The 144,179-nt window shown below is 39.2% G+C and overlaps 1 protein-coding gene across 2 annotated transcripts; it reads left to right on the forward strand.

Annotated features, from left to right (window-relative positions):
- Positions 1 to 5,054: 5,054 nt before the first annotated feature.
- LOC134536592 (gastrula zinc finger protein XlCGF57.1-like) lies at positions 5,055 to 95,510 on the forward strand. Of its 2 annotated transcripts, XM_063376356.1 has the most exons (7): positions 5,055 to 5,200; positions 6,732 to 6,927; positions 7,661 to 7,759; positions 40,663 to 40,746; positions 58,920 to 59,003; positions 69,607 to 69,676; positions 91,349 to 95,510. In XM_063376356.1, the coding sequence occupies exons 1-7, from the start codon at positions 5,130 to 5,132 to the stop codon at positions 92,308 to 92,310; spliced, it is 1,566 nt and encodes a 521-aa protein (XP_063232426.1). In that variant the 5' UTR covers positions 5,055 to 5,129; the 3' UTR covers positions 92,311 to 95,510. The 2 variants fall into 2 exon arrangements, with proteins under 2 accessions (XP_063232426.1, XP_063232427.1); XM_063376357.1 differs by lacking the exon at positions 7,661 to 7,759.
- The last annotated feature ends 48,669 nt before the right edge of the window (positions 95,511 to 144,179 follow it).

Here is a 144,179-nt window from a genome sequence, read left to right on the forward strand (position 1 = left end):
CACAGGTAACCATCGGTGTTCGTGACTTATTCAGTCGGACTAGCGCCCTGGTGATGCGTGGACTGCGGGAGGAGTTGATCCTGGGCCTGCCTTGGCTGGTCCAGGAGGACGCCGCCATTGACATCAAGGACAGTAAGTTGCACGTGGGCCGTCAGGGGCGCCGAACGCTGTACGGCGTGGGCCGGGCGGGCCCTGTTCCTCCCTCACCACAGATCCAGCTGGCAGACCTCACTCATGACGTGCCACCAAATTACACAGGGTTGTTCGAGGGCGTGTTGTCGCAGCAACCGTTAGTGTTCGCGGCCACAGACATGCTGCGGCGGACAACGGTGACGGAACATGCCATCCCTACAAAGCCACACAGTCCCATATACGTAAAGCCGCGGGAGTTTGGACTCAAAGACCGTCAGGTAGTGCAGGAACAGATAACCGAAATGCTCCAGAACGGAGTAATAGAAGCTAGTGAATCTCCGTACAATAGCCAAATCGTCATGGCTAAGAAGAAGGACGGGACCTTGAGGTTCTGTGTGAACTTCAAACCCGTGAACTCTGTCACCATACCCGCCCCACCACCACTGATAAACATTGCAGACGCGTTGGCAGGCTTGGGGGACGCCCGTATATTTACGTCACTTGATCTAAGGTCCGGGTATTGGCAAGTCCCCGTCAGGCAGGAAGACCGTCCTAAGACCGCGTTTACGGCCCCGGACGGACGCAGGTTTCAGTTCCGAGCCATGCCGTTCGGGCTGATGGACGCCCCCTCGACATTCCAGGCCATGATGGTCCGCGTCCTGGATGGGTTCGTGGGCGACTTCGTCACGGCCTATCTGGACGACGTGATCGTCTGGTCACGGACGTGGGAGGACCATGCGCATCACCTGGCATTGGTCCTCGAACGGCTGGCCAGACACGGGCTGACCTGCGCCCCGCACAAGTGCCATATCGGGGCAACGGAGATCAGATTCCTGGGGCATGTCGTCAGTGAGAAGGGGTGCCGCCCTCTCCCGGAGCACCTGGACCTGATCGCGTCCAAGGCGGCTCCACAGACGAGAAAACAGCTGCAAAGACTCATGGGGCTCCTGAACTGGCTGCGGTCCTTCATACCGGACTTCGCAGCGGTGACGGCCCCCATGACGGACTTGCTATCCCCCAAAACAAAATACAGGTGGACCGCGGAGGCCGACCGCGCCCTGGCTACTGTCAAGCGCTTGTTCAAGGACAGTCACACCCTCGCACGGCTGGTGCCGGGCGAACCCCTGTACCTACAAACGGACGCGAGTCAAGTAGGTATGGGGGCCGTGTTGTACCAGGTCGGACCCAATGGCGAGCGACGCGTGATGGAGTATTCCAGTGCCAAATTCGGGCCGGCCGCCCGGAACTACGATGTGAATGAACAGGAGTGCTTGGCAGTGGTGTGGGCTGTCAAGCGGTACCAACACCATCTGGAAGGGCGGGAGTTTACTCTTAGGACGGACAATCAGTGTTTAAAATGGTTGAACTCGATGCAAGGGAGGAAGAGTAAATTTACCCGGTGGGCTGTGACCCTCCAAAACTTTGCATTCACAGTGGAACACGTGCCAGGGAGGACTAACCAACTTGCCGATGAATTGTCACGACATCCTAACCCAGAGGACATCTTTGAGGACGAGGGCACGTGGGACGATCTGCTTCCTCCGTCAGGGCGCGCACCCGTCACGGGAGACCAGATGGGGCCCGCGGCATTGTACGCGGTAACACAGGAGGAACCAGTCACTGAACCCGAGGCAGTGGACACTCTCTCCCAGCTGATTAGCGCCGTGCAGCGGGTTCAGCGGGGGGACGACGTCTCGAAGGCCGCCGTGGAGGCGTGCGGGAACCAGGTGGTACCGGATCAGCGCTGCGTGGACGGGGTCCTGCAGACGCGGGTGCCGGGAGGTGGGGATGCTTGGCGAACTCACGCCCCGAAGGGGGCCCGCGCGGCCATACTGGGTTATTTCCATGACCACCAGCTAGCAGGCCACCCCGGGGCCGAACAAACCGCGGAGGCAATCAGGGTCTCCTTCCACTGGCCCGGCATGGGACACGATGTCCGGGAATACGTCCGACGCTGCCACACTTGCCAGCAGCGCAAGGCCCGGAGGACAGACGGCGAGGAGCAACAGCGACCTCGCCGCCCGCAACACCCATTCCACACACTAGCTCTAGATATCATGGGGCCCTATCCCCGCAGCAGCAAAGGCAAGCGCTTCCTTGTAGTACTAACAGACCTGTTTACCAGATGGGTCGAGGCCTATCCGGTCTCCAACGTCCGGTCGGGAACGTTGATAGCGCTGATCGACGGAGAGGTAGCCCCTCGCTTCGGGTACCCAGCGGTGCTCCTATCGGACAACGGATGTCAGTTCACGGGAGCCCGCTGGAAACAGGCCTGCAGAAGGTGGGGGGTGAGCCACCACACGACGTCGACGTATCACCCGAGGGCCAACCCAACCGAGAGACGGAACCAAGAGATAAAGGCTCAGCTCCGTCTCCGGTTGGGAGAGGACCATTCAAAATGGGATACCCATTTGCCGAACCTCTTATACTGTCTGAGGCGTCGTACGAGTGCCGCCACGGGCTACTCGCCGGCAGAGCTGGTCATGGGGCGGAACCTGGCGCTGCCAGGAGAATGCCGGGTAGAGGCGGCAGCCACAGAAGCCGGATGGGGCGAATGTCTCAATACCGAGCTGACCAGAATGCAGGAGAGGGCTAGGCGGAGACAGGAGGCCTATCTACAGCAGACGACACCACAGTCCACTAGACCCCCCCCTACTCTGAACCCCGGGGACCAAGTGTACGTCCGACAGCATCCTCTGTCGTCAAGGGCAAAGAACTTTTGTGCAGGTCTAGCCCCGAAATGGGCGGGCCCCAGGACCGTTCTGCGACAGGCGGGGGCCACATCGTACTTAATACGTACACCAAGCGGGAGGCCCGCAAAAATTCACAGAGACCAACTGCGCCTAGCCGCGGGGGAGAGACAAGCTCCAAGGGACACGGACAGGGGAGAGGGGTCTGCCTCTACACCAGTCACCGACGCAAACCAAGCCAGCCGTGACATGGACGGAAGGTGGGACGAGGACATGGCGGGACAGAAAGAACAAGGAGACGTGACAGAGACGCGACCGGCAGCCGACACAGGGGCAGCCATGAAGGGAACGGAGACAGGAGGGGCAGAAGAGAGCGTAATGGAACCAGCCAGGACATTTGGGGAACCAGACGAAACGACCGCCGACACAAACGTGATCCAGTTCATCACGGAACCGGACACGGACGGGGAGGACGAGGAGGGGAAAGACCCAGACACCCCTCTCTGGCCCCTCAATACGAGTCTGGCGGACTCGTCGTTCATTATGACCGTCACCGAACCAGACTCAGATACAGAACGGGGGGACACAGAGGGGATGGAGGAAGAACTGATGGGGGTCCTGACAGGTGAACCAGGATCTTCGGGGTGGTCTGCCATCCCAACCACGAGGATGGGGGGAAAGGGCAGGACATTAGACCCCAACTGTTCGCTCAGCCCCTCAATTTCCAGAAGCGAATCTGGGGAAAACTCCCGACCTAGGAGGATACGGCGGGTACCCACCTACTTACGGGAATTTCAGTGCAATAACCTACCAAAGGCAAGCCACCACACTAACACAGGATCCCGACTCAGTGTCATGAGTTTACTGCCACCCTTCGCGAGACACCCGCACACGATACACACCAGAGGCCAAGACACTTCCTACCCTCTCGTTTCTACGATCAACGAGTGCAACGGCAGATGCGATTAAGAGACGTTGACGCGCATAATGGCCTTGTGGGAGGGGGGGGCATTTGACGTCGACCCAGAGGCCACCCTAGCTCCTACAGGCCGTTATGGCGCGTCACCGCCTTCTTCTGTGCGCGGGCGTGTGCGGGAGCCAGTGGTGCCACCTTCAATAAATCAGTGTCCCTCCGACGTAGTTTTTTATGTATATTTTCTTTTCTTTCAGCAGGACATAATTTTTATTGTAAAAACTATAATATCATCCATCATGTATAATTTAAATTAGAAGGGTAAATAACATGTATTTTAATATGCACGGGGTGAACAAGTCGCGGGTTCCCGTCCACGAGGACGTGAGATGCTGCACGAGACGCGCGCGGGGAGGGGGTCGGCGCGAGCAGAGGAGGGAGTCGCGTCTGGAGAACCGCGGAGGAGTGACGTGTCGGCCGCGAGCTCTCGCCAAGACGAGTGAAACGGGTGAGCATAGAGGCCTCCGGGCTTAACGACAGTGACGCGGGGAATAGATCAGCAACAGTCTTCGAGTCGTGTCAGGCAGTTCGAAACTATGGAGATTAGTATGTCAACTATTGCCAAGGGGTCGCCTTATTGTAAATAGTTTAGTTTTCTTTTTATTAGTGTTTCATAATTTTTTCCTTTCCTCTCGTATGTATGTATATATATATATATCTTTATTCGCTTGTATAGTCATGCATTGCCTAGGATAAAATAGTACCATTGTGTCATGGACGAGACCTCGCCATTTTAATGGGACATTTCAGAAACTGTGTCCGCAGGTAGTGCTTGCCTGAATTCGCTATAGGACAGGAAATCAAAGCCCTGCCGGTTTGGGACAAACGCCATCGGTTAGCGCCGCGACGCCGGCGCCTACTACTTCCCATAGGCGGCCGTGTAAGGGGAAATTCTCGTGTAGTCAGGCCTCACCTAAGAACGGTCGTAGGCGGGAACTGCGATAGCCCCGTGCCAGTGCAAATAGTGGCCAATAAAAAGAGTGAGTGCCACGAAACCCTATGTAGTTTCATTATTAGCAGGCTAGATCCTCTTAACTGCCACGCGGCCCGAAACCCACCCCCAACTGAGCTAGCCCAAGAACCTACACAACCAATAAGGGGATCAGCCCGCTCGACGACAAATAAAATAAATATTTAAACTTTTGCTTTTACAATACCATTGTGTACGAGATTTTTTGTGTGTCGTACGAGAATGTTCGCTCCTTGGTACGAGACATTTACATTTACAATCTGGCAACACTGCAAGGATAGAGCTTGTGGTTACAAAAACGCGAATGCTTACATTGTTGATTGTTTTGATTGGCACCGTTTAAATTTTTTGCTGAATACACGTGATGGTGAAATCTTGTGCAGCTTTTGGCTGCACTAATAGATTCGGCAGTTGTGATGGATTAACTTTCCACAAGTAAGAAACTGTTATTTTCGTTTTGTAAATGTATAATGTGCGTTCATACAGCGAGGGTAAATATTTACAATCGCGGTAGATGCCAAAAAAAATGCTAAAAATCTGAAAATACTTTTATTCTGTGCCCTTTCACTTCCTCTTTTCAAAACAACCGGCGGAGGTAAGAAATTCCAAATACTTTAGGAGATATCAAATTTTTTAATTTCATCATATGTAGAGTCGCGGTAGATGCCAAAAAAAAAATGCTAAAAATCTGAAAATACTTTTATTCTGTGCTCTTTCACTTCCTCTTTTCAAATCAACCGGCGGAGGTAAGAAATTCCAAATACTTTAGGAGATATCAAATTTTTAAATTTTCATCACAATACCTGTGAATTCAGGCGGCCACCATTGTTTCTTGTTTACGAGACGAGTATGAATTTTTTTTCCGCGACGTAGGTGAACGACTACATTGTTGCTTGTTTAGGAGTATCTATTAAAATCTGAAAATACTTTTATTATAGTTATGTTATGTTAGGTTAGCTACATTAAAACACTTTAAAACACTATGGACGGTTAGTTAGGTTAGTATACCTACATTAAAATAAACAGAGAAATATAAATATTAATAAATAAAACCGAGGTTGGCCGAAGGTAAATGGTTCGGGTGTAATCGGGAATGGCAGAACTTTATGTGCGTCTTGATTTACCGTTCGTGAATGCCTAATTAATTAAAATGGTCGATTAGGTCAGGTCAGTTACATTATTAATACTTTCAAACTAAGCAGACATTAAAAATAATATAAATTAATTTTAATGGTTGTTTAGTTTTAAAGTATTTATAATGTAGCTGACCTGACCTAACAAACCGGGACAAAGGATGAACGGTAGGAACTCACGTAATTTTTTTACTTATTACTTGCGCAACAAATAAAACATTAAAATTTGAAACGTTAAAAACTCAGATACGTTAGAGGCGGGTACATTCCTTTGCCATTAGTAGAAAATGATGTAGTCGTTCTACCTACGTCGCGAAAATAAAAAATCATAAACGTAAACAAGCAACAATGGTCGGTTCACCGTTCACCTACGTGGAAAAAATCATACTCGTCTCGTAAACAAGAAACAATGGTGGCCGCCTGAATTCATAGGTATTGTGATGAAAATCTAAAAATTCTATATCTCCTAAAGTATTTGGAATTTCTTATCTCCGCCGGTTGATTTGAAAAGAGGAAGTGAAAGAGCATAGAATAAAAGTATTTTCGGATTTTTAGCATTTTTTTTGGCATCTACCGCGATTGTAAATATTTACCAAATTAATAATATTTTTACCAACAATATTTAAAGTTAAGTACCGTAAACTGCTAAAATAGCACTATTTTACACCTTAAAATCCAAATTTTTTAGGGGAGGGGAACCATGCTTCTTAACCCCCCCCCCCCCCTCCTTCCATACACAAATCCTGGCTACGCCACTGTGCTGTACCTAAAAGGTCTATTGATTATTGTGATGCTACAAACCCATCTAAAACATTTTGTGACTTTAATTGTAGGTTTCCAAAAAATCCAGAGCGGCGGAAATTGTGGGAAGATGCTGTCAGAGGGAAGTGCTGGAAGGCTAAAGACACAAACTATTTATGTTCACGTCATTTTGACGATATCATGTTTGATCGTACTGGGCGGAGGACAAGAATTCGAGAAAATGCTGTGCCTTCTGTGTTTCCAGAATTTCCTTCAAACTATCAAAAGGTGGGTGTTTAATTAGAATGAAATCTTTCTTCCAATTGGGCTACTGCCCGGTGGCAAGGAAACTCGTTCTCTACCCTCCTCAATACCTCGATCCTTAGGTACTGTCCACAAACCCCTTTGCTGCTGTCCTTCTAAAACTAATTTCACTCCTTTGCCTTCTTGTCAACTCTGTATTTTCCACTCATGATCTCACTTTCACCTAAAGCACCTTCTGTACCTTGTTTCCCAGTTGTTCTCTCCCACCCACACCGCTTACCCCCTTGAACATCCTTACTTTCCTCCTCTCCTGCAGTGTGCCCCATTACTTATGGTCTGTATCTGCCGTGCACCTTAGTGGATAGTGGGGATTACTGTGAAGCTCAGGAAAATTATAAAGCAAAAAGTGACATAGATAACATAAATAATCCAGGGATGTGGTGAGAACAAAAAAAAAATCATACAAATTGCAATCAGTAACAAGGGAATACATATTTTACCTACAGTAGATCTATTAGGGCCTACTATCTAGGCCCCTAGTTGACATTTTCTTTTTCTTATCTTCAGTAGGTAAAAATAAATTTTTTAAAGGTTGTGCTTAGTCTTTCTTGAAGTTGAACAATTACTTAATTTGTATGTTCTGTATTCCTCTTTTCATGTAAATTATATTTTAAATAATGAAAATTTAAGAATAAGTAACTGTGTGACAACACTGAATTAATACTCTCTTATTTGTTACACGTGGATTTTTTTACAGAGAGGGAAACCACGTAGACGCATCACAAGGATTTGTAATGCCTCAGTTAGCACTTCTCACAGTTCCAGTGATCTGCCTGATGCAGCTTGTGCTTCACTGGTATGTGAACATGATTGAGACTATATTACCATCAGGTACAGAAAATAGTAGTAATGTTATGAATTTTAAACTGGTACTCATACTAATGTACAGCTGTTACGGAAACATTAATTTTAAGCAAAATTAAGGTAAACACACCGGTGATGGACACCCCACCCAGTAATGGACACTTTTGACTTTGAATAAAAAAAATAAGAGGTTGGGTCTATATATCGCGTACCTAAAAAATTGATAATTACAAGTCGACTTTTGTGACACAACCGATATGATTGTTTTCGGAAAGCACCCCATGTTTACTTTTTAACCGCGCCAAATCTGAGTGGCGGTAGAGGAAGTGCAGAAATCTTGCCATTTGTTGTCAAAAGTGATAAGGAGGTAAGTGCTGTTAGACATGTTTTTACTAAGTATTAGATTATGTAGGTAAGATGTCTTGTGTTTATAGTAATATAGATATTCTGTGGCACATAATATATGTTCGTATGATAAAATATTTTTAAAAATGGCCCTGTTATGAGGGGTGTCAACTACTGGCATGCGTAACCTCTCATTTCCATATAGTGGACACACATGTCCACTACTGGTGAATTTAATTTTAAATTTAAAACATGTGCAACTTCACTTAAAAGTTATGTTTATATAACATTGACAAATTGCTATGACTTCCAGTTTAAAATTCGTAACATTACCAATAGATGACACAGATGTCCACCACTGGTTTTTTTGTATGTCCACCTTTGGTTAATACTTATATAATTGTATTTTGACAACATAAAAATTTACGTATCTATTTTTCTAAAGGTCTCCCATAATTAGGGCAGAGTATACATACATCTAACACATACTGCTTGGCGTGTAGATCTATTTTATACAACAATGTCAAATTTGTATTGAATAATAAAATGCAGATATTAAAAATTCTACTTGTTTCTTTGCTTTAGGCCACAATGTCAAAACGGTCCATCCTGCGATATGAACATGCAGCAATGGAAGCTGCTATAAAAGATGTGCAGAATGGTCTGAGCATCAAGAGAGCAGCTACGAACCATGGAGTACCACGAATTACTCTACATAGCAAAATCTCGGGGAAAAGCCCAGTTGCAAGGAGAATGGGTCCAGATTCCTGGCTTACACCAGAGGAAGAGGACATTCTTGTTGAGTGGATTGTTTCTGCTGCTAAAGCAGGCTTTCCTGTAACGAAGGATGATCTGTTAAACTTCAGCAGAAAAAGGAATTGCAGAAAGGAATAGGAAGAAATTGGAAAAGAAGCCACTAATGCCTACTGGCAAAACTATCAGCAATGAAGACTATACATCATCTTCCGAAGATGATCGGGATCTCGTTCTGCTAGATTCGTCGGACGCTATGAGTGAAGTGTCTGAAGAAGAACTCATATTGCAAGAGCCAAATGAGAGAAATGTACAACCAGGAGCCTTTGTGCTTGTAACTTTTATGGGAGGAAAACGGTTGGCTACAAAGTACAGATATGTATGCATAATACAAACATTAGAAGGTGCCAATATCCAAGTAATGGGGATGAGAGCAGTTGGTCCATCCAAGAAAATTTTTGCACCTAAGGACAATGACATTTCGTATGTTCACGTTACTCAAATTGTGGGCATTTTGCCAAACCCAAACTTTGAACTTCATGGAGGCAGGATGAAATACGCCTTCAGTGGACCTGTAGATGTGTTTGAAATGTAATTTAAAAGCTGCAGTGTTTGTGGTTTTTTTTATTGTCTTGCTGTTCGTCTTGTAAATCTCATACCCCAGGTAACATTACCTAAACTTTGAAGACAGTTTGCATTTTTATCTTTTGATTTTTGTGTAGAATGTTGCTTAAGTTCAAGTTTTGTCTTATACAATTAAGTTAAGTTAATTTTATGCTCAAAAATTTAATAATTAAATTTAATCCCAATAAGTTAAATTACTGTATTAGTCTCTATTTCTTTATTTATGTAAATATAAAATTAGTTTTGCAAATGTTTCTGCACATTTCAATGTGTGTCCACCACTGGTTAAATGTTGTGTCCACTACTAGGAAAACGTATAATTTTGCCATGTCCACTACTGGTATGAGAACACTATTATTTTTAAAAATTATTATATTAATAACTATGCTATGTTCATTGTTAATCCACGTTTCTAGATGACAAAGAAGGATTGGAGAATTGGCCAATGCATACATTAATAACATTTAACCACTTTTGTGCTTTCAGGAATTTTTTTAGCAGATTTTTTAAAAAATAATTTCTTAAGGGTGTCCACTACCGGTGCTTTTACCTTATAGGAGTTATAATCTTTAAATGCGATTCGCAAGTATTCGACACATGTGTTGACTATATGAAAATGACAGTTTATGCATACCATAAGCAACACCCCTCCTAATGTGGGCATTTTTAAAACTATTAGCTATATCATACAAACATACGTTACACGTCACAGAATGTCTACATTTCTATAAACACAAAGACATCTTGCCTACATAATCTAACAGTATGGTAATCTCTGTTCTATTTTAATAGTTCGTAAGTCCTATTTATGAAACTTATCACATGTTACACAATTGTACATGCACTTTTGTGTATCTCTGCATAATTACACTAATCAACATTCACCATATTACTGCTAACAGGTTCATATGCATATTTTCTATCGTCAAACCTTGTCCCTGTTAGCTAATAGACCAGGGTAGATAATTTTTGAAACAAAAAAAATAATAGTTGGATGAAACCCATTAGAAAAGGAAGAGAATATAACAAAAATGAAAGGAAAAATAATTTACGGGCAATCTGAGATCGGGAGGTGGAAGGGGGTGAGTTTTTAAGGGTAAAAAACGGTTTATCTCGATTTCCGGCAAAACTACAAGTCCTATGGAAAAAGGTTAAATAGCAAAGTTTTAGGTAATAAAAACATCTACATTTTTTGTATTTACACGTTTTTCACATAACCTCAAAATTTGTGAAAAATTCAAATGATCATATTTTTGGTTTTTAATTTTTATCTTTTACAAAAAAACAATTTATTTTCACTGAATTTGGTGAAAACCTGCCTTTTTATGTCCCAAACACACTATAATTTTTTTGATTTAAAATATTTATTTTTTCACCTTATTTTGACCTAATATCGAATAAGCACCCTAATTTTCAATCGAAAATTCCCACGACAAAATATCAGCTTTTTTTAAAAAGTCAGTGGGTTTTTTGTTCGTTGAAATCTATACTTTATGATGGTGAAATATATATATAGACACACATACACACACACACATTACCATGGTAAATGTTCTCAGAAAATGCAAAAAAAAAAAAAAAATGAAAATACTTGAATCCGAATTAATTTTTTTAAAATCATTATGTACAAATTTGAGCTATTGATTAAAATTTACACTTTAATTACTCGAAAAACGTAAGATTCCATTTTAAATTGATAAAAAATATTACAAACCCATAAAACATAAAGATGGCAAAAAAAACATGCGAAAATAGTTCTATATATTAAAGATAGGATTTAAAGGGGATTTCATCTATAAAAAAATGTGACTGCTGCAAATTTTTTTCAGTAAAAAAGTTGATTTATTAAATTCTTATTGCAGAAATGCATTGTGCATGTCTTCGACGGTGGATTTTTACTGCACAAAGTAATTTGACAGAAAAAAGAAACGGGGAAGAGATCATGAATAAATATTAGCGCTACATAGAAAACATTACGCAGCAGGAAGCTTTATTGTTTTTTATGGGTACCCCAAAATTAAAAAATCAGTTACTGTGACAACAGTACGAGCAGCTAATTCAACTAAAAGAGGAGAACGTAGTTGTAGAAAAACCTCAGACAATATTTCAGAGTTCAATTATCAAAACCATACAAAAATACCATTTATGCAAGAAAATTTTTTATTTAACGAGAAAAACAAGGAAAAAATAATAAAAACTTTAATGAAAATATTACAGTCACAAGGATTTTCCTGTAAACTAGCAGAAGAAAATGCTGATGCTGACATAATTAAGACTTCGATAGAAATTGCCAGAGATACTAATAAAACTGTCATTGTTGTGGATATTGATCTTTTGGTCCTTTTGAATCAATTGAATTCAAATATTCATGACATTTATTTTCTCAAGCCAGGTTCTGGAAATGTAAAAGAACTAGTTATCACGTCTAATAGTTTCAAATATGAATCCTTCAAAAATATAGTTGCATTTCTGCAATAAGAATTTAATAAATCAACTTTTTTACTTAAAAAATTGCAGCAGTCACATTTTTTTTAGATGAAATCCCCTTTAAATACTATCTTTAATATATAGAACTATTATAGCATTTTTTTGCAATCTTTATGTTTTATGGATTGGTAATATTTTTCATCAATTTAAAATGGAATCTTACGTTTTTCGAGTAATTTAAGTGTAAATATTAATTAATAATAGTATTTTCGTTTATTGCATTTTCTGAGAACATTTACTATAGTACTGTGTATATATATTTTTACACCATCAGAAAGTAGAGATTTCAACAAACAAAAAGCCCACTGACTTTTTTAAAAAAGCTGATATTTTGACGTGGGAATTTTCGATTGAAAATTAGGGTGCTTTTTCAATATTAGGTCAAAATAAGGTGAAAAAATAAATATTTTAAATCAAAAAAATTACAGTGTTTTTGGGACATAAAAAGGTAGGTTTTCACCAAATTTAGTGAAAATAAATTATTTTTTTTGTAAAAGATAAAAATAAAAACCCAAAAACTTGGTTATTTGAATTTTTCACATAAATTTTGAGGTTATGTGAAAAACGTGTAAATACAAAAGTTGTAGATGTTTTTATTACCTAAAACTTTGCTATTTAACTTTTTTCCATAGGACTTGTAGTATTGCCAGAAATCAAGATAAACAGGTATTTACCCTTAAAAACTCACCCTTTTCACTTCCCGACCTCAGATCGCCCGTAAATTATTTTTCCTTTCATTTTTGTAATATTCTCTTCCTTTTTCAATGGGTTTCATCCTACTATTATTTATTTCACTTTTTACAATTTTCAAAGGCTTCAGCCCTGGTTTATAATGGAATGGCTATATAACAATTGGAAAAAAAATTCTGAATAATCATTTCTATATCAAATCAAAAAACAATTAAAATGACATATATGAAATGCCTTGAAGTAAGTGGCTTTAATTTTGAATTTTGCAGTATCATATTTTAAAAATTTTCACAGGGATCTCATTTTTAAAATTTTTCATATCAATAGAATAACAACTTACAAAGATTATTTAAAGTTGTGAACCATCTAGATAACATTTTCAGTTTTGTTTTTGGTAAATATGTAGTTGGGCTGTATTTGCGAAAAAAAAGTTAAAAATCCGAAAATACTTTTATTCTATGCTCTTTAACTTGGCCTCTTTTCATTAAACGTGGCGGAGATAAGAAATTCCAAATACTTTAGGAGATATCTCCGTTCTTATTTTGCAATACAAGACCTGTGCAATCATTCGACCGTTGCCATTTTTTTTATTTTGCAGTGTGTTCGTGAATGCCTAATTAATTAAACTGGTCGATTAGGTCAGGTCAGTTACATTATAAATACTTTCAAACTAAGCGTACATTAAAAATAATATGAATTAATTTTAATGGTTGTTTAGTTTTAAAGTATTTATAATGTAACTGACCTGACCTATCAAACCGGGGCAAAGGATGAACAGTAGGAACTCACGTTATTTTTTTTTTACTTATTACTTGCGCAACAAAATTCAAATAACAAATAAAACATTAAAATTTGAATCGTTAAAAACTCACCTTAAGTTAGATGCGGGTACTATTTCTTTGCCATTAGTAGAAAATGATGTAGTCGTTCACCTACGTCGCGAGAAAAAAAATTCATACTCGTAAACAAGAAACAATGGTCAATGCCGCATGAATGCACAGGTATTGTGATGAAAATTAAAAATTTCGATATCTCCTAAAGTGTTTGGAATTTCTTATCTCCGCTGGGTTTAATGAAAAGAGGAAGTTAAAGAGCATAGAATAAAAGTATTTTCGGAATTTAAATTTATTTTTTATCAAATATCGCCCAACTATGAATATTAAAAAATTCGATATCTCCTAAAGTATTTAGAATTTCTTATCTTCGCCAGGTTTAATGAAAAGAGGAAGATAAAGAGCATATAATAAAAGTATTTTCGGATTTTTAACATTTTTTTTCGCAAATACCGCCCAACTACATATTTACCGTGTTTTTTAATTTCTATTAATTTACTGATAGATCAGTAAATTATTCTGAAAAGAAATAAATTATTCTGAAAAATAAATAAACAAACTCAGAATATTAAATGAACAATTAGCTACTTAACAGTAAAATTAAATCAGAGAAATAAACCGTTTAGGTTATGTAAAACTTAACTTGATTAAAGCCCTATTGCATGTCTGCAATGAAGCAAAACGTGGTGGATTTTGCTTAGGAGGTACATAGGGGCCTAATAGAGATGTGAATTGGTTCAGCATGCATGCATGCATGTACCGGTACTTAAAAAGTTCATTGGCCAGCAGTGTTTATGGAAAAATAAATGTGAAAAATATGGGGAGAAGTGAACTTGCCGATACCAGGCTATTATTTATTGATGTCACCAATATGGCATCGCCTCCATCATTACCTCCCCTACTTTCTTTTGGGATAAGCACGGGATATGGGGGTTTTGGGCGGGGAACTTTTTCTCTGCTTCTACAATTGCCTTTCAAAAGTTTTTGGGTATCACGTAGGTAGTTCACTTGAATCCTACCCATTCAAGTGTATGTCTCGATACTGAATGAATAATTTCCGTGGTATTGCATAGTTCCCTCGTGTCCTACCTATTCCAGCCTTCAATTAAATACTTACCATTCAACTATTTCTCACATCACTTCTTCTCCATCTATTACTTGCCTTTTTTTTATTTCAAAAAACTACTTCCCCATCTGCATACATTTTCTCTTATCGTTTTTCCTCTATCATTCCTACTACAACACTTTTGTTTCTACTTATTTTTATACTTATCTTTTTTTAGATCTATAAACACATTTTTTCATGAATCTCATAACTTTCTCTACCCTTTTTCCATCATCTTCACACATAACTCTCTACTCGTTTTTTTACTAACAACACTTACAGCCGGCTTATTCCCACCTACCTGTCATTTTTCCTTCAAATGTCTCCTCCATAACTAACACACTGTGACAAACTAAACTACCACACGTCTCCATTAACGGCTGCAGTGCTACCAACCCTTTAACATTTTGCATCTATTATCACTTGTTTACACTTTCAATATGATGTCATACATTTCCCCTCCATATTTTTTAACCAATAGGAATCCTGGTATCGCCAGGATCACTTGACTCAAAATATGTGTATAAGGCACTCCAAATAGAAAAGATAGTATATTATTAAGCACACAATTATTTTGGATGTTTGTTGTTACCATCATTCTTGAACATTTCTCTGATTTGAATTGTAGGTACAGGTTGTTGGTGTTAAAATCATTTCAAAACGTGAGACAATTGTGACCACTCCAGAGAAGTCCACCAACACAGATGCAGAAGTTGTTACTAACACAAGCAATGATAATACTGAACTGTATGTCCCTCAATTAGGAAATCAGAAGACTGTTTCCTGTTCATGCAAGGAGGTTCAAGTTGAACCAGAGCTATCGGAAAACACACCTATAAAACAAGCCGTAAAAAGGAAGCTAGAAGATGCTATGAGAAGCTTACAGGAAAAAAAGAAAAAAATCAAGAGTCTTCATCAGAAGAAAAGACGTCTCCAGAAGAAATGTTTGTCACTAAACAATGCATTAGTGAACTTAAGGAGAAGAAATTGATTTCTGAGCTAGCACTTGATGTTCTACAGTCTACAATACCACCAGATATATATGAATTAGTAAGAAGAATGGTCAGATAAGAAAGAAAAACTTACACTCCGCTACTGAGGTCCTTTGCTATGACATTGCATGTTTACTCTCCAGCTGCATACAGATTTGTTAGAAATAAATTCCATCTTGCTTTACCATCTCCTAGAACTCTGTCTGGGTGGTACAGTTCCGTCAATGCAGAGCCTGGTTTTACTGGTGAATCATTTGAAGCATTATGTTCAATTGTTGCTGCAGAGAGCACGAAAGGGGAAAGAGTTTCAGGTTGTTTGGTTATTGATGACATGTCAAAAAAAAAACACTTGTGTTATGATGGGCACAAAACCACTGGTTTTGTGGACATTGGGACTGGGGCTCATAGTGATGACTTACCTCTTGCTAAAGAAGCATGTGTTTTGATGCTGGTGTTGATGAAAAAGCATTTGAAAATACCCTTGGGATATTTTTTAATATCTTCATTATTATCATCAGAGAAAGCTTCGTTGGTGAGAGAGTGTTTGCGCAAATTGTATGATGTTGGCGTTGATGTGCATGCATTAACTTTTGATGGGACATCTTCCAATATCAGCATGGGGGAGCAGTTAGGTGCTCAACTATTGGTAGATGATCCTGTTACACACTTTGACCACCCGAGAGATCTTTCGAAAAAAGTTTACATCATCTTAGATGCTAGTCATATGATCAAGCTCATTAGAAACTGTCTTGGCGAGAAAATTTTACGAAATGGAAATGGGTCTGTTATAGACTGGAATTTCATTCAAATTTGGTAAAAATTCAGGAAAATGAAGGTTTATTTATTGCTAACAAGCTAACGAAAAGCCACATAGCATGGAGAAACCACAAAATGAAAGTGAAATTGGCAACTCAGGTGCTAAGTAAGAGTGTAGCTGATGCACTGATATTTTGTGAGAACACTTGCATTTGCCAGAATTTCAGGGTGCTGAAGCTACAGCTGAATTCATCACAATATTTGATACTCTCTTTGACGTGATGAATTCACACAGTAAGTATAGCAAAAATTTCAAGGCACCAATAAAAAAAGAAAATGAATGTCAGTGGAGACCATTTTTTACAAAGGCAGAAAAGTACAGCAAAGCGCTTAAAATAATGGAAAATCTGGGCAATGGTCGTGTTTCTGAGCGATATGTATGCAAATCTCAGAGAAAAACTGGTTTCCTGGTTTCTTTTTGATAAATATGAAGAGCATTGTTGGTTTGTATGAGTCTCTCGTTCACACCAAATTATTTGAGTATATTCTTACTTATATAAATAAAGTCAGGACCATCTTGAAACATTTTTTGGGGCCATAAGACAGAAGTGTGGTTGGAATAATAATCCTTCAGCTCGTGCATTTAAATCTGCGTATCGTAGCTTGCTATTGCACATTGAAATTGCACCTTCAAGTTCTAGCAACTGCATCTTTCCATATCAGCCTAAATGTCTCTATGCAAGCAGCAGATCGGTGAAAAAAGTAGCTGCAGAGGAATATAATTAGGAAAGACTGCAAAACCTCTTCAGTACATATTCTGATCACAATTACTCCTGTGCACATTCCTCATATCAAGAACTTTCAAAATATGTTGACCATGTTGTTCACTACATTGCTGGATATATTTCCAAGAAAATTATGTATATAGTTACTTGTGCTCAATGCAAGGAAGCACTGTACAGCAACAATTCAAAAGATTTTCCTCTTGTTCCTTTGAAGTCGAGGGGATGGTTGACTGCACCATCTGCTGATGTTGTGAAAATATGTAAATTGACTGAGCAGTTGTAACGGTTCGTTACTTACAAAATAAACAGTTCAACGCCGATTGCAAATTTTGATGTTTTTTTATTTTTTTCCAAACAGAATGCCCCGACGAATCCAAACACTTACAATTGTTCATTCATTCTTTTCACACATATATCTGCCTGTCGAAAAACTGCTGGTAGCTCGTATGACGAGAAATTACCGAAAATTTATATCGTAGATGAAGTCCTTCAGTAATTTTTTACTGCAAGTACAAAAAGAATGGTGCGACCTGGAACAGGGCCGCACCCAGCGAAAACCAGCGAGCCGCCGAAACGCGGCCTCGCCTGGCAGCGATCGACAGACGACTGGTGAAATCTGGCCACTCTCTTCTCCACGCAGGGAGGAGAAGTCACCTGACCTCACCGACCAATCACACGCACGCTTCATTCACTCTTACAGATATCAGCCAATTACAGAGCAAGTTACAACACATGAAAAAATCTTTTACACACAAAACTCTGGGCTTCCCCTGATCAGTCTCTTTTCAATTTCACCTCGAAATCGGGGACTCCCATTCTCGTTCTCTCTCCCACACCGTGAGAGAGCAGTTATCACTCAGTTCCCATGCAGGGGGGGAATTACCGTCTTTATCTCGGTTGGCGGGGAAGCACTGTTTCTTTCTTACTCACACTTACAGGCCTCTCATGCCTCTCTTTCTAACCATCATACCAGCCCAGACACAGTACCGTGATTTATAATTATATTACAACACGTTAATAAAATTTAAGAACAATAATTATAATACGAATTACTTTACAAAATTTAAACTTATTGAGAAAAAACCTGAAAAAGTAGGCCTAAACAGGTAAAAATCTAGTACAACGGCTCATTTGTGAATAATTTCATAAAAAATAGTAATGATTAAAAACGTCTGTTAAAATACAAAATACCTTCTTAAAACACATAGCAAATGGAAATAACATATACTAGTATCCATAATTTCTGAATATACTGTTTCCTAACTTATACATCACTCAAAAAACATTGACTTATTACTGCTTACACCTACAAAAGAAGTTTAAATGAAAATTATTTATATTGGAGGGCAGGGTTCTGCAATGCTACATAACCCCCCCAACTTTTCAATTAAATTAACACTACATTTAATTGAAAAGTTACAAAAGTGAAAAACTAATCTGTACAAAAATAAACACAAGACATCCTTCAACTTAAATGCATCCTGTCATTACACTCTTGTTAATAAAAGAAATTCAAAAACAATTATTATTATTTTTTTTTTTATAAATTACAAAGATTAATACCAATTTTCTGTTAAATTTAAAAATGATATTTCAGTTTTGGTACAGTCAACAATCCTTATCCCTAATGTTCTCTTAGTTTTATTAATACAAAATACAAGTAGTTTCAAAATTAATTTCTGCACAAATTTCAAGTAGTGTTCCCTGGTCTCCGAAGAATCTTCCTACCACATCTCAACTCTGGTTGGAACAGCTGTGGACACCTCTACACAAACTGCAACAACTCCGACAAACTGAAATCTCGAAGATATCTCCACGACGAAAAACAAACTCGACGACAACCTACTTCAGCTGTGGAGCACCTCGACACTAGCTGCAATAAACTCCAAAAAATTACAAAAATTTCAGGAATTACGTCTCCATGACTACCTTAACGATGATAAAAACTTCTCAACGATGACAAATAACATTTCAGCAGTGGAGCACCTCGACACTAGCTGGCACATATAACCCCAATTGACGATGAACAACAACAATCGCCTTCTCAAGACGACAATTGCACGACAATGGATAACTCCTCTCTTACCAGGAAACCACTACTTTCATCCACGAATCAATAAAATCCTCCACTCCTCATACTGCACCAACAAAACATTGACAACACTATCGCTTCAAAACTGTTGACACCAAATTTTCCTAAATTCCCTCCAAAAAAACAAATTCTAAAAATCTTCACAATAGCTCCATCATAACTCCAACCACTGGACAACACTTATTTCAAAATTAGAACTAATCGGCTCAATATTGATAACCCATTCACTACAACTTCTAAATAGATGCATCACTTCCTAAGAGACAGTAATTCACATAGTAAACCTTCCACAACAAATACAACTATAAAAAACATTAAATTAGTTATGTGAAATTTCAAAAACTTTTTCATAACACACTACATCATCACTTATCATATTCAAAATTTCTTATTAAAGTTACACCACCTCATATTTACGAAAATACACAAAAATTTAATTCTGTTATCAACACTGCATTTTCATTTGTTGACATTCACTTACATTTCTTAGTATCATTAACCATAATATTAAAAAAAATACACAGTTCCTTTTCCTTTAACTTCCTTCCCCATCATTCCTAACTCCTTCATTCCTAGCTCCCGAGCTAGCCGAAAGGTAAGGGGCGCCCAACTACAACCCTTTTAGCTGCTAGTCAGCTCGGCTAACCTATTACCAAATTTAAAACAAAAAATTATACAAAGTTATACACAAATATACACTGCACTTGTCAAAATTTTAAGCTTTACATACCTTACTTAAATTTCCATAAAACAATAAGTTGACATTTCTACAGTCATGGCATGACAAACACTTCATTAAGATAGACGTATGTTTCTCTTCTTCAAAAACAAATTACATGAACTAATGTCCTTCCTCAGGTTTCAAATCATACATCCCCTTTCAGCAGCAGCAGCACATATAATTAACATTGATGAGGGGTGGGAGCGACCAAGGATAAGGGACGCACCCTTGCAAAAAAGAAAAAACATCGGACTCCATGCCGGAAACATATTTAAAATTATTATCCTGGCCCCCCAGCTGCCTCACAAAACACATTACACCAAGAAAAATACCTTTGCTGCATTATTTAGGGCAATACAAAAATTTACCTAAACTGACCATCATGAATACACAACTGCTTCTGTAGCTTCAAAACTCGACGACTGTTTAGCATTAATTTCATACCTTTAATATAGGATGTTGTCACCCTGTCATTCAATCTAAAACAAACATTTATCATTACCAATATGTGGCATTTTCATTTAAAATATTTAACCATTTCAAAATTATATCCTTTTCCCAAAAACAACTCAATAACTTTCAGTTAACACCTTCCCATGACACAACATTAAACAAACAAAACATTAATTACCCAAGTGGAATGCAATACAATGTAAAGCATTTCTTTACATAATATTTAGTAACTGTCTACTCAAAATAATTCATACTATTAATATTATTGTTGTTTCAAAACAACAGAAAATATTCACATTAACTTTGATGCATTTATCTTCCTTCTCTTAAAAAATCTTGTAAAAATTTCTGTCATAAATCTTATTTGTGCATTCCTATATTATACTATAACTATTCTTCAAAAAATACAAAAACACTTAAAATACAAAACATTAATTAAAAGGACACAATTCAAAAGATACAAAAAAAATTCTGAAAAAACATGAAAAAACTGGCAAAAATTTAAAAAATTTAAAAAACATCAAACACAACGACACTAGTCTTGACTACAACCCTACATTTTGGCAGTGGACAATACAAGTCCAAACACACTGTTTTCAGATTTTGCATCACTCCTTTACATTTACCATGTCTTTCTTCTGCCTTTGAACAGAACAAAAAACTGTTTACTATCTCGGCAATAGTTCTGTATACATGTTTCCACACAAACACCCTCTGAAAATTTTTCACAGTTTTTCTCACATGGATCAGTGCGGAAGTTTTAGTTTGTACACTATTCGGCATACACAACCCACATTTTTGTACATTACTGCTTACATTTTGACAAAATTTCCCTTTTATCATTACTCCGCAATCTGCAAAACTCACTTCTCTGATCACTTCCTCAGTAAATTCATCTTTAAGTGTATTTGAGAATGCTTTCATCTCATTCTCCACTCTTTCCATCTGTTTACACAAAATCCTGTTCACATGTCCATTAACTCTACATTTACTAATTTTTTCAACTACATTGTCCAAACATTTCCTGTTTCCCTCATCATGAAATTTTTCAAATGTGTTTTCAATGTTTATTTTTTCATTTACATTTAGGCCTAAATCATGCCCAACAAATTCAATATTTTCTTTTGACACTATCACTTTCATTTCACAAGTCCCTAAACTAGTTAGTTCCCTTTGTACTTGCATTTCTGCCACATTATTTGCACACTCATCTACTTTGTTTGTACATGTAGCTATCTGTTCAATAATTTCATTCTTCATCTGTGACAATTCCCGTTTTATTTCCTGCGTGTTTTGTGCCAGACCCTGTTCTAATTTTAGAATAAGATTTTGTTGTCCCTGATTCATTTCCTGATAGTATTGCTTCATTTCCTGTTGCATTACCAATAGTAACTGCATGATTTGGTCTGACCCCCCCATAACCTCAACTGGGCTACTAATCGTCATAATGAATTTTGCAAATTACAAAAATTTTACCACAAATCTTTTTCGAATGCTCACAACAAAAGAAAAACAATGTAAACAATTAATTAAGTTCCATTTTCCGACTTGCTATTTTCGGCGATTCATCCCGCGATGTCCCGCGAAGTGACGATCTCGATGTCTGGCAATGAGGTCCTGAAGTCCCGCGATGAGATAGGCCTGAAGTCCCATGGTGCCTTGGGTCGCTCTGTCCCGCGATGTACCGTTTTCCGTCGTTTCTCCGGAACACTTCACTCGCTGAAGCCGCTCGTAGACTCTCGTCGCGGACAAAAACCGCCTTCGCCGCTCAGCTGCGCCGATAGTTCTGGAAACACTTTGCAGTTTTCTTCTAAACTGTTCATTATTTATCGTAGATTGTAGTTATTTGAGGTTATCATAGTCGCAAACTTATTCACGAATGTTTATATTTTCTTCTCTGCTGCCGAAATGTTCGTCTTAATCTCAGGGTCGTGTCCAAATTCAAGCCGCGCGGCCGGGCGCCAATTGTAACGGTTCGTTACTTACAAAATAAACAGTTCAACGCCGATTGCAAATTTTGATGTTTTTTTATTTTTTCCCAAACAGAATGCCCCGACGAATCCAAACACTTACAATTGTTCATTCACTCTTTTCACACATATATCTGCCTGTCGAAAAACTGCTGGTAGCTCGTATGACGAGAAATTACCGAAAATTTATATCGTAGATGAAGTCCTTCAGTAATTTTTTACTGCAAGTACAAAAAGAATGGTGCGACCTGGAACAGGGCCGCACCCAGCGAAAACCAGCGAGCCGCCGAAACGCGGCCTCGCCTGGCAGCGATCGACAGACGACTGGTGAAATCTGGCCACTCTCTTCTCCACGCAGGGAGGAGAAGTCACCTGACCTCACCGACCAATCACACGCACGCTTCATTCACTCTTACAGATATCAGCCAATTACAGAGCAAGTTACAACACATGAAAAAATCTTTTACACACAAAACTCTGGGCTTCCCCTGATCAGTCTCTTTTCAATTTCACCTCGAAATCGGGGACTCCCATTCTCGTTCTCTCTCCCACACCGTGAGAGAGCAGTTATCACTCAGTTCCCATGCAGGGGGGGAATTACCGTCTTTATCTCGGTTGGCGGGGAAGCACTGTTTCTTTCTTACTCACACTTACAGGCCTCTCATGCCTCTCTTTCTAACCATCATACCAGCCCAGACACAGTACCGTGATTTATAATTATATTACAACACGTTAATAAAATTTAAGAACAATAATTATAATACGAATTACTTTACAAAATTTAAACTTATTGAGAAAAAACCTGAAAAAGTAGGCCTAAACAGGTAAAAATCTAGTACAACGGCTCATTTGTGAATAATTTCATAAAAAATAGTAATGATTAAAAACGTCTGTTAAAATACAAAATACCTTCTTAAAACACATAGCAAATGGAAATAACATATACTAGTATCCATAATTTCTGAATATACTGTTTCCTAACTTATACATCACTCAAAAAACATTGACTTATTACTGCTTACACCTACAAAAGAAGAATAAATGAAAATTATTTATATTGGAGGGCAGGGTTCTGCAATGCTACACAGTGTCTTCGCATAGCCAAAATGAGTTCAGGCAATTGTGAAAATTTGTCAAAACAAAAGAAGGTAATAATTTTGAAAGTACTGAATTATTCTGTCATGTTAAAGTGTTTTGAAACTAGAGATCATGTCTTGGAACTGGGACCTTTCGACAGCCACATTCAGGATTTAATCAAAATAATAGCGGAGAGCTATTTAAACATAAGAATCTATCACGAAACAAAAAAAATAAACATGAACATTCCAGAACATGGCATACGTAATAAGTTGACAAGAACAGTAATTTTTAAGAACTTGTAGGCCTATTCTTTTTTAGACTCTCTTTAGTGTTATTGTATTTTGTAATATTAAAAAAAACATAAAAGGAAATATTGATCCTATATGCAACATAATTTACTTTTATACGTCAAGTGACGTGCTATCGCACGTAACATGTCGGTGCTTCGTGCTATCGGACGTGACACGTTGGTCTTCGTACCTCCATAGTACTAAAAAAAAACTGTCAATGGGTTCACGCTTGGGCTTGGATGCACAGTAGGGACTCAAGTAATTTTTTTTTAATTTTTTTTTACGTTACATTGCACTACAATATTCAGATCAAAAATATACACGTTCTTCTGTATGTAAAACCACAGGTTCAGCATTGCATTTAAAGCACAACATGGCGGCGGCCGATTCACTGTCTAGGCTATCTAATGTTACCTACAAACTGCAATATTTCGGAAACCAGTAGAAATTTAGAAACGCCCTTTTCAGGGTAAGTAGAGGAACACCATTAGTGTTTAAAACTTGTATTATCAGAATTGTATTATTTTATTTACGGAAAAGCCGCGACCCAAATTTTTAGCCTTTGTTTATTGTCACTTGTCAAGTGTTTATATATGATCAAATAGGTAACTTATATTGTGAAATATAACTTTGCTGACGAGTCCTATACTACTTGTACCATATTTGTGTAAAAGTGTAGTCTCCTGGAAAACAAAGAATTGAATTCAGTGGCTTCATATATTAAACATTTGGACTAGGTAAGTTGATTAGCAAAAAATGTGTGCATGAACAATGTTAAGTATGCATAAAATCATGTTGGCCTACCCTAGGCACTTTGAACTGTTGATTTAAATGAAATTTTAAGGAATATTAAAACAGCATGTTTTTTATTCACAATGCACGAATCTTGAGAAGTATCTACATGTAAACAGCAACACACACACTGACTTACTCTACACTTTTGCAACCTTTGTACAATTTTCTCATTAACTGTTGTTAAAAAAATGTTTTATTTGACTACAGTTTGCAGCATAGCATTTCGTGGAAACCAAAAACTCGTTTGAATTGAACATTCGTTAATTGTAATCTAAAGTATAGTGTCGATTTCATAACATTTCGCATCAGTCGTCGCAGTACATCAATAATAATATTCACAGTAAAAAACAATATCAAGACAATGTTAAAAACCAAGTATTATAGTTGCTCATTGTATTAAACAAACATGCAGAATCGTAAATACTTGAATGTGGTATTGGCAGTTCGTACACTCATAGTCTGTAATTAAATTGTTCCTAATTAAGCACTTATAATACCGTTTAAATGTGAAAGCTATGCTAGCCCTCCTGCGTGGTTCTTTATTACTAATAATATAAAAAGAATAGTTTCATATTTCAATTTTTTGCATGCTTATTTCCTAAAGCGTTCATACAAATTACATTGCTGTCTGCTATTCTTTTTCCACCCGCAATATGGCGGTACATGTACAGGGTGACGATTGGTCGGGAAATTCGGGAAAACCTGGAATTACCCAGGAATATTTTGCCTCTGGAAAAATACTGGAAATACCCAGGAATTTATTTACCCCTCGGGAGATTTGCTATTCTTCCATACTGTAATTATCGTCTAACGTTAAAGTCATTGATTATGTACATCTGCAGTTAATATCGATATTGAATATATATTAAATAGCAATGGATTGTGTAATAAATATTTAATTTTAGAATAAGAGACGACATGGGAGAGTCAGCATCCACAGACGAAAGCGTTATCGGCAATCCTGACGCCATTCATGATTACGTGTGTGACTGTGACGCTCAGAGAAACGTTTTTAGAACCTGACGCCAGAGCGCAGCAGAATTAAGATTGTTTACTGTGCGTAATTCCAATTTTCTTAAGAAAAAAATATAGTTTAATATTTTTATCGTTGGATAATTTACGGATTCAGTTTATTAAATTTTCATTCGGTATATCTTTTAACTAATTGTTGTTGGTTTTATAACAGCTAATACTTGTTTAGGTGTAAACTTTTATCTTGTCAATAGTTGGCAACACTTCATCTAATGTACCAATATCATTGTATCTGCAATGTGCATTTGCGCGGAAAGTAATGTAATTCTGCATTTTGTTAGGATATGTTTATGTAGGCAGGCTTGGAAGTAAACTTAAATTTAATTAATTAACGTCGCTGTAACTAAAATTGTTTACGTCCTACTTTATAAGTGTATAACTGTTGAAGTAACAAATGGAAAGATCAAGCTTGAAAAAAAATAACATGTATGTAACTTAACCTCAATTTTTTTGTTTTGCAATTGTTATTCTGTTTCATGTTGTGATGTTTTAAGTTAACACATTCGGGTCCATGCTCGAGCATAGTATTTTAATACAATGAACGGCGCTCGAGCCTCACTCGAGCGCACGTTTTCATGGACTAACATGTGCTTGCTCGAGCGATAAACGGGCTTGGATTGCCGGGCGTTCTTTCCACAGTCGTCGTAGTACTATCGGTTGCCGCTAGATGGCATCTGCTCTACTGTTTTACGTTTGAAGCTGCTTCGGGCGTGTTTCATCGTGCCAGGGGAATTACCGCGGTTTTGTTGCAGTAGAAATGGCAAAGAGATCGCGCGAGAGTGACGAATTTTTCGAACATGAAGAATTTTATGCTTCTTCTGGTTCAGAAGCTGATAACTGCAGTTCTGATTCTTTGTATGAACCATCGTCTGAATATTCTGACACATCAGGTTTGTATGCAATTATTCAAAACCTGCCGAATGAGATTGAAACTTGTTTTACCTATGTATAAAAATTATTATTTTTGTACATATCTTACCCAGGATGTTTTTTATTACAGATGAAGATTTTGCAAAAATAAGGAAACAGAAGAGCAGTTTTACACAGAAAACGGGACTTTCACAAGCTCGTCCATCACAGACACCTGATACAGGTACTGATAGTGGTTCGTATTTTTTTCCCTTGTGTATTGTAGATATTTTACATTAGCTCTTGGACCCTTACATGTAAATGTGAATGTCACATTATTATTTTTTAGATGAAGACGATGTTCCGCTAGTCCACATTGCGCAGCTGAGCAATGCGAATAGACAAGACCACTCGGATAAACCTAGCACAAGTAACGTTTCTGGTAAGTTACCCAGCTTTCATAAATATTACATTTTTGTGCCTTTGAATTTCTTTATAAGCTGGTAATCGTTTTTTTTTTTTCACATTTACGTAAAAGTAAAAAAAATTACCCAACAATGTAAAAAATATATGATTTTCGTTTCAGATTCCAATACAAGAACACGATTACTAGCAAATGAAAAACCTGGAGTCAATCGCTGGGTATCAATGGACAACCAACCACAGCTGCCTGTTTTTGAGGAAGCATCTGGCATTCTTATCGACATTGATGAAACTTCCGATGAACTTACCTGTTTCTCTAAATTTTTTGGCACAGACGTCATGAAAAATATAAAGACTGAAACAAATCGATATGCAGGTACCATGATTGACAAAATGAAACGGGCAAAAAAATTGAAACCAAATTCAATGTGGCAGCGTTAGACTACGGTCAAGCTTCAAGAAATATATTACTTCTTTGCAGTGATCATTCACATGTGCTTGGTCAGGAAACCCAAGATAACAGATTATTGGTCAAATGACAACATAATGCACACTCCATTTCCTGGGCGTCTCCTTAGCAGAGACAGATTCCGGTCAATATTATTCATGTTACACATAAATGACAATGCTACTTACGTACCAAGAGGACAAGAAAATCACGACCCTCTACATAAAGTCAGGCCGTTTTTCAATCATTTTGTCCGTCAATGTAAGGCCTGTCTTTATCCATCAGAAAACCTGACAATTGATGAAGGAATGTGTCCTTTGCGAGGACGTTTACACTTCCGCGTTTATATAAAAAATAAACCTCATAAGTATGGTATAAAGTTATATATTCTTTGTGACACCAATACAGGATATGTCCTAAACTGTGAGGTTTATACTGGTGGTGCTGGAAGTGTGGAAAACTCTATTGAGAGTCTTGTCCGGAGATTGTGTCATGATTATTTTCATAAGGCGCACACAATTTACATGGACAGATTTTATTCAAGTCCTACATTATTCTATAAGTTATGGGATGAAAAAACCCTGGCTGTGGGTACGGTACAAAAAAACCGCAAAGGCTTGCCACTTGAACTGAAATGCAAAGAACTTGCAAGAGGTGAAGCAATTTTTCGCAGGTGCGGTCCTTTGTTGGCTGTAAAGTGGAAGGACACACGTGATGTGTACTGCCTCTCCACAAAGCACAAAGCCTCATGCAGTGAAGTCACTGTAAGAGGTAGAGGTGGCTTAGTTGCTAAAACCAAACCCGATGTTGTACTTGACTACAATATAAACAAAACTGGTGTTGATCATGTTGATCAATTACTCAGTTACTACCCCTTTCAAAGAAAATCAATGAAATGGTGGAAAAAAATTTTTTCCACCTTTTTTTGATGTCAATCATAAATTCATTCATTTTGTTCAAAAAATCCAGGGCTGATGGCAACAAAACAAGTTTGGAAAACTTCATGAGAGCTCTCGGGAACCAGCTGGCTTCATATGGTGCTACCGATATAGACGTTCAATCATCAACATCCTCATCCACAGATCGATTGTCTGCTCGACATTTTCCGAAGAAAATTCCACCAACCGAAAAAAAAACTCAACCCTACCAGATACTGTAAAGTATGTTCCGATGTAGGCAAAGCCAACAGTGGAAAACGGCTGAGGAAGGAAACTCGTTGGTGGTGCGAAGACTGTGGCTTTGCTCTGTGCGTGCCAGGGTGCTTCCAAAAGTTCCATACTAAATCAAAATTTTCATAAACATAACCAAATAAAAATTATTTACGTATTCATATATTGGTATTAATTTGGAAATGTGAAATAAATGTTAACTTAACTGGATTTAAATAAAAATCATAGCAATGAATAGTATGAAGTGTGTATGAGAAATTTTTTTATTTATGTAAAACATAGTTTATTATAAAAAATAAATTATCAGTAACTAAAAGAGATAAAATCATGTTTTAAATTGTATTAAAAATTGTAAAATCTAAAGTTTTTTATCATGTAAAAAGTATTTTAAGTACCATATATGTTATTTAAATAAAAAAAATGGAAAACCATAAAAACCCCTAGTATTCAGTGATTTAAACCAGTCATAAGCAACAGACTCGAATGTGTTAAGATAGATTCTGTTCGTTAAATAATCTTAGTTACTGATATGTTAGTATCCGTTTATATTCAGTGGTGGTGAATTTTTTCAATAATGGCCAAACCAGGCCACACAGGAAAGTCTTCCTTTCAGGAACAGTGGCTTAATGAACCTTATTTTAAGGTTTGATTGGTTACATAAAGTCCAGGGTGACAAATATTCAGCCTTTTGCTCTCTTTGTTGCAAAGTGTTTTCATTGTCATCAATGGGGCGGACTGCAGTTGTGAGTCAAATGAAAGGAGCAAAACACACAGGATTTTCGGTCAATGCAGATTGTCTTACAGACAATATGGAAGAATAGACCCTCGTAGCGCACAGATGTGTGTATGATGCTGTCAGCTATCTGGGTGGGATTCAGTCAGTGCCACTTACCAAGCCTATCCTCCACACAGCACGCATGCTCGCTTCACAGAAGCCCAGCAGGAACGCAGAGCAGCAGCATCAGCCCAGTTAGAGGAATCTCGTCGTCGCAAACTAAGCGATTTGGCTGTGAAGGAACTGGAAGCCAAGAAGTGTGTAAAATTCTTCAGAGGCTCGTGCTGAAGCCAGAAAAATTGATAATGAACTTGCTGGTTTAAAAAAAAACTGTGAAGCTATGAAATTACGTGCTGTGCTTACTGACAACATTTATTGGTGTTCTTATATTTATTTTTATCCAAATTGATTGTATGTTATATTATTTTACATAATTTGAACTAATAATTTAGAGTTTCTAAGTTTTTCTTTGATATGACAAGTTATTCCAGCGTACCTTTTTCCGAGAAACATTTCCACATTTGTGCAGGTATAGTAATATTATATTTTAATGTGTAATTTAGTATTACAAAGAACTCATAGACTTAGTATAGAAAATGAGTTAAATATTCTGGAAAAATGAAAATAAATTTCTGGAAAACCTGGAAATACCCAGGAATTTTATTCTAGGGTTGGAGTAGTCACCCTGATGTAAACAATCATTGTGCGCATGCGCAGTCCGAAGATTTTATTTTGGGTACAGCTTCATTGATTACCCTTGAAAAGTACACCTTCCTTTACTCCATAGACTATTACCTCCATGGTATAGTCCAGCTCTCTTCCTGTATGTTCTATGCGCTCTTGCCCAGACCAAACTATGACCCATAAGTAATTGTTTATTTATATGTTATTACTGAGTTTACATAAGAGCGTGTTTTTTTCGAAAAAAGTTAAATATATGTTGGACAGATGTTTTTGTATATATAAAAAAAATTATTGTGAAATCTTTCTGTACAGAAGGAAGATGCATTAATTCTTTTTTAGTACTACCTCCTCGATTGTATCTTTCTAGCAGTCTCGTGTGCCAGGTATAAGGCAGGACTTAAAAAAAAATTTCATCCCTCTATTTGCCCATCAGTTAAAGCCTTGTCAAGGTTTTACTTTCGACGGACGGATGGATGAAGTTATAACCTCAAAAATATGTTAAACACATGGTCTTTATTGTAAAAGGTTATTTGTATCATTTATTTGTCAACTGCTTTCGTTTTATGTTTTTAACTTGCAAATAAACATGTTTAAAATGTGATATTAGAAAAAAAAATTGAGATAAGTAATTAGTAAAGCTGTAGTTAATACTCTGACAGTGCTGCTCTTTGAAATTGAAAGAAAAATCGGAAGACATGGTTTCCACACACTACACACGTCGCTGAATTAACTCCAAAGGGATGGTTTCATAATTCATACTAGTTTGAGAAAAAATTAAATTTTTATAGCCTACATTTCAATACCTGTGCTTTTATGCCGCCACCATCATTTATTGTTTACCCGCAAAAAATATGAATATATGTTGTGTATATACTTGATATGTTCCTGAATAAACCCCTAAAGTAAGATTTCTTAATTCGTACTGGTTTGTTAAAAAATAATGGTTTACAGCTTACATTACAATACCAGTGTATTCACGCTATTGCCGAAATTCATTATTTACCTGTATTGGTTTTTTATAAAAAAAAATTTAGTACTTTAGTTAATGTAGATGTAATAATGAAATTTGTTTAATTAACGATGTATTGCAATTTTAAGGAATTTTTAATGCTTATATTTCATGATTTTTTTATTACACTAAGTAATTGTATTACCAAATGTTAGTTCTGTTACATTACATTTAAAGTACCGACGTAATACTCAGTCATGTAACGGATGAGTCTAATAGGAAGCAAAAATTTGAAATAGAACTGTTAACGTCATTCATTTTCAGTGAGGAATATGTACTGTGCACTGAAGTAGCTGACACATTCAATTTTGCAGTATTTTCAAGTAATTCTTTTATTATAGCCATTCTATATTCAGGGTGTCTACTGACCCTGGAAAACCTGGAAAAATCAGGGAAATTTGTAATCAGGGAATTTTTTTAAAAATCAGGGAATGTTTGTTTGGTAGGTTGTAGTTGGCAATACGTTTTTTGTTTATTGATCTGCTTGCATTGACGTAGCATCAAGTGTATCATGTCCCATTTTTTTATTTTTGGATGGAAAATAATGAACAGTTCCCATGTCCATTTTCTTTTATTTACCATCGGATTCGGAAGTGGCGTTAAATCACGTGATACAAGCTGGTCTGTTATCCTGCTGACGTGACGTGCTGCAGCATGTGCTTCCCACGTTCGGATTATACCAATAGGTGCATTTAATTTTAAGTATCTATGGATGCCCTCAACGTAAACTGGGCATTTTTGTTAGCTTTGAAAATACATATCACAGACACTTTTGGTGAAGATTCGCCATCATTGCTCGAAATTGGTAGCTGTGGGCTTCATACAGTCCATGGTGCTTTCAAAACTGGAATTTCTGCTATACAATTGGACGTTGTTATTTTTTTCAGGCACAGTTACTATTTGTTTATGCATGTACCTGCAAGGAGGGCAGATTACATTATACCTGGATCAGAGCTTTTTTTTAAGAAATTTTGTGCAATCAGATGGAATACTGCAGTTGCTGAGCATGCCATGAAATTGTTACCCCACCTAAAGAAATTTGTTAGTGAAGTTTCTATTTCATCTGTGTCTTTCAGTGTAGTGAAAAGTGCTCTTGAAGATAATCTTCTAGAAGTAAAATTGACATTCTTCTACTCTTTGGCATCATAGCTGGAATTGTTTCTCACAATGTTCTAAAGTGAAGCACCCATGGCACCTTTTCTCTATGATTCACTGGTAGACATTTTATTAGCTTTGGCAGGAAAGTTTTTGAAACCAGAGGTACTGAAGAGCTTTATGGAGAAACGCAATGTATCTCAATTGGATGTAGATAACCAGGAAAATCTATTGACTGCTAACAATATCAAGTTGGGTTATGCAGTATGCCATGCCATCAAGAAAGAGAAAGTACCAGTAAAGTCTGTCCTGTTACAGAAAAATGATAGGACTTGTCTAAAGGTTATGGTAAAAAAACTTCAATACAAAAGTCCCCTGAAGTACAAACTTACCAAGGGAATTTCCTTCTTATGTCCGTCTGTGGCTTTAAATTCGGGTGTGAGGAAACAGAGTGTGAATTACAGTTTAGAATGTTGTCTTCAAAACAAGTGGCTATAAGGACAAGAAGCTGATAACATTGAGTGATCATATCAGTTGGTATGTTCCTCGCAAGATTCTGAAGCACTGTTCTCGTCTTTTTCTCGAGAAGACTGGCTGGTGCCTTGATCACTTGTGGATGCTCATCCTTAAGGCACATACAGTAGCTGCCAAAACAGGCCTTCTAAAGTTTGTGAGGATGATGTTGGTACTTTCCCATGGAAATGCATCATTGGAAAGAGGATTTTCAGTCAATTCTAATCTGCTGACTAAAAACTTGCAGGAAGAAATACTGATCGCACAAAGACAGATGTATGGATTTGTTCAATGTTCTGGAGGTCTAGAGCATGTTGATATCACCAAGTCCATGTTACAGTATGTAATAAATGCTAGTTGTAGGCGTAAGGAAGCCCTGCAAACAAAACAAAAAGAAAAGGAAGCTACAGACAAGAAGAAGGCAGAAAAAGAAGAGTTGAAGAGGAGATCAAGGCATTGCAGTTGAAGAAGGCTCGAGTATTGGATTTGGCTCGTTCTGAAGCAAGTGCAATAGACGCAAAAGTTGAGTCACTGCGAAATTTATGGGAACTTCCTTTTACTTATGTTTTTGCAAAAGTAAGTGTGTGAAATATTTGTAGCAGCATGTTTTATTTGCCATCAATTGAGTTACTTTGCCCACGCCTGGAAGAAGGTTTTTTTTTTTTTTACTAATTTAAGTGAGTTGAAATACTTTGAAACCTGTCAATATACTGTTATGCAGTTTTTTCAGTTTTGTGGAATGTTGTAATTGTGTTACAGAAAACCTGGAAAAGTTCAGTTTTAGACCTGGAAAACCTGGAAAAATCAGGGAATTTCATTTACTAGATCTGGTAGACACCCTGTATATTCTGTTTTTCATGTATCCCAGTTTATCCCTGGATCCTGAAGGCTTGATCGTGTGGTACATGATGCTTGCTGTTGTAGTTCAGTATATCGGAAGTTCCTGCACATGAAAGAAATTGTGAAATAAGAAAGAATTACGATTGGACGTTGAAAAATAAAATCATTTTATTTGACTTACAATCATAATTAATTATTATATGACAATATTTATTTTAAGGATAGGATCTTTTGACTTACTGGATTAAAACAGCAAGCATCATGTACCACAGGATCAAGCCAACAATCTCATGTTATCAGGATCTTTTGATGTATTGAATTAAAACAGAAAGCATCATGTACCACATGATCAAGTCGACAGGATCATGCCATCAGGATCAAGCCTTCAGGATCCAGGGATAAACTTTAATATATGGAATGAAAGAATTAACGTTTTTATAATTAATTCTCTAATTCTCTAATTCTCTATAGTTGGCTACAACTGTGCTAAACAAAGAGATACTTGATCGTGGGTAAACAATGACTTGCAGCAGCAGTGTGAAAACACAGGTATTGTAATTTAAGCCTTAAACTGTTATTTTTATTTTTTACGAACCAGTAGGAATTAAGAAACCATGTTTTCAGGGTAAATTTAGAGATACCACGAGAAACTGCTGGAGGACAAACCTGCTATCTCTGTATTTAAGATGTTTGTGGACATACGCCATTGCTGTTTGCTCCGACACTGTAAATCATAAGTAACCTGAATAATGCACAAAAAAGATAAACATGCAAACACACAGAAAACCAGCCAAAATCAGCGGTTGTCCTAAATTAAAATAATAGCCAGACAGACAAATCCATGGAAGGAATTAGTCAAAACTTGTATACAGCAAACAGTCTGGTAGAGATTATGTATGTACAGTCTTCTGATCGGCCAGGCACCTGAGAGCTGTTGTCTTGCTGCGAGGGTAGTTGGTTTGCTATTATTTTGTGATAACTTAGTTTCAGTTTTAATAAAGATATCCATATCATTTTATTTTAATACTGTGTTGACTGATTACATTGTTATTGCTGGCAATAAATGCTGATTTTGTTGTTATCCTTTTTATTGGGTGTTCTACCTGTATGAGAGGAGTAGTTTTACTCTGGTAATCATGCTGTTGATTGTGGTATTTGACTGGAAAAACAATTAATTGTTAGTCCATGATTTTTTCCGAACAGTCTTATTTTTCAGAAAGGCCACTTGCATACGGATTATCAATGAACTGCTTGCTAGTTTTTGGGCAGATTTTTGTCGAGTGATATGGGATTGTGGGTTCTGTGTTGTTTTAAGAGATTTTGTTCATCAGTAACTGATTTCTTGTCTGAGCACATTACTTCAGCTTTGTTAATTAGAGTGAGAATTTAATTCCTGTTCTGGTACTTGTTGGATAGTTTATCTTGAAGTGCAGGTACTTAATTAAACTGTAAGTGTTGGTTTCCTGTATACTTAAGTGGTGATTGTGCAGTTCTGTTTTGAGACAAGAACCTATGAAAGGAAGGTTCCTGCGTGTTTCCATTTCTTACATGGACTGTATGGATGGATTAGTGAAGTAGGAAATGGGTAAACTCCTCTTTACTATTCAGGTCTATGTTGCCAGACAAGAAAAGTGTTGTTACATAGCAAAGCCAGATTTTAGGTGTTTGATGATTCCTGCTCAAAACTTTCCATTAAAAATATTTGTTATGAAAGTAGAGAGTGAAGATCCCATTGCCATTTGCTGGTAGGATTTGTCTTTAGATTGATATAAGTTGTATGTATTAACACAGAAATAATAAAAGTATTTTGATCCTTGCATTCAAAGTGCTGTCATTAGTTTTTAATTGTTAATATTGATTGATTTTTGCTTATTTTCTGTGTGTTTGCATTTTTTTTGTTATTATTGTTTTTTCCTATGACTTACAGCATAAAAATCAATACTGTATGTCAAAAAAAATTTTCAGTAAATCTTTTCCATTGCAAGAAACATTCTATAGCTGTCACAACTGCATTGGAATACATGTTGATGAAATACATTATATTATAATATAAATGTCCATTAATAATAAAATAATCATGAGAAAGGACAGAAATGAAAACAATATTAATTTTATCAACAAAAAAAAAGTTTTTTTTCTAATGATGCTCAGCAATAAAAAATATTTTGTCAATTAAAATAGTAGTAAACTCACACGTGCAGCTTCAATGAATATTCATAAATTATATTTTCACATAAAACTATACGTGCTCTGGACACGTACACTTACATTTTTAATACTGGCTTATTCATTAATAAAATCCTTGGTATAAATTTACTGTTTTCATAGAATTTTTCATAATCTTTACAAATTGTTAATTTTTCTTGTTAATTTACAAAATACATTATAAATAACTTTTATTAAGTCTTATTAATGTCTGCTGAATTCATATAACTCATGGAGAACTAATCAGGAAGATAATTATAGTGTCTTTTATAAAACCTATTTGTTGAATTCAATTTTGTTAGAACATCGGATAAATAAAAGTCGGCAGACCTTACAAAACACGTTTACTGTCCCACACAAAACAAAACATAAGCAGGTCGCCAGTCTAGCCAATAACATAACAATAAAACCGCCATGTTGTCTCATAGGTCAAACAGACAATAATTCATTCTCCAACACTTCCCCTTGAATTATCGTTTTCTCCTCACAACAAACATAACCCTTGCATTTCTATTTCAGTAAACATAACACTGACATCTTTCTTACATTACTGACATTACATGACAAACCTTGTAATAACAATGATGAATAAGTTTGCAAAAAAAATAGATCGAGGTCAATTATTACTCTACAAGACCCAGCATTTTCACAAAAATATTATGTTTTTCTTTTGACTGTGGTTTAGTCAGTCCATCTGAAATCATTTTGTCTGTTGGCAAATATTCGATTAAAATGTCTTTGTTTTTGATCTGCTCTCTGATGAAGTGGTGTCTGATGTCAATATGCTTGGATCGTTGACTGGTTATGTCATTTTTTGCCAAAGGTATAGTTAGTTCCCTTGTTGTCGCAGTAAATGACAGATGGTTTGAGATGGTGTTGGGCTGCAGTTCGCTGAATAAAGTTCTCAGCCACAAAGTTTCTTGAGCTGTGAAACTTAATGCCATATATTCATCTTCAACAGTGCTCAGGGCCACTGTCCTTTTGGTTTTTACTGAACCAGGATATTAATCCACCCATAAGCTTGACACTACTCCCCATGACTGAATGTCTGTCATTTATCTCATTTCCCCAGTCGCCATCACTGTAACTAAGGAATTCAGTGTTTCCTTCCTTGTTAAATCCTAGTTTAAATTCTAGGGTTCCCTTTAGATATCTGAAGATTCTTTTGACAGCAGCCCATTGTACTCTTTTGGGGCAATTATTGTACTGACAGAGACAATTCACAGCAAAAGAGATGTCAGGCCTGGAAATCTGTGAAACATATAATTGACTACCTAATTGCCTGCCTGTAAGGTACCGATTCACCACACTCGAGGGTATCACTTTCATCTTGTAGATTTAACCTAGCTTCCATAGGGGTTGATACAGGATTACAGTCAGACATCCCAAACTTCGATAACATTCTCTCTATGAAGTTCTTTTGATCCACAAAAAGATTTCCCCTTTTGTTGTCTCGTAATTTTCATGCCTAGGCAAGATTTCACTTCACCCAAATCCTTCATACGGAACTGTGACTCCATTTTCCTTTGGACAAGTCTTTTGAGAAGTGAATCATTACTCAGGATAAGGAAGTCATCTACATAGATTGCCACAATGATCATGCCTCGCCTTGTATGCTTGAAGTAGATGCATGGATCTGCACTAGAATGCTCAAGACCCATTCCAGTAAGTGTTTGGTGGACACAATGATTCCAGCATCTCCCACCTTGTTTTAAGCCATACATAGCTTTCCTCAGGAGCCAGACTTTACCTGGTGGTGTGACGCCTAATGCTTTAGGTGGCTGCACATAAATTTCTTCTTCCAGACTACCATGAAGGTAAGCTGTTTTTACGTCCATGTGTGATAATTTAAAATTCTCCTTAATGCTTAGTGAAAACAGAAATCACAGTGATGAATGTTTAACAACTGGAGAGAAAGTCTCTTCATAGTCAATGCCTGGTTTTTGTGCACATCCTTTAACAACAAGTCAGGCCTTGAAGCTTGGGGGGGACCTTTTTCCGTATCTTTCACTTTATACACCCACTTAGTCCTCAGCACGCCTTTGCCCTTTGGTACCTCTGCCCATTCGTATACTTTATTGTCCATAAACGACGATATTTCTTCATTCATGGCATCTTTCCATTTGGAGGCATTCGGGCCACTGAGTGCTTCCCCTGGGGTAAGTGGTTCATTGTTTTCTTCAATAAAATATGATATAAACTCTGGATCTTCCTTAGGTTTTATTTTACGTTCAGACTTTCTTCTCTGTATTTGTTCTGATTGCTCTCTCTCTTCACTTCTTCCTTTCCTGTCCACACAATTTTCATCACTTTCAGAAAAACCATGAAAATCTTCCTCCTCTATATTGTCTTGCGAGACATTCTCGTTTCCATAGTTGATGTCATTGTCGGAAGAAGTTAAATGTTCATCGTGAACATTAACTGTGGAAATTCTTCTCTCTCCATGACTAGCAATATCATCCGCCAATGCAGAAACTGGTAGATGGTCTTTCACCTTTGCTTCGGAAGACTGATTGCTGGGGAATTTGTGTTCCAGAAAAACTACATCCCTACTGACAGTAATTTTCTTTGTACATGTATTTATCAGACGATAACCTTTAATGTCTTCACAGTAGTCTATGAACAATAGTTTCTCTGATCGAGCATCCCACTTTCTTCGCTTCTCTTTCGGAATTTGAACCATAGCTTCACATCCGAAAATCCTTAGGTGTTTTAATTTGGGTTCCCTTGAATACCAAATTTCGTATGGGGTCTTGCCTTCTTTTGCTTTCGTCGGACTCCTATTGTTTAGGTACACAGCTGTTGAGACTGCCTCCGCCCAATAAGATTTTGACAAGCTTGCATCTTGAAGCATGCATCTTGCCTTTTCGACAATTTTTCTGTTAGCACGTTCGCTGACTCCATTTTGTGATGGTGAAAAACTAACCATTCGCCGATGTCTTATGCCCTTCGAACTCAAGAAACAGGTTAACTGTTTGTTTACATATTCTGTACCATTTTCAGAGCGTAAAGCTTTAATTCTCTTTCCTGTTTGATTTTCAACAAGCATACAAAATTCTTTGAATGTGCCATACACTTGATCTTTGGTTTGCAGAAAATACGCAAACACATAACGTGAGAAATCATCAATGAAAATAAGGAAATATTTGCTGCCTCCAATAGAAGTAGTTTCCATAGGTCCACATAGGTCGGTGTGCACTAGTTCCAAGTGCGATTTTGTTCTGTAATCGCTTGATTTAAACTGCATGCGAGTCAGTTTTCCCCTAAGGCATACTTCACAAGGATTACTACTTACTTGTAAAGACTCTGCACCTGTTGACACGTTCTTCAGCAAGTTCATGTCTCTTCGATTTAGATGGCCTAGTCTACGGTGCCACAGGTCATCAACAACAGTCACGCTATATGCAGGTTGCACATCAGTTTTCACAGTGTCCAGTTTGTAAATACCATTGTGTTGGGTTGCTGAAGCCACGAGTTCACCACCAGCATTGAAAATTCTTCCACCTTTTTCGTATTTATTTGGAATTTTGCTTACTGACAAAAGATTCACTGCTAAATCTGGTGTATAATGTACATCAAATGACGTCACACTATGTGCAGTATCACCCACTGAAAGCTCAATATTCACATCTCATTTGTTAGGTGAACAGTTGCACAAGTGTCTAGGTACCAGTCAGACTCGTATTCAAGATTTTTATCTGAGGACACACATGCCAAGAAAGCGTCGGTATTTTGACTATCGTAACTTTTGGTGCGGGGTTCCTTCTTATCACATCTGTCGCCTGTTGACACCTCAGCTGGACATTTTGAGGCAAAATGTCCAGGTTGGTTACAATTAAAACACCTGAGGAATTTCTTTGCTGTGCTTGGTTTACCTCTGACATTACTGTAGCCACCACCGTACATCGCTGTGTTCGCGTTTGACGATTCAGGAATTTGTCTAAATGGTTTCTGTAGCTTCCACTATACAGTGCTGTGTCCTTGTCCGACATCTTGTGATCTGGTTTTGTTTGTACATCCTGCAACAATTTTATCTTGATCGCATCTGCAGTGATTTTTAATTCCTGAAGCTTCCAATCCCATAATCATTGGCCTATATTCGTCTGGGAGCCCCGCCAAAAGTAATGTGCCAATCCATTCTTCAGTCACTTCAAAATTGATTTCACGTAAACGCTGTGAAGTGGAAAGGATTTTATCCACATATTCTTCTACGTTTTTACAATCGTCCAAACAGGTCAGGATCAACTGTCTTAATAATACAACATTTCTTGTCAGTTCGGAGTCTTCAAATAGTGTTTGAATAGTATCCCACACCGATTTCGCAGTCACACATTTTTCAACATGGTGGATAAGGTTAGCTTCGACTAACAACGAAATCTTGGGTAATGCATTTCTATCCTTATCCGGAGCATCTTCTATCTTAGTTTTGCTGTAACAACGTCCCATTCATCACTTAATTTCAATAAAGCACGCACTTGAAACATCCATGTAGCATAGTTTTCACGACCCTTTAACTTTTCGATCCATGAAAGAAACGATGCAGCCATTGTGTTGGCCAATTCCCGTGCCTTAACACTTGTACATTTTTCTAATTGGTTGCGCTCACGACCACCCGACACACTAGAACAAGTCTACAGCTATACTGACTATTTTTCATTTCAATTCGTATCTGGGCCCATAACCACTGTTAGAATATCGGATAAATAAAAGTCAGCAGAGCTTACCAAACACGTTTACTGTCCCACACAAAACAAAACATAAGCAGGTCGCCAGTCGAGCCAATAACATAACAATAAAACCACCATGTTTTCTCATAGGTCAAACAGACGATATTCATTCTCCAACAAATTTACATGTTTAAATGTGTTGATAGGGGTAAAGTTGTTTGTTTTATTATTTTATTGTAACTTTAGGGTTCTGTATCGTGTGCATTACTTGCAGTTAGTTTATATTTAATTCAGTCACTATCCGCCATATAATCTCAACTATGTATATCCAAGGTATAGAAGTGTCTAGCTGCAGGTTAACATAGTCTACCAGTCAGCGTACTGACATGCCAGGTGGTGTGTGGTGTTGTTACAGGCAGCACGTGAAGTTGACTGCTCAGAGCAGAAGCCATTCGAAGTGGTTTTTCTCCCAATCAAGGAGGAGTTGACATATGAACTGGTGAGCACAGTGCTTTGTGTGGATATTTTTCATAGCCAATAATCGTTATAGTTAAGTAGTTTACAAATAAGAGTTTCCAGAGACTTCTGAGCTCAAATAAATTCAACAAACCTGCAATTTAAGTTTGGTACATCTGTGTTGACAAACAGAACCTATTGCTCGGAATTTTAACAACCAAGGTTACTCACCCTTCCCAATTTATGAATAAGTTTCTTAAATAATTAACAATGTTTTTTATAATCAGAAATAACACTTCTTTGGTTTTCTATTATTATGTAAATTACAGTTGTTTGTTCTTTTAAGAGGCATTAAGTCACACCCAGACGATGCGATTTTTCGTGCAACTTGCGCTGTGCGCTATTGCCTCTAGCGCATGCAATATTGCACGATGAAAATGCAAGACGCACATGCGCGAAGATGCAATGCTCGCTCCCGTCTACACTCTGCGCTGGACGCAAGGTTTGCAGTTTAAATAATGTCCATCGATAGTACGGTGGTTGCTGCAGTTTGTGCTCCATATGTAGTAGTGTCTCGTTCGAGAAGAAGAAAAAGACTATGGCAAAAAAAGTTCTTTAAAAGCAGACAAATTAACATGTTGTGAGATCTTCAGTTGGACGGAGAAGTGCTGTTTAGAAACTTTACGTGAATGTCGCGACAGGACTTTGATGTACTGTTAGAAAAAGTGAGACTATTGATCTGTAAGCAAGACACCGTAATGCGAGAAGCGATTCGTGCAGAAATACGGCTTCTTCTGGCACTGAGATTTCTCGCCACAGGAGATTCTTACCACAGCTTTAAATATTTGTTTAAAAGTTTCATTGCAGAGCATCAGTGTCATTGTACCAGAAACTGTTAAGTGCATCATGCATGTTTTGAGGAAGTACATAAAGGTAAGTCACTAAAAAAAACAAAGAAATCATTTAGTTATTGATATATTTATTCGCTGAATGAAACCTAGACAACAATGTAACGATGTTAAGTACAATATACTATATGAAAAGAAAGTAGGGATGCAAAATATAAGAATACCAGGGTGCATTCAGTACATTTATGAACATATTACTGAGGCACAACCACATTGCTACCACTGCTGTTGTTGAAACCATAAACTGCTTCATCATGATTAGGCACACGCAGCTCTATATATTGCTCTGACGATGAAGAACCCGTGGAACTTGTGCTTGGCAGGTAATTTAGTGATTGGAATGGGGAGATGAATGATTGAACAACATCCTGTGACTCGATTTCAAAGAGAATGTTAGTGATACGGTTGTGAGCAATGTTTTGTAATCGAGTAGATGGTAGGTGGTTCCGTATCTTGTGAGCAACAAAGTCTGCAAAGGAAGCATGTGGATTGTTTATTTTCATATTTGCACACACACTTTTCATGATCTTGAAAGCTTCTTCCTCTCTGGTCACCGTACTCTTTTGTTTGTTGATTCTGGAACTCGTAGTGTTAACAATTTCACACGTTCCTTCTATCGGAGATTCGAGATGAGAAATATGAAGCACTTCGTCCTCTGCATGCGTGTCTTCGTTTACTTCAGGAACCTAGAATAAACAATACACATTCATGCGGAAATTTGCTACTGTGTATAGTAACTAGTATTACTAACAGCAAGTTAAGAAGAGTGGAATGAAATTACGAATACCTTTGAAACTAAATGGAACCATCCTAACTGCTGTGGTGCTGTTGATGGAAAGCACGTTGTGATACAGTGTCCAGAAGGTAGTGCAACCGACTACTACAACTACAAAGGATGTTATAGTATAGTACTGTTAGGAGTTGTGGATGCAGACTACAACTTTATATATTGCAATGTAGGATGCCAAGGGAAAATTCCAGACGGTGGCGTGTTTAACAATTCGGAATTCGCAAAGAAACTATTCGGTAGAAGAATGAGTTTGCCAAATCCGAGACCTTTACCTGGCAGATATTTAAACGTCCCTTTCGTACTGGTCGCAGATGATGCATTCCCTTTACATGAACACATAATGAAACCATTCCCGGTGGAACTGGGTAAGGGATCTCCGAACAGAGTGTTTAATTACCGACTGCCTAGTTAGGGTAGTCGTACTGTTGAGAATGCTTTTGGTTTGCTGGCATCAGTTTTCAGAATTTTTAGGAAACCAATAGAAATGAAAATTATTTCAAACTTTGCAGATGTTATTTGTTGTGTGTATCTGCATAATTTTCTGCGAAAGCAGAAGACTTCCCGGATGTTGTATGCGCCATTCGGATCCCTGGATAGTGAGGATGCTAGTACCGGCAATGTTGTTGATGGTTTGTGGGGGCAAACACTGCAGGCTCGAGCACGTAGGCCTTCTGTGAGGGCTCACGACATCAGGAACGTATTTCGCGAATACTTTATGTCAAGAGTGGGGTCTGTTCCTTGGCAACACCAGTATTTGTAATCGTTGCAAAACAATTGTGTCGTTTCCAGTCATGATGTGTAAAGTTTCAGCAGATTGTCTTGGATTCATGTTTTAATCCATAGTAATATACGTATAAACATTCTTTCAACAAAGAACAGAAATGAGACTAGAAAACAATGATATATCTTAATTGAATATTAAGGGCTCTGATGTGCTTTGTGTGTTTAAATTAGTAATCATACTTACGTAGATAAATTCTGGATGTACACTCACTGAAGCAAATTATGGTAACTGTATATTTGTGCAGATACATATTTGTCAGCAATCACAAATATAATATAATGTATCATAACACAAATATATTACATTATACTTACATTCATCTCATTGTTGTCATCATTGTTGGTGCTGTCATCAATGCTGTCCACAGTCTGAAATGGTACGGCCGTGTCTTTCAAAAACAACAGTGCTTTGTATGCAAACCATGACGGCACTTCCTTCACATTCGCTGACATGCCACTTTTTGCACTATGGACTTTATCATGCTCCTTGCAAAAATAACACCGTAAGCTTTTGATCTTATTTTTTGCAGCTTTTTCATTTAGTCTATTTTTTTGTCCCAGTTCAATGATGGCATCCCTTTGAAGTTGTTTGTTTTTTTATTCTTTTAAGCTAATGTTCCACAGGAGTTCATGTTTATGGTATTCTTCTATGAACTGCAATGTGCTTTCCTGGCTATCTGACATTAGTTATTCACTATGCACAATCACCGTATCAATTAACTGAACTCTGACAACTCTTGTCAACTACAAAAACATGCACACTTGTGTAGACAAACACGACGTAGCGCACGGAAATGGTCGATGATACCCACTGACAACGAGAACTTGTGCGCTACCAGACGCGCTACTGATGTCCAGGTAAACTTGCATGCGCTCGATGCACAGGCTGCTTGCGCTTGCCATGCGCTATTGCATGCGTGCAGCGCACAGCGCAAGTTGCACGAAAAATTGCATCGTCTGGACGTGGCTTTAGTGCATTCTGACCTCGTCACCTCCTTCGAGTCTGCACTCGCTGCAAGTCAGCGTGATTCCTCCCAACAGCTGCAACTGCTGATGACGCAACACGCCTCTCCAGGCGGCCGGCCAGGAAGCAACGAACTCTGAGCTTGCGATGCTAATACACACACATGCCCCAGACTACCTCGAGATTAGTCCGATGTTAATTTTCCTTACACAAATGATTATTAATGGTATTGAATAATGTGTGTGAGCTGTACCGTTGTCAACTTCTTCAACCAAACAATAACTGGGTATTATTGATACCGGACGCAGTATCCAGGTACATACACCAGTAGAATGACTTGTTGGACAGGTTTAGTATTTATATCCTTTTAACTTTCTATGACCGAATAGCCTAAGATCCGAACTAGACACGACCTTCACCCATCTGTTTAATGGATGAAAATGATTTTTTATCAAATTTAATATATTAGAGAAGATGTCTCTAGTGGATTGTCTAAAAAATTTCTGGCCAGACCATGATTAATTAAAAATTGAAAAATTACTTTTTTTTATTAAATATGGCACTGATGTGTTTAACGAATAAATTTAATACCAACCAAAAGTATGAAGCCTATAGAATATACAAACGTTTGGTTGTCTATTTTTTTCTTGGGGTAACTACTGGGTTGGCAGGTATAAACAGGTAAATCGATAATAGGATTTTTCACCAATCTGTTTAATAAATAAATCTTATATCAAAATGAGCGCTATTTAATTGCGAATACAATGATATAGGGTTGTCTGTAAAAAGTCTGGCCTGAATGACTGTTGTCGAGGTTTGAAAGGTGACAATTTTATGCGTGTGGAAACTTGTGACAAAGAGTTCCGAGCCAAATATCCCGTGAAATAGAAGAGGACACTACATTACAGCTGTGTGCGACGAGACCGCTGAATGAAAGAGAACGCGTATGCTATTTATTAGTGCAACAGAGAAGGATAACAATACATTAGTAAATACTGAGCATTATTTTGAAGTAGTTAATAACCTAAAAGATAACCTAAAATATTGTGAACACGTGTTACTACGTATCGTTTATTGACAATATATTGTGTTAAAAAATGTCTAAAAAGTGTTTTTTGTGTGGCTCGGACGATTCGTGGATGGAGTTTAGTGATGAAACTTTTAAAAATGGTTTATTGAAGTTAGTTTTTTGCAAAAAAAAAAAAATTTAAATACAACAATGTTGAGCTAACTGAAGCATCACTCAATTTTGTTGGTTACCATACCACGTGTTATAAGAAGGTGACTGTTTTGGGAAATAAATATAATGAAGAATTTAGAATTTTTAGCACAGAGAATATTTGAAACCAACAGGTTTTATCGGGAACCAAACGCCAATGAAAATACAAGACATTGTCGAAATTACGGAAAATGAAGACGATTGTACCGAGTTCGAGGATCAACATTTCACTTCTGATGAATCAGATACGGAATAATAATTATTGATTGTAACTTTTTTCAATAATAAAATTTTTATATTAATTTCATAACTGAAAACAGGTATTCATATCTTTTTTATTTTAATACTTTGTTAACTGATAACATTGTTATTGCTGCCAATAAATGCTGATTATGATATTATCCTTTTTATTGGGAGGAGTAGCTTTACTCTGGTAATCATGCTGTTGATTGTGGTGTTTGACTGGAAAAACAATTGTTAATCCATGATTGTTTCCCAACAGTCTTATTTTTCAGAAAAGCCACGTACATACGGATTATCAATGAACTGCTTGCTAGTTTTTGGGCAGATTTTTGTCGAGTGATAGTGGATTGTGGGTTCTGTGTTGTTTTAAGAGATTTTGTTCATCAGTAACTGATTTCTTGTCTGAGCACATTACTTCAGCTTGGTTAATTAGAGTGAGAATTTAATTCCTGTTCTGGTACTTGTTGGATAGTTTGTCTTGAAGTGCAGGTACTTAATTAAACTGTAAGTGTTGGTTTCCTGTATACTTAAGTGGTGATTGTGCAGTTTGGTTTTGAGATAAGAACTTGTGAAAAGAAGGTTCATATTGTCACGATCCACCTTCAGAGGGGGGGGGCGAGAATCGTAGCTCTTTACATAGAAACAACTCGCTTGGCATCAACTAGTCTTAACTTCATAAAATACTTTACTGTACCTAGGATCATAGGTTCGTCATCCCGTACAGGATGTCTGGTGAGAGCTGAACTAAGGAGATTTTGCAAAATAACATAATACTTAATTAAAATTATTTTATTCTTAAAGTCAAATACTCAACATCATTTTAAAGAACATTTAAATAGCGGGATTACAATTTAAAACAATAATCTCTTTACTTCCTTAACGATTGAACGACCTTACAAGAGAGAGAATGAGAGAACTTCACTAAACACTTCCCTAGTCCTTCCGAATACCTCAAATCATAATTAATACTTAAAATTAAAACAAAGATAAGTCCATACTCACATTTTCCGAAAAGCCTTTCTTGATCGATTACTTAAAACTAACGTAGGGGCCTCTCCTGCCCTTAAAATCCGAACGAACATTACATTTTAAAAATTATAACTAAACGACTAGTGACGAAGGCCATTGCCTCCGCCCGAAAGCTTGAAGATGACTACATTATGACCTAACTTAAATTAAACGACTCGTGGCCTCTGGCGTCGGCCATAGCTTCTGCCCGAAAGCTTGAATTCCTACATCACGAACGAACTAACAACTCGTGACCACAGGTGAGACGCATAGCCTCCGCCTGAGTGAGCCCCGAGTCACCACTCACTTGTGCTTAAATTCGCGCGCCCTGCCGCGCCTACCATAACAAAAGCTCGTTATTGAAGTCAAATTTACTAAACAACTAACTAGAACATCTGGGAAGACTACCCCCCCTCTACCCCAATGTGCAGGCCACACCGCGCGGCTTGTTACGACAGCGCGCCCCAGTAACTGCGGCCCGTGGCTGCGCCAGCGCGCGGCCAAACAAACAAACAAAATTCTGCAAGCCCGCAGCGCGCCGCGCCGGCCCCGTGCCCCAATTACATGGTCACGCCACTTGCGCTGACGAGTGAACAGAGCAGCCAGCCCAGAGTCCCGTCAGTAAAGTCCCTAAATTTGATTTCAACAACCCTGCAAAATTTCAACCCGCGACATAACCCTCCCCTCACAGAGCTCGAGCCCCATCGAGCTACCTCAAAATTACAAATTGTCTTTTTCCATTAAACCTTAACTATAAATTCCTCATTTCACAAAAATAATAATTTTCTTAGTTCCTTGCTGTCTGAACATACATCTAGATTCTGCATAAGATTTATTTTAAAACAACAAGTATTCATAAAATTAAATGTAAAACTTTTATCTGGTTTGTTCTCACAGGAACCTTCAGAGGCTCGAGTTCTCAATTCTAAAAAAATTGTTCTGTTAGTGAAGCTCTCTTTACAAATTAAATTACTGTTCTTAGTTTCTCAGTATTCGTTAAACAATGTGCAAATTCTTGATAATTATTATTTTTTTTTTTTTTTCGGTTTCCGTTTATTACCATACTTCTTTCGTTCTTCAAAAAAAAATTAAGTGTCCTTACAGTGTTTCAATTAATTAAACTCTTATCTCGTGAAGGTTGGTGCAACTCCTCGAAGTCAGTGTTGTCGAGAAGAGTAGCTCCCTGGGCTGGCCATCAGCAAACACCACTCAACTCCAACAGCTACTGGACTGGCTTCCAGGGCAGCTCACAACTTCTCCCCACATCTGCTTCGGAGTTGTGCCATCCTCATCACGAACAGATTACAATTCTGAAACATCATCAACAGGCATTACCATCACGCCTGACAAATACAAAACTAACTACTAAACTGCAATCGATGGGCAAGGATGCAAACACACAAAAAAATAAAATTAATTAATTCAACTGCTAACATAAAGTATCCCACCCTTAGCATAATCTAATCAGGCAAATAATTTGATAGGAAAAACTTAAGGAAGGGAAACATGACCTCCAATGATTTTCCCTAACTCTTGAGTCTTGATCTTCTCTATACAGCAAATAGTCCCCACGAAGTAACTGGGTTGAAGGTCAGTTCACATGACCCACCCATAACCTCTTCTACTCTTCTTTTCTTCTGGGGGCAACCACAATGCCCACCAATCTCTCTCCATGGTGCCGAACCAGCTATCCCATGAGAGTAAACAACGTAGTCAATAGAAGCGCAGAGGGGAAACACCAATCTCTGGCTTGTCGAGTCATAAAACTGCTTTATCTTCTTCTTCTTCTGAGTAAAAATATCTGACTAACCTTGCTTCTATTCTTCCAAACAGTAAAAGTTCATCAGGTATCTTCATGAAAGAAACATTCTAACTAATAATTCTTCATTTTTCTTCTTCTTTATTTCTGTTAGTTGTAATAGAAGGCCATGTTAGGGAGGTTATAGGGAAAAAGAGTGGCCAATTCCCACCCCATCACCCACCTAGATCATGACTAATTAACTTTTAAATTTTCTATTTCAAACAAATAAAAAAAACATTTTTTTATTCAAACTTTTAAATTATAATTACTTTTACTTCATAACCTCAAAAGCTAATCAATAATTCTAAATGAAATTGTGATTTACTGCATCCTTGTTCCATCCGATCTGTTTGTTTATAACCTTTCTTGTAAAGTATAAAATTTTCAAACATTACTAATTAAAAAAAAATTAAATTCTGGTGTCCTTTGAGTTACAATTAACTTTACTATTTCTTAGCTTGAAATAATTTAAGTTTTCAGAACTATTTCATTGTCTAATTCACAACACTTAAAAATCAACTCAAAACAACAAATCATCAAAATCAATAAGATCATCTGACCTACCTATCAGTACTGTGAACTTGAACTGTTCGTACACATTTATAATAAGCTATTGTATTTAAATTCCAACCTAAATAAGGTTTAAAAAAAACTACTAATCCCTCTGTAAATTAAGAAAATTAACTTTAAAAATTAAACTTAAGGTATTAGTTCTTTTTGACAGCTACCACAACTCACTAGTTCCATCACATTACTATAACCTAAAAAGTTCTGTAAATAATGTTTATAACAAAAAAAAACTCCAGTTACTGTCTTCCATAAAAAAAAATAAAACTTTACATGACCTTATTAATCTCCACTTGTAAGTCCATGGCTGCCAGCTTTCTCTTCTCTTGAATCTTCAGTCTTGGCTCTTGTTTCAGTGATCTTGTATCTTGTCTCTCGAACTCTTGTCATCTTGTAAACTGGACTGCTGCTCAGCTCATCTTAAGGAATCTGTAACAGTTTCAAAAATACATGTTAATTTAAATTACATAATTCCTGTTCTTTGGTCCTAAAAAAAAAATTGTATTATTAGTACACATTACCCTGAAACAACATTATTATTCATTGTTTATTACTTAAAAAAAATGCTTTACCATAAAATCCTTTTTTGTTCTTTTCATTAGGCCTATTTATTTTCCTTCTTCTTAATTAAATTCTGCTTCAAATGTTAATCCTAACTTAAGACCTACCATCTATTTATTATTCATTACCTACATTATTTATGTTACCCTAAAATTCCCATAAGTTTCTAATACTTCCTATCAAAGACATTCTCTCTAAAAAAAAATTTACTTGTGACTCTTAACTTAACAAACTTAAAAAAAACTTTTACACTAGACTTAACTTATTATTCATTCTTAGTTACTAAATTTCTATATGTAAACTTTAGTACTTACAAACAAAAACTGCCTATTTCTCTCTACCTCTTAATCTCTTTCAATTATTACAATAATAATGTTACCTTGCATCTTTAAACTTTCTTTTTTTCAATTAAATTAGACATCTCATAACAATAAAAATTCTGCCTATACTCTTCTTATGGGTGTACAAACCAACAACAAAATTTCAAATTCTCAAGTTTCCTTATATTTAAATTATGCAATACAAATAACCTCTGTGGTGCCTGTACCCTTTTAGGCCTACCACCTTCTCCTCTCACATCATGACAACTCTTATTCCTCGGGGTCTGTATTCACTGTTACAAATCAAATATCTCAAAAAAATTAAAAACAAATTTATTATTTTAAGAAAACAAAAATTTACATTGAATTTACTATGGAGCCTGGAAATCTTAATGTCTCACAGCAGCTAACATGACTAAATCCCATGGAACCCCAGGTTTACCTAACCTGTGCCCAAAAATTTAAGCATACCAGGCTTTCCCTGCACTGGTTTTACAGCATCACACACTATTTAGGGCCCCTGATCTGCCATCAGTCCCAAGGAGTTTTCCCACAACCCCTCTCTACACAAGTGCCTACCGCATTCCTCTCAATTGGCTATCGGTTTTACGGCATTCTTTTGGGATCCGACCATCAAGTTAGGGCTAATCGAACACTAAACCTCCATACTTCCAAACTAATGTAAATCAATTAAATTTTCTCTGTAAATTCTAAAAATCAAAAAAAATTATTCCAACATGCCAAAGAAACTTCCAAAAAAAATTCATAATCTTATCTTCAAACCATTAAAATAAAAATAAATAGATTACTCTGTTTTCTCCTTAATAACTGTAAACTGTCAACAAATATCATGTCGTAAATTTTAACTATGCTTACTGACTCTTAATCATAAAATCTCATTTGTCCTAATTAATAAACAACCGATTTCCTTAAAATCTCACTGTATCTCTCACACTCAAACTTCACTGGCTGAATATCTCAATAAATTCAAAAACAATTATCTAAACTCTTAAAGAAACTCCTCCCCAATTATTCAAATAAATTACTTCACCTTATTTTATTTCATTACTTAAAACACCTTACTCAAAAAAAATTAATTAATTATCTAGCTATCTTCCATTATTATTTATTTACCGAACAAAACTTTCTCCTAAATTAATTTAGTAAAATTCAATTTCACATTAGGCAAGTACACTAACTCTCTACAGCAATGTTTCTCATTTCCCTCCTTCCTAACTGAATCCAATCTTACTTAACCTCCAGGGAATTTACCTCACAAAATAACCAAAAATTTCACTGTAGTGCCTATCTGCTATAGGCCCACTACACAGGGGGCTCTAACCCCACCAACAAACTTCATTGAAATGGTACCCTATCCCATACAGGATAGCCACTTCGGTACTACCATGGGGAACTCCTGCCCCAAACTACTCACAACTCTCAGGATTCTCCTGACCCTTAATTCCGTAGTCAGCCCATCTCCTATGGTCTGCGCTACAATTCCCTTTCTTCCCAGGGACACAACGCCTCACCTTAGGGTCCCTCGCCCTAATGAAAACATTAATTTTGTCTCTCTGTTCTTTTGGAGTAAATTCCCTCTACACACAAAATCTAGCCTTCCCAGTTTTCTCAATGCTTATCGATTTTATAGTGTACCTCCTTAATAATGTTTACAAATCCCAAAAAAATATTTTTAAAACCGAGGTAGTATTTAACTAACAAAAACATAAACAACTTACAACGAAACACTTCTAGCCTATACATCATACACTTCTTAAATTAAATTACTTACATACTGAAAGTTCCTCTTCTTCTAAAACACACTTAAATTTAAATTTATTTAACCAATAGTCTATTTTCTTATCGCTAAGTTACCGTACAGCTGATCAAAACAAGGTCACGGCCTGTCCACGTCTCCGTATGAGCCCGTGACGTCACCGAATTCCATCAGGTGCGCCAACCCTCGCTTGCGGTTCCTCCGTTCTCCGCTAGGTCTCAGCACCTCCCCGTCACGTGTTCACTCTGCCACGTCCACTGACGTGTCGTTCTGAAACAACTCTCAACATTTTTCTAATTAAAACAAAACATCACTATAAATTCTATAACTCTCTTTTACATAAACTCTCGTTTTCTCTTTAATTCCTTTCTAACGTTTATCCTTCCCTCGACTGATTTAATTCGTACGTCTCGTCTCCTACGCGCACGACAACAAAACAAACTTCACTTGAAAATAATTCCTATTTACGACAAAAATTTTTTATTTTAAATTATAATTCTCTTAACCTACAATCTTAAATTAACTTTAATAAAACTAAACCACTTGCATTATCTTTATTAAGTATTTAAATTATAACGTATTCTCCTCACGTAAAAATCCCCGATAAACTCAACGACTTAAAACAACTTATCACTATAAACTTTATCCTTACAAGTATACTCAAATAATCATCTGTTACGTCAAAAAAAAAATCTCAAAGACTTCCTCCACTATAGACTAAAATTCCGTAATCCTCTCCTCAAGTAAACTCTTAATAACCTGCTATCAGAAGCTGAAACTAACTTAATAATAAACATAAAAATCTACCTCTCTCTCTCTCCAGAAATAGAACCTATCCGGCGAACTCTACCATTTCTGTCACGTGCACCTAGCCGGTGCCACCGCCATTTCTGTCACGATCCACCTTCAGAGGGGGGGGGCGAGAATCGTAGCTCTTTACATAGAAACAACTCGCTTGGCATCAACTAGTCTTAACTTCATAAAATACTTTACTGTACCTAGGATCATAGGTTCGTCATCCCGTACAGGATGTCTGGTGAGAGCTGAACTAAGGAGATTTTGCAAAATAACATAATACTTAATTAAAATTATTTTATTCTTAAAGTCAAATACTCAACATCATTTTAAAGAACATTTAAATAGCGGGATTACAATTTAAAACAATAATCTCTTTACTTCCTTAACGATTGAACGACCTTACAAGAGAGAGAATGAGAGAACTTCACTAAACACTTCCCTAGTCCTTCCGAATACCTCAAATCATAATTAATACTTAAAATTAAAACAAAGATAAGTCCATACTCACATTTTCCGAAAAGCCTTTCTTGATCGATTACTTAAAACTAACGTAGGGGCCTCTCCTGCCCTTAAAATCCGAACGAACATTACATTTTAAAAATTATAACTAAACGACTAGTGACGAAGGCCATTGCCTCCGCCCGAAAGCTTGAAGATGACTACATTATGACCTAACTTAAATTAAACGACTCGTGGCCTCTGGCGTCGGCCATAGCTTCTGCCCGAAAGCTTGAATTCCTACATCACGAACGAACTAACAACTCGTGACCACAGGTGAGACGCATAGCCTCCGCCTGAGTGAGCCCCGAGTCACCACTCACTTGTGCTTAAATTCGCGCGCCCTGCCGCGCCTACCATAACAAAAGCTCGTTATTGAAGTCAAATTTACTAAACAACTAACTAGAACATCTGGGAAGACTACCCCCCCTCTACCCCAATGTGCAGGCCACACCGCGCGGCTTGTTACGACAGCGCGCCCCAGTAACTGCGGCCCGTGGCTGCGCCAGCGCGCGGCCAAACAAACAAACAAAATTCTGCAAGCCCGCAGCGCGCCGCGCCGGCCCCGTGCCCCAATTACATGGTCACGCCACTTGCGCTGACGAGTGAACAGAGCAGCCAGCCCAGAGTCCCGTCAGTAAAGTCCCTAAATTTGATTTCAACAACCCTGCAAAATTTCAACCCGCGACAATATTGTGTCTTTCCTGACATGCTGTTAGTGCTTCGCCCGCTGTTTGACATCTTGTCCTTGAGTCCTTCCACTCCCGAACCTGATATCAACACACTCAACCGAACGACCTCACAAGCACCATTTTGCCGACCCCCGCAGGGCAACCAACTTCTCCACTGTGCTGCTTGTGTAGTAAAAAAACTTTATTAATAGTTATGAAAATTCTGGAAGCTGCATCAAGTGGGTGAAACAGTAACTACTGTATACTCAGAGGACACAAGGGAGCAACAAAAAATATTAGTTAGTTCTCACAATGGGAACTAGGAAGGAGGATCGTATTTGAAGTGAAAAACAAATATTTTTGCTTAAAGTTTACCCTTTTTATTGTTAATAAAAATTTGCATTATCTTATTTTGATGTTTTTTGAAATTACAAATTTACAATTATTGGAATTAATAATTATTTTAAAGGGGACCCGGGCCATTTGAAGTCATTAGTTACAATTTTATGATACATTTCATAAATGAGACTATGAAAATAACCATAATAGTTTTAACATTAATAAATTTAATAGTTATAAAAAACATTAATTGCTCTAATTGCTCTAATTTTATTGGTGCTGGAGTACATATTCAAAATGTAGCATAGCGGACTGTTCACTGGCGGAGCATAATTAGGAGGTTCTGGGCTTCAATCTCCAAAGGATCGGCGTAAATTTGGTAGACTAAGTCTTGAAACATTTCTTGAACCAAGTCTTGAACCCCACTGGAACCAAAAGGGAATCCAGTGATCAAGAATAGTAAACTAATTAAGTTAGGGCAAAAGGATAACAGGGGGGCAACAATAGTCAAACAGGACGTTGACTTTTCCCATTTACGGATCTGGGGTTGAAGTGAAGTGAAGTGAAGTCAATACCCAAAGGGAGGTGGCGCGGATAGTTGCGGTGAACCGTCGCGAAACATTATGCGAATTTACTACTTGGCTAAACTAATGGCAAATAGCCAACCAGAAGAATAAAAAAAAATGTTAGGGAACACTCCCGAACTTGAGAGATCACATCTCTTAACTAGGTTGCGGCGGCTGAATACGTAAACGGCGCGGGCGATGCGAGTCCGGCGCGAGATGCTATCGTGGTGACCGCCGAAGAAAGAATCTCTCACTCTTCCAGGTGACTTGAAGTTAAGTTCGAGCAAGAGGCCCGAAGTCTTAGGGAGTGGGAGAAATGGCCTCTGATTGGCTATAATAAGCCCGGCGGAGTACTTGCTCCACCCTCCAAAAAAGATATGAAGAGGACTAAGTGCCTAACTTAAAGGGGCCTCAGAGGTGCAAAGCAGAGCGCTCTGTTGGGGACAACAGGAACGGACTCTGTGGTGGTAAGCAAGAGTCCCGTGGGGCGGGGGGGGGGGGGGGGGACTAGCGAAATCTTGTACCCTATGGAGCCCACTGGTGCGAGCTCTGTTGGGGAGGAAAGGAACTTAGATTAAGTTGGGTCGCGGCCGCCAGAGCGCTCGCTCCGACGCCTGAGAGAAGGTAATTTAGTTCGCCGTGCTGCCGGGAGATGGCGCAAACTGTCTGTTCGCCGGCCTGGGGTCTTTTATAGGGACCAGGAGGGAGGGAGGGAGTTTATCCAGATGGAAGGATCTGGAATGGATAGAGGGGAAAAGAGAAGGGGGGGTAGTGCTGCGTAGTGGGAAAGGCCGCCTACAGGACTCCCGAGGTGTGTCGGGACCGACCGTAACATGTGCCGGCGAACCTGACCAAAGTTGCTTCGGTCAACTGTAGCTTGAGCTACGGGTGTGCCTAAAAGGGCTGACGGAAGCACAGATAGCGTGTGGCAGGACGTGCGCAGAGCACTGAAAGGATGCGAAATTTCACTCGCGTACGTGCAGAGGAGCGGGGAGACATGAGACGATGCTTTATCAGGACCTGAGTGATGTGGGAGCCCGTGGATGAAACGGCCGGAGACAAAATTAAGTAGGAGAGTAAAATACTGGGATAAAATTTTGATAGGCTGTAAGAGGCTACAGAAAATACTTAAAATATTTATTTAAATTATGTAAGTCTAAAGGTGAGCCAGGAGAAATTGAAAATTTATGGCTCACCACTACACACATCCTACACGACAGTTCCTGTGTGTTTCCATTTCTTACGTGAACTGTATGGAAGGATTAGTGAAGTAGGAAATCGGAAAACTCCTCTTTACTTTTCAGGTCTATGTTGCCAGACAAGAAAAGTGTCGTTACATAGCAAAGCCAGATTTTAGGTGTTTGATGATTCCTGCTCAAAACGTTCCATTAAAAATATTTGTTATGAAAGTAGAGAGTGAAGATCCCATTGCCATTTGCTGGCAGGATTTGTCTTTAGATTGACATAAGTTGTGTTAACACAGAAAGTGATAAAAGTATTTTGATTCTATCTTTCAAAAGTGCTGTCATTTGTTGTCATTTGTTTCTAATTGTTTGCTATTGAGTGAGTTATGCTTGTTTCTGTATGTTTACATATTTATTCTGTTCATTATTGAGTTTTCTTATGACTAGCAGTCTAACCAGCAATATTGTAAGTAAAAATAAATATCTTTATTAAATACCTTCCCATTGCAAGAACCATTCAAAGAATGCTAGCTATATAGCTGCCACAACTCCATTCTAATGTACATTTTGAACAATACATTAAAGTTTAATAGTAATGTCCATAATTAATAAAATATTCATCAGAAAGGATATAAAAGAAGATAATTTTAAATTAAATCAACATTAAAATAAATAGGCATGATTTTGTAATGATGCTGAACAAGAAAAAATATTTTATAAAATAAAATAGTATTAAACTTAAACGTGCAGTAATAACGAATATTCACAAATTATATTGTCTAATAAAACTATAAGTGTCCTGGATATTTGCACTTACATTTTTTAATACAGGCGTATTCATAAATAAATCCTTTATACATATTTACTGATTTCATAAAAAAATTTCATAATCTTTACAAATTGGTAGTTTTTCTTGTGAACTTACAAAATACATTATTATAATCTGTAACGCCCCTCGTGCCTCAAAGTTGAATTATTTTAAATTAATTAAAAAAGAGCCTTGGAAACTGCTGGGTAAGAAAAATGAGACAATTAAGTTATTGACCAGAGGTGGCACGAGGTGGAGAACAAGATAATTTGGATCTCCCTGACACAAGCAACTGGGGAGCTGGTGGATCTTTTAAAAGAACAAGGTATATCATAAATAAATTAACACTACACAAGTAGCTTGGTCTATAGGTTACCTGTTTTATTATTAAGGAATTTTGTGTTCGTATTATTCAAACCTGACAATAAAAATCTTAGTAAATAACAAAGTTAAAGGGGGCGCCCCAGGATTAATTAAAACAATACATATTACACCTTAACAAAAAATTATTACATAATCAAAAATTTAAAAATTGCACCAAATTTGAATGTCCCAACAATTACATCGATGATTAGTTTTATTGATTCTACATATTCTTGCGGAAAGCACTGTTCGCTGGTAGGCTATTCATTCGATTAATGTAGTTCGTAGCTAGAAAGTGGGGGGGGGATGTTGATTTCACATTACCACCCGGGTCTTCAAAAAAATAACGTCGGGTCGCGGAAACCTCTCTTCTAACGTGACCCGCAGTGGAGGTGCAGGACCACGAGCTGGGAGCAATTTGTCTCTCCAGCACTTTGACCCTGTCTGAAACCCAAATCAAATTCAAAACGAATTAGACTTGCTTCCAGACAGTCCTACACCGTCGGCGCAAAAGGCCAACAAACGGGAATTTGGGGAGAAGAAAAAAAGATTACTCACCAACCAGGGTGTAGAGTTCGGAGCTCACTAGGTGTCCCGCGCCGACATCAGGATGCCGCGGACCGAGAAGTCAGGATGCGTGGACGAAACCGGAATTTTTTGAATTACATAAGAAGAAATAAAAATTTAACTACGCATGACTTTTCTAAAAACTACCTCTGCCTGGCTACTGTACAAACGGGATCACATCCCTTAAGCAAACTGACTACATTCTCGTGCACGCGAAAATCACCGTTCCCGCAAAAAGCCTCTTAGCGCAGAGGACGTAGAGGAGACGAGGTCAGTAGCCGAGGTCAGAGGGCTGAGTGCCCCGCAATCGGCCAAAGCACCTAATTAAATCGGGCGGTAAGGCCCCGGGTCAAAGAAGGGGGTAGGTTCGGTTCTAAGCCGAAAATTTCCGAAGGAGTCCGAGGCGGTCGTGACAACAACACGACTAGCGCGCTCTCTACCGGACCGAAACGAAAGCAAAGAACAATCGACTTCTCCGGGCCGCGAGAGGAAAGCATAGTGCCTTATGGCACCGCGACGCTGCCTTCTAGCGGCGTAAGGGGGAACTACTTGAGGTGGTGAGCAGACTTGCCACCAGGTGTCATGAGGGTAAGCTCTGCACGCTGGCGACCAGGCCCGCGGTTACTTTTTTTCTCCGCTAGATGTCGGGGATGAGTCTGTCGTACCCGGGAGAAGGTTTTTGCATCAGGTCATCGTCCCATCCGGTCACTGCTCCTAGCCTAATTTCTCAGAACTGAAGTGAGGAGGAGAGAGAGGAAGGTGGGCAGAAATAGCCACTAAGGTGGGAACGCAGCTCCACTGAAGACTGCTTCGTGACGAGACATGCTTTTCTCAGCAGGCCTCTACAAGGTAGCAGCTTGCAGCCCCGGAGCTGCTCAAAGCAGTTTTGGTCATGCAGGGAATTAAAATTACAAACTCGGGGCGTGACTGCAGGCGAGAGAAATTTCAACCGGGCTGACCATGACCACATTAGACAGCAAAATATCAGATTGGCCCCCTGGGAAGGGGCTTCGGTCCACTGGCACAAAGTTTAAATCCGTGGCGTACACCGGCCTAACAAAAGTAAATCACCCCCATTAACAACCAGATAAATTTAAAAAAAATAGAAACCCCAAAAAATTTCCGGCACAAATCATTATTATGAAGTTTTATTAATAATGACTGCTAAATGAATATAACTCATGCAGTACCAGTCAGGAAAATAATTATAGTGTGTGTTTTTTATATATATTTTTTTTAAATACCATATACTGTACCTGTTGAAATGTGTTAATCGTGGTAAGGTTTTTTTTTATTTTTTTTTTTAACTTTAGTGATCAATATTGTTGCATTACTTGCATTTAGTTCATATATAATTCAGTCACTATCCGCCATATAATCTCAACTATGTATATCCAAGGTATAGAAGTGTCTAGCTGCAGGATAACACAGACTACCAGTCAGCGTACTGACATGCCAGGTGGTGTGTGGTGTTGTTACAGGCAGCACGTGAAGTTGACTGCTCAGAGCAGAAGCCTTGCGACATAGTATTCCCACCAATCAAGGAGGAGTTGGCGTACGAACTGGTGAGCACAGTACTTTGTATGAATATGTTTCAGAACCAATAGTCTTTATAGTTAATTAGTTGACGAATAAGAGTTTCCAGAGGCTTCTGTACTCAAATAAATTCAACAAACCTGCAATTTAAGTTTTGTACATCTGTGTTGATAAACAAAATCTATTGCTCTGACTTTTAACAACCAAGGTTACTCTACTCACCCTTCCCAATTTATAAATAAGTTTCTTAAATAATTAATAATATTTTTATAATCTGAAATATCTCTTGGTTGGTTGTCTTTCATTATGTAAATATGTTCTTTAAATGAATCATGCAATGGAGAATTATGATTTAATGTAGTTTTTTTGGACACACGGCATTGCAGTTTTGCACTGTTCATCATGGAAAAATCAGAAATTCATAAATAAATAAAGATACGAAGATAAAAATTTTACAGAAAACATGACTCAATAGGTGATGTCGGGCAAACAGAACGAACGATGAAAATAAACAAGTGTTATGGACAACACAACGACGACAGCACTGTAAAAAAATGTTGAACATATAAATATCGTACAGCACAAGAATTCCATTAAAGGAACTTAGTCATGGGAAAACAATAATGTAACAACACAGACGAACACAGTGGGCTAACAACGACGAGAGTGATTAAATGCAGGCAGACAACACACAAGGACAATGCAGCAATCATATAATCACAGCGATGAAGATAAACAAGTACTATTGACAACACAACGACGATAGTACTGACGAATACAGATGATTTCCAATGAGAACAGTTGCGAAGTTTTGGGAACTGACATATGTTCCCGTCATCAGGCACAATCAGTGCCGGATGAAGGTGATCAATATTTTTGATTTTCGGAATTTTCCATGATAAACAGTTCAAAACTGCAATTGTGTATGTACAAAAAAAATGCATTAAATTATGTAAATAACTGCTGGTAGTTCTTCTTTAAGAGGCATTAGTGCATTTTTAACATGTTTTATGAAATTTCCGTTAATAAAATTTTTTTAATATTTTTGTGTTACTTAATTTGTTTGAAGCAATTAAAGTAATTTTAAATGCATTTTGCTTTCTCAGTTAAGTTTTCATGTGCTTTCACTTTTTTTTTTCTATGGTTGTTAGAAGGCAGGCTAATGCAGTAGTTTTGTCTCTTACATAAGCATGAGAGAGAGATATACGGGTAATTATAAAGTCTGTGAAACATTTCATAAAATCGGTACAGCGAAATGGAAAATAATAATGTAACAAATTATATACTGCATGAAAGAACAACTCTCAAAGTTTTTTGAATGTAGCGCCAGAAAGCTATTTTAAAAAACAACTGACAGGGGCGCTAGTGCATGTAGTTGCTGAAAATGGCTGTGAACCAGGCAGAGAAAGCCTTTTGTGTGCTTGAATACGCCCGTAGCGAATCGGTAGTGAGTGTCCAAAGAGCTTTCCGTGGCAAGTTTAACAAAACACCACCAGTTTACAATAGCATAATGAAGCGGTACAAGAAATTCGAGGAAGACGCAAAACGGGCGGGTCGGCCAGACGTGTCACAACAGACAGTGGATTGTGTACTGTACGTGATGGTGCGGAGTCCCAAGAAGTCAACTTATCGGGCTAGTGCAGAATTGAACATCCCTCAGCCAACAGTGTGGAAAATTCTTCGTAAGTGATTAAGAGTGAAGCCGTACAAATTGCAGCTTCTGCAAGCCATCAGCCACGATGACAAATTGCTCCGACTGCAGTTCTGCATTGCCATGCAGAACCGTCTTGAAGACGATGACTTTGCAAGCAAATTAATCTTCAGTGACAAAGCCATTTTTCATCTCTCAGGAAGAGTCAACCGACACAAGACACGCATATGGGGGACAGAGAATCCACATGCAACTCTCGAACACGTCCGAGATTCGCCAAAAGTTAACATGTTCTGTGCCACGTCAAACAAGACAGTTTATGGCCCCTTCTTCTTCGCTGAGAGAACTGTCACTGGTATCACCTACCTCGACATGCTGCAATTGTGGCTTATGCCACAACTTGAAGCTGATAGCAGGGACTTCATCTTCCAACAAGATGGTGCTCCATATCATTACCACAATGTGGTACGAGATTATCTGAATGAGACGTTGCCACATCGCTGGATGGGCCGTGGGGCGGCCGCTGACCAAGTGCTATTCCCGTGGCCACCACGATCACCGGACTTGACACCTTGCGATTTTTTCTTGTGGGGATACAAGGATAGTGTTTATGTTCCACCTGTACCACAGAACCTTGACGAATTGAGACACCGCATCGTAGCAGCTGCTCTTAGCATCACTCCTGATATTCTGGGTCGGGTATGGGCAGAATTGGACTATCGATTAGATGTGTGTCATGTGACGCAAGGTGGACACATAGAACATATATAACTAGTGGAAAAAAACCTTTGAGAGTTTTTCTTTCACGTGGTATTAAATTTGTTACATAATTCTTAGCCATTTCACTGTACCGATTTTTTTAAATGTATCACGGACTTTATAATTACCCTGTATTTTTGCATGGGAAAATAAATAAGCAATGCAGTTATGGTCCGTTTTCACGACCAAAAAGTGTAAAGTTCTCTGTGATTGGCCTACGACTCCAGCCACGACATCAGCTGTAGTTGTTGGTCGCCATGTTAGTCATTACTGGGGCACCTGCGAGTGTAGACGTGTTGGGTGACGGCTGCCTAATTTAATATATTAGTGAACTGTCGAGAAGTTTCACGCCTGCGGTCGGGGCTGCGCTGTTAATGGCAACTGTACGACCACAGGCGCAGCAAAGTCCTAGAGTGAAGCCTGTCTGTCAATTGGTGGCCGTGCCGAGCAGACAGTCGGTGCCGTGCGTCGGGAGCAACCAAGGGACAATCAACCAACATTCTTTTATTATCGTGCCTAAGCCATGAACAAAGGGGTTTGTGCAAGTATTGAGTTGGTTTCATTCATGTTTGGTTATGTTGCTTACCGTGTAGACGAATATCGGCATCTCGCCGATTCATGCAACGCGCGCGCTCTGTTGAGTGCCGACTCAACTACATTTGTTTGCCCACACACCGTCTTGTGTACCATGACGATAGTTATGCGTTAGTTCAGGCTCGCATTCAGGTCACAGATTTTGTTTTTCTATTTAAAGTTGAAGAAAGGTTATTAATTTAAATTTTTTGGCATGCACTTTTTAATTAAGCATACTTTCCAATGAATTGGTGTGGTTTTTATGAATAACTTTACCCAACAAAAAAATTTTTTATTCCGCATAAACGTCGCACCTTTACTTTTCAAATTTGGTTTTAGTATAATATGTGTGACAATTATGCGATAAAACATGGTATTCGAACTTCTGGTTGAAAAATAGTAATCATGATGGCTGGAGAGTTTTCGTGAAATATTGATAAAAACAGTTAATATAAGTTAGTGTCCAAGAAATGTTATTCCAGCAACCAATCATCGCCAGTAACTTTTATTTTGGAACATTAATAATTTTCAGCGCCCAACTTATTTTTAGAAGTGTTAATAATGTACACACAAGCGTGTTGGTAAAGTCTAGAGCCTTGATAACTTAAGTGGTAAGCAGGAAAATATGTTTAAAAAATGTGAATCTCATATTCAGATACCTATGTGAAATAGACATAAAATCTTTGGTTTCAATTTTAGGTTTTTTTGTATGTTTCTGTAACTTCTTACTTCGCTGTCTGTATTGTTAACAAAATGTTTAACCAGCAGGAAAGGTAAACAAACACATTCTTTCTTTTGTCACCAACGCATGAAATATGTAGGTCATGGAGTATAGTTTATCTATCACAAGTGTTTGGGAAGAGATGGAACAGAAAATTGCTATCTTAATTACAACAATAAATTTTTAGACTATTAATTGGTTTAGTTAATTTTTTTGCCTGTGCGAATATTAGTTTTTTTTTTTTAGTTTGAAATGATTACAAATACCAAGTTATTCTCAAAAATGAATATCAAATTTGAATAGTAAGAATGAGAATTAAAATCCCACTAAAAAAAATTTTTATATATTCCATGTTCATAGAGAAAGAAAAGTAATGTGTACAGTCAAACCTCATTATTACAAACTGAAGGGACCATAATTTTAGCACTTTGTAATAACGAGGGTTTGTATTAACCAAACTATTGGGATATCATGACAAAAAAAATTGATTGAACTTTAAATGCCTATATTTACAATCATAAAGAAGAAAATTATATACACTGTTGGTAGTATAAGCTGGCTTCACTACATGCATAACAATTTGTAAACACTGAAGAAAACAAACACAATGCAACACTTACAGAATAAATCATAATACAAACTTCAATAAACTTGCATTCTGCATTCATGACACATTTTCTATTCAAACATTTGGTTTTAAAAAAGCATCAATTCTGGGTTGCACTATTTTTTTCCTTTAGGCATTGTTTACCACATTACAAAGCTTATCAAAGGGCAGAAGTGTTTCAGTGCATGTTGTATTTCATTAATGAATAATAATGCATCATGTGTTCGTACACAACCTTTATTCACTGTGACAACTTAGTACAAACTCAGTCACTCACATACGACTTATTAGGCCGCCATATTGTCTGCCTCTTGCTAACTTCCCAGCATGCAACATCTCCCCCTTTTTTTCCTATGATAACTCAAACGGTTTCTTGGCAATGACTTTTCTACCACTTCTAGTAACATACCCATCTACTTCCTTCTTGTCAGAGATAGTTGATTCCTTCTTGCCTGACTGGTTGTGGGGCCTACTCTCAAATCCCTTAAACCCCTCCTCTATGGGGGACTCCCTGGGGTTGCTTCCCTTTTTTTCTAATTGTGTGCCCAATACTTCATCATCTTTTAGTGTGACCTGCTCAGCGTCCTCGGCTGGACTTCCGGTATGTGTGCGTTGACTGTGGGTGGAGTGAGTTACGTTTTCAGATGTTACTACCTCCTGCTCTGCCCGTTTAGTTTTTGAAGTCCTCATGTGACTAGTGTTCCGCCTAACCTGCCCTCCATCCGTATCTTTCAGCACCCAATATGACCTGGGCTCTTTACATTTCCTCAGCACTACACCTGTCTCCCACTGATTCTCTTTATCTGTCTTGATTACTACCCTGTCTCCTTGTACATACGCTGTCTCTGTCCGTCTAGCTGTTTTATCGTGCCATTTTTTTACCTTTTCTTGTTTAATGCAGAGTAATTTGTGAGTGTCGGCCTGAACTACTGGTCTAAGTGCATCCATGCTTGTCGGCATCCTTGTTCGTACGGTCCTACTAAACAATATCTGGGCAGGGGATGCCTGTAGCCCTGTCACGGGGGTGTTATTGTGTTCTCTCAAGAGATCTCTGTAATCTGACCCTTCTACTGTACTTTTACGTAATATATTTTTGCTAATACCAACAGCTTTCTCCGCCATCCCATTAGCTCTATGGTAATGGGGGCTGCTAGTAGCCAGTGTGATCCCTTTACCTTTAAAGTACACCTGGCATTCATGTGACAAGAATGGCACATTGTCAGCGACAAGATCTTGTGGGAAACCGTGGACATTGAATACGTCCTGCATTGCATCAATGATTGATTTGGAACTCTTACTCGCTATTGGGCGTATATCCAGCCAGTGAGAAAAGTAGTCGGTAAGGATTAGAAATGCCCTACCTGAATATTCAAGAATGTCAGCCCCCACCTTGAGGTATGGAAGTTTTGGTACCTCATGGGGATGTAAAGGTTCTTTGTAGTTTGCTGACCTAAACTTTTCACATGTGCTACACTCTGAGACCCACTTCTCAATGTCTACTGACATGCCTGGCCAGTAAAACAGCTGCCGTGCTCGTGCTCTTGTTTTCTCCGTACCTAGGTGCCCTTCATGGACCCACCTCAGTACAACTGATCTGAGTGTTTTCGGAACTATGATCTTGTGAGATAAGAATAATATGCCCCCTGCCATGTGTATGTCATGCTGCAAGTTGTAGTAGTTTTTACAGTCCTCTCTCAACTTGCTGGCAGGTGGCCAGCCCTGGACTTGCATTTCTGCAACTAATTTCAGAGTGGGATCTTGGGCAGTTTCCTTACTAAAGAGCTCCCTATTGCCCTCACTTATTGGTAAATGTACACTAACCATGTGGACTATATCTAGCATGTCAGGGTCATCAGTAGTTTCATTCAAGTGGGACCGCGACATAATGTCAGCAAAATGTAGGTCTTTTCCAGGAACATAGTACACCGTGAGGGAGTATTTTAACAGCTTGAGACGTAGACGTTGAAGACGAGATGACCCTATGTTAGCTACATTTTTGTGCATTATGGAAACTAGTGGTTTGTGGTCAGTTTGCACTTTTACATTGTACCCATAAACATACTCATGGAATTTGGATGCAGCAAAATGAATGGCTAACATCTCTTTCTCCGACTGGGAGTAGTTTTTTTCACTGTCATTAAGACCCCGTGACGTTGTAGCAACTAAATGCATCCTACCTGGCTCTGTGTGGGACTCCTGAAATAAACAACAACCCAGCCCATGCTGAGAAGCATCACACTGGAGGGTAGTTTCTTTTGTGGGGTCAAATGAGGTTAATATGGGTGCTGTGCATATTCTATCTTTAAGTTTGTCAAAGGCTATTTGGTGTGCCGGTAGCCACTGCCACTCTACCCCAGCCTTGAGTAGTTCACACAGGGGAGCCATTGTGGTTGCCATGTGAGGTACGAAGCATCGTACATAGTTGAACATTCCAATGACTCGTTGTAACTGCTTCTTAGAGGAGGGGGGTTTAAGCTCTACGAGAGCCCTTATCCTGTCTGGGTCTACTCTCATTCCCCCAGCAGAGAACAAATGCCCCACGTACTTTACCTCTGTTTGTTTATATTGAAGCTTTTCTTTGTTGAATTTAATGTTCCTTTCCCTGGCCCTCTCGACAACCCTACATACTGTCTCATCATGTTCTGCCTCGGTTTCCCCCATGCACATCAAATCATCAAAGTAAATGATGACATTGGGAATGTCAGAGAAATTCCGTTCTACTAGATTTTGGAACAGTTCTGGGGCATTGGAAGTTCCGTAGGGTAACCTTAGGTACTTATATGTGCCGTAAGGACTGGAGAAGCAACATTTAAGGGAGGATTCCTCATCGAGTTGGATTTGATGAAACCCTTCTCGTAAATCAAAGACAGAGAATAGTTTTTTGCCTGCTAGTTGCTCACCTATCTCCCTAACCTTAGGTACAGTATGGCACTGTCTGAGTATTCCCTTGTTTAAATCTGAAGGGTCAAGGCACAATCGAATCTTCCCATTTGGCTTTTCTGTGATTACAAGGTTGCTTATCCACGCCCTTTCGTCAACATCATCCACCCGCTCTATCACCTTCTTTGCTACCAACCTAGCAAGTTCGTCCTTAAGCAATTTGCGTAAAGCTACCGGTACCCTCCTAGGTGGTCTGCTAACTGGCTCTGCTCCTGGTTTGATTAGTATTTTGCCAGTCTGTGGAAAGCACCCGAGCCCTTGAAATACATCCCTATTCTCCTCTGTGAACTGCTCCTTGCTGTCTTCTGTGACAGAGCTGATTCGCTGCACTAAATTTAAGGCTACGCAACCTGACAGACCCAATAGTGGCATGATAGCTAAATCTACCAGCATGAAATCAATATAGGCCTCACAATTTCGAACATTGCACCTCAAGCGAACTGTTCCTGTAGGCCTAATTACTCCATCCAGAGTTTTTAACTTAACACGTGTTGGTTCTACTTTAAATTGTTGATTGATTTGACGGAACATGTTTAAAGGCAGTACACTAACCTGGGCTCCAGTATCAAGTTTTACCTTCATTTGTGTGTTTTCGACCTTGATGGTTTCATGCCACTCATTTGGGTACATCAGGTTACTCCTGTTGTGCCCCCTTTTAGATTCCACGACATTCACACACATTTTTACACTATAACAATACAATGAGTCGTCTGAGCTTTCAGAGTCACCAGTCTCTATTACTTGCACTGATTTTACCCTGCAAGAGTTGGCAAAGTGATTGAGTTTACCACACTTCGCACACTTCCTACCATAGGCAGGGCATTCCCTGGGTCCATGTTTGGATTGGCATCGCCCACACTGAAAGTCACTGTCTTGACTCTTGTGCCCTTTTGCACGAGACTTTTCCCTGTACCTACATTCTTTTATTGAGTTCACCAGCACACTTGCATTTTCTTCACTTGTTTTGTGGATGTGTTTGGCTTGCAGTCTGCTTTGTTCACACACACGACAATGTGCTGCAGCTTTTTCTAAGGTTAAGTTGTCCATACGGAGCATGGCTTCCTGTGTGCCCTTGTCCCGTATTCCGTGCACGACTCTGTCTCGTAGCATCTTGTCTTCGGCGCTTTCCCGTTCGTTGGTATTCTGTTCTGCATTTCTTCCTTCAGCTGTCGCACTGTTGTAGTTGCAGTTCGTCACCAACTGACGCAATGAGGTTAGGAAATGTTCAAAGCTCTCCCCTTCTTCCTGCACCCTCTGGTTAAACACATAGCGCTCAAACACTTCATTCACCCTGTGGTTAACATACCGCTCAATTGCCTCTTTTACCTTTTTGTACACCCGTCTGTCCTCTTCCGGGATATTGAGTGACGCAAGAATGCGGGCCGACGCACTTCCCACCATGTTCCTAAGGAGGGATATTTTAACTTTATCACTCGCCTCGTCTTGCCCTGTGCTGACGAGATAGTCTTCAAATTCGGCTTCCCAGTATTTCCAGTCATTGTAGGCCGTTTTCCCTTGCAGATCTAAATCTGGTGGGAGTTTAACACCCCCGCCGGTCGCCATTGTCTCACTTGTGGTTGTGGGCATAAGCTTTTCTTCTTTTTTCCCCTCACGATCCTGACGACTGCGCCATGTTGTATTTCATTAATGAATAATAATGCATCATGTGTTCGTACACAACCTTTATTCACTGTGACAACTTAGTACAAACTCAGTCACTCACATACGACTTATTAGGCCGCCATATTGTCTGCCTTTTGCTAACTTCCCAGCATGCAACAGTGCAAACATCATCAACATTTGAGAGAACATTTTCCAATGTGGCTAAAGCACTGTTGGCATCCTTTCTACTTGGTACTTCATCATCTTCATTGTCCTCGCCTTCAATTTCTCCAACACTTGCCTGCACAGCAGTAGACTGAGCCTTGTCAAGACACATCAGCTCATCATCCACTGGTGCTGCACTTGTTGCCACATTCTCATCAACTTGCACAAACTCACTAAATGGCTCCTGAAATTGAAGATGATTCTCAAGTAGGTCCCATTCTTCCACACTGAAATCCTCTCTCTCTTCTTCCTGAGCCTGAACTTCACTGGCACCAATACCAGCTTTCCTGAAGCAATTTGAAATGGTGACAGGTGTAACTGCATCCCATGCCATTACAACATTTTTCATACCATCCAAAACATTCCACTTCAAGTTTGCCTCATTTTTTAACTCAATCTGACAAATCAAGTACAAAGTGAGACGAGTCCTGTAGTTTTTCTTAACGTTTTGGATAATTTCCTGATCCTAAGGTTGCAGGAAACTTGTGTGGGCTGGGAGGTAGATCAATGTCACATGGGACAGCTCAAGTCCTGCAGAAGAGTGAGCAGCACACCTGTCTAACAGCAGTAAAATTTTCCTGTTTTTACAAGCCAAACGTCTTTTGAGTTTGATTAACCATTTCTGGAAAATTGAGATGGTTACCCAAGCAGCTGAGTTGGCTTCATAATCATATGGGAGATTGCTGATATTCTTGAAACATCTTGGTTTTTGGAATTTTCCAACAACAAGGGGAGAAAGTTTAGTTTTGCCACTTTGGTTACAGCACAGCAAAACAGTTATACGTTCTTTGCTGTGTTTCCCTCCATGGCACTTTTCACCCTTTACAGCCAAAGTCTTGTTTGGTAACAAGTTATAGAAAACACCTGTCTCATCCATGTTGAAAATATCATCTTTATCAAACTGATCAAGTATTGGTTGAGCCGTCTGTATCCAATCTTTAACTTTGGTCGTATCTACTGCTGCCGACTCCCCACACATAGTTTTGCCAACAAGATTTTTGCGATCCTTAAACCGTTGTAGGCAACCATTGCTGAACTTGAAGTCTTAAATTCCTAACCTCAATGCTAGGTAGTCTGCCTTCTTCTGATCATAGGTCCAGAAATTGGAGAGTTTGCTGCACGTATTTCTTCAAACCACAGCAACAAGGTAGCTTCCATATCTTGATATTTTGGGCATCGCATCCTTTTTCTTGTTGATAATCTGCTCGAACTCACAAAAAGTTAATGTATTGTTTCTAATTAGAGAAAACTAGAATGAAGATTACCACTTGTTGGTGCTTGGATTGGCCGTTAGAGAGGGTGGGAATATCTAGTGTTTGTCACTCTGCCGGACTTACGACAGGAATAATATTTTTTAATTGAATGGCCTTAATTTTTTTACTATGATTCCATTTGTTATAGCTCTTTTGGAAAGATCATTAGCATCCGGAACTGAGTGATATATTAAAAATCCCAACATTCATCACTGCATGTAACAAGAACTTGACCCTATGTTTGTAGTGCACACCTCATGTAGGTTAGTGAGCCGAGGTGACAGGGTTGTGTGTGTTGCAGTGTTCCTGTACCGGTCTGTGCCAGCAAGTGAAGGAGGAGATAACTATAGAAGAGCACCCTGCTGCCCCAGGTACTGGCCTGCCATACTCTATACCAGTAGCATTCTGCAGCAACTAGCTGTGGTGTATGCATGATGCAGCTATGCATGGTGGTGATGTCTAGTGAATTTTGATTATGACAGAATGTTTGGATATTCACATACACATTATATCTTGCAAATAAGTCCCGCAGTTGCTTTGCTTCAACAGTACAAACCAAGGACAGACACATCTTTGGGATGGCAGCCTAAGTTTACTGTGCCCGGCAGTTATCTTGGCGTCTGAGCTCCCTAGTCCTGTCTGGGGGGGAGGGCGAAGAGAAAGCGATACCCTATTGTCAAGGTCAGCGGCCAGGTTTGTACTAGCAGCACAGAAAACATTCGGCGCGTGACTTCCTACACTATGTAAGTGGTGGGAGTGGGTTTGACCTATCTGGGAGTGGCGCTGAAGGACAGGTAACCGGGCCTAAAAACAGGCTGTAAACTGCACGGCGAGGTTTCCCCTTTAGCCTTGTAGTCGGTGGAGGCACTGAGGAAACCCCCAGGTGCCTCCAGCCTGGGCGCTGTAGTTGCCATTTTCCAGCTGGGGTTGACGGCGGTCGTCGCCCGACGAATGCAGTTGCATCCGGGCCTTAACCGGCTGTAAACCCGTCGGGCCGAGGTACGGCGGGTCGGAGGGTTTTCCGAGGCGACGAGGACACCTCGTGGCTGCACTCTGACGCGTGACGGTCTGGTCAAACTACCGGCGAACAGTCTGCCGACGAGACCAAAAGTTGGTCGTAGTACGGGAAGAATCCATCATGTTTGAATGGTTCCCCGCTGAGGTTTTCTTATGGCCCAGGATTCTTGGTGAGGTAGGACTCGTACTTGGGAGTGGTGCCCCGAGTGCTTTAGGGGCAGGTATCAGGGTTCCCTAGCCCATTGAAGTACCGACGTAGTGAGCGACGAGGACAGCTACGGTTACCAGCCTGGTCAGCTGGGAGAGGTTGGGTAGGCCACCACCGGACCGCGGGTTCGCTGGGTGATTGAGGGGTCCCAGTGTGAGAGCGGGAGACTGGGGTAGGTGCCAGAAGTGATGACAACTCCGGAGGGCTAAGGGAGCATCCAACTTTCTGGTTAGCTGAGTGGAGTGGGGGGCCGGAGGTGGTGCATAAACTGAGATGGGTAGCCTCAGTCCCTTTGCATAGCCAAAAGCTCTAACACTCTTCCTGGTTGCGTATGCGGCGTATCCGCATCCACGCCCGTGGGGGCCCCAGGGCGGTAGGGCTTTTTGCTAAGAGCGCTGGGTTACCAAAGAAAAGGGGGGGGAAACCCCTGATGACTGTATACTACGTAAGTCTGTATCCACGTCCGTGGGGGCCCCAGGGCGGTAAGGCCTTTTGGCTAAGAGCGCTTGATTACCAAACCAAAAGTGAGAAATCCTATGAATTGTACTTGTACTACGTAAGTGTAACATTGTGTAAATTGCAGTGGTTGTGCTCGAATATTTGTACTCATCTGTCAGGAAAAGTAACAAACTATTATCTAAACCTGCAACGTTTTACTTTGTCCCATCAAATATACTTACGGTGTCTGATAATTATTATGCTAACCAAAATTAATTGAAATGTTAACCAGGGTTGGCACGTTTAAAACAAAATGTTTAAAACAATATGTTCAAAATTGTTTAAAACAATACACTCTGAATAAAACAAGTTTAAAACACAATGTTTAAAACATTCTGTTCTAAACATGTTTTTTTATATGTATTTTAAAAATGTTTTATTTCTTACGAAAACAAAAACTGCTTATTGACATTTTCATCGCAAGCATCACTGTCTCATTGTAAGTCACCAATTGTGATAAATATCCAGGGTGCCAGTTCCACTAAGTTCATCTAACCTAATTAAAATTTGTTTTTGTTAGTTAAGTGCACGGAAAACAGTTACAAGTTTGGCAGCCTTCTCTGTTCCTAGCTGGTTCCTTACAGTACTATGCACAAACCCGAATGTGGAGAAAAGACGTTCAATACCAGCTGACGAAGCTACTGCACTGTGTAACTGATGTGCCAGGTGCAGAGTTGCATGATGAGTACTTTTCTCCAAAGTAGGGATGGGGCGAATCCTGATTTCCTCGAATCCGAATCCTAACTCGAATCCTCGACTGGAATTGCCGAATCTCGAACCCAAACCCGAATCTTTTAACAGATGATGTCCACATATCTAATGTAAGTGAGATGTATTCTGCTTGCACTAAAAGTCCCTTGACTTTATCACATGTAGATTGGTACATTTCTGGTATAAGTGTATATAAAGACAACAATTTTTTCTTGAGAAATTTCAGTTTTAGTACAGATTAGCGGTTAGGATTTTTTCTATAAATAAGCTAGAGGTCTGCGAGCCTAAGAATTTTACTTCGAGCCGAGCTCGAGCTTTTGTGGTACAGTTACACTTTTGGGAAATTATTTTTATCTTAAACTTAATATCATGTTTGAATAAAGTATTAAAATGAAGTGGGCTTATTAATTTTGGGTAACTATTTACAGAGTGTGTTTACATTTTGCACTGCTAGAAAAAAAATAACATTTTTTTTCATTGAATCTTACCTGTTTCCATTGGTTTATTAGTAACTGATATCATCCAACTAACATAACCAAGTATATGTTTGTGTAAATGTAACATATCTTTGGAAAAATTTCACCCTTGTCAATTTTTCTGGAGTCCTTACTGAGCTTCAACAAACTTAGCACCAAAAATCATGTTGTTTGAAAAGTACATTCACATTGTTTCAACATTTCCACTTTTCAGCACAATAATTCTGAGAGAGATTGTCACAGAGTATTAAATTCTATTCTTTAATCTATCATTCAGAACAATAATTTGTTCTGCACGTTCAGGAGTTAAATTAGCTCTACGATTGGAGATAGTGTTTCCAGCAGAAGAGAAGCGTCTCTCGCTGGCAACCTGCTTGGCTGGAATGCTTTAGTAAAATTGCTTAACCTCAAAATTAGTGTCATAAATATCTGTAACTGGTCATTAAAGTTTAATCAATTGAAAGTAATAAAAATAACATTTTACTTCATTCAATTTACACTTGCAAAAAAAACATACACACAATAAACCTACATGGAAATTAGTCTTTTTCAATATCCTGAAGTCTGAAATATGTTTACTCATGTCATTAAATGTAGAGCTGTATTGAAGAAGCCGATTTTGCCAATATTTAGTTGAATCGGAATTTATGCCGACTTCCGATACAGTACGCTCGTTAATTTTCGGCCGATATTACTGAAAAACGAAAGAGACTGCCATAACCTAAAAATCCACGAGTACCATTTTCACTTTTCGTAGTATTACTGCATTCTTTCAGATCGCATTATTTCTTAGCAACATGTGCCAACCGTACATATCAATGTTTAACATCCTTTTTTTTTTTTTTTAACAATGTTCTTTAATTTAATATGTCATAAATAAATAATACATTACTATCACGGTAAATATACATCTCAGTTGTTACGGTAACTATAGTGCAAATATGGTAGCTATCTTGCTTCTGTAGTAATTATGGTATTCTACAAAGAATCTTTAGTTCTTTATTTGGACTTATCTTAAAATAACTATTGGGTTTGTTTTGTAGTTATGGTACATCATCCATATTTCTTCGTATGTTGTTGTTCATTTGTCTTTTCTTCATATTTATGTGTGCCATTATTTGAGACAAGAAGTTTCAGAAAAAATTTTAACGGACTTTATATCACACATTTAATGGCGTAAATGACGAGACCTCGGGCAATTTAAACGCTTTATACGGAAAAACCTACCATGCGGGACCTCGTAAGTGAGTTTTACTGTATTTTTTCCCGTAAATAGTAAAAACCGAATCCTTTGACGAATCCTATATCAGACCCGCCGAACCTTCGAATCCCTAGGATTCGGTGGATTCGGCGGATATTGGATTCGGTCGCCCCATCCCTACTCCAAAGCCATCCACCATACTAGAGGTTTAATCTCTTTTAGTGTTACAGGACTGAATAAGTATTATCTTTGAAAGATTTGTGCAATGGGAGTGCATGACTTGATGTAAGCTTTTGGACATACCCCATTGCTAAGCACAAGTATGTCTGTAGAAGAAAACTACAAAAAACACAAATGACAAAAACACAAATAAAGCAAAAAATTGCTGTTGTCAGGATATAAACACCACACAATAATCCACAACAGGAATTTGGTCACACCTGTGTTTTCGTACCATGTGCGTCTCTGCCTGAGGACGGGAGCAGATTGCAGTTCCCGAAACGTCGCTTGTTTCTGTTTTAGAAAACTGTCATGTTTGTTTCGTCTTTTCGTTTTGTCGTGTTTTTGTCTCATTTTGACTGTTGTGCTGAATTTTTTTGGGTTCAATATTTTTGTGCCGTCATCATTTGTGGTTTTTTTTTTTCGTTCTTTTTTGAAAAAAAACTATTGTATTTGTTTTGTCTTTTCGTTTTGCTGTGTTTTTGTCTCGTTTCAACTGTTGTGCTGAATGTTTTGATTTCAGTATTTTTGTGCTGTCATCATTTGTGGATTTCTTTTCGTTCTGTTAGTCCATTTTTCTTTGTTTTGCTGACCATATTCCTGTTGTGGAGTATTGTGTGGTGTTTATATCCTGACAACAGCAATTTTTTGCTTTATTTGTTTTTTTGTCATTTGTTTTTTTTTTTTTTTTTTTTTGTAGTTTTCTTCTACAGACATACTTGTGCTTAGCAATGGTGTATGTCCAAAAGCTTACATAAAGTCAGGACTGAATAAGTACTCCTTGAAAGGTGAACTTTTTGCCTTGTACTTAAGGCTAAGATCCTGAGTTTATCGCGAGCGGGCAAAGACACGCGTAGTTACCTAAGTCCTCAACAGAGCGCACTAGCAGTACGGGTGAACGATGTAGAGACGCGCGGAAAAGGAAGGGGGGTGGGAAAGAGGACGCTGTTCTCAGAATTCTTATCGCCCAGCGGGGAGTCATGTTTACGACCGGTCAGGGAGAGGGGGGTGGAGGAAGGGTGTACTCTGCCTCGGCTAGTATTAGATTTCCAATCCCTTTGCCTCTCTGTCCATGTCCCTCACACCCACCCAAGAATACTGAATCCTCAACAAAGCGCAAGAGAATAAATATTACTATTTTTGGTACATTTCAGTTAGAAACCCGTACGTAACCGAGTGCAACCCAAGGTAATTATAATAAATATTAATTTGGTGCACTACACATATACGATATACAAATTGTATGTTTTACTGTGTTGATTATGTGGCCAAAACTATCAGATTTGATCTCTTTTGCAAGAACGCTCGTTCACAGCTAACCACTACATTCAAATAAGTTGACCAGTAATGTAGTTTTCCTGCCCCCGTAAAAAAAAATATTTAACTGTGTGTGTGTACAACAAAGGTTTTGCGCTTCTACAAATTTTATTTCTTTACCCATTTTGTCACAGGTGTGTGCGTATATGTATTACACAAACAGTTAAACGTTGACCACCTAATAGCATGACGTTATGTTGCAAAGCGGTATTATTTGCTATATTTTATATCTGATTAGGACTGTATTTTTCTGTGCAACTATATATACAGGCGAACTTTTTATACTATCGGAGAATTTTTTGTAGCTGAATATCTGTCTTCAAAATATTGCAGGTTATTGCAATAATTTTAGTGTTTTAAATGTATTATGTTTTTAAGTATGTATACATGAGGCTAGAGCTAGAAAAATGTTTGGTTTGCTTTTTTAGCTGACCTGCAGCTTGTGGCTTTTGATTACACTTCCTTTTTTATATGTGATGTTTAAAAACGATATTAGTAAATGTCCTGGCATTCGTACTTCTTGTAAAAAACATAATCATATTTTCGAAAATTAAGCTATAATTTAGTAATTTATTATTGCAATATAAATACTTGTGTATGTCAGTCGCGTCTGGTGAAATGAGGAGCTCCTTCACGCTATCCCTACTGGTGACGTCAAGCATCACTGGTAGTTCGTCTTTTATGTATGAACTGGAAGTCAAAGATGCTCGAAATAAACATCAGTTGTAACTAATAATAATAATAATTTAATTCTGAAAGGACCACATACTCGAAGAATCGCCTTCTCTACGCAATCAAACGTGTTGGAAGTAAAATATCTAAGGAGTAGGCTACACGTCATAGGTTGTATAAGGGAGCTAACCAAAGGATATTTTATCGTGAATACAGATAAAGTGATATTTTAAGAGTAGTAATTACCCCCTCCCCCAACACCACCCACAAACTGATGGATTTATTGACACATCTGTACATAAAAAAACACTGTTCCAGAATCTGCACCTGAATCGTCTTAGTGGGGAAAAGGTGTACATAAATTACAATCACTCAGGTTATACAGAAGGTAATCAACCAGAGTAAGTGATTAGGAGCAAGGAATACTAATGCAATAAATATGCCATTGATATAATTTAATGATAATTTTTACTCACGTTTTAGAAGTTGATATTGCTGAATAGCAAATTTAAATTTTAAAATATTGTAACAATGAAAAATTGCGAACCAATAAATATTTTTTGCTTAGTGTATCATTTGATTATGTCTTAAGACAAATGGAAACTAGATATTATGAGTACGAAATATTTTTTTAAGTAATAAAATTTACATAATAAAATACTTACATTCATACAAAATACAAATCTTTTTCTTAGATATACAAGTATAACTACAATTCATTTTCGGCCAACGAACATATAGTTATGCTTTGGGCCCTGATAATAATACATAATTACATTTTCACTTTTCACCAAAAGTACCTACATGAGGCACAAAAGTCAACAAATCTTAAAACACAATAAAAATATATCCGGTCTACATTATATTTTAATACAAACACCAATACAATACTAATTTTAACTGAACATTTTTTGGATATATGCATAATTTTATTAAAATTAATCAGAAAGTAATGCAGTTACATGTTTGCAACCTTGCGTCTTCACTTGCCTTTGACGAATCCGGATAGGTTCAATGTTTAGCCAGCCGAAAAAGATGTTTAGATTTTATTTTTAAACGCATGTGAAATTAGTCCTTTTTTTTAACACTTCATCGCTGTCACGTGAACTTACGGCAACTTACATTATTGTTTTACTTTTGTTTTGTAGTAACGATTGGTAGGCTAAATATGTACATGTGTTTGTCAATTTATTTATTTATATCAGTCAAATACAAAATAAATGATATTTATTTTACGACCTCTTAAATTATTTAAATGATATATAAAATATGACCAAACATTTTTCAAATGAAAACGTATTTTCAACTGGAAGTACGCGAGAATTACACAGATTCATTTACTTGCGTATTGCATAGCATAATTCACGTCCATTTTTGACAGCCTTGCGACGTCACTTCCAAAGTATATACAAGTATATTCTTCAGGCGAATTCGGACACGGCATTATAATCTGCCATTATAGGCTAGAAGACGTGTTCTTACATTTGCTTGGAGTTTTAAATTATTTTTTTGAAATAATAAAGGCAATTTTAAAGTTTAACTCCATTGCAGAAACACTTACGCAATATATTTGGTGGTTCTCTGCAAGTGTATTTTGTGTTTTATTCTAGTTCGATAATGAAGTCAATCGGAATTTATTGACTTTTTTTCAGATTTGTTTATACATTAGATGTATATAAATATAAAAAATTATGTAACAGGATGGATCTTAAATGGTTTGAACAGTTATCTATAATGACTTAGTTGGTTTGTTCATTAAAAGCCTTTCTTTTTTACTGTTCAAGTTGGATTCCTTTATAACTCAAAAAAATTATCACGTAACTAAAAAATAATGAAAGAGCTTAGTTCTGTTCGTATGTAGGTGTTAATTTTATGAAAATAATGTAATACAATTTGTTCTCTAGATAAGTAGATTTAGAAGTAAGGCTTCATATTTCAGTCGTTACCATGGTACGACTTCCGGAAATGTTTTAAATATATTTGTTTTTACAGAAGGTACCGGAGCTTGCAGGTTGCGCAGAAAGGAATTGTATTGTTTGTGAGAGTTCTCTGTTGGTAGTAACACATATGATGTTTGATGTTCTGTTTCCAACTCATCGTTAACTAAATTTTACAGACTGATAATTATTCTTTGATTTAAAATCTAAGTTATTTACAGTGTTTAAAATATACTTTCTTGCGTTTTAAGAATATTTCGTTTTGTTTGTATGATGTTTGAGTCACCCGCAAAGATGAGATAGTTATTTTATACTGCTTCTTTCGCAGTTTTTTAATTTTAGTCTTGACAATGGGGAATGAATTATTCAGGCTGTGATAAATAGATAGATTATGCTTTATATCATTAAGATCAAACTCTTCTATTTTTGTGCATTTGATAGTATTCCTAGTTTAGTTAATTTATCCAACAATATATTTAAACAATCGAGGCCTTAGATGCTTAATAAAAAAACTCAATTGATTCATAATCAGTTGCTGTGTATAGATTTATTTTGTAGAAAATAAGCAGTATGTGTTTTAGTACTTAGAGTTGATGTAAAACCATGTATTAAATTTGAAAGTATGTTGTGCTTTTCATATTTAAATTATCATACAATGATCAAATATTTTTTGATATAAGTAAGGACACCTGTATTTCGCGAATACATCTCGTGTCCGGCTATTTCACACATAACTGTAGCTTTTTTCTTAGAGGTTTGGCGAATTGTGGGCGTGCAGCAGTACGGTAACTACGTCCTCATTGGCCCCGTCAAGTGCGGGAAAACAGCCTTCACCGACCACAGCCAATAATTAGAAGAAAAATCTACAGTGTTTTGTAAAATACCTTGACACGAAATGTATTCGCGAAATACAGATGTCCCTAGATATAAGCCGTAATTGATCTCGGACGATAATTTTCTTTACTGGTATTATCACCTTTCTTATGCAGGAGAATAGTTTTTGTAGTCTTGTGATACCCATTCTGAACAAATTCCAATAATGGAATATGTGTTTATTATAATAAATTTGAAAAAGAAATTATAAAAAATTACAAATTAATCTACTGCACATAAATCACAGATTTTAAAAAGCCAAAATTACTATAATATTCAAAATATTACAGAGCGTGCCATGTAGAAAACACGGACGCATGTTGTTGTCTAAATGAAATAAATAAAATACAAGTCTGCGGCTTTAAAAACCAAAGAAATAAAATGTTTCATAAATATTCAACGGTTATAAGGGTACAACCATTCATTACACTGATAGGACATAGTTTTTCAGTACATCATACTGATTCCAAACCAGACACACATATATAAATAATTTGTGTTACACTTCAATTAATTTGGCCATGATTTAAACCTGATAAATAAACAATGCAAACAAGCGGAACTGTACAGAGTATCTTCAAATAAAATCTGGGCCAAAAGTAAATCTATATTTTAGTGCTCAATACAATTCGAAGGAAATGGAAGATTTTTTGTAGTATTATAAATGATCATACAAGGATTGCTGATTTGGTTTTGTATTAATTTTGAGCGTAAAACTACCCCGAAAATATTGCCATCGTAAACATTACTATGAGTCTGATTGGCCATGTTGGTGATATGCACGATTTTCAAGGCTGTCTCCCGATATTATATATGTGTTTTATTTTTTATACAAAATGAAGCACGAATATGTTTTATATTTCTTGTGTGTGATACCAGTTGCAAAGACTTTGCAGTTGGATTTTATGGGTAGTGAATCAGTGGTATAAAATAACTTCATTTATTTTTTCCCGATAACATATTTTTGACATTAGTATAATTTTATCACTCGCCAAGCAGAGAACCTTATTTTTTTTGGTCACGAAAAAAATTGTTTGTATTCAATATCAGCTAATAACTTATTATTGCTTATGTCATCAAATACATTTACAGTACTGTTCAATTTGTACAAGCATGAGAAGTAAACAATAATTTCTGCAACAGCGTTCTTCCGAAAGAAGGTATACACCGATTTTAAAGGTGCGTGCCTATTTCTTAATTTTATTTTTTTAATAATTAGAAAATAAAAATTGGTACTTTTCCGAATTTCCTCATTGAGGCTGCGACCCAAATTTCAAGTTTCCAGCCCTTTTGGTAGTGGGTTGGAATTTGTATTGGCCAGTATGTGAGCGAGGGAACTACTTTTTGCATATTCGAGCAATTCAAAATTTAGGCCCTAAAGTTTAATTATAACAATTTCACGTAAACTAGATAGCTCAAAGGCTGGTAAAACAATATAATTTTATTTCATATAATTCTGTATCAATTTCATCGAAGTATTACACACCCATTTAAACACATTTTATATACATAATAATTTTACTTCAGCAAGGTCTTCGGTTTCTTGTAACACAAATAAAATTACCTAAAAAAATTACGGGAAATACTTAAAAAAGTTTTTAAATTGTAATATTTGCCAAAGAATTTAAATAAATCTAACTGCAAATGTAAGAACACAGTATAAAGGTCTTTAAAATTGTATTTTGGAAAATTACCTGAATTTTTATTTGCTAAAACTCCTCATTTCACTTGTTCAAAAGTATTTACATGTATACATATGCGTGCGTGTGTGCGCGCACGTGGAACTTATGTTTCTATGATCATTTATAGTTGCAAATAATGTAGCGGAAGTTAAATTGAAAAATATATAATTCTTTTTGGCCAATATTTGTTTTAAAACATAATTTTACATGACCCCAGATGCAAAAAAAAAATCGCCACTGCCTTGTAATTGCGTTTCTAACGAACTTGTGTAACTAACGAAAATGCTCAAGGTTAGTGATAAAATAAATGCTTGGGTAGTGAAAAATCCATTGTTAAAAACCAAAAGTAATTTTAAACGACCTTTAGTTAACCATACTTGAACGACAGCATCGAGAGATTGTCCCTATTTTTTGTATCGTTATATACATAACTAAATCATTACGGGAGGAAGTTGCCATAGGCGGCTGGTCCTTCAGTTACTAATTTTTTTTAAACATCTATTAATATTTTTATCATAACTCATTTATGTAACATTACACCCAGAGGTATAGCCCATACTACCAGAGCTAAAGTCGAGGTACAAATATAATTAAAGAAACATAATTAAATAAATTATAACTAAAGAAATATAATTAAATTAATTTATACAAAATCATTGTCATTTTGCAAATCAAATTTTTTACAATAATTATTTAAATATTCTAATAAAATCTTAAACATTATATATTTGTCTTGAATAGAAGTATAAATAATAAATTAAATTGATTTTGGAAGTTATATTATTATATGTTTGCTATTATTTTAATACACCGTGATTGCAGGATTCATTCATGTGTTACGGTAAAGAGTCATATCAAAATCCATAATGAAGTCACTAAGATAATATGTGAAATAAGGTTGTAATAAATGTAATTTGCGACGTTCACGTAGATGCCCGTAAACGAAACAGGTTAGATATCATATTTAGCACTTTAGTATTTCCAAAATAAGTTTTTTTTAAGGCGCCCAACTATTATAGTAAATCTCTATCTACTAAAACAATTCAGTAATTGTAGTTAGATGATTTTAAATCAAAAATATTCTATGAATAAATTTGTCACAAGAGAAGCATATTAATTATAATTTACATCACTGAGAAGATGACAAATATATCTATAGAAATTGTCGACAACGTGAGACGGTTTTCAATTCATTTATTACTATTGCTGATACTAGTGTTGTGTTTTGACCGTTTCGAAGCGGTAATATTCCCGCCTGAACTCCTGCGATATTCGAGGCATCTAGTGAGTAAACTCGGAACTAATCGGAGCTCTAGCGGCAAACTGTTGAACTCGTTCCTTTCATGAGCGGCAAGTGACAGTTAAATCACAATATTTTGTACTCAGATTATTTAAATTCTGTACGTTGTATTAAAAAAATTATACGGCAGAATTGTTCATTGTACCTCCTTTAAGTTGTGTGCAAAGTAACAGCCGTTTACCGTTTAAATATATACCTAATATTTAGTTTTTAAAATTTGAAAATTAAAATTAAATAAGAAAGCATTTTTTGAGAAAATTTTAATCATCATATTTACAAAATTTAAAGTTTTGTTTACAATTCTGCCGTTTATATATTTTTTATCTACTACGATATTCATGGCAGAAATAATTTTCTTGGAGGCTGCAAAACTAAGGATCTTAGCCTTAATAATATCCGGAATGGCTACAGTCAGGGAAAACCGGGAAATGCCAGGGAATTCCATATTCAAAAATGTGTATCAATATACCTTACACCTGATGGGACTTCTGCTGAAACCATATGTGCAAAACATATTGTGGTGGTTTTGATTAAAATTAATACTAAAAACAAAAAAAAGTTTAAACTTAAAAAAACTCTTTAAAACATGACAAACTGTTTAAAACAAAAAAAAAACAGTTTAAAACAATAAAAAACATGTTTTTTGATTTTTTTTAAAAAAACTGTTTTTTTCCCAACCCTTTTGTTAACTCAGTAACTAGCGAAAACCAGACACTATTTATTTTGGAAAACTAGGTCACTTAGTATGTAAAATAAATTTAAAACTATGCTTCTCAATTCATTGTGTTCTCAAAGTTATTTTAAAAAAAAGTCTTACAAGAAAAAGCAAACGACCAAAACATTACGCATTTGTAGCTCTCCGCGCGAAAGCTATCTAACAGTTGATGACGCAGGAGCCAGTCTAGCCCTTATCGTTCTCCGGTTTCCGTACCTAAAACGTGCCATTTAGCGCTGGATTTACATTTAACTAAATGTGGAGCTTGTTATGTTATATTTGCTGCTTTAACTTCATGTCAGTCGTTTAGGAAACACCTGACTACCAGCGTTAATGGCATTTAAAAAATGCTTGTGTATGTGTGGCTTTATATTTTAATGCACCTTTAATCGATTATATATTATAAATGTAAATACAATTTGCATTGTACTTCCACTTTAGAATGCATAACAAAACCTCATATATATTATATGATTTGTTTAATGTAAGTGTGAAGTTCTCTTTCCATGATAATTGATTGTATTAAGTGACGAAAAACAAAATTAAGTTAAAATTAATTACTATTATTACTATTCGATTGTCAGCATTCATAGTGTACAAACAATGCAGAACATATAACTTACAATGTTAAACTTTACATTTAAGCCACTTTTGCGCTTTTTTGGAGTAATAGCAACTTAAACCATAGAATAAACGGTTTTTATTATTTCCCGCTCTCTGCTATGAATCACTTTACGGCGCCTCTGCGAGCTGCCACCTTCGCCTTCCATTTTCGGGTACAGTCAAACCTCATTATTACAAACCTGAAGGGACCATATTTTAGCACTTTGTAATAACGAGGGTTTGTATTAACCAAACTATTGGGATATCATGACAAAAAAAAATTGATTGAACTTTAAATGCCTATATTTACAATTATAAAGAAAATTATACACACCGTTGGTAGTATAAGCTGGCTTCACTACATGCATGACAATATGTAAACTCTGAAGAAAACAAACACAATGCAACACTTACAGAATAAATCATAATACAAACTTCAATAAACTTGCATTCATGACACATTTTCAATTCAAACATTTGGTTTAAAAAAAAGCTTCAATTCTGGTTTGCACTATCTTTTTCTTATAGGCATTGTTTACCACATTTAACTTTGGTCATATCTACTGCTGCCGACTCCCTACACATAGTTTTGCCAACAAGATTGTTGCGATCCTTAAACCGTTGTAGCCAACCATTGCTGAACTTGAAGTCTGAAATTCCTAACCTCAATGCTAGGTAGTCTGCCTTCTTCTGGATCATAGGTCCAGAAATTGGCAAGTTTGCTGCACGCATATCTTAAAACCACTGCAACAAGGTAGCTTCCATTTCTTGATGTTTTGGGCCTCGCATTCTTTTACTTGTTGATAATCTGCATGAACTCGCAAAAGCCGATTCAATCTTTTCACGATTTTTTAGTATTGTCGACAACGACGATTGCGGGATGTTAAATTCTCTCGCAATTTCAGTTTTTGTTCTCTCTCCATTGTCTACTTCTTCAATAATTTTAACTTTAACTTGCAATGTAAGTTCGTTGCGTTTACGTTTCGCAGTCATATTACAAAACAACAAACACTCAAAATTGAGGTTAAGATACGCGTGCGTGAACAATGGAAAATATCAGAACTTTTTTCCATAGATTGTTTAAACTTCTACGTATGTACACTTCCGACGACTAATGTTAATAAGGTAAAGAGTACTTTCCTTTTCGTTTTCCGTTTACAACATGGCATCTTTTCTAGTTTAGTTACTAACATCGCCACTAGAGTTGAACTTTTCATCTTGTTTTTCGACCATTTTGAGCTGTAGGATACATACATGTATCTTTGGAGAAACGTTTGTTTACATGACGGTTATGAAGACAATTTACTTTAGACTTCGGCGGTGAAATTCGTATTAACCGTTTACTTATACACGTTAACAGCTACTTGAGGGATCAAAACAACTTCGTAATTCATATTAACCGTATTTCGTATTAAAAGTACTGAATAACATAGGAAATCATACTTTATTTTCCGGGACTGTGAAAATACTTCGCATAAACGGGAATTTCGTACTAAGCGGATTCGTATTAATGAGGTTTGACTGTATACACTGAAGGGCGATATTTTCCTAACAGCCACTACACGGCTTTCGGCTACGTGTCGCCTGCTTACCCCCTCCACTTTCTCCGGTCCCGCTGTCCCCGCACCCCGCGCTGAGAGACGCCAAGATAACTGCCGGGCACAGTACTTAAGCCCCATAATGGATCGAATGCCTTCAAATGTGATCACTGAAATGCTAATTAAGCATGTCCGAAATGAGGTTCATAAATGACGAGGCCCGGACCACAGCCGTAAACTTTGTCACTTAAAACATTAGTGTTTAATGGTGTGAGCCACTGCCACTTGGGACCTATGCAGTCCACATTGAGCAGAGAACTGGTGAGATGGCGCATCAGCCTACCACCACGCATGAACTCACCGACCAATTACAACACAGCTTCCTCGTACAAGGACTCAATATCACATTCAGTACATTGTGCTTACATCCAGGTGTTTCTTGTTTCTGTAAAAACAAACATACAAAACATAAAGCTCTTTCTGATCGACCGGTAAAAGAAAAATTATTCACGTTACACCATCTGGTTCACACCAATCATGTCAGATCAATTATTATTTTTTTCGTTGCTCTATTCATATAAAAACCTTTTCTATGTGAATATCTGTTCCTTTCTGTTCTGGTATATAATATAAAATATTTTCCTGCTTGTACAATCAATAGTATCAGACTTATATAAACGTTTGTTAGAATCCTTATTTCGTATGATTGTGCGCACAGTTGACTTGCTTAAAACCAAAGTGCGATCAACATAAGTGTGGCCTTCATGACAATCTGCACGGCTTAATACTTCTAGTTTTGTCTCAAATATTTGAACATGATGCATTATGCTCTCACTTGGAAGCCATGATTCCACTATGATTCCAACTGCAGGTGCAGTTACTGGCAGATGAATGTGCATACATGGCTTTTGTTTGTGTGAATTCCCGGCCACTGGCTAGACTGAGTTCACAGCTCGGTTTTTGGCCAGGAGACAACGGCACGACTTGGCGGCATACGCGCAGACGTAATAACATTTGGTCATTTGCCATTGGTAACTTGCCATAGCTGATGTTTATACAACAGCCGATAGCGTAGTCACACCTGCGCACGCATTTCTTCTCCCCTTGTATGGTTAACTGTATGCCACAGCACATCTGTTTTTTACAGAAGTTGAAACAGTCTTTGCTCTAACTGAAATTTACAGATGTGCTATTTAAGACTGGAGCAGTAGAATTAACATTGTGCTAAATGAATTAATGCAGTCTGAAGATGTGCTAAGTGTGGGATTGGTGTATTTATGGTTGCTGGTGAATCTCTATTGGGCAGCTGACTTTTTAAGCAGTTATTGGTCAGTCTACATTAGTTATGAAGTAGTTTAAGGACAGTTAAAGTGAACAGGATTTATTGTTTTAACTATGTTTTAAATTAATGAGACACTCAGATGACCCATCTAGTATACATTGTATTAAATACATTGTATTGGATTAAATCCTGCTGGGACAAAAAACAATATACATATTACACTGAACAAATAGTTGAGATAGCTGAATGTGTCATAAAATAATTTTGTTGTTTACATTAAATTTTTGGACAAAATTTAATTGTGGCTTTTGAATCTTTTACGACTTCACCAGCATGTTGAATCCAGTTTTTATTTTTTATTTTATATTGTTTACATGCCCACCGACAGCTGAGGGTACGGGAGATGGGCACGACAAATATACGACAAGGACAGTAGTGATCCGTGTGCTACGTGGACACTCCACAACCGTCGGACCCAGTAGTAGTTGGGCACTACCTGAGGGGAAACCACAGCAGGTAGGCAGATCCACGCTGGCCGACACACAGAAGGCAAGTGGACCACATAGCAGCAGCGACCAAGACAAGACCAAACAAATATGGACATACACAATAACATGATTAACACAAAACAACATAAATAAGGATATAATACATCACAGTAAAAAAAAAAAAAAAAACAGTGAAACAATATACAGTAAACTCCCGGTATACCGCGCCCCGATAGATCGCGGAATCGGGTATATCGCGGGTCAAACCATGTCCCCCAATCAGAAATGAATAATAATAATAATAATAACACAGTAGAACCTCGTTAATTCGTGATGGTCGGGACCGAGATAATCACGGATTACCGAATTTCACGGACTAGCGATTAAAAGCCCGGAAGGTCTTGTCAAGCTTCTCAGACACCGGCGTGCAGCTGGGTTAAGGCCAAGGTCATGTGACGTAACATCTACCGAGGCTTACTGCGCCTTGGCAGCAGATGGATAAAAAATAGTAAACTCACCATTATTCGTGTTAATTGGGACCCGCCGATGCCCGGATGATTAAAATCCTGTAAAAAAAAAGTAATAAACCCGGATAATCCGTTCACGTTAAGGACCGTCTTCGAATTAGTTTCGGCTTAAAAAAATAGGGCACTGCCTAGCCATTAGTTCACGGTCATTTACAACAGCCGAAGAGAGAAAGATAAGATCGTGCTGAACTTCCACACATAAATTTTGGGTAGGCCCCCCCCCCCCCCCCCCCCCCAACCCACTTCGTCCAGCCGAATGCCAGCCAGACACGTACGTCACTCGCCAGGCGCCTGCCGTGCGTTGGCGGGTGGAAACAAACAAAGGTAGATGGGAAGCAGAAGTCAGGACATCCCCCTCAAGTTTAAAGAGTGACAAATGTGACAGCTGAAAGGGGGACGACACTAAGGGTCGGTACAAACAGCGTAGCAGAGTTTGGCGAACCACGCGATGGCTTGTAGTGTTTGCCGGCCGCCGGCCCGCGTGACGTTAACAATTTTTACTTCTCTTTTTTTTTCTGCACTTTTAAATCGTCCCGGATTATCCGATTCCCGAATTAGCGCGTCACGGATTAACGAGTTTCTACTGTAATAATAATGGAATAAATGGTTGACAGCCGATTAGGATAATTTTGCGTTGTAACTCACAAACTAAGCATCGGGCAGAAAAAAGCCTAGGCTTAGAAAATGTCCGCAGTGAAATTCTAAACAAGATATCTCCGTACATTATTCCTCTATCTTGAAGTGTTTTCAAATTATGGTCCAATCCAGCCCAATGTTATTTTCTGAAACCCACAAATAAAGCATCGGACAGGGGACCCGATAAAGCCCACCGTCCAGCGACATTATCCAGCGTGACTCGGCTGGGGATTGATTTTGGATAGGTTTGGTTGACGGCAAGCGCTGGGAGGGGAGAGGCGAGCCGAGAATATGCGACCAAGACACCCGGGTAGAGCGGTAGACGGGAGGAGTGGAATATAAGCGCCAGTGATGAGAGGGGCGATTAAGCCGAAAGGGGGGAAGTCTGGTGACTGGTTCACTCATTTCCGTCTGCACACTTCTCGTGGTCACGTGTGTTGACAAGCGGAGACACATAAATGTTTTGTTACAACTTGAACCTACAGACGTAATATTATTCGTTGTATTATACACATTCATCTTTTTACTTTGGTATAATGTTTTAACATTAAATAATAAAGTAAATCAGCTAGCGTATTTTTAATCTTTGCCGAGGAATTCCCAGTGGTCCAATACTTACGTGAACCATACTGTACCACTTTTGCCGTGAGGTAGTAAACAAGCCCCAGAAATGTTTATGTGTAGCAGTCTCCCGACCTTTAACCAGAGGCTGGGGAATATAACACTTGCCGATCCGAGCCACACACACTCAGCAACTCGACACAGCGTTTGATGGAATAAGTAAAGACAACGTTTAACAAGACTTTTTAATACGGCGCCACTGATTGCGCTAAAATTATTTTGGCGCAATTTTTGTATCCCACATGTGACCATTTATAATTTACTGTAAGCATGGATAACAAAGTTTAACCACTTTACACGATAGACGATTCTTTATTTTATGTTGTACGAATGCTAGAATCGTTTTTCACGTATCTGCTGCATACTTCTGCAAAAGACACGCTATCTGTAAGTACGTAAATCTAGAATTTTTATTTTGTCAATCAAACTCGGTACTTTGCGATTCATATTCGGTTTGAAGTATTACTATGGCCTTTCTATTTAGAAGACTTTGACCACAGAATCGTGTGTAACCGCACACACTGCACTTACTTTGTTACGGACACTGACGAAGCAGATACTGTGGCTGACACCACGAGACTGGCAGCAGCTTGTGTGCCGCACGTGTGTATGGCGGCGTGTGGCGCGCTCGTAGGCCGTGCGACAAACTGTGCGCGGCATGCGGAAAAATAAAAAATAAAATTCAACATTTAATATTTATCTTTAAAATTTATTATTTTTATTTTTTCACCCGCGTTTAGTGAAAACTGCGGATGCAAAGTCCGCACAAAGGCGGGCCGTCTATACTGTGCGTGCTTGCCGACCTATTAGAACACAGGCGGTGTTTTATGCCTTTTGACCTTGGTCACATCGAAACATCGCGGTTATGCAACAACGCGGGTAAAAGTTATGTCCCCCGACAACCGCATTAAATAGGGAGTGTACTGTAACATGAAGTATGAAATGAATGAATATATGTTTATAATCCACGTGACCTAAAAAACAATTATTTAAGTCCATGTTAAGTTGTTCCCATTTTTATTACAAAATGATTTACACATTGCAGAATTGAACTTTATCTATGAATATTCTATGCATAATAAAGCAGATATTTTATAGGAAAAATAAACATGGCATTTAACATTAAACATAGGAAACTATAACATAGTTCTTATGGCAAAATTGACAGGATCTAATAAATTTAATGACTCAACTGGGTAAAGGTTATCTTGAAGGGTACTTTTTGCAGATCAGAAAATAACCTCCAACCCACGCATGGATAAACTATAAAAAGTACCCTCACAAAATATGTACCTGAAAACAAATGACAAAGTCCTAAGCTGGATTAGGAATGGCTACTAGAGGTGTGCTATTGTAGGTATAAGCAAAGTTAAATTTTATCTTTCCGTCTTCTTTAATTACTATCCTTTCAACTGCAAATAGGTACATTATAAGCAGTGGCGTCTCGTCAGGGCAAGCAAGGCAAGCAGTGCTTGCCCAGGCAGTTTCCAGACATTGTATTTTTTAAATAAATATTTTATTCAGAATAGTATTTTACTTTGGCTCGTGCAGTTAGGTGTATGTATTTTTTTACACTATCTTCTTGGGACCCAATACTGTGCGCTGTGCGCTATAAAAAAAGAACTCGTTGACACAAAAACATGCTGTTTTAGAAGCGTTGCTAGGTTTAGAAGCGCTGGTAGGATCGCTTTCAGCAGGAAGGCTGCCGCAGTAGTTTCCTTTCGGAAGGGGGGTGGCATGGTACAAAGGTTCAGAGAGGGGATTGGCTGGAAAAATACGCGGTAGAAGCTACGAAGGTAACGCTTTCTTGCCGAACTGGAGCGAACATGGCCGAAGCAGACGGTGGAATTTTTCCGCCGACTGCTTCGGCTATGTCCGGTACAGTTTGGCACGGCAGGTGGCGATGTCGCGTTTCAGTCGGCGGTCGTCTCTCGGGGCGCGCGCATCTCTCCCGCGGGCTGTTGGCTGGCAGTGCTTGGGGGATTTGTGGGCGTACGATGATACTACACTCCCACTTAGTATATAAGTAATGTAGAGTAGGTATTTTACTATCAGAATAATGTAAGTCAATCATTATTTTTCAAAAATAATGTATTTAAAAAAAATGTCAATTTTTCTACCTGTGGAATAGTCAATGTTCAGTTAAGAAAACTACTTAAGTAGCACCATTTTGTACCTTGAAATCCATATTTTCCCGGCGGAGGGCCCCCAGACCCCCCCCCCCCCCCCCCCCCACCTCATCATGTTTTGGTGTGAACGGAGTTATTGCTTCCCCTCATGTAAACCTCACGCCTCGCCACTGATTATAAACAGATACAAATAGTTTCTTTCAGAAAATACATAGTTGAACAATTCGCATATAATACTGATAATACTGTATAATACTGATCCCTGTAACTGTAACATTCATAACTTGCACAAAATTATAAGCATAACATGAAACTATTATATTTTACATTATCAAGTCCCGCAATCGGACTCTTGCAAAATAAAGCTAGCCAGCTGTGAATGTCAAAAAGAGAAAGAGTCAAATAGATACAGCACATTATGCCACAAACGGCCTAACTTGTTAACGTAGCCCAGACTAATATAGAACTGGCACAGCAACTACCAAAAAAAATAAAAAAGAATTGAAAAATTATTTATCCACCAAAACCGTACGTACCACGAGACTACTCGACATGGTTACCCTACTGCAGAATACCAAACGTAATTTCCAAGTGGCAAGCCGAAATCAAATAATTTAGAAGAAATTGCATTAAGCTACATAACGATCACCTGACGTTAAGAACAGGGCCACAACCTGTTGGTGCCCAAGCACACAAACCCAAGTTCCGCGAAGAAGCTTACCATGTCGAGAGCTCGCCAGCACCGTACCCCTAACTGACTTAACGAGTTACAAAAGGAACTACATGCTGCTCGAATGGAAAGTGACCCGACACTGTCGGTGGCTACAGCTGAACAGGCCTCGAGACCCAGCGCCGAAAATCCTCGAAAGCAGCGCCCCAGAAGGGGAACCGCGCAAGCGCAGTAAACCAGAAGGGTGGGGGATCAATTACCAATTGGCAGGAGAAGGAATCGTGATGTATCTAAAGGGGAAAGGAGGGGGAATGGGTAGGAGGGGTGACAACTACGCCACGCCGAAGTCAAAGTACATGACGTTGTCATTACAATCTCTTGGGAATGTCTTAACAGTGTTTTCCCTTAGTTTTGTAATTGTTGGCTAGCATAAAAAATTTATTAATAAATTTTAATTAAGATTAGTTATGCTTATTAACTTAACATTAAAACTTTTAAAAATATATTTGGATGAAATAGATTAAATAAAACTCCATATAGTTCATACTTTTAGGGACTTATTTTGTAAAAGTAAAAATCAATTTCCTGATCTGTCCTTGGAAAGAAAAAAGTAAAAAAAGGAAATATTGTAGAAAGTCAAGATTTTACTTTTTTTATATACATTTTATTATAGATATTTGGGTAACGTACTAAGAGTACAAAGTGTTCTTGTTTCTGTTCTAGCCGCAGCAGTAGTTGAACGGAATGAACCTCACAACTGTGTGGGTCGCCATGGCAACACTTCATCCATCTGCATTGAACACAGTTCCCAAGACTCACCAGATACCAGCGTCTTATTGAAGAGAGAAGTGACTGATACTGACACCATTAAATTATCAAACTGCATAAGTAATTTAGCTGGATCCACCGGTGTTACCAACAGTCAGGATAAAACATGCACTTTTGGATTTAGTTCGTACATTCAACAACAGTATCCCCAAAAAGACACGGGCAATAAACAATTTTCTTGTGCAGAATGTTCAGCAAAGTTTAGCCACAAAGGTGACCTGAAGAAGCATATTCAAACTCACACTGGAGAAAAACCTTTTCCGTGTACAGTATGTTCTGCCAAATTTAGACAGCTTAGTCATCTGAGGCAGCACTCTTTTGTACACACTGGAGAAAAACCTTATTCTTGTACCGTATGTTCTGCTAAGTTTAGACAGCATGCTGCTCTGAAGCAGCACACTCGAACACACACTGGAGAAAAACCTTTTTCATGTACAATATGTCCTGCAAAGTTTAGCCTTCAAGGTAGCCTGAAGCAACACATTCAAACCCACACTGGAGAAAAACCTTTTTCTTGTACACTATGTTCTTCCAAGTTTAGACTGCTTAGTCATCTGAGGCAGCATACTCGAACACACACTGGAGAAAAACCTTTTTCTTGTACACTATGTTCTGCCAAGTTTAGTCAGCAAAGTATCCTGAAGAGGCACACTCGAATCCACACTGGAGAAAAACCTTTTTCTTGTACAGTATGTTCTGCCAAGTTTAGACAGCTTAGTCATCTGAGGCAGCACTCTTTTGTACACACTAGGGAAAAACCTTATTCTTGTACAGTATGTTCTGCCAAGTTTAGATTGCATGCTGCTCTGAAGCAGCACACTCGAATACACTCTGGAGAAAAAACATGTTTCTTGTAAACTATGTTCTGCCACATCTAGCCATCAAAATGCTTTGAAAAGGCATACTGGTACACACACACTAAAGAAAACCTTTTCTTGAACACCGTTCCGCTAAAGTTAGTTAGCAGGTAACTTAAACATGTTTCATCCTACATACACTTCCCCTAGTAGCGTTAGTGAGGGAATTTACTTTTTAAAACCCACACAAAAATATCCAGTTGATGCCCTCCCTTCCCCTGCCCTTCCCCCTGTCCCACCCTGGAACACTGTGACTTGCTCCATCCATTTCCCCGCTACTGAAGTGAGTTTTGTAAGTCTGTGTCTCGGTAGGAGGAGAGCTGTGATTGGCCGGTGAGTAGTGGAATGGACAGGGAGTTAAGACTGCTGTGGGAAGGCTTGTGCCTTCACGTTCTGCCACACTACAGTTATGTCTGGGAGCAGGAGCAACACACACAACCGTCCTGTCTGCCGCCTTGGAGGTCACTGTAACATACAAGTAGTTCTGTAACCAAGTCACCAGCTCATTTTCCTCCTCTCACGCTCTTTCCATGCGGAGAGGGAAGACCCAGGCCACATGCTGGGCTGCAGGGAGAGGCAACATTGCATGCCTTCTCTAATAGCCAGGCGGATAAATAAATATTTAATTGTGCCCGAGAGTAATCAGTGGATAGCGAGTGCACTGCAGTACAAAAGGTTGACATATATTTTAAGTAAAGATAAGGAAAATGATGTAGATGACACTCAAAAAACAGTTCAAAAACAATTAACATAATTTATACATGGAACACCGATATACAACAGACCACAGTTAAAACAATAAACACAGTGTACGTACATACAACAATAAAACAGAATTAAGACAATTTTTTAAGTTTTAACACGCCATTTCGAACAAAGCAAAAACCAGCAATTCTTAAATAATACATGAAAGAATATAAAAAGTAAATTCAGAACCAGACAGATAAAAACAAGGTTTTGGAAGTTTTTCACGATAAAGAAGACGAATCGTCAGAATAACTTGAAAAGCATGAAATTATGTAAATTATCATTGTAAAGCATATAGCAAACACAGAATTACTTCTTACGAGGAGAGCATAGGTCTGGTTTGTTAGCAACCTTAAAACCAGGCTTATATTTAATTACAGAAATCCACCCGTACGGGGATGGAAAAGGAATACATATTATTTTATGATAATTAATGAGGGTAAACCTACCCAACTTCGTAATACTAACGTATCGAACTTCAATATTAGCAATATATTAAACACATTAATTCTTCTTTTATATGTGTTATATTGATTACTTATTGCCTTTTTATTTTCTACACGAAGGATTAATTTATCTTAAGTAAATAAAACCTGATACAAAATAAACAAATGGCATACACACATACCTCATTTCGTGATACCCTACGTAATTGTGTGACAACATATACTCTATTTCGTGACACATTTATTATGATCATTTGTAAAACATTGCCACGACTTTAGTCACTGTTGCTGTCTGCCTAATCACTTCCCACTCACAGATTACATATGAAAACTTTTGGTGGCATTGCTGAATCAATGGATTGGCAGTTTTCGTGGAACCATTTCAAGCAGAAACAGCACTGAATCCAAGGACTTTTATTCTTGCCAAGCGCATAGTCCTTGTTACCCGTCGCACGTACGTCTTCACTCTTTTTTGCCAGCTTAGGGCTTACTCTTAAGCTCCTTCGGCTGTTTCTTTGTCACTTTCTTCCATATCTGGCTCCCACTTGGCTCAGGTGCATGCTGAATGCTACACATGGTGGCTGAAGTTTCGTCTTCCTGAAGTTCAGGTGTAGCGTTGAAGTAAACTTTGGCACGTTGGTCTTTTTTTCTTTTTTGTTCAGGCTTTTCACTTTGTGGTGACGTAAGGTGTAAATCTGGCAGTCTTAAAAGATTGTCAAGTGACTTTTGTGCAAGTTTACTGTCTGATGATTTTGGACTAAGCCTATCCTCCATTAGACCTAGGTCCACTAGCATTTGATAATGTGCTTCCTTGAGATTCGTCAAGCCCTGTGGGCGCTGTTGTCAGTTCTTCATCCTGCACTGCTTGTCGATTTAAAGGGAAAATGCCAGACTTAGTAAATCTAGAAATTATGTTGTCCCAAAAAAAGGCTTTCAAGAATGCGGGACAAAGTCAAAAGTCCTGGTCTGCGAAATGGATTACCTTCTTGAAACTGCTTGAGAGCTCCATTCCAAGCAACTTTCAGAGGTTGATAAACAGAAATGTCATGGGGCTGGAGAATATGACTGGTGTGGGATGGGAGAGCTACATTAATAATTTCATTTTGTGATGCTATTTCCATGACTTTTGGCGTGAAGGGGCTTGCATGTGAGTCCATTATTAAAATCACTGGTTTGTCTGATGTGCATCCTTCAGTGAACATTTTGAACCACCGCAGAAACAACTCGGAATTTATCCAACCACTTGGAGACAACCCTGCAGAGAAATTAGGAAGGGCACTGTCATCTTGACCCCTTTGAAAATTAATAGGCCTGGCCTAAATTCTCCTACAAACGTGATGTCGAATGGCATCATTGTAACTGAAACAGAAGGAAAATTGTAAGGAATTAGTTCATTTTCATAAGCTTATCACGAAGTAAATAAGAGTAGAGAATATTTTCTAATACCATATATTAACAGATTAATGCTCTCACTTTATGTTGAAACTATAAAACATGCGATATCAATAAGAATATACATTTATTTACCTTTTTTTAGCGTGTGCTGCACAACTTGAGTGAGATGATACGTGTATTGAACTAACACTAGCAGGAAAAGTGTGCTGGTAAACACAAAGGACGCACCAAAACGCACTGAAACTAGACTTGCCTGCTCTCTGTTGGTAAGTTAGTGAACTCAGTGTACGAAACCTACCCAGCTCTGTGATGCCCGCAACGTTGTTTGTCACGATATAAGGTATATCACGGTATATGGTCGGTTTACCCTATACCTTTAAAACTAACAAAGTGTAAGAAAAGATATTGGGTAAAAGAGGTATGTATATTTTTAAGATTAATAATTATATCTCTGAATTTAACTAAGCATACCAATGATAAACACAAAAATTCAAACACTTTAAGTTTGGTAAAAGGGCAGGTGTGTTTTGAAATCAAAAAAGTCACATCAATAGTTATTTTTTATGTATTTTTGGCATTTATTAAAATTTGTCTATAAATGGGGCTGATAACGGAATTAGTTTTCATTTATTTGAAAAATTCATATCTCAGCAATGAATTAAGTTAGACGTGGATTAAAAAAATATAAATATATATATATATATATATATATATATATATATATATATATATATATATATATATATATATATATATATATACATACTAATTTGCAATATTCCACCCCTAAGGGTGTGATGAGTTTAGTTTTGTTTAAAGTGAAAATAAAAAGCGTAATTATGAATCTACTATATCGAAGGGTTAGAAATATGAGTGATAATTTTTTTATAAATAATATTTGTACTTTGACTTGTTTATGACATCGACCCAAGTTTTAGATATTGTTTATTTGGGGAAATATGACTGTTATATATGCGTCTAGTCAGTCATAACCCCACTCAAAGAGTCGTTAAATAATTGTATCTGACAGATTTGCAATGTTGTGAAATGATTTTTTTTTTTTGCTACATGCGGGAATCGACTTTTATTAACGATTCTCGATTATCGATTATTTAAGTAGAATTGGTAGGTATCGATGAAATTGGGAATCGGTTTTCCCATCCCTAGATTTTATATAATATTTTAACCTTTACCATTTTTCTATATTCAACCACAAAAGTTTATAAATGATGACTCTCTAAACCTAATCAAGTGAGATGTAAGTTACAGTAAACTCTTGGCAAATCCGTGGATGTCGGGGTTTTATGACCTTCGGATTTTTGAAAACTTAGGAATTTTTAAAAATTTTAATTATAAATATTAAAAAAACTAAATTCTAAAAGATAAAGATTGGTACAGTCAAATTAACATGTACTACTACTACCACCACCGAACATCATAATAAACAAGACACTTGGAAGTTAACAGAATACCAGTATTGTCCATTCTCCATTCATAGTAAAGGAAGCACCTGAGAATTTTTTTTTTTTTCTGAAAATTTACAGCCTGGGGGGGTTAAATTTTTTACACGCCCGTTGTTCAAGTTGGTAGTAAATTTTGTAAAAAGTAATTTAAAGTCATCTTAAGCGAAATTAATGGCACCCAAAGTCGCACTTCATTGTGAGCGAGCTATACATGGCAGGTGGCAACGTGACGTGCGCTGAAGCGGGAAGTCTATGGGAAGGGGAAGTGAATGGAGAAGGGGCGGGAGAGAGAAGCGATAGGCAGCAGGCAAGAGACTGCAAGGGCACTCCCTCACAGACACACGCGCAGTCCAGTTAAACTAAAGAAAAACGGGAGAAATAAAAAAACTCATGAGGTGATTGTACTTACCACAAAACATTATTCCTTTATGATAAAGCCCTTAAATAAAAACCGCGCACACACACAAGTTTTGGATTCAAAAAATAAAAAATGTCAAATTTCTTGTTTCATAATCACAACTGCACACAAAACGTTATTTTAATTACTGCTTTTTGTACACACATGAACAGTCCCAGATGTTGAAGCAGATGACAGACTCTGATTCTGTGTTTCTTGCATCACCATGCGCGCTCGAATGTCGGACTGTTTAATGGCCTGTCTTCTTTTGTGAAGAAAAGTGGAACGCAGAATATGACACTTCATTACTTCCAATATTGAAAAACAGTTTTTCTTTCTCTCAGAAAATTTTATAACAGTGTTCCATGCAACTGCAGCCTCATTCCAAGTGATGTCTGTATCATCACTACCATCATCACTTTCATCCCCACTAGTTTCAGGTTCGTTGGAGGGGTTTTTCATCGCATCTATTATCTCTTCTGTTGTAATTGACATGGCAACAGGAATGTCTTTGTCTACCTGTAGCCAGTCATTTAGATCTGACACGGACAGTGTGTTCACAGGATTTTCCTTGTCAGCACATTCAACCATTTGTACAATTTCCGTGTATGTATTGTCTGTGTGTCCTGACACGTCTCCACCTCCGAACCCTAGGAAGTCTTCCTCATTGTCCTCGTCGTCCGTCACGTCTTCGATTGTTGTTGTAGGCCATAGTTTGTGCCAAGCTTTGTGTAGAGTTTCATTTTTCACAGAACTCTACGCACAAGACACATTACGTATAGTATCTTTTAAGTTTATTTCTTTTGAAATTCAATTGTTTTGCCATCATAGTTTGTCAACTGCCTCATGAAATCACGTCTGTATAGCATTTTCAGATTTTGAATGACACTCTGGTCCATGGGCTGAATCAAGCTAGTCACATTTGGGTGCAAGAACATTGCCGATATGTTGCCTTTCTTGAGTTCTTGTGCAAGTGGATGAGCACAGCAGTTGTCCAACAATAACACGACCTTGCTATCTTCTGGCACGAAAACATTATTAAACCAAGCAAGAAAAATTTCAGCAGTCATCCAAGCATTACTTTGAGCTCTGTAGTCAACAGGCAAGTGAGTGACGTTTTTCAAACACCTTGGTTTTGCATACTTTCCGATGACAGTGAGTTTTACTCTGTGTGTACCTGCCGCATTTGCGCAAATGAGTTCTGTCACACGTTCTTTATTTTGCTTAAATCCAGGCGCAGAAGTTTCGTTACCCCCTGCTAATGTTGTTTTTGGCAGACATTTCCACAGCAGACCACATTCATCCGCATTGTACACTTGCTCGGAGGTTAGGCAGTTTTCATTTACTAGCTTCGCAAAACTGGTACAAAATTCTTTCGCAGCATCTACATCAGCAGACTTCTGCTTGCCAGACACATCCAACTTCCTAATTCAGTGCCGGTCCTTGAATCTAGTTAGCCAGCCCTCTGAAAATGTACATGGTTAATTTTTTACGTAGAACTCTTTCCCTTTTTCTATTAACATAAGTCCTGATAAGGCAGCACCTTCCAATCGTTTTAAAGGAAACCACTTGTACAAGGCACCATCCAAGTCCTGCAGTTTAGCTGTGTGGAGCGTTTTGCGGTTACAAAACCTTTTTCCTGCTCACTGTTTAACATAAACGTTTTAAGCTTAGCACTACTTTTTTTAATGTCATAAACCGTAGTCTCGCAGATGCCATATTCGTCCCTGATGACAGCCACCTTTATACCATGTTCCAACTTTTTGCAAATTTCCACCTTTTGTTTTAGTGTTAACATCATGTGCTTTCGTTTCACAGGCGCCATTCTTGCTACACAGAAAGTAATGAGCAGAGCGCCGCGCCGATGGTTTAGTCACGTTGACCTTGGAAGTGCTGGGCTAGTACCATTAGAAAGCTGCCACTCTGGCAGCGCAGTGCAGCACATCACTAATTGAAAAGCAGCAGCTAGGCGCGGCCGCGCGGCACTGTGAATCGTGACACACACATCAAAACAGTAATGAATATGTCACTTCGGTAATACCTCGGATTTCTGAAAACTTCGGATTCTCGGGCCACGGACTGGCAAGAGTTTACTGTATATGGTATAATGCACAATCTACCAACTCTTTTTTACAACTTGGTGAAGTTTTATTGTTTAAAAGGTAAAATATTGTAAAAATGGTTTTAACATTCAAGAATACCGTTACATTCCGGGTTGGCCCGCTAAGCAACTTAGAATAGTAACAAGTCACTAATTAATCACCTGAAAAGTTTAATGTTTATATACAATGATTTTGAAGTTTTATGTTCATCTTATTGCCAACATTGAAGATGAATTATTCCGTTAGGATAAAAGTTTGTACAGTAAAACTCGCTTAAGACGTTCCCGCGTAACACGTTTTCCCGTTTATTAAGTTCAAAAAATTATTCCCTTGATCACTTCCATATATCGCTATGTTAATATTTCCCTTTCATAATGTTTGTCTTTATATATGCTTCCCGCATATAACGTTCAGCGTTTGTGGGAAAAAATAAAATATTGTTTAAGCTTTTGAACAATTTTTAAGGTTAATTTTAAAAATTACATATTTCCAAATGTTTATTACCGTATTTGCCCGAATATAAGGCGGCCATTTTTACATAAACAAGAGATGCGAAAATTGGAAGACGCCATATTTTCGCACCCAAGATGTCAGCACCGCTAACATTAGTTCCAAGCTGAAAGCTACAGCAGAAACATTGTTAAACAAAATGTTCACGATTTTTTATATTATTAACTAAAACATCCTTCCCTCACACGGGGAAAACGATAAATCCACCCAATATTGCAATAATTCACAATTGTTTAAAGTTGAAAATTAAAATATTTGTTCTTGAGTAAAAATGTGAATGTTGAAGCATTGCAAAACGGCAACCTTTTATTACACAATTCATATTTGTACTTTGTGTACAATTGCGTGTTAACATTTACGGTAATTTAATTTCAGATTTTTAACGGAAATATTTGTACTAAAATATCACAGCTATTTTCAGAACGATTGTTTACGTTTACAAACAGAAAATATTAAGAACATTTCGGATGTAATGTTTGGAAATTCACGGCTGCCAACTGTCTTTCCACAATATTTCTTTGTTGTAAAACGAACATTGCCAAACACGCACGAAGACACCATATTTACAGGAATTTGGTACGTTGCTTCAAAAGCTATTTTAATAATTTCACAGTAATCCCCTCTTTATTTATGTAAAAACCTTTCAAATAACATAATTATCATAGATTATTCTTTAAAATTCATAGGACAGAGACTCTTTGTCAGAGAGTAATATGGACAAATATTCGCGGTCACGTCACCAAAGTTATTCATGGCCGTATGCTTCACCATGGTAGCTAGCCACTTGTTTTGTTCCGGCAAGCTGCATTCTTTGTTTGCTTTGTTATGTTTAACACACTACTAAAGAGTAATACGTAGCTTAAGTGAAACAGAAAGTTAAATGCGGTATACATAAATGCAAAAAGGATTTATTAACAAAAACGTACGTCTAATGAATTTTTACATTAATTTCTACCAAAATTATTTTTACATTTGTTTGGCCTCCTGAAACTGCAGGTCGCCTTATATTCGGGCCAATACGGTAGTTACTTTTAACAGAACAAGACCGTTGAAAAACCTGCGCCGCACGCCACACGCTGATCTATCTGTGCGCTGTTTCGAGTGACGAATAAGAAACGTGCATGATCGACGAATCATATGCCTGCGTTTGTTTGGACTGAGAGGCTGTTCCACCTACAGAACATTTTCCCCATTCGTGGCTTAACTGACGAATGAGAAACGCCAACGATCTTCGTAACCTGTGCCGCACGCCGCACGACCAATCACCTGCTTGCATTCTCAGGGACTAGAGGCTGTTCCATCAGTACACCAATTTTCCACGTGACGAAAACAAAGTAAACCATATACCGCCAGCTATTACTTTCTCTGAATTATTTGCATATATTTTTTAAAACAATAAATGTTAGTTATTTCTTTTTTTGCTAGTGTTTTGATAATACTAATTTTAATGTGCTTATTAAATTAAATACAGTTTTAATAATTCAATTTACTGATAAAAAATGTCATTAGTTATTCCGTTAGTCCAGCATGCCAATGATAGTAAGTGTATTTTTGTGTGAATACAGTACATGTCATTTGCGTAAAATCGAGTTTTTCGTTGGAAATTACTTTTCCCTTTTAAGAAGTTTTCCCTGTTAAGAAGTTTTTCACGGGACTGGATGCTTAAAACTTCTTAACAGGGAAAACTGTATTTAGTTGCATTAGAGTGAAGAGTTTTTGAAGGCAGTTTTTTGTTTTATTATTACTTCTCAAAAAACACAAACGCAAATCACAACTTGCATATCTGGAAAATTTTCCATATGTTCATTGGAGACTTAGCTCAGTGCTCGATTAAAAAAAAAATTAAAGTCCCTTTGTTGTTGAACAAAAGTACAATATCCCGCGGATATGTCCTTGGAGGGTAACGGCAGTCACCATGGGCTGATGCCGACGCCTGGGGTCCAATTGAGAGTTAAAAGACTAAAAAAAAAAGTTAATATTCAGCCTGGCCCCGATCAACATGCGTGAATTTAGCTATTCAAAAAATCTCTCTGCATTCGTATGAGCTGCAAACGATGCTGCCGTAAGCGACAACTAGTTGGACATTACATTGAAGTTGTCTTCCCTTACAAAGGGGAGGCAACCCCGCTTGTCAACCAACCAATCACACAACAGACACACAAATATGACCATGTAAGGAATGAGGTCTCGCCCAGCGAAAGTTATGGTCCATTGCTGCGCAGTCATGCGCCCATGTGCGGGGTTTTTCCAACCCCACACTAACTTACTGGCGACAGGTGTCACGCTGTGTCTTCCTTTCATTCAAACCTTCTAGAACCTTCTGGCTGCTCAGAGGATGCTTTAATACTGCAGAAATATAATTACTGAACATACTTATTTTCAGGGACTGGAAGTAACGCGCTACTAGTAACGACGTTATTTGTAACAGTTTCTTTTTATGGTAACGATCGTGGTAACGCAATATATTCAGTTTTCAGTAACTGTAACTGTAACTGAATTACATTTTTCCGCCTTAAAGTAAGGGTAATTGTCGTTAATTCTTGCGTTACATTTTTTAAATGTATTTCTTACTGAACGAACAACGATTTGTTGATTTTTTTCAATCCCAGAACGAAAATCCCGACAAGCATATTATTTGCGATGGTATTTCTTGTACTTGTAAAACTGCTGTTGGCTAGCCTGCGCTCGTATTTTGATTGTCATTTATTTAATATTTGCGACATGCGGGTTTACTGCTGTTCTGTTTAATTAACCTACCTGTGCACATGCGCGAAAGCAATGACAGAATCTAATGAAGCGAGAAGCCGAGAAAGCAGTCCATAACTTTCGGTTCCGTGGCCTTCATATTCTAATTATTTCGAAGTTCGGTCGAGTGATCAAAATAACCCTATTGTGAAGTGCTTGTTTTGTGGTGCTGCGAACAATAATATGATCCGAACGAACGAACATTTCATTATTTTGTAGTGTGAACTATTTACTCAATGTAATTTAAGACCCAATTTTAAAAAATTCAGTTTAAATAAACATATATCTTTACTAAACACAATATGTTTTATTAGCTTTTAATTATAACAATATTACATATCACATTTTTAGTTTTTCACAAAGTAACTGTTAAAGTAACTTACAGTTACTTTTCTCAGAACTGTAACTGGTTTATTTTCAGTATTGTAACTTGTAGTTGTAACAGGGTTACATTTCCAGTGGAGTACTTGTAACTGTAACTGAGTTACTTTTTAAAAGTAACTTTCCGGTCCCTGCTTATTTTAACTGACCAGGCAAAATTAAGAAAGGAATAAAAAAACACATTCATCTTATGTAGAACCTGATCAAAAATAATAATTAATATTGACGCACAATCAAAATACTTTTCATGCCTATACATAGTAGATGAAACATGAGTAGAAATTATTTACGAAACATGAAGAGGACATCAGTAACATAACACATTCTCATTTTAAATATTATCAGTAGCAGGGGGCAGGAATTATGCTGTGTTACAATATCTTCTGAACAATGCTTACTTAATTAGACATATTAGAAATTATAAATAAACATACCGTAAGTTACCTTCAGTTATTCAACGTTCTCCGAAATATCATCTTAAGATGTAACATGGGTTAATATTTTTAAAATAAAATGATATGGAATCCATTAAATCAGTATTGGCGACATATTTATAAAAATATAAATTTATTTTAATTATTTTGGAGTACACATCTGAGGTTTAAAGAAAGAAAAGGGATGAGAGTGGATTTTGTTTGGGTAAAGGATATTGCCATGTATATAGTTATGAATTTTTACATTGACAGTGTGGAAACTAGGGATCAAGTAATACATTGGATAAGAAATTTCGTATCTATTCTCTACATTTCAAATGTACATGTGAGTGTATCAATAGCCTTAAATAATGGGAGTATTTGGAATAAGGTGAAATTATTTAATTATTCTAACAAAAATGTAATCATAGTAAATGAAAGTTTAGCATAAACTATGTTATAATATAAGTTAAAATGAAATAGGTGCATGTGTAACAATTTTTTTCATTGTCTACTTCATGAAATGAAAAGGAAGTAAGTGTGATTTCAACGAGGCAAAATATGTCCTCCAACACTAAAAATGAAGTTTTAAATTCAGGTACTTAATTAATACTTAAAATTATAAAGGCCTACACATTTCCACTTAAAAAAAAAAAAATCATTCGTAAACAGTTTGGTTATAAAATATTATATTTTATGCACCTGACAATCCATTAAATCTATTTAATTAGTGAAAACATTTTGAATTAAAACAACTTTTCTTTCAGTGGTAAGATTTTAGCAATATTCTGAAGCCACGCAAGCGAAGCTGTGGATTATTAGCTAGTTATAAATACAATAGTTTTCTTTAGGGTGTTTTCATTTTTCCTTGGAACTTTTTTTAGTGCAGTATTTGGAACCAATTTCCTAAAAGATGAATCAGAGCTGTAAAAGTGCCTGCATCAGTACATCTGTAAGAAGCTACTTAAGTAGACATTAATAAATCCCTTTTGCCTTTGATTAAATAATTGTTTTCTGGTAAAAAATTTACATAAAAAGGTTGGCCTACTTGCACATATGGCTTTGCCGCCAAACATGACTGTGCATCATGATTGAGAGGTATTTATAATTTTTTCTGGATGCCGACATGTTTGGCTGAATAGGACTTTTCCTTTTGATGGGATGTCATGGAATCCGGACTTGTGATTAAGTATGTTTTCAGGTGAAACAATACCTGAACTTTCATTTTCAAAGTGCTCAAAAAACTCTTTTACTATTGCTCGTTCACCAGAACACTTTTTCAGTTAATGTTTGTGGTTAATGTTTATGCAAAGGCTTTGTTTTGTGTCTCTCTAAAAATGCTTTTTCCCACTCCCATCCTGGAATATTATTTGTAAAACGACTAACGCCTTTTTGAAGAGTCTAGGTATACTTTCACAATGTACCGTAAGTCAAAAACCGGTATAGGAACACCTGTCACTTACTGTGATGCAGTGGTGAACAAATGTGGCCTCTTCTTGTGGACAGAAGATATTAGGCCGTCCAACTCTGCCATGTGATTGTTCTGGAACCTGTTAACAATAGTGTCCAACTCTGCCCATGTGATTGTTCTGGAACCTGTTAACAATAGTGTGATGGGGAATGCCAGAACTTGTGTGCTGCTTCTGTCTGACCACCTCTTCCTGAACGGGCATCTGCCAGTATTTTCTCCAAAGTCTCCAATGGGAAACATGTCTTAGTACCATACCTCCTAGTTCCAGGCTTCTAATGTATCTTTCGTGCCATAATTTATGAAATGAGATGATTATGTTATTGCTCGATGAGCTAGCTTATTTTGTAACAGGTAGGCAATACACTTTCCATACCAGCAATCAAATAAGTACCAACAAGAAATGATTTCATTACAAACACACTATAATTTATTAAATGTTAATTTTTTTTTTTTGTTAATTGCATACAATCACGTTTTTATGCATATTTCTGTAAAATTAATGTTAAAAATTGAATTGTTACTGTTAGACAATAAAAATGTACAATAATGGTTACATTTGACCTCTTTCATTGTAACATTGTACTGGTACAAAGTTTGCCTGAATGTGATTACAAAATGCTGCAGTAAAATTATAGACTCTTTTCAAATTAAATAGTGGAAATATTTTGTTCATAAACCATGAACTTACAAGTACAGTAAAACCTTGTTTATTTGGCCCTCGTTGATCCAGTTCTCTGGATTATGCGGACCAGATTTGAAGACATTTTATTTAATGTTCACGTAAAAATGATAATTGTATTCTACATCTGTGCAGGGGGTCTACTGACCCTGGAAAACCTGGAAAAATCAGGGAATATTGTAATCAGGGAAAAATCAGGGAATTTTTTTTGGTAGGTTGTAGTTGGCAATACTTTTTTGTTTATTGATCAGCTTGCATTGACGTAGCATCAAGTGTATCCCCTCCTATTTTTATGTTTGAATGGCAAATAACGAACAGTTCCCACGTCCATTTTCTTTTATTTACCATCGGATTCGGAAGTGGCGTTATATCACGTGATACAAACTGGTTCAAGCTGGTCTGTTGTCCTGCTGACGTGACGTGCTGCAGTATGTGCTTCCCGCATTTGGATTACACCGACAGGTGCATTTAATTTTATGTAATTATGGATGCCCCCAACATAAACTGGGCATTTTTGTTAGCTTTGAAAATACATATCACAGACACTTTTGGTGAAGATTCGCCATCGTTGCTAGAAATTGGTAGTTGTGGGCTTCATACGGTCCATGGTGCTTTCAAAACTAGAATTTCTGCTACACATTGGGATGTTGTTGGTTTTTTGAGGCACAGTTACTTTTTGTTTAAGCATGTACCTGCAAGGAGGGCAGATTACATTAGAATAACTAGATCAGAGCTTTTTCCCAAGAAATTTTGTGCAATCAGATGGTTAGAAAATACTGCAGTTGCTGAGCGTGCCATGAAAACGTTACCCCACCTAAAGAAATTTGTTAGTGAAGTTTCTATTTCATCTGTCTTTCAATGTAGGTAGTGGAAAGTGCTCTTGAAGTTAATATTCTAGAAGTAATATTTACATTTTTCCACTCTTTGGCATCAGAGCTGGAATTGTTTCTTACAATGTTCCAAAGAAATTTGTTAGTGAAGTTTCTATTTCATCTGTCTTTCAATGTAGTTAAAAGTGCTCTTGAAGATAATCTTCTAGAAGTAAAATTTCCATTCTTCTACTCTTTGGCATCAGAGCTGGAATTGTTTCTTACAATGTTCCAAAGTGAAGCACCCAAGGCACCTTTTCTGTATGATTCACTGGTAGACATTTTATTAACTTTGGCAGGAAAGTTTGTGAAACCAGAGGTACTGAAGAGCTTTAGGGAAAAACACAATGTATCTCGATTGGATGTAGATAACCAGGAAAATCTATTGACTGCTAACAATATCAAGTTGGGTTATGCAGTACGCCATGACATCAAGAAAGAGAAACTACCAGAAAAGTCTGTCCTGTTACTGAAAAATGATGTTAGGACTTGTTCAAAGGTTATGGTAAAAACACTTCAAGACAAAAGTCCCCTAAAGTACAAACTTACCAAAGGAATTTCCTGCTTATGTCCGTCTATGGCTTTAAAAATCGGGTCTGAGGAAACAGTGTGTGAATTACAGTTTAGAATGTTGTCTTCGAAACAGGTGGCTATCAGGACAAGAAGCTGATAACATTGAGTGATCATATCAGTTGGTATGTTCCTCGCAAGATTCTGAAGCACTGTTCTCATCTTTTTCTCGAGAAGATGGGTGCCTTGATCACTTGTGAATGCTCATTCTTAAGGCACATACATTAGTTGCCAAACAGGCCTTCTAAAGTTTGTGAGGATGGTGATGGAAATGCATCATTGGAAAGAGGATTTTCAGTGAATTCTAATCTGCTGACTGAAAACTTGCAGGAAGAAACACTGATTACACAAAGACAAGTGTATGACTTTGTTCAACGTTCTGGAGGTGTAGAGCATGTTGATATCATCAAGTCCATGTTACAGTATGTAAGAAATGCTAGTTGTAGGCGTAAGGAAGTCCTGCAAACAAAACAAAAAGAAAAGGAAGCTACAGACAAGAAGAAGGCAGAAAAAAGAAGAGTTGAAGAGGAGATCAAGGCATTGCAGTTTAAGAAGGCTCGAGTGTTGGTTTTGGCTTGTTCTGAAGCACGTGCTATAGATGCAAAAGTTGAGTCACTGCGAAATTGATGGGAGCTTCCTTTTACTAATGTTTTTTTGCAAAAGTAAGTGTGTGAAATATTTGTAGCAGCATGTTTTATTTGCCATCAATTGAGTCACTTTGGCCACGTCTAGAAGAAGGTAATATTTTTACTCATTTAAGTAAGTTGAAATACTTTGAAACCCATCAATGTATTGTTATGCAGTTTTTTCAGTCTCGTGGAATGTCGTAATTGTGTTAAAGAAAACCTGGAAAAATTCAGTTTTAGACCTAGAAAACCTGGAAAAATCAGGGAATTTCGTTTACTATATCTGGTAGACACCCTGTCTGTGCAAACAAAGACAGTAAGCCTACGATAATGTGCCTTACCGTGCTTCGTTCAAACGCCATACATGTTTGTAACAGAAGAAATTTGATAAATTCTTTGTTAAGAAATGACATTGCTAATTAATTTTTTTTTTTTACTTCTAATGACTTGTAAACAATATTGGGCATCTATACTATGTAATTTGGTTACAAAACATAAGATTTTGCTTATTTCCCGTATTACCTGGATTGTCCAAAATTTTGACTGTCTGCATTGCCTTTGGTCCCATTTAGTCCGGATAAACGAGGTTTAAGTAAATGTAGGTACATGTTTCAAATATACCAATAAAATTATCTATCAGAAAATTAATTACCGTTAAAACTTGAAATTGATAAAGAAGGAAAAAAAAACTCTAAACACTGCCGTGAAAAGTGTGTGTGTATGTATATATGACATTTATATTTTATTGAAAGTATGAATGATTGATTCTGAAAAGTGTAATTGAATATTTTGCTTCTATTTTTATGTATTAAAAGTTTCAATTTGACTTTGACCTTCTCCTTAATCTGTGCTTGTAAATTCTTAATATTTGAGCTTTGCTTCACTTGTGTATGTAACCCATACATCATTAATTATTGGCAGCAACGCAGATATTGACACACGTGTAAACTTTTTATTACCCTTTGTGGGCTTACTTATAGTGTTGTGATGTGACCGTATTAAGATTACTGGTTGATACCACACAGAAGACTAATACAGCTGACATAAATTACTATTAAATATAAATAAAAACTGAGATTGGTTGATACTGCAATAAAATACGTTACTGGTGTGAAAAATTGGGGTAAATATATACTGAAATAATAAAATCTTGATAGTTTGGCAACGGGACTCAAAACACCTTTAATACACATAAAACACTACACCTACACATATGTATACACTTACAATACCCTAAGACATAATACATACACAAGAACACTAAATGGCAAATAGTATAGGCTTTTATGTAGGTTTATTTAATTTATAAAATTATAATGAAAAAAATTATGATTATTGTTTATTATTATTATGGCAGACCTGGTGATGTTTAACTGGATAGAATTAACAGGATGTACGGTGAGATAGATTATTTCAAAAGTTCTTTATACTCGTTCAATATTAAAATTGACGTCGTCCGGGCCTGCGGCCCCTTTGAGCCCGATATGCCACCGCCCAAACACCACCATCTCTGTTCAAACCTCCCGCTCGTGTGTGAGTGTGTTGCGAACTACAGCAAGAGGGCGCTTAGCTGCAGTGCGCCGCACCCCTAAAAAATATTAATAAATATTGTAATCCTTTTTCTTTTCGCCCCAAAACAGTGTCACGACGGCTATGTATGTGTCTTTTATTTAATTAATTCATGATGTTTTGTTATTTAATAAGTGCAAGCACGAACAAGGACGCTCCCTAGTGGGCGATGGAGGAACTAGCATGCAACTTCATTTAAACCATTTTTATTCATATAAGTAATTATTACAGACGGTCTGGGCATGGATGTAATGTACTAATTTTTGTAAAAGGATTTATGTATTTTTCAATAGTAACCCGGGGCACGTCACAGCTAAGTTTTAACGGTAATTGTGTTCGGCGCGAAGGGCACCATGTTGCCTCCCGCAAGCCATGAGCTCAGCCCAGTCTCTCTCTCCCGCCGGCCGAGGGCGGACGTGTCTGTTCCTTGAGGCGGCCACGTGCGTGGTTCGCCTCCTCACCTAATTCAATTCGTGCCTCGGGCGTTTATAGCTGTATCAACGGAGGATTGTGTAAGGACGTGTACCGTGAGTAAATAAAAACCAATTAACTGAGTCACGTGTTTTGTGTTCGGGGGGCCACGTGGGTCCTTAACCTGGTCAGCGGCGTGTGGGACGCCCTGAGAGCCCACTGCGATAATTAGGAGCGTGCCCGACGCTGAGAGCGGGCTTAGTTAGGGACAGGTGCTGCGTAAAAAATCAGGAGGGCTAATATCTCGCCGCACACGGGCCACGTAACGCCCTGAGTTAGAGTCTTCCTGTCGGGTCCACGTGCCCACTCACGTGGTGGCGCCCATTAATTTCCACCGATATTCCCACCTCAACACCGGTACGCCCTCAAAATAAATACAGAAAAATGTTAACTCAGTCTTAAAATATTTAAGAATTAGTTAACTTTATGCAGTTGTATCACGATCCATTGTTCAAATTTACCACGGCTAGTTTGTTCAGGGTTCGCGATGATTATATTTAAATCAGACCTCTGGTATATTATTCCAGCTTATGAAGGTCTCGAAATATTAATTAAACTGCTCGAACTTATTTAAATACAGTTAATTTCAGTTTAATCACAGTTAGTGAGGCAAAACAAAAAAAAGTTTCAAAGGAAGTTACTAGACTTGGATACAGGTATGACACGGGGACCGCGACCTGACGGATGGCTTCTTCCGTCAGTGCCCAGGCAGAGGGCTGCAGCGATGCGGACCGTACCAAGGTCGTCTGTGAGGAGGGTAGCCGGGGCCAAGATCGCCTCGGCTACACCCGGGCAGCTGGCAGCTGGCGACTAGGGCGGCTGCCCCAGTCCTTCGTCCTCTCGTGGAGCTGGTTGACGCGGAGACTGCATCGGGCGTGACGCGACTAGTGCGTCACGTCGGATGGGTTCGACGTCAACAATGCTGTGTTTACACAATCACCACTTTTAACTTTCATTAGTTGTTAGTGCAAATGATAATACATTTTTACATACTAGAAAGTCCTTTCATAGAAATATAACATGATTTGGCTATATTTGTTTACATGTTAACATAAAATATTTTCATAATAATATCTCTTGAATATTAGCATGGCTTTACTTTCACATAGTAAACACATCATTTGCTTTAACTGTTAGCAAAGTTTTCACTGATTATGTGTCATTTATGACAAGTTGCTGGGTTTGTTTACATTCTTTTAAATGCTTGCAAATCTGATATCAAATGATATTTGACATATTATCTCATTAATTATTATTTACACACATTTTAATCAAACAAATAATTGAAATGATACACAATAACATATTTACAAGTAAAGGATCAATTGAAAAGTAGTTATTTACACATTTAATTATAAGTCATACAAATCATTTTACACATAACTGATTATTTTATAGTTAAATACTGACTTGTTATACCTCTGGTACACTTAAAAAATCCTTGTTAATATAGATAAATGTTCAGTGCCTGACATCAGTCTTGTTGTGGTACAAATTTTTCAGACTTCAATTATAGAGTTCAAAGTTCTGTTTTTACACACATGTATTTTCAGCTAATGCTTTGCTGGTATTATTACATGTTAGTACACATTCCAATCAGCTCCCGGCTGATGCAGAAAATACCTACTTTCATCTCATTTCATTATTGAGAATTATCATATGTCGTAGGTCATTTGCTTCATGTCCAAAACTGTTATATAATGTCTTGCAGGTTATTTAAATTCTTGAGTAATTTGTCACACAGATTCAAGGCAACTACTGGGAAGCTTAAGATTACTTGGTCGCGACACCAGTGTTCCTCATGTTCTGTTCCTAGCCAGAAGATGAACCCCAACATTAGGTCATCCTGAACTTCAAGTGAGATTACACTCGAGTGACAGTGATTATTTCAAGACATAGTGTTTTTCTAATATAAATACAGTGGAAAAAAAACTAATAAGGTCATAAACTTATTTATTTATTTTCTGTTCTTCTTCTGAGTGGGCCTGATTAAAAGTGTTGTGCTGCAGTATGGATTACCCAACAGAAGGTAACTAGCTCATAGAGTGTGGCATGGCTTTGTAGCAGCAAGAGTTTGTGGCTTTTAGTAACTGCAATGTGCATGCCGGCGTTGTGGACACACAGCTGGTTGGCGGATACAAAAAACACTTTTTTGGTACGGTATAGTCTCCATACTTGTATCTGTGGGTAGCTCACATAGTATAACAGTTGTAAATACTCATAGCTGACACCTTGTCATGCTAGTGTGTAAATGTTGTCATTGCAAACAACTAGGTTTTGCTAGGGCCATGTTGTATTGTACATCTAACTCATGGTTAGACAGTGTTACAAAGATTCCAAAGTGAGAGCGGTAGTTCACCAGTCTTCGACACTGAATCATAGCTGGCTTTACACACTACTGGATACCAGCATAGAGCATCACAATTCACTACAAAACAACAACAGCATACAACATAATACATGGCAAATAACAGCTTCTTGCTAGGCACAACATACTATTAAACTGTCGTACTAGAGATGTAAGGGATCGAACAAATTAAATATAGGAGTGGGCGCCGACGATTCTACGGCGTCCGGCGTGTTGCAGCATCTGGGCGGCGGCGCGGTTCGCCGCGGTCATAGGAAGTAGCGTGGCGCGGGGGTGGGGGCCTCCACTGCTTACGTCATGCACTCCCAAGTGGCAATGTTTATGTTTGTGTTCGAGAAACACAGACACAGGTGCTGGTACACTAACCTGGAGGTGGCGACCCACCAGCTGTCCCTTGCGGCGGGCGGCGATAGCGGCTCTGGATCGGCGGTGGTCAAGGCGCCGGCCGCCTGGTGGGGTGACTGCGGTCTGGTGGCTCGTTGCGGGCGGGCAGCAGGCGCGGGCAGTGCTCGGCCTCGCTGACAGGCTGGTGCTTAGCGGCCGGTGTTGGCTGTACGGCCCGGGTCTTGGTCAAGCTCGTGGCTTGTGGAGTGTGCTGGCGGGGCGTCGCGGTGTCAACCTGCGCCGCGTCAGGCGGGCACAGTGACAATAGCTGAGACGGCGACCACAGTGGCTTCTTTGCTGGGCGTCGCAATCCAGCTGTCTTGCGACCCGCACGAAACGTTTCGAGCAGCCAGACAAGGCGGCAGCGTTTCCATTGTACGATTGGGGTCGTAGGCCGGCGTCTCCTCGCAACGTTCGCCTTGGACAGGCCTGAGGTGTCTTGGTACTTTTTGGAGGGCATCTCGTTCGGTGTGTTGGACGTCTCGGCGCGATGGACTGATAGTGGCGCAGTCGGCGTCGAATGGAAGCTCGCAGGCCAGACCAGCTGTGTCTCAAAGCCAGGCGGACACAGTGGACCAAATCCGGGCGGCGGTGCGTCACTGAGGCGTCGCATCAGTGTCGGGGCGCCGGGCGTCTCGTTGCATGGCACTTTCTCGTCTACGGGTGTGGTTGGCAGTGATGTGGCCGGGCAGTCTGGCGACATGATGGTGTCAAATCCGGGTGGCGGTGCATCAATCAGGCGTCGGGACGTCGGGCGTGGAAGGGTGATTCAGCGGCAGGATGATGTCGAAACCAGGAGGTGGCAGCGTCGTGATGCATGAAGTTGGCGACGAGTCACAAAGCGTCGGTGACGATTCAGGCCGTGCAAGCAGCGGGTCGAGTGTCTGTGACGAGTCGGGCAGCGTCGGAACGTACCTTTGTGGGGGCGGGGTTGGGTGGTGGCGGTGGGCGGGGGCGAGGTAGTACCGGCGTCGGGGGGGGCGTCGTGGACAAGCGACGAGTCGCTGGGAGCGGTGCTGACTGCGGTGAGCCGGTTGGTGACGTGCATCTCTTGGTCGGCGTCGGTGGCGCAGGCGTCGGGACGAGTGGCGTCTTGTCGACAAATCGCAGGGAGCCGTGGGAGTGTGTGGTCAAGTCTGGTCGAGTCAAGTCGACAAGCGGAGACGGGATCGGCTTGACCAGTGGCGTCGGGACCAGTGGAGTGTTGTTGACAAATGGCAGGGAGCCGTGTGGCGAAGGGTTTTGTTCTGTGATCTGGTCGGGAACACTTACATCGATGAGTGGCGGAGGGATTTGTGCATGTGGCGGTCTGGAAACAGGAAGTTCCGGACCTGGAATGACAGGTGTTGTGAAGACATGCGTTCTCGAGTCTGGGAGCGTCTGAGTATAGCTCATGGAGTGAGTGGTCGGCGTCGAGGTAGCGTGCTGCTTTCGGGCGTCTCTGTAGGTGGCACATGACGGGCACGTGAACGTGAAGTACCGTCGCAAGATGGCTCGTTCTTGGTCGCCGAGGCAGCCCCGATGCCATAGGCCGGCACATTCTTGGCAGCGATACCTGTTACCGTCTCCTCCAGGACATATTCCTCTTGCATCGCAGAATGTCACAGCGTGCATGCGATATTCACAGCACCAACCACATTCGTACCCCTTGGCTATCCTGCGGCCCGAGTCCCACTCAGGTCGCGGATAATAGCACCCAACACACTCGTCCTCGTACATATCCAGCCACTCTCTAACCGTCCCACTCACCTCTGTGATGAACCTCGTCGATCACGTGGTCTGTAATTCCGTGTGCACACGTGTTTACGTGTTCGGCTGGCCGGAATACCATTAGGCAGTCCGTGCGCACAATGGTTGTTATTTCGCGCGTTCCGTAGCACAACCGCACAACTCACACATTCTGTTTTTCGCGGAGCGTTGCCTAGCCCCACGCTCTTGGGTGCCACTTGTCGTACTAGGGATGTAAGGGATCGAACAAATTAAATGTCGGAGTGGGCGCCACCACGTGATGTGGGCACGTGGACCCGGCGGAGACTCCCTTCAGGGCGTGACGTGACCCGTGTAGGGCTAGGCTCGGTTCCCTTAGCATGCGATATCGCTCCAGTGGGCCCTTAAGGCGTCCCACACGCCTCGAGGTTCAAGAGCAGGTGGTCACTCGACTAAAAATCACAAGTCCGACGTACTCCTTTTATTTCAGCAACGTTACAACACATCTCCAATTGCGCTACACCTACATACACTCAATGAAACTGTTAATAACACCAACGGCGGGAGAGAATCAGTTTACAGGCTCCAGGTCACCTTGTGGCCTGGCCTCGTGAGTTTAGAATGCGGTTCGTGATTAAATGTTTGAATTGAACTTAATTATTTATTAAAACGAGTCGGCCAACCGGAGTAGGCCTCGCAGATACAAAAAGGTTTTTAAGAATTATAAAAAGTCCGGCGCGGTGCTCACCAAGCATCCTACCCCGGATGACGAACGGAAGCGACTGAAGAGGCCAGGGCAGCATGGCGGCCAGAAAGTGCTGGATTTACCGTTAGCCTCTCCTGTTATTTATTACCACTTATTTAACTAAAACAAATACACTAAAATTCTATAATAAAATTATAAAAGGGTTTCCTTAATTATTAATGTTGAGTATTAATTATTTTAATTGGGATTATGGTTCAAACTGGTTGCGGGTAGTTGCATTGCCTGCCGCGTGGGGCACTGCGCCGTCCTTACCAACTAGCACTGCAAACATAATCCTTAGGGAATTTTATTTAAGAAAAGACAGGTAGCAATTACCTAAACATTAAAATTGAATGATAAAATAAAAGGGGTCTTGGCACTGACTCTAATCTTGCCTCTTGTTGGCAACCTCACACGCACACACACACACACCTGCACACGAGGTGGGAGGTTTGAAATAGAGGGTGTTGGTGGGAGGAGAGGGGTGGCGACGGTGTGAGGCACATCGGGCTTAGGGAGGGCGTAGCCCCGGTCGACGTCAATACATCACACATTTTGCACAGTAGGATGCCCAGTCCTTTGTTTACATTGCACTATCCTGTGTTTACCCACAACTGTATACAAAACATTCTTCCACTCTGATTAAACATATATGACTTTACATTAACTTGACCAAACATACTCTCACAGAGTTGCAGGCCTATGGTATGCTCTTAATTGTATCTTCCCTTAGCGTGTTGAGTTGCAGGGTCTGTCAAATTGTAGCAATTATGGTGAATAACTTTGGTCACCACATAGGGGCCTTCGAATAACAAGAAGAGCTTCTTAGTTACTCTGTCCCACTTCTTGCTTACTGGAGCGGTCCTATGTGTTATGATTACACTTGTACTTCCTATTTATAGTAATTAAACAGAGACCTCATATTCTTTGTTCACTACTTCTTTATTACGATTACACTGGATATAAAATAATATTATAGAAAACACACACTTGTTGGCTTCCATCTTTTCACTGTCCTTTCTTGCCAACCTTAGCTACACAACTTCCTCCTGGCGATCCATGTATTTCTCTACTATTACATCTCCCTTTCTTAACAGTACTCTTCCAAATACTTAGGTCTATGTACATGACGTCCACTTTGTGTTGTGAGAGTGGTGGCAGGTTGAGCCGTGGCTAACTGACTGTCATCGTGGTGTAACATCTGATTGTTATGTTGATCCCACCGTGTTGTTTCCTTAAACTCCCTACTCTCATGATCCCATCCTTTAAAGTCCTCGTCTATACTTTCCCTTCTTCCCCTCGCCTGCCTGTTTGTCTCACCTCCTTCCCCCTCGTCGATCCTGTTCTTAACTCTGAACTCAAAATTGTTAGTTCCTTTATGTATGTGAACTCTATTTCTTTCAACCTGCTTGCCCTCAGGGGTCATAATCACATAAGATCGTGGTCTTTTGGAGGAGTACCCCAGTACCTGCCCCATGGTCCTTTCCTGATCCCCTTGTCTGCTATAGAATACATTATCGCCTGGCTTGAAAGGCTTAAGCCTTCTTGATCCCCTATTGTAATACTCCTGTTATTTGTTTTGTCTGCTAATGAGCTTTGCCTTGTCTGCCTGATGTACTTCCAGACTATCTCTACCCACTGTCAGCATGGTGTTTGGTTGACGACCAAACATCATTTCTGCTGGCGTTTTTCAGTTTCCCTCTAGCGGAGTGTTGTTTAATTCCAGCATTGCTAACTTGACATCCTTGTTCTCTACCCCGACTTTCTTTAACATCCGCTTAACTGTCTGTATGTGTCTTTCTGCTAGCCCGTTTGACTGTGCATATTGTGGACTGGAGGTGACATGTTTAAACTGCCATTCCTCTGCAAATTGTTTGAATTTCGCATTGGCATACTGTGGGCCATTATCACTATACACAACGTTCGGTATCCCATACCGAGAAAAAACTGATTTTAATTTATCTATGGTACCCTCGTTAGACATATCTCTGAGTTCTTCTATTTCCACAAACTTAGTAAAGTAATCCACCACCAACACATAATTATTTTGGAAGAGAGCGAAAATATCCGTGCCTACAGCCAGCCACGGACCACCTGGTACCTCTCTCATGTACATTGGTTGCTTGACTTTTTTTTTGGGCTCCTCAAACAAATTACACAATTATTCACCACATTCTCTACTTCTTGACCCATATTAGGCCAGTACAAATGTTGTCTGGCACGATGTTTACACTTAGATATACCTAAATGATTATAATTCACCCGATTCAGCATCTCCTTCTGTAATGCCTTAGGAACTACAATTTGCTCTCCCTTAAATAACAAGTCATCAACTACGTTTAACTCACCCTGCACCATGAAGTAAGGTTTTGTGACATCCGCACATTCTTTCTTGTCTTTTGGCCAACCCTTTTTAACCAGCTGTATTACTGCCTGCAATTCTGGATCCTTACTTGTCTCTACTTTAAACTGTTCTAGTCTACATTGTGTGACTGGCAGCTTAGCTATTACTAGCCCTATGTGTGCTTCTATTTCTTGGCAAACATCACTATTCTATGATTTCTTTTCACCTAGCCTCGACAAAGCATCTGCGATGATGACATCTTTACCCGGGACATGCTCCAGGGTAAACTCGTATGGTTGTAACCTCAAGCGCATTCTTTGCAATTTCAACGGACACTCATTTAAGGGTTTTTTAAAAATAGAAATGAGAGGTAAGTGATCTGTCTGTACTACAAACTTGGTTCCATACAGATATTGGTGAAAGCGCTCACAACCATAGAGTATTGCAAGACACTCTTTTTCAATCTGTGCATAATTTTCTTCACTTTTGTTAAGTGTTTTGTTTGCATATACTACTGGCAACTGCTTTTGAAGGATAACTGCTCCTAGGCTATGACTAGACGCATCGACTGATAAAACGATCGGTTTATTTCTGTCATAGTACTGTAGTACTGGGTTTTTTGTTAGCACTTGCTTAAGTTCCCTAAAGGCCTGCTCATGGTGATCATTCCACTGCCATGCTGCATGCAGTTTATTAACTTCTCTCAGGGGATGACTAATTTTATTTACCTGAGGGATGAACTTTGATACATACGTGATCATTCCCAAAAAAGTGGCTAATTCTTTCTTATTTTTAGGTGTGGGCATGTTCCTTATTGCTATGACTTTTGCCTCATCAGGGCTAATGCCGTTGGAACTGATTTTGTGCCCAACATAAGTTACCTCTGAAGAACTGATCCTGCATTTTGACTTGTTGAATTTTACTCCATTTTCTTTAGCTCTTTGTAGTACCTGTTGTAACCTCAAGTCATGTTCCGCTTGATCTTTCCCCCATATAATCAAATCATCTATGTAAATTTCCACCCCTGATATGCCTGCAAAAATGGTTGTAACGCATTTGTGAAATACTTCTGGGGCCGATCTTAACCCATATGGAAGCCTAGTGAATTGGTATCTCCCAAATGGTGTATTAAATGTTGTTACATCCTGACTTTCCTCATCTAATTTGATATGCCAGAAACCCTTGAAACCATCCAATGTTGTGAACACCTTCGCTTCCGGCATTCGTGAGACTAACTCTTCGAATGTGGGCAGTTGAAAGTATTCTCTTTCTATTTCCTTATTTAATTTAAATGGATCTATACAAATTCTGAGACTATTATCCGGTTTCCTGACCACCACGAGGGAGTTAATCCATTGTGTCGGTTTTGTCACTGGTTTGACTATTCCTAACTGCTCCATTTTATCTAGTTCCTGTTTCAGTGCATCTAGCAAATGAAATGGTATTTTTCTAGGTTTTTCAACATGTGGTTCTGCTCCATCCCTTACCTTTATTTTGTATGTATAGTTAAATACCCCAATTCCTTCGAACAATTCCTTATACTCCTGTAACACTTCACTAACGCTGCCAGGCAATGCATTGCTATCTAAACTATGTATGAACCCTGAGCTACCTGTACCTCCTTCCATGGTGCCCTGTTTAGAACATTTCTGTGCCCCATTGTTTTCAACTGTACCTACCGTTAGTACTCTCCTCACCAGATCATATTGTTTTATAGTGGGTAGGCCGATCACTGGTGGACCGTTCTTGTTACCTTCTACAACTTGAAACTCCACCACACCTTCCTTACCTCCTTTAAATCTACAATAACAGAAACACTTTCCTACTACAGGTATGGGTAGACCACTATAATTCTCCAATTTTACTGTTGGGGGCACCATTTTTATTTTTAGGTGCCTTGCCTCCTCAGTTGTGATTATGTTTACCGTAAAACGGGGTTACTTTGCACCAATTTTTCCATTTATTTTTGTTTTGCGATTCTTTATGTTGTTAGTAAATTAAAAAATAATATGTTTATACTTTAATTTATTTCTTTAGACTTTAATGATGCTATCTACATACAATTATGAACTTAATTAATAACCTGATATGCCTAGCATAAATTAATAATGTGGTGCAAAGTTACCCATGTGAGTAGGATACTTTGCACCAATATTATTTAAATGGTATTTGGATGTATAATGACGATTGGTGCAAAGTTAAACGCAGGGCACAATTGATTGCACCAAAGCTTTGTTTTTTTTAATTAAAAAAAACATATATTTTGACTTAGAAAACCCCCAAAAAATGACAAAAAACTATGAAATCTGGCAGCTGTCACAAAAAATTATGTAAAATTCATAGTCATATTTCATGTTGAAATTCACAAAACACCATCACAACCACTTGATCTCTAGTTCTACAACTCTGTACACTCCCCTTTTGGAAATCTGCTTCAGAGGGTTGATGTGCCCAATGACATCCTCCCAATCATATGTAGATACATCTGGTCTTGCAGGCCACTTCCAGGATTTCACTGATCGCACCATTGATGAAATTTCTGCCTCTTCATCGCCGACTTTGAGTATTTTGCCCGGAAATATTTCCCCTTCATATTGAAAAGCCACATGTTCCCCAACTATCTTCTGAGGGGCTGGTAGTGCCAAAACATCTCTAATTGATTTTTCGCCATTGAAAACGTCAGTTGCTTCATCGTCTTCTTGAGCTTCATTCAACATTAAGGCTGTGTATGTCGGCATAGCGGAGTCACTCTCAGCATCTGAAGTGGCATCTTCTGGACCATCAACATCCTCATCTTCATTGAATTGTGTTACAACTTTCTGCCTTTTGTTACTGCTTTGTCTTATTTTCTTGTGGGTTTCATCTTTAGCAGTTAGTGGGTGCTGTGAAGTGTCCTGGGTAGGGCACAGTAACTCCTCATATGCTACACTTTTTCCGGGCTCGACTGTAACCTTCTTTCTCTTAACGACCCTTAGAGGCTGTGTAAACTTTGCCCTGTGATTTTCCAGGCATTCCAAAAATGACTTTTCAATGGTCTCGCAATCGACTGCCTTATTTGCTGAAGAAATTGCAGAAAGCAATTCGTCTACATTTGCAGGATATATTCCACATTTTCGGAATCCCGAAATAAGATTTTGACCTATAGTAGCATTTGATTCTTCCATAAGTTGTTTTAGTAGACGAGGGAACTCCTGTTTGGACAGAACGGCATTCCTTCCAGCATCACTGTCTTTCCATTCTCCTAAAATCTTTCTCCAAGTGACCTTAAGTGATCTGAAGACAGCAACATCCATTGGCTGTGTGAGGTGAGTGCTGTTTGGGGGAAGGCATATAAAGGAGATGTTGTTCTCATTGCACAGTTTGATGACATGAAGCGATATGTGTGCAGACAGGTTGTCACATAAGATCGCCTTTTTTCCATCACTTTTCTTCAGTCTCGGAAGTAACAGTCGTTCAAACCAATCATTAAATGTCTGGGAATCAAACCAACCACTAGGGGCCGGTTGCACCAATAACTGTTCGGATCCGAGATCGTAAGATCTTTGTTTCAGTGTGATCTCAAGTCGAATCTAAGATCCAGTGTATATGTGTTGCACCAAAGTGAACTTACGAGTTCAGACATTCGATCTCACGATCTAAGTTTAGGTTGGTAAAGATCGATTGTAAAATGAAAGCAAGTTTTCTATTGGCTACTGAATTCCGTCTAGTCACAGAGAATTTTCTTTAGCATGTTTGAAGTTCTTGCTGTAAATGTTGGCATCGTGATATACTGATATTTACATACAAGCCTATTTGTTTACTGATTACAAACTTGTGGCAGGTTGCGAGTTGACTGTAGAGGTGTAAAAGTAACGAAAAAAAGCGTACCCGTATGTATTCGTTACTATAACAATTAGTACTCGTTACTATCGTATCGTTACGTTACTCTTTACTTCTGATACCGCATAACAAGCTATGTTATGTTGCAGCAACGAATCGAGTCGTATTGCGTACGCGTACAGTATGACGTCGCGTAAATAATAATAAATAGAATATAAACAATTAACAATATTTGATAATTAACAGTTTTTGTTAACCAAGAAACAATTAAATCTGATTAGAGCGGTTTTATTATATTATCTCTTTTAAGATAAAAAAAACCCGTGAAAATATGCGATAATAAAAAAAACAAAAACATACATATTTCTAATTTGTAAAAAATACTTTCTTATAAATAGTAAAAAACTTGGACCACGAATTCCCAAATTATACTTTACTTAATAAACAAACATCGTTCTTTGTAACGTAAATTCGTCGAATATGCGCGCGCATGCGTAAAACATACGAAAAATGCGAGTAACGAGATGCCGCCGTGTGTAAGGTTTCGTTACGTACTTGTTACTAGATGGCGCACCCGTTACTCAGTACCGAATACATACGGTTTGCTACAGCTCTAGTTGACTGGGTTACACGCGAGTACACATGACGATGGAAAAGAAAATTTCAGTATCTAAAAAAAGTTTTTTTCTCTGAAAAAGAAAAAAATCATCCTTGTCGATTTGGTGCAAGAAAGACAGGATATTTTAGAGTATAAGGAAACTGATGGCGTGTTTTGTAAGCAGAAGGAAGAAGCTTGGCAAGAATTGGCATTATATTTTAAATAACATTATGATGACAATTACCGTACTTCGGGCATACCTAAAAACATATCGGCCTACATTTCCTGTAAACTATTGTAACCCATCAAAATATCAATTGTAAACAAACCAGTATCTATGCAAACACGACTACAAAACACAACAAACCAACGAAAAATACACAAGATCTCGGATCCAACTGCTCTGAACCATCAATTTCGGTGGTTCAAACAGAGGTTCACCTCAATCCTCTGTTAGAAGGTGAACTCGAATGGTGCAATCCGTTTGTGTGACTATCCTGGTTCATTACCTCGTATGATCTCGGATCGACCAGCGATCTTCAATGGTGCAACCGGCCCTAGGTGTGTGGTTATAACGGGTTCCTGGAGGACCAATCTCAGTCCATGTGGTCCATAAACAACTGGACTTGTAGACAACATACGGTGGTAATATTTCGCCAATTGCATTCCCACAAAACATCACAGAGATGCTAGCCTTTGAGACATTCCTAACTTTCTCAGGGTACTTAGTCCCTCTCTTTGTGAAAATTTTTTTGTTGCCAGGGTCGTCTGTTAGGTTGGTCTCGTCGAAGTTCCAAATATTACATGGTTCAACTCCTCTCAACTCACTGGCCAAGTTTCCAATGTAAGCTCTTAAAATGTCAGGGGTGATTGCAGCACGACTTCTTTTGATATTCGATGCAAACCGGACAGTGAGCTCTGGGTGTCGCTGCAAAAATGATAGCACCCATTCTCTTCCTGGTAAGTTTTGTGAGAATGCAGGCACAGATCTCCCAGAATGATTTAAATACGATCTAACTATGACCCTGAAGTCAAATGAATCGACAGGGAAACCATATTCACTTAGCTCTATTATGCAAGAAACAAAATGGTATTCTTCTGCTAGAGTAAATATTGTAGGTCTCCCTGGAGTAGAAACATGCTGGTTTTTCAACTTATAATTAATGGTTCTTCTAGCAATCCCATATTTTTGAGCTGCTGCCCTTTGTGACATCCCATTCCTTACAGCTTCCAAGCAGGTATTTAATTGATCATCAGAGTAGTCAGGGTATGTCCTCGCTCCCAGCTTGCGCTGGTACCTCCTAGGCATCCTACAAAAACCAAATTAGAAAGTTAAAATCAGGGAAAATAGAATTTATGACTTTATCTTTTAAAATAATAGCTGATATGGTGACAATTATTAAACAAGCCAAATTACTTGAATGATTCCATCATAGTTAAATAAAAAATGTCATTTAATCAATATGTATGCCCTTTTAAAGCAAAATGTTGAAAATTAGCTGTTAATAAAAAGTTAATAAAAAATTCCAATACGATGGCATAGTATATTCTACAATGAGTAGAGGACACTTAAAAGTGGGCTTAATAACTAATAAGGCCATACCTATTTAAAAAAAAATAGATACATATAATAGAAAATACATAGAAAATAGGTATATCGCGCATGTTTCGGAGTGGTGCAATGTTTCCCCATTTTTGGTGCAAAGTATCAACCATTATCAATTATTGAGTAATATAATCTCATTTACAAATAAACTGAAAAAATAATTGTGTAGTAGCAAGCCAGACAAATTTCGAACACACTGAGATAATTACTTACCTGATGAAATAATTCTCAGTTGATGAAAAATCACAATTTTGCCACAATAGAAATTATGTACTTTTAGGTTATCCAGAGATTAGATATTACACAAAGTTATAAAATGGCGGGAATCGCAAAACACTTGATTAAAACAAGTTCAGAAATGCCAACCAAACAGATGACCTGAAAATTTCTCTATTTTAAAAATTTACTTTAGTAGGGCAAATTAGCTAATCTTTTACCCATTTTGGTGCAAACTTACCCCACAGGTGCAAAGTACCCCCGTTTTACGGTATCTGTGCTCCAGTGTCTAATTTAAATTTGACATACCTATTCCTAATTAACACTTTTTCAACCCATTCATCCTTACTGTTTGCACTTTCACTCTGTACACATGAAACTTGACCTAATAACAATACTTGCTCATGTACTTGACTCCCGTCCCATTTCTGTTGTCCGTTAAATTCCCTGTGCTGATCACTCATTTTGTTTACCCCAACTGTCCCGCTTTGCTGATTCACTTGATGTACAGAATTGACGTTTGATCTGCACACTATTCCAAAATGCCCTAGTCTGTTACATACCTTGCACACCTTTCCATATGCTGGACACTTCATAGGTGGATGCTTCTTACCACATTGCGAACAGCTAAAAGCATTGCCCTCGACCTGGTTCCAATTTCTTCCTCCGTACCGCTGTGGCATCTGCTTGCTGCTCTCCTCTCCATCTCTGTAAAGTTCTGTTGATCTTGATTGTGGAGGCCCCGAATACCTGGATTGTTTTTGATACGCCGATCTTGAAGGTTGTGCTTGCTGAGACATATTGGTTTGTTTGATTTTGCACACATTTGCCACGTTTTCCCCTCGGGATACAGTTTGTAACTGGAGTTGGGTTAGTTCTGCATTTTTGCATATCTGGACACACTTGTTTAAGGTTAAGTCGTCTGTGTTTAACAGTTTGGTTTTAATTTCCCTGTCTTGCAGACCACCAATAATTCGGTCTTTTATCAGGCTGTCCCTCATATCCCCAAACTCACAATTCCGGCTTAGTTTCTTCAGGTCTGTTACATACATATCAATATTTTCCCCTTCCTTCTGGTCCTTGTTGAAAAATACATGCCGTTCCACACTGACATTGGTTCGCGGAACACAATAGTTATCATCGTATGTTTTCTTCCGACAATGATCGGTTCTGGTACAGCGCTCTATGAAAGTTTCATCATTTTTAACTCTAGAGGTCCTGAGTTCATCAACGGTTGTTGGATGTTTAGCCAGCGGATGGCATAAGTGCACGTAACAGTTCTTATCTTCACAGTGAAACGATGTTAACAGTCTCATGGTAGTATATGGGAATGATTTATCCCAACACATGCGATAATGGATATTATCGCGACATGATTCAAAGTATACAGGTAGACGTTCACAATCCTTCTCAATGTCGTAATATCTAACACGGTATTCGACACAGTGCAGGCTAGAATGCACGTAAAGATATCTAGTTTCTTGACAGTCGTACATTATCTGCGGTAAAGTGTCAGTTAACCTAGGATCCGCTATTCTGTGTTTCTTCGCTTTTTCTCGCCATCGGCGCGAAGCCAAAGAAATAGGAATGTCATAGAAGTTTCGGTCACTTTGATTATCACTAAAACCATCATCTGACAATTGTTCTGGGTTCGTATCTAAATAACAAACATCCTCGAACAGCGGCATGGGTACGTCCAGATGTTCACCGGAAGCTAGTCTTAAGCCTGCGGGATACGGCCCGCGAATATGTCTAGACTTTTCCCTCTTGGTCTTGATGGGGTCTCAACCCCAGACGGGTGGAAACATGGCGGATGTCACTCACCGGAGCTGTTACTGGCGAAGACGGGCGGCTGGCGGGTGGCAGCTGGCGGGCAGGTGGCAGTTGGCGGGTGGCGGCTGGCGGTTGGCGGCTGGCGGCTGATGTCTAGCCGCGACGGCGGCCGTCGTCCTCCTCCTCGTCGTCGGAGCCGACTGATGTTGGGAGGTCGCAGACGTTCGGGTTGCACGGCACACTCCATGAGTGGTTGCCCCCGTCGAGTAATGTTGAATGTGTGAACTAATCACACGATTCACTCCAGGCAACCACCGTGCCGTTGGGACGATGCACCTCGAACTCAACAAAACCTTGCTCCTGGCCGGGCCACACCTGCACCACCTCATCTGCGGCCTCGATGAGCAGAGCTTCCAGAGAGCATGGGAGGTGTGTGTCCGGCCGTAGGAGTCTTACGCTGCAGTTTTGCTGAGTGCAAGGCAGCTCTATCACTTCCTCGTCTGCGTCGTCGCGAACCAGGTGTCCCAACGTTGCGCACACGTGCAACCACTGCCGACTGTCCGCCGTCTCGAAGATCACCCGACCGCAGCCGAGCGACACATCCCGATACGAAATTGCCGGATTGAACTGCATTTGGTACGAAGAGTGGCTTGGAGAGTGACTAGGCTCCCCTACGAACGACGCGTTCCATTTATAGCACCGAGGGTGGCAACCCCACCAGGCTTCCCCTCCCTACGCATCGGGGGGGAAGCAACCAGGGTCTGGCGTCGCTTGGCAATGCTCCAACGCCCAAGCCCTAAGCAGCGCGGCGTTATGTCGTGACGTAACGGGTCGTGCACGGCTATTATATTGCGTATACATTTTATTCAGTTCTTTCAGTGATGGACATCCGAGCTTGGTCTGAGCATCCTGAATATTAACATGTTTTTTACATAACTTTGCAAGCCACCTTTTTTGCTCTATGCCTGCCACCATTACGGTTCCGCTAATATGTCCTGACAGGATGTTTTGCAACGAAGTATACGGAAACAGACCGTCATCCCAATGGATGCTGTGGAAATGTCTAGTTAACCAAGAATTTGTTCTCTGGTAATTTCTGTGGAGGTATTTCCACGAGTTTGGTGGCTGAAATGTTCTCGTAATTATCTCCCCTTCGTCATTAGCCAGGCTTATCTCTTTTAAGACGAAACCGTGCTGAGAATAGCATCCCTGGAGGTTGGCATACAGCATGACGTCCCAGGGAAGACTGCGTTATCACTTACATTACATTAGAATTTTAATAGATTTGTCTCTCGGGTTATACGAAACCAATCGATCGTTCAGAATTAGTGCGAATGCTTGAGTGCCGACGGGAATATTTCTCGTTGTGGTAATTTCTATTCTACAATCCACGACTCCTCCAATCATCTTATCGTTCTGTTTAGACACATCAAACACAAAGAGAGGAGCCATATCTTTAAATTTCTCCGGGTCGAGAAGTGGTGATGATTGACGACCGTAATATGAGTCTTGAAATTCCGCGTACATGTTATACACCAGCAGATAGCTATCATTACGAAAATTACTATCCAGGTTTGTATACGGATAGGATTCCGAATTCAAAAATACTTTCACATTCTTAATGTCAACATGATCAAACTTTGATTTATCACCGGCGACGTTGTTTTGCCTACCCGTTTGAAATGCGACTATTATATAGCTAGGCTTTTCCGTATTAAATGATGTTTTCACGGACCAATGTACCGATTGAGATTGCGGCAGGGCCGGATATGTTTCGAGGCTCCAGGATCGGAAAGCAATGTCTATGTTTTTTCCTTTTTAAACCATTTTAAGCAAACTAATCCTCTGTGCGGTAGAAACGGTTACATGAGGCATTAGCCAATCGATGCTCGTGAGTGTTAGTTTCACAGGCAACGGTTGCGCTGCCGTGTCTAACACCGCATTGTTCTGAGAGTTTGAAACAAGTAACACTAATTCTTGTCGAACGTTAACTAAAACGTGTTTATAATCTTCGAAAAATCCCATGAGATGACTCAAAGGCACGCATATTTCAAACTCGCCGTTTGCATTAATTGGTACACTATAGTCTTCAGACAAGCCCCAGCCGGCCATCTTGGAAACGGCTTTTTCACTGGTCGTTAGTGAAAGATAGTTTTTAATCGTAGTCACTAATACAACGTCACGACATTCATCTATCTGTAAATTATTTACCTCATACGCAATTCTGTTAAACATGTGTAAAATTCCTTTCTGACAATTTTTGCGTATGTAGCGGCCTGGCCATCCGGTTTCACGAATTTTCCGCGGATTCTTAACAGACTTTTGCGAGGCAGACAATAAATATCAGAATACTGGATTGCGATACGTATCTCAGAATTTAAATCATAAGGACCCGAAATGAATGGCTGGTAGCTATGTATTTCCGTTTTCGTGATATCATTTTCAAATTGAATTGGCTGGTCGACTTGGAGAATGCTGTAATCCATTTTGGAATACTTTGAATCCTAGTTTCTTGAGAAAGCGTATATATTTTTACGTGTTAACCGCTTGGCGTCTCGCTGACTACTGGGTCTGCCTTCGAAACCGCCGGAGCCTTTATGAATGCCAAAGTAATTCACTCCCATATTTTTTTTAAATGAAGACGTAACGTTATTTCTTCGCCTCTAAAATCGATGAGCTTCCCGTTTTGGTCGACTATCCTCACAGACAACTCGTGTATTCGTTTAACGATCACCGGAACGTATATGACAGATTTAGGTACTTCGATGACCTTATAACCAGGCGGGACGCTGGGGTAAAACTCGTGTATGCTCAAGCTAGGCTGGCCATTTAAATAACTGGAGCCCAATATATTTGTATCTATACGTATGACCGATACAGGGAAAATATTGACAGGTTGCGTTTACTCATGCATTCGACCTGCCACGTAAATTTTAGGTTCAAAACCAAGCATTTTTCCGATCGTATCGCTTCCTGTAAAATGGATATCGTAATTACAATGCATATTACATTAATGTATTAGGGTTGCCTCTCAAAATAAATGTCGCATCGTGTGGTAACTGATCTCCGATGTAAGTTTCCAAATCTGAAATTTCATAACTTCCGACGGGAAGATTAATTTGAGACACAGGACCATTGTTTTTCGAAAAACGGAATTTGTTGTTTTTTTCGTCAACATTCGGAATGGAATGGTATGTTTGAAAGTCGATTAGCCCAATATGCCAATCTCCATTTGTAAGGTCAAGGGGTGGAAAATATACGGACCGCAATTCCGAATTATTTCCCGTTAATATCAGTGAAATTGACATTTCAGGTTAGCTTGCACTACAGTACGGATCACCAGGATAGGTTGCACTCTGGTATAGACTGTACGCTTCAACGGCTGGTGTATCTGTGCTGTTTGAAATTATTTATTTTGCTTCTTATACGCGGACACGAGAAATCTTAAACATAAATGACCGCAATTCCACGATTTTATCGTCTGTTGTCTATCGTAATTGTAACTTAACATCGTGCCTTTCAGATACTTTCTTACTTCCGTAGGCGGTCTGAGGTCGCCATAGCTGTCATAATACAGCGCAGTGCTGCCAGACTTTTTATATGCAACCCAGTGAGTTCCTTTTCCTGTCGATACGTCTAGATTAATTATCCCGCACCCGTACTGTTTCGGTTTTAAAGGTAAGTCATCTCTCATGAAAACGCCTCGGAAATTTTTGATTTTCAACTTGAATACCGCATTTTCTAAATCCGTTGTAGTTAGCGGTCTGTGAGGCAAGGCTAAAATCACCCTTTCCTCATTTTTTTTTACTGCTTTCTTAGTCGCTGCGGCGAGAGCGCCCCTTCTCCGCATGAGGTCGTGTGGCAGGGCTAATAGCGTCCCACCCTTCCCTGTCCCCCCTTCCGCTTGCTGCGTCCTCCCACCCCTCCTCCCGCGGCTTTGAATGGCCTTAAAATAAGCCCCGCACCATTTTTTCTTCGATTTGTTAAGGCCTGAATACGTCTGTGATGTTGTGCATTTTGTTGCAACAATTTGGTCTGATTATTAGCGGTTGTCACGCTCTTTGCGATTCCGGCTGCGCCTCCGATCAAAGAACCGAGCACTGCCAGAGCTGGAAATAGAAATGGTATAACACCACCCTTTTTATCACGTTTATTTTTCTTTTTTTTTTTCTTTGCGACTCTTAGGCCAGCTCCTATTTTACGCTTAACACTCATTAGTTTACTTACGCTCCAAGCCGCGATCTTTTCACCTAGCTTAGTTTGAGGGTTCTGTGCAATTTGTTTAGCTTTAAGTGCTAAAATACGGTCCGCTTGATGTCTGTTCTCCAAATCGTTACTCTTTGCGTATGAAATATCGTGTTCTTTGCACGCTCTATCTAATTGATTTTTGCCTGGGTCTCCGCGTGCTAAACGTTTTTCAAGTTTTATACCGGGCCCACAGTACTGATAAGTTGGCAAATGTAGCTTGAAAGGTAATTTATTTATGGCAGAGTTAATAAGACCTTTACCCTTCACCCTCCTTCCAGCACGATGCATATCAGCGTAATGACTTTGGGGGGTATAAATAAGACGGTTTTATACTTTTTACGCTTCAGTTGTAACGATGGAAGTAATCCCTCAACATGACAGTCTTCCGATCGAAATTATTCACGATGATTTTATAAGCAAACGAGAACAACGCCACGGACCGTTGTTGCCGAATACCATAAGATGTATAATTGCTGGACCTTCAAACAGCGGGAAAACATGTATTTTACTTTCGCTTATACAACATCGTAATGGAGTGCGTTTCGAGAATATTTAATGTATAGCAAGAGAATAGTACAACCAAAATATAAATGTTTGGCGCAGGTGTTGTCTCATGTTCAAGGTCTTAAATTTTTTTCAATTTCGTGAAAATGAAGAGGTAGTGCCGCCAAGCAAAGTGCTACCAAATTCGATTATAATTTTCGATGACATCGGGTGTGAAAAACAGGCAATAGTTCAACAGTATTTTTCCATGGGGTGACATTTCTTGTGCGATTGTTTTTATTTAATTCAAATGTATAGCCAAACCGGAAAACAGTTGGTTCGGGATAATGCTAATTTGATAATTTTATTTAAAATTGATCTTCTAAATCTTCAACATGTTTACCACGAGCACGTCACAACCGACATGTCATTCAATAAATTTAAAGATGTTTGTGCTCGCTGTTGGAATAGCAATGATGGTTATGGTTTCCTAGTAATAGGTAAAGATTTTCCTCTACAAAAAGGTCGTTATCGCTGTGGCTTCGATCACTTCATAGTGTTACCTTCGTGAAGAATGAACTTGGGCATCTCCAAATTTGGGAGCGGCGGGAATAAACGTCAGCGACAGTCATGTCTGACTTTTACGGAAGATGGGCACTGTCAGGTTGGCGGGAAACGTATACGCGGTGTAGCTGATCCACGTGACACGGCAGATGCTGCCACAAAGAATTACGTAGATGTAGCTCCTGGTGCCACCGCACATGCAATTAGTACAATGGCGAATAATTATAAAAAGACTTTGGTATACTAAAAAACAGCCTCTCCTACGCACAGGATCTTAATAACAATTTGCTAATGTCTCTACATCACTTTGAAAAGAAGAGTACAGATGTTTTCGATAACATTCGGGGAAATTTACCGGAGAAGGAAGTTTTACATGACTTGAAAAATCTTGTATCTGTCAGTAGTGATGAGCTGAAAGTGAATTTTTACGGATATGAAGGATCTCGTTAGCTCGTCACATGACTTGCAACGGGGGTTGGGAAGTTACTTGCGTAAGGCATATAGCGATACGCGCGAGTCATTTGCCAAGATTCTAGAGCTGTTGAAGGCTCTGTCAAGTGGCGGTTGCAATAGGAACTTTAGCGAGCTAAAGAATATTTTTCTGACTAAACACAACGAGGTTTTATATATAAACAAACAACACTTTGAAGCAATCAAAAATGCTTTTGTGTCTACAAACGAAAAACAATCTAATACGACTGCATACCTAAGGCAGGTTCATGCCACGGATCGCGCGACATTTACAGAGCTTTTAACACTCGTGGGCAAACAACCGAAGCTTGTAAGTAAGGAAATAGTGTCCGGTATGGAATTTCAATTTAATACTTTGATGAGTTCTCTACGCGAAGATAATGCTAAATTTATTAAGGAGTCTCTATCGAGTATTGAGGATAAAGTTGATAGTCTCGTTAGTGGAGCTACTTCATGTTCTCAGTTTCCACATATCGTTAATCAAAGCTTGAATGTAATGAGAAATCGCCTAGACCTATTGTATAACCTATTGGGAAGGAAGCTAGCGGACAGACCTGAAAACCAGCCAGCACAGTCACCATCTGTATCGCTTCCGGTTTTAAGAGGTCCGTCGGTGAATTTGTCTGGTGTAAGACCATCTTCAACTCCGCTTCCGCGTATTACCGTACCGGTTCAGCTTCCCATTATACCCACTACAGCTACTGCGCTTCAAAGGCATACTTAATGTATAAAAGCCTCTATTTACGCTCACATTAGTCAGTCATAGCTTCAGAAGCAAGAAAGCTCCATCACGTCATACAAAACATTCGTGAAAAATATTTGCTGGCCAAACGCGCGCGCCTGGCGCGGTATGCAGTTAATGAACAGGTATTCAAACCGATCACATCGCGTCTCGAGAGTTCTTCTGCTGCTGCAGATAATCTATTGGCTGAGGTGAAAAAAGAATCCGCTACACATATCGCTAAACCTGAGATTAAGACTTTCTCTAGCGAAGGTGAAGAAGATGATGATGATTTACCACTGATTGTTCATTCCGGTAAACGCTCGGCTGCGTCACGTGAGCCGTTGGGTGAGGAAGCCCGGTCCTACCTAACCGGATTCAATTCTAAAATAAACGATACGACCTACGGAATTTACAAACGCAAGAATCGCTGGTTCTTGGGAAATACTGAAGTTTTTTTCCTACCTAATAATTTACTTCGCATAGATGATGAACTAATACAACCTTCGCCGGGATTATATGAGCTATTGTTTTCGAAAGAACCTAAGGTGTATTCAGAAGCTGCATTGCGTCAATACACACGCTTGCTGCGGTCTACTAGCGTGTGTTATAAAATAAATGATGCGTCATCCAAACGATATAAAAACACCGATCATGAAAAGTTCGGGCTCATTAAGGATCTTTGTCCTGTCATTGCTTCCCATTAAGGCAGTGGTTTAGTTGAAAAACTAGATTTAAATCGTCGAAAGGAATATGTTTACTGGAACTCGGTAAATGAATTATGTGATCGGCTTAGATTATTACATGCATCGCAACAATCCGGGAAAACGAGCCATTCAAATGAAGTGTTGGCCATACTAGAAGAACTCATTGAATCTGGCTACATTAAAAAAAATTAAGTAAAAAAAATGACTGCCAGACGCGGTATTGCGTTTGAACTTCACAAAAGTGCACGCAAAGACTTTCCTCGGAGATGTGTAATCACTAATGGTCTCGGTGATCTTTTACATATCGATTTGGTGGAAATGCAACCTTATCACTGTGCGAATAAAGGATTCAGATATATATTGGTTGCGATTGATGTTTACCCCAAGCGGGCTTACGCGGTTCCGGTACTGAAAAAAACTGCGGAGCTTGTGGCTTTAGCTATGAAACGTATTCTATAGAATTCTGGAGGTTTCACTCACGTGCACTCAGACCGCGGTACCGAATTTTATAACAGAAGATTTCAGACATTGATGAAAGAACACGGAATTAACCATTATTCAACCAACAGCGAACTGAAGGCCTCGGTAGTTGAACGCTTCATTAGAAGTTTAAAATCGCTTTTGTTTATGGAAATGAGCGCTCAGGGAAACTATAAATGGCTACCGCTCTTACCAAAAGTTATGGAAATATACAACGGCAGATTTAATAGGACTATCGGTATGAGCCCCAACGAGGTGAAAGATAATTCTCTTCTTAAAACGGTTTACAATGTTGTGAAAAAAATAGATCACAGGCGACTTAAAGCTAGTGTCGGAGATCATGTACGTATCTCAAGAAATAAGGATTTATTTGCAAAAGGTTATTTCGTAAATTGGTTCCACGAAATTTTTAAGGTGATAAAAATACGCAACAGTTACCCTACAACTGACTACTTGTCTGATCTAGATGGAAATGAAATCAAGGGCGGTTTTTATTCTCAAGAAATTCAAGTGACGAAGTATATAGACACTTATTTAATTAATAAAATCCACAAGCGACTTCGTACACGTGTTCTAGTCAGCTGGAAGGGATTCCCAGAATCAGTAAAAATATGGATTTCTAGAAGCGATCTGGAAGACTGATGGAGTGAACCGACCTTAACAGACTCTAATCGCAACTGTCTGGAGACCCTTGCAATGGCGCGTTCCCCCTATGCGGGCGGACATCTGGCAGGGTTATTATTTTTAAAAAAATTGAAAATGGGAAGGGTTTGGAGCCGCCACCCCTCTGCGAGCGGCTTCCCTATGCGGGCGCCAGTGTCTGGGTCATTATTTAAAAAAAATGACAATGGGGGGACGAAGGAAAAAAGGGGTGGTGGTAACTGCGAGGGAGTATGCGCCATCATCGTCTGCGCGGCTCCAACCCCTTGGGAAAAATATTTTTATTTTAAAAAATATATATAATGCCTATAAATGCACAATAAATTTTTTCTTTTAAATGACAAGTGACGTAATAGGCATACTTTTTTTTAAAATAAAATTTGGTGATATATATATTATAAATAATATTTTTTTTAAGTAATTAATACTACTGTATATTTCATTTTCCACAATACACACTACGAGAGAACATTATGTCTTTAACACATAAAAAAAACACGGTGTTTGAATTCGCTGAAATACGTAAAGTATAATTTTTTTTATTATCACGCTATAAGCATAAGTAATGCCTATAGCATTTTTTATTTATTATTATAGACAGACATGCTACACACCAAATTAAGCATAATATGACTATACTGGTCTAGTACTATAAGAAAACATGGCTACACTTCAGTGTGTGTTTTCAAAATTTGGCATCTACTACTACTACTACTACTATAGTCATAGAGTAGTTGCTGACGAAATAATACTTTATTTTATATTCAAACTTGAGAAATGAAAAAAACAATGACTATAAATGGGGAAGAAAAAAAAAGATGGCGGCCTGGTATGCTGTGCTACAAGATGGCGGCCTGGTGTGCTATGCTACAAGATGGCGGCCTGGTATGCTGTACTACAATATGGCGACTTTCAGCAATCGATTGTCATACATATAATATTATTTAATTTTTTTTTTCAAAGTTGGCTGTTCTGGTTACTTCCTAGCAGTGGAAATTATTATTTTTTTCCAATGTTGAAACAAACATGGCGGCCGGCCCGTTTTTTAATTTCCCGCTTAGCACTATAAAAAAATAAAACATGGCGGCCGACTAGCAGCCGACACTATACATTTTTTTTTAAATTTCCCGCCGTTTAAATTTGCCGACTAGCACTGTTAAAAAATAAACATAGCAGCCGATGCGCCTCGTTTAAATTTACCGCTTACCACTATAAAAAAAGAAACATGGCGGCCGCCACTATATAATTTTTTAAATTTCCCGCCGTTTAAATTTGCCGACTAGCACTATAAAAAAATAAACATGGCAGCCGCATAGCAGCCGATGCGCTCGTTTAAATTTACCGCTTACCACTATAAAAAAATTAACATGGCGGCCACCACTATATATATTTTTTTAAATTTCCCGCCGTTTAAATTTGCCGACTAGCAATATAAAAAAAATAAACATGGCGGCCGCATAGCAGCCGATGCGCCTCGTATAAATTTACCGCTTACCACTATAAAACAATAATCATGGCGGCCTGCCTGTTTTTAAATTTCCCGCTTAGCACTATATAAAATATACCTTCTCTTTAAAAAAATATTTTATAAGCATATATACTACATCTGAAATTATTTTCTCCAACATGGTCTCATGGTCCTATGGTTAGCGTGATGGACTAACAATCCAGAAACGAAGGTTCGAATCCAACCGCCGCCCGCCCTCACATTTTTATACTTGTAAAAATAATTCCGTCGTGCGACACTAGCGCTGCCTGCCTTCCTCATTTAGAAACATACACACACACCCCCCCCCCCTCCACGTGACGTCAACAACCCCCTGCGGACACCTCCACGTGGCTCCCGGCAACGCCCACCCGACCATGTGGTGCCACGCCCCCCCACGTGCTCAGACAAACACCTGTCCCTTTGTTTATAGTGCCCCAGAACCGGCGTGCTCCCCCTACTCACCCACCTTACAATCAGGAGACCATGTGTTTGTGCATGTCCATCCCCTGTCGGCCACACCACGTAATTACTGCGCATAATTGGCCCCCCACTGGGAGGCCTCTACACGGTACAGAGATGCCTGGGCCAGAGTGGCCCTAGGTGGATGGCGGGTGAAGAAAATTCATCGTGATGACCTGCGCCTTGCCACACTCCTGGGAGACAGGCTCCCAGAATCGCCTGTAACACTGACTCCACCAGAACACCCAGCACCCAGGAGAGAGTTGGGCGATCTGACCACCCCTGAGGGTAAGGGGGACGAGGACCAGAACGGTGGGCAAGCCTCACGCCGACGGTTCAGACCCAAACGATTACCACGAGTAATTATCACTGATGTCTCGGCGGATGAAACGACATTCGATGCAGACGAGGCACCAAGTACACCACCAGTCCTGACCGAACCGTACGAGACTGACCCCGATGCACCTGTGTCACTGACCCGGGGCACCTGGGGCCACCTGGCATCCCTGGAGGACGCCCACTTCACTGTCCATGTGATCGAGCCGAACGACGAGGCTAACGAACAGCCCCACACCCGTTTCACCTGGATGATAATGGCCTCTATGAGCCAATGACCCCACAGCGACAAATGCATCGACAAATGACAAGGCTGTTCACAGGCGCAGACACCACACCTGATAGGAGCAGCGACCACGTGCTAACACCACCCGCAATGGAACCAGAGGAGGACCAAACTAAACAGAACTCGAGTGGTTTGGCATCACCCATGATTCCAGAAAGTGAAGAGACCACGTCGGCCACTCAAACTGTCCTCCCCCAACATGACAACCTGACCGGACGGCCTCAACGGGTCAGACAGCCACCGGGATACCTTGCAGACTACCACCTGGGAACAATCCGGGGCACCCGGTCTGCTGATGCAGCCCCGGGTATGCACAGAGGGATGACCTGTGAGCAGAGCGCGGGCCCTACCAGCTGCTGCCACTCCAAGCGCCTCCAGCTTGGGCCTGCTGCCAATGCTAGGGGTGCAACCATGCTGCGAGGTACTGATCATAGGGAAAGACCGGGCTTCTCCAGGGGGGGGGGGGGGGGGCGTTTGACGTCGTACCGCCTGTGACAGTGAAGCCCGGTCTCCACCCCGCCAGTACCTTACCCCGCTGCGAGACCGCAACCCTAGCCTAGCCTATGCAGGCAGTCGACTAGGATGGACGTGCCATTCCCCGCGTTTCCCATCTGTTCAAAAACCGTCAGGTAATTACGTGCGTGTGTTCATTGTGTTCAGCCACCATATAGCCTAGGAGCTTAGTAGTGCACGCTGGGGCCGACGACCCACCACAACAACAGCTAGACGCTTTAAGACTAGCCTGGCGCCCTCCCGGAGAACAAACACCTTAACAGAAACACCAGCTACTACTAGGCTCACCCCGGGTATCGAGATCAAGACCCCGGGTGATGGCAGTATCAATTATCAATGTAATTAGCTTTAATGTATTTTATGTAATCTTATATTCGCTTTTATACCTTTTATATTTGATTATTGTACTTGTGCAATGGCTGATTAAAAAGAAAAGAAAAAAAGAAAAATAACAAATAAAAAAAATTAAAAAAAGGAGGGCAGAAGTGGCTCTTAGTGGTAACCGGGTGCTCATTTCGGCCCACCTGGAGGGGACTGGGGATGGCAGTTGGTCCTGTAGCCACGGTGCTGCGTCGGGCCTGTGGATGCTGGAAAGGGCACAGTATCCGGCCTGCCACTTAAGCAGTGCCCCGTCCCTCCGTCCTGGTGCTCTTCCAGCAGGTTTAGCCCCGGAGGGTACGGCCAAGTAGAGTAGGTTTTTCCTGTCCCTCGGCAGCCTGTCTAGCCTGGGGGAAGAGTGGATGCGGCCTCTCGAACAGGGAGCGCATAGGGAGGCCACCCTTGCACCCCAACCGAGCCAAACCGTAGGGAGTGGGGCTGCGACTTGTGCTTGTCATAGGATATCTGACAGTATTTCCAAAGTTTAGGAATAAAAATACCCTGGAGGGCTGATGCTAAGAGGGGTTCAAGTTTAATTTTTTCTTTCTTTCTCCTCTACATGTACCCTAAATCCACCCACCATTTTTTGGCCAAACCCCTCACCCCCTGCCAAATTTCACATGCCAGCGCATATTGTGCTGCCCTGTGCAACACCTGCCAGTTGGTTCACGAACTATATTAAAGCAATGTGTAGTTTCTCTGTACGCCCCCAGGCAGCACCACTAACCGAGGCCTTCCTCCTCTAGGCCATCCCATTGGATGCCCTTCTCCAGTCTCCTGTTACACAATCGAAGTAACTTCTTCTGGGAGGGCTTCTAAACTACCTCTATTCCAACCCCACACCATTTTCCCTCCTTTAATCCCCTAGGGAGGACATTAAATTAATATTGTTACGAACGTTAGCCAGACCGCGTCACGCGCAGGTGCACGCCGTAACATTAGATGTGCTGTGCGCACCTTGGTCGCCGCTTTATCTCCCTCCAGCCTTCCGCTCCCCCCGCGCGGAACTGTTAGTTTGACATCTGAAACCTGCCAGCTGCAGAGTTACGCGAGCCGCCGACACGTGTTTTTGAGAGATTTCTGCCATCGGGACGGCTCGCGATGACGCGACTGGCCCCGGCCGCTATCGTGAGTTCTGGAATTGCGCTGGGGCCTATGTATATGCCCGAGGACGTCAGGGCAGAGAGTCAGTTCGGAGTGTTCAGTCGGGAGTTCTCCCGCGGCGGAGTTTCCGGGCGATAGTGCTGTGGGTGCGGCAGAGTGGCAAAGTCCTTGGATGAAGGTTCCAGGGAAGGGAGTGAGGGAGTTCAGTGGATTCGGGAGTTTTCCCGCAGCGGAGTTTTCCCGCAGCGGAGTTTCCGGGCGATAGAGTCGCGGGCGCGGCAGAGTCCCGAGTGAAGTTGCGAGCGAGGAGTCGAGCGGATCCTTGGCGAAGGGGAAGTGCATTTGCGGCGGCGGAGTGTGGCAACGTAGTCCCGCGGCGGAGACCCACGCGGTGTTCTGTGGCGTGAGTAGCGCCAGAGGTGCGGCCCAGCGAGGTGTGTGGAACGAGTGACTGGGGAATATACCTTTCTTTAAGTGTAATTAATTATTTGCCATTTTAGAAGATTTTTGTGACATAAGTAGTGGCAATAAATAAAACTGAGTAGTGTAATAAAATCTTTAATTGGGCTATCCTTTACGAACCCACAGTAAATCATAACATTTTGGTGTCAGAAATGGGATAGCCCTAATTAATAGATTTAGGATTCAGTTACATTATTAGAATAAAAGTTAAGGATAGAATTTAGTTGTCGAGAATATAGTTAGTGTTTAGAACTTAAGTGAATTTGAAATTTTCTAGAGTTGGTTGAGTATACTGTAGTCAGTGTTAGTTTTGAATGTAATAGAGTTATTGTTAGTTTAATTAGAAAGTTCGGCTAGGTCATTTAAAATTAAGATCAGTATTAGAAAATTGTTATAGGTTGTTTAATTAGTAAATGCTTAACAGAGAGATGGCTGCTGAAGAGTTAAGCCTAGAAGATATCTGGAAGATAAGAGTTGCCCTAGAAGAGATCAATAATGAAATGAAGAAAATGGTAACCTAAATCGAGAACTTTACGGAAGAAATGAAGAGTGGAAGGAAGGTGAGTAAGAACCACCATGAAGAAAAGAAGAGTGGGTCAAATAATAGCCTAGAGGAAATGAAGAAGGGACAGGAGGAAATTAAGGGTCAGGATGAAATGAAGAATGGCCAGGAAGAAGTAACTAATGAAATGAAGACCGAAGTGAAGAAAAGACCAGAGAAGAGAAGAACAGCGAAGAGAAGAACAGAGAAAAGAATAGATAAGAGGAGACCAGCGAAGAGAAGACCAGTCAAGAGAAGACTAGCCAAGAGGGGATCAGCGAAGAGAACAGTGAAGAGAACAGCGAGGAAATCAACCAGGACATGAATATGAAAGAAGAGCTGAAGAAAAGCACAGAAGTAGTGAATATGGGTTACAAATTGTGGAATATTGAACAAGAAGAAATGAAGATAAATCAAAGAGAGGGGAAAATGCCAAGAAGAACTGAAGAAGAGCAAAGAAGAGATGAACATGAGTCAAGAAGAAATAGAGAAACTCAAAGAAGAAACAAAGAAATACCAAGAAGAGATGCAGTAAGACCAAGAAGATATGAAGAAAAACCAAGAACAGGGGAAGGAAGACCGAAAAGAGACAATGAGAACACAAAGAGTGATGAAGATGATGCAAGGATTGAAGAAGATGGTGCAAGGAGTAACTGAGTGCAGTCCATACGATATTCATAAGAACGAAGAGGGAATTAGGAACCAAGAAGAGACGAAGAAGAGCTGGGAAGATATGCTGTGTGAACGAGTAGCTACGAGAGAAGAAATAGAGAGAAAAAGGGAAGAAACAAGGAAACTGTTGGAAGACAATAAGCAATGCACTCAAGATTATCGGGTCCGTCCAAGGCAACGGTCGGCCCGGCTCGGGCAGATAGCTGAACGACATGCGGCATCGGCGACACAGAAGTGTCGCCGGGTGACAAGAGAAGCTACATCTACTGCGAGAGAAGGTTATCTGGTGAGACTGCACAGCCCACGATGAAGGAAAGGCAGGAGGCCTAAACTTCGAGTAGCATGGGGATCCCCAGGAGGAGATACATTACCTGTTCGGGACGAACAGGTTTAAGGAGGGGGGGCAATGTTACGAACGTTAGCCAGGACGCGTCACGCGCAGGTGCACACCATAACATGAGATATGCCGTGCGCACCTGGGTCACCGCTTTATCTCCCTCCAGCCCTCCGCTCCCCTCACGCGGCACTGTTAATTTGACATCCGAAACCTGCCAGCTGCGGAGTTAGGTGAGCCTCTGACAAGTGTTTTCGAGAAATTTCTGCCGTCGGGATGGCTCGCGATGACGCGACTGGCCCCGGCCACTCTCATGAGTTCTGGAATTGTGCCGGGGCCTATATATATGTCCGAGGACGTCAGGGCAGAGAGTCAGTTCGGAGTGTTCAGTCGGGAGTTCTCCCGCGGCAGAGTTTCCGGGCGATAGTGCCGCGGGTGCGGCAGAGTGGCGAAGTCCTTGGACGATGGTTCCTGGGCAGGGAGTGAGTGAGTTCAGTGGAGTCGGGAGTTTTCCCGCGGCGGAGTTCCTAGCGAAGTTGCGAGCGAGGATGCGAGCGGATACTCGGCGAAAGGGAAGTGCGTCGGCAGCGGCGGAGTGTGGCGACGGAGTCCCGAGGCGAAGACCCATGAGGGGTGCTGCGGCGAGAGTTGCGCCAAAGGTGTGGCCCAGCGAGTCGTGTGGAACGAGTGACTGGGGAATAGACCTTTCTTTAAGTGTAATTAATTATTTGGCATTTTAGAAGATTTTTGTAAGTGACATAAGTAGTGGCAATAAATAAAACTGAGTAGTGTAATAAAATTTTTAATTGGGCTATCCTTTATGAACCCGCGGTAAATCATAACAATATGCGCGGTACTTTACCAACCTTAAAGAAATTGTTTTGGGACTTCCACTTAAGACTCTTTTAACTTCTGGTGTTTTTTTGGATCTTACTTCAATCTTTCTGCGAGGATGTAGCTTCAAGTTATCCCTCCTCATCATCTAGCGGTAAGTGGGACTCGACAGCCTGAATTTGAACTCCCCATAAATTTTTAGTACATCCTTGATCGGGTCCTTGTTCTATTAAAGTTTCTATTTTAATTTTTTATACTGCTCAATTTCGCTCAGTTTGGGGGCCCATATGGCTATTACCAGCCCTCTCTTTCGGCTCCATTCTTTCCAGAGAATTTCCTACTCCCAGCAGTTCGCGTGCTTCAGTAACAGCTGGTGAAGCACATTGTTTCGGCATCCCCGAACGACTCCATCTTCTCTGCGGGCGCAAGGCACATTAGTTAAATAGGGATGTAAGTCTGCTACATGTTGCCTTTTCAACAAGTCAATTCCAGTGCTAGAAGAACTAATATCGGACCTACGAACTCTTAAACATTTGACAATCTAAACATTACCTGTACAACGTATTAGAGGCTACAATATTCTAAGTTCATCGTAGCTTTAAAACTTGTACTCAATAATGAAATAAATTCATAATTCATTTTAATCGCACTGTCTAAGTAATAGAGCCATATCTCAAAAATGTGAAATTGAGTTAAAACCACCAATGGAAACATCTGCCAATCTTACCAATGTAATGAGGCCATACCTGAGTTTTGAAAAATATCGGTCAAAACACGATGTTGCGATGGACGCAAGTCTGAAATTTAACAATGTTATTACAATAATATAACCTCTTGTTTAATTGTGTTAAAAGTTTCTACTTTAGACATGTGGCCGTATTTCTTTGACAGTACGTTATGTAAGTTGGCCAACATATTCTCATTCGCCTTGTTAAATCTATTAACCTTTAAATGTATTCTATGTCTCCTTACCATAGCAAATTAAAAAGAAAGGTTATCAGTATTAAAGGTGAAACTAAACACATTTTTCTATGTTAGTTTATTTCCTGGTAGTGACAACTAACTAACTCTATAAAGGAAGTATTGTTAAGCCTGTACAGGAGTTTATATTAAAGGTGTCTCGGCAGTTGACCTATGGTGATTACTAACCTATGGGTTTGTTACGACCAGACATGCCTTCCTCTGGACATACACTGATAATTAATTACGTATTCCATGGGTGTTACGTTGCGGCACTTGCAAACAAGGTCCCTACATTGATCAATGGGTTGACGAGTTTGGGTGGATTAACGGCCACTCCTGTGATAATCTGTATAGAGATTCGTGCCCAGGCTCACCTGTGTGAGTCGCGGGGCCATGAAAATAATATTAATTGGCAAAGTCTTTAGGATTGCAGTCGGCAGGCGTATGCTCGATAAATTATGCGAAGTTCTGTTTGCGGGAGTCGGATCACACCATATGGTGACTGCGTTGCGAACCTTGGTTCCGCGACGAGCAAAAATTAAAATGGCCGGGATAAGCCCTTCACCAGAAAATTGCACAGGGGCACGCGGGGAGAGGAAAAAGGTTTTAGTGAATTATAATAGTTACCAGAATGACGAATCAGAAGCATAAGTGTTGAAGTTTCCCCACAGGATCACACATCCGCCCCGGCCCATGAGTAAAACTATACTGCCGCTTTGTGCCGGCTTGAGAGGGGAGGAAGTGTCATGACGCGCCAAACTTTCTAATGTGCCGTTATTCCAATTTTATAATCATAATTAGTCATTATTACTTACAGAACACTCGTATCTTAATGACATCTGTTTGAATTAATTGGTGGAAGGCCTATGATAATAATACATAACAAAATATAGATTAATTATATTTGAAAATAAAAAGTCAAGCTGGAGACTGTCTGTCCCTACTTGACTACTCCAGTGGCTATTTTCAAGTAAAAACAGGGAGGTAATTAGGATGGTTAACACTGTGGTTAATTATTGGCGGAAGGGCGCAAGGGACGTTCCGGATGTTAATTAATTGCTGTTTCCCACTGGGAAAACCGTTGCACCCCAACGACGCACGTTTACTATTCAGGTTTGTTCTGCTAATTAAAAAACAAATTAATCACAGCAATTTATGATGCGTGAGAACTGTTTGGTGGTGTTGACATATGGACGTAATCTGGGAAGGCACTCACCGGCGTCGGCGGCTCGGTTGACTCACGTGAAATCCATGGTGAAATGTGATATGGGTGTGTTCCGTTAGTGGGGTTTAATACTGGCGGGTGAAGCCGGGCATTATGGCCTTCGGAGGGACGACGACACCACAAACACACACCTAGTTTGGGTCCGCTTGGGACTGTTCTGCTCCGTCTTTGTGAAGTATTCATATTTACTTCGATCATAATAAAACATGGTGCTTAAATCAAGTCTGTTGAAACACATGCACTTGAATATAAAAAAGAAAAATACCTAAACAATAAATTATTTAAATAATTAGAACAGACACTGCCTGGCCGGATGTATACAGGGATTGTGGCGCACATTTCGAACACACTCGTACTGTGGTGGTACAAATGCTGGAAAGAATGGGCAAATGTCTGGAAGGGAGCAGACTTTACGAGGCAGAGGCCCGGTCGATGTCAATATGTAATCAGTATTTGCATAATTCAGAAAGAAAACATTATTCTGAGTAAATATAAATTCATAAAATATACAAGTGATGACATAACTGTTTCAATATTATTATAACATGATTATAATATATTTGTTGAGGGCCTGGAAGACTACCATAATGGAAAAATTCCGCCTGGCTTCTTCAAAAAAGATGGAAAAGTACCATAATAGAAAAGGCTATAACTAAAAGGGTGTGGTGGAATTCTGCCACATTTTCTTATATATTCCATGTAATGAGTACAGCGGTATTGCTCTCGAAGTTGTAGGTAGGTAGCGCTGTCAAACTCTAGCTGTTTCTGAGGTTAACTTTAAAGCCTACGGATAGGGCTTCTGGTGGTGCTAGTTGCAATCAGTTTTCCTCCAGTTTTGATGAAGGTGACGGAAAAGTACCACAATGGAAAACTGCAATTAATTTTAAGGACAAAGGGGAATTCTGCCAAATTTTTTTATACATTCCACGGAATGTGGAAAACGACTGACGCCGCCTGTCAGTGCCCCCTCTGAGAGCACAGGCCGATATGTGTCTTCAACACCCGAATTAGCTCAAGTGTAACGAACACGCCCGCGCATGCCAAGTAGAGTAGGGTAGGGAAGTGCACCGAACGACGTGACACTATAGTCACGGCCGGCTGTGTTGCGCGAGCGCCCAGCCGGGTGTGGCAATGTGCAATCTGAACATAGTGCAATGCAATTATCATTAAGGGAAATAACTAAAACTTTTTATGTATTTAATATTCATGAATAATTTATACATGCTGATTGATATGCTTTTGTGTCACAAAACTGGCCGTCACCATCTTCCTGTGCTCCGTAACTTTCCGCGGGAAGTCGAGCCCTCCCTGGCAGGGTTGCCAGGGAGAATAGTTAGTCGCCATCTAGCACTCACCAGGGCCGGGAGCTCCACGCACGTGGAGCCTTCAACCTTCGCGCCAAAACCAGCATGTAGATTCCATAGTTAATTTCTTGCAATCCGTTTTCATCCCCACCACGGCCGGCCCTAAATCGACCATACGATGTGTCGTGCGGTTCTTTAAGTGTGTGTGACTCAAACATGAG

Source organism: Bacillus rossius, chromosome 11 (genome assembly GCF_032445375.1).
Source record: "Bacillus rossius redtenbacheri isolate Brsri chromosome 11, Brsri_v3, whole genome shotgun sequence".
NCBI classification, from domain to species: Eukaryota; Metazoa; Arthropoda; class Insecta; order Phasmatodea; family Bacillidae; genus Bacillus; species Bacillus rossius.

Excerpts from the sequence above, each read along its gene's own strand:
- LOC134536592 (XM_063376356.1), top strand. The coding sequence starts at position 5,130 with ATGGTGAAATCTTGTGCAGCTTTTGGCTGCACTAATAGATTCGGCAGT. Across the intron at positions 6,928-7,660 it reads TTCCTTCAAACTATCAAAAG|AGAGGGAAACCACGTAGACG; the intron begins GTGGGTGTTTAA and ends ATTTTTTTACAG. Across the intron at positions 59,004-69,606 it reads AGGAGTTGGCGTACGAACTG|TGTTCCTGTACCGGTCTGTG; the intron begins GTGAGCACAGTA and ends TGTGTGTTGCAG.